The sequence below is a fragment of the Erpetoichthys calabaricus genome, chromosome 2, assembly GCF_900747795.2.
Source record: "Erpetoichthys calabaricus chromosome 2, fErpCal1.3, whole genome shotgun sequence".
Classification (NCBI taxonomy): Eukaryota; Metazoa; Chordata; class Cladistia; order Polypteriformes; family Polypteridae; genus Erpetoichthys; species Erpetoichthys calabaricus.
Genome location: NC_041395.2, coordinates 329,716,348 through 329,834,829, shown reverse-complemented (window position 1 = coordinate 329,834,829; position 118,482 = coordinate 329,716,348). Strand labels below are relative to the sequence as shown.

Genomic DNA, 118,482 nt, shown 5'->3' with positions numbered 1-118,482 from the left:
AATTTCAAAATTTACATTTACAATTTGCGTGTAATTGCAAGACGTGGATCAATACGCGACAAATATCTTTTTAAGGTTTTATTTTCCAGTGATACCCCATGCCCTATTAGCCTTCTTTGACTAAGTTTCCATCCAGTTTTTTGCGATGTTTTGTTATCGACAAACAGAATATACGTAAAAAAAATGTGCGAAATTTGCTGTCTCCAGCCTGTTTCCATCCAACTGGCTTTTTATCGATAAAATGGTGTGCGTGATGACGTCATCCCCCTCAAAACAAACTGTCGCATAAGTTTTGTTGTATCGCGAAAAAAATCTGCCCTTGAGCCGTTTCCATACGTAATTTTGTGTATGTCGCAAATTATCTACCTTTTGTTTTCCACATTTCACCCCTCCACTAAACAAAGAAACAAAGAAATGGAGAGATTATTCAGACAGTTTTTTGAAATTTGCCAGCTTACTGTTATTTCAGTTTCACAAATAATTGGAATTGTACATAATATCCGAAGACGACAGCAGAATGAAGCAGTTGCTTGTCTGATAGCCCTAGAGCTCGAAGAAAGTACCCCAGTGCGACGAAACCCACGGGTATGGGAGAGACGACGGAATAAGACCTTCTGGGAGGAGGTGGTGGAGAGACACTTCACAGAAAATCTCTGGCTGCAACATTTTAGAATGACACGGCCGACATTTGAGATGTTGTGTGGATTCATCAGTCCTGATGTTGCGCCCATCACAGGTTGCCACCGACCACCGGTTCCAACCCAAAAGCGGATTGCCATTGCCCTTTACAAGCTGGCAACCTGCGCCGAGTATAGAGTAGTTGGAGAAACTTTCGGGGTTAGTAAAACTACAGTCCATCGATGTGTATATGCTGTGTGCACCGCTATTAAAGAAAAATTAATGCGCCGTTATATCAGACTTCCAACTGTAGCGGAGGCCAATGAAATTGCATACCGCATTTCCTTGGTCCATCTTGTGCCACAGATTTATGGTGCGCTGGATGGCACGCATGTGCCTATTCTTCCCCCGATGGAAGGCTACCGCGATTACATTAATCACAAAGGGTGGCCATCTATTGTTCTCCAGGCCCTTGTTGATGACAGGTGCATGATACGAGACATTTGCGTTGGCACTCCTGGAAGTGCCCATGATGCAGCTGTGTTTGCAGCATCGGATCTGTACAGGTGAGCCTACCTTTCAACATCCCTTCTCAGTGCGATAACAACTGAATTAGTACTGTAACCTGCTTCCCTTAAGGTTTTTAATTAAAACTGAAATTTGAATTAATATAAAATAACAACGTTTAATCAAAAAAAAACTAAAGTTAATATTAATGATTAAATTAAATTGAGGAAATAACGAGTCTCTTCATCAGACCATGCGAACCGCTCCGCCATTCTCGTTTTGATTGCACGTGATGAAAATGTGACACATTTATTTGCGCTAAAGCCCTTTTTTCCGACAAAAGTATTTCCAATGTAGTTTTTGCGACATCTGAAGTATCGATATGGAATTTATGCGCTAAAGTTAAACGGAAAAATATTATGTCGACATGTACAACATTTTATCGATAATTAGCATTTCCATCAGCTATATCGGTAAAAAAATTTGAAGCGCTAAATATTTTTTCGCAAAAACTCCTTGGATGGAAACCTGCTTATTGTAAAGTGCCAGTGAAGGCAAGATATTTTTTTAAATTTATAGAAAACTCTTAACTTTAGGACACAGTTTTGTGTGGCAAATGCTTATATAGCATGTTTGTAAACAAATAACTTCAACTTGTAAATACCAAACATATCTTTTACAGCCACTTCAGTTCATAACTCGCTGAATATAAACACCTTCCTTCACCATTCAAGTCTTTTCAGTTAATCTAAATAGCTTTTATCAAACATTTTTTGGAGTTTATGTTTACACTTTTTTGTGGTTCTTTTACAAAATTCATATTTTCAAAATTAACATTCTGGGGAGTGGCAAGTCACCTGGGGCCTCATTTATAAACGGTGCGTACGCACAGAAATGTTGCGTACAAACGTTTCCACGCTCAAATCGCGAGGTATAAAACCTAAACTTGACGTAAAGCCACGCACATTTCCACGGTAACTCATACCTTGGCGTACGCAATTTCTCCGCTCGGTTTTGCAGACTGGCGGCACCCAGCGTCAAAGCAGTGCTACTGTTCCTGCGTGGTCGCCCTTTCTTTCTTAGCTCCACATTCCTGACGCGGCTTTATAAATAAACAATATGCAATTAGTTTTAGTGTATTAGTGTAATGCATCTGATTGTAATTAACCTGCAGCAATATAATGGTCCAGGGAATAGCCATAGTATTCCAAATACCATAACTGCTTTAGCGTTGTAACTCTCACTGCAATTTCTTCTTCTTTCAGCTGCTCCCGTTAAGGGTTGCCACAGCAGATCATCTTTTTCCATTTTACTCTCACTGCACCACTCGGAGTATTTATATCACTGTATCTGAGCGGGGAATCACAGCAGCAGCTAATTGGAAAGAGAAATATCGGTATACAGCATGAAGCAGACGCTTACACAGCCACGGCAAAACGCTTTAGAGACTTCCCAGTACGGACTTCGCGGTTTAGAAAAGGTTTCATCCCAAGAACTCTAAACGCACTCAATCAGTCCATCAAGTGCTCCTTGTAGAACTGTTTACTTATAAGTACAATTACCTCAATGTAAACTTGCACTACAGTTATAATATTGCACAACCTGCGCCACTTTATAAAGCGCGTATTTACATATGATGACAGTATTCATTTTTAAGATGAAATGCAGCAAAATATGTTGATTATATTATACAGATAAAACTTTAACTTCATTTAAATAATCTTTATTGTTAATAATTAAACATGTGAGGACATGATGCCGCAGTGCTAGCTAGTTCAGGGATTGTTCCTGCATTGCGTTGTATTCTTGCTGGTGCTGACGCGACACTGGAAGGATAGTCGGATAGAATAAACATGTACTACGAAGATCTTTCAATGTTCCTGAAAAGTTTTGAAGAATCGGCGTTTTAAGCTTACAGATGGCTTCACGTCTATTACAGAGCTGATTGTGTGGCGATTGAGTTTTTGGAGAAAGAAAAGCAAGGACAGGAATTGGAGGTTAGTACATTTGAAAGAGACAGTACTGCTGTGATAAATTTTTTCATCGAAGGTCATGCATGGCACCGCAAGCCTCTTGCGTGAGACATGAACAAGCACTGCGCCACCGTGTCCCCATGTTTAATAACATGCTTTCATTCCTATCATCATGAAAAAGATATCACGTATACATGTCAGTATTTTAATTATTCAGAGAGCTGTAATATCAAGAATGTAATGGATTATGTGTCCTGTCGGAGAAAGAGAAAGCCCGTTTAAGAAGCAGGTAGTGATTCACACACACAGAGCACATAGAAGATCAAATACGGAACAAAGCATTTAATGTGCCACTTTAGTTACAATGGGATTTGAGAAACTAGTAAATTAAACGATTTTAAGATGAAGTTTATGATGTTTCTACTTTAATGGCAAAATAAACTACGTGATTAAAGTGGAAATTTCGAGATTAAAGTTGACATTTCGTGCTTTTTTCCCACTGTGTGCCTATTTTTTTTGTCTGTACCCTACTAAGCTTTCATATGACACTCAGACGCTGGGCTACGACTTGCTTTTTCACGGCAACTTTGATATGTGATTTCTTTTTTATTTCGGGCACTGTGCGACTTTGTGAACTTGAGCTTTGAGTTTCTCCGACACACTGTCACTCGATCAACTTCCTTTTGTTGATTATACCACTGTTTAAACCAACAAATAGTACGTTTTTCCTTTGCCTCCACTTGGTATTCGCTGAAATTCTTATATTTCCCCCCGTGCTTTTCCCATTGTCTTTTCACAGAAGGCTATTTATATTGATTTGCATATTCAAAGAGGCGTAATTCTGGGAGGAGTTGGGGCGTGACAGAAAGCGCGTACACGTGCGTTACTTTTCACGCCGATCGGGATTTATGTAGTGGAAGAACATGAAAGTTTGTGTATGTACAGATTCCTGCATCTGGATTTTTCTGTGCGTATGCACATTCCCGCTTTTGTGCTTACGCCATGTTATAGTGTGAGTTCTACGCACGGCGTTATACATTATACATGAGGCCCCTGGTCAAGACATTAAAATGTGAATCACTACAGATGGTTGTTGCCTGTTATGATTTGTAAGATGTTGCCTGGTGATAAGCTACAGGAAATCAACATTAATAAAGTTTATTTTCCTCTTTAAATTGTTGAAAAAGCTGAAAAAGTGTTGAAAAACATAAACATGTACTATTCACAAATCAAAGTGTCAAATCATTAATTGGTTTTTGACAGTTTTAATGTTGTAATGATCCTCATACACATTTGTTTGAATAACCCTTAATCAAGCAGTCCACCAGACAATAATAGTCACCTCACAGAAGTATTGTTTTCAGTATACAGTATGTGTTATTTCTTTAAATAAGTTAAAAATAATATTAATTTGCATTTCTGTTGAGCAAGTTTTTGTTACTGACCTGAGGAAGCACAACTCCAGACCGTTGAATTTGGAACCTGGCTCAGTTACTGCCTGTGTGAGTTTTGTGCGTTCTCCACATGCTGGTTTCAACCAAAGTTCAATAGATGTGCATTGTAGGTCGATCGGTAAGTCTAAATTAGGCAGATACTAGTTTCAAAGTTCAGAGCAGGGCTGGTTCCTGACTTGCTGATTCTGCCAACATGGGCTTTGCCCACTGCCACAAACTTACTTTATAATAAACAGTTTCAGAAAGTGTATGACTGACCTTTTTAATCTTTTCAGAATTCACTATTTATTTCTCATTGTAGTGCTGGAGTTGGGCGAACAGGAACATTAATAGCTCTGGACCACCTTATCCATCAGATAGAACGGAACAACACAGTGGATATTTATGGAATAGTCTATGAGCTTCGGATGCACAGACCACTGATGTTGCAATCTGAGGTATCGCCTTTCTTTTACACAAATGCATCTATAAAACAGAATGGAATTAATTTGTTTCTACTAGTTTCTGGGCAGAGTGGTGGCTCTGCGGCTAGTTATCTGCACTGGCAATCGGTAGGTTGCTGGTTCAAATCCCATAAATGCCAATAGGGACTGTGCTCTGTTGGGCCTTTGATCAAGGCCCTTAACCTGCAATTGCTTCATCCTGGGTAAGACGTTCATCATGTCGGTCCTCCAGCCTGCAGGGAAAAACCTGGGGGTTGGTGGCAGAATTGGCACTCCAGCCACCATAAAAAACCTCACACTGTTCCACTAGTGTGGTGTTGAGGTGTCACCCATTGCAGGGCTGCACTCGGGTCCTAATCTGGGATCCTGAGTTGGTTTGTCGTGTGGTGGGTGCGGCAATGCGCTGTATCAGTGCCCGCTCCAAACCTCTCTACTAGTTCCTATATTTGAAATATTAGAGGTTTTCAATGGTCTGACACGTTTCAGACACGCACAAGACAATTATGACCATAATGTGTATCTTTGTATTTGTCTGTTGCCTCTGTGTGTGTGTGTGTGTGTGTGTGTGTGTGTGTGTGTGTGTGTGTGTGTGTGTGTGTGTGTGTGTGTGTGCTTGTTGCACGTGCAACCCTGAATGGATTGAGCAATCTTAATCAAAAAGGATTTTGGGAATTTCCATTGCATTAAACAATTTTATAACATAATTGTCCGTAAAGTTCCTCATTTTAAAAAAAAAGGCTCAAATAAAAGTCATTGAACACTAACAATAGAAATTGTTGATGCTTCCAATGAATTTGTGCCTGGTGGTATTTCACATCTAAAAAAAAAATGTTGTGTGTGGTTTGAGTTCCTACAGTACCCTCTGCATTCCTCTTACCAGTTTAACCTTTGTCCCACCTAACTTCACTAACAAAAGCTCACCAGGTGGTCTTTAAACCGCACCTGAGCTGACCCTGAAATTAACCTGCAAGGCCAGGCACAGCCTTTTAGAACCCTGTGGCATTTTCAGTAGTGTGCCACTAAACCACACCAAGATCCATCTGTTCAACACAAATGTGAAGTCAGTACTTTTGTACGGGGCCGAAACCTGGAGGACAACCAAAAACACCACCCGAAGAATCCAGACTGTCTCAGAAAAGATCCTCCACATTCGCTGGCCACACACCATCAGTAACACTAATCTATGGGAAAGGACCTGCCAACATTCAGTAGAAGCAGAAATCTGGAAGAGAAGATGGGGATGGATAGGGCACACCCTACGCAAACTGCAAACCAGCATCACCAGACAGGCTCTCAGATGGAACCCCCAAGGAAAGCGGAAGAGAGAGGCCATCCAAGAAACACCTGGCGATGCGACCTCGAGGCAGACATCACAAGGATGGGCTACACCTGGAGTCAACTAGAAAGAATGGCTCAGGACAGAAACCTCTGGAGATCTACCTTTGGCGGCCCATACCCCGGAAGGGGTGGAGGGCATAAGTAAGTAAATAAGCCACTAAACTGCCCCTTGTTAAACGTTTTACGTTGGCTTTTAGCCCTGGTGTAATTTTGACCGAGTGTTAACTGTTTTCTAAGTCTTATTAGCACTCATTCTGCTCCCACTTGTCAGTTTTTTCGATTTTCTCTAAAGACTTACGTTTGTCCGTTAACATTACTGAAAAGCACACTTCATACCCTGTTTATGTTGATTTGCTTTCGCTAAAGACTTTTATACTGAGATTATGGTTACTTGTTCCTTGTACTTCTGCATTCCCTAATGCCCACCTTTAGCTGGAATGACTCAGATGTTATCATAGAAAAGGTCCTTGTGGTAGAGCTCACAGCCAGAAAAAGACTTAGGAGTCCAAATGAGAACAAATGTAGCGTACTTGTTAAAACAAACACACACAGGCATAAAGTAAATGTAAATAAAGAAGGACAGAAACTGTCAAATCAAACAGTGTGGAGCAGTGGTTGCCAACCTTGCTTTGGCCATGCCCCACCTAGGCCTTTCTAAAATCATGATGTCCCCTACTGTAACATATACCTTATTCTTATTATTACCTCTTCAAAAAGTGAACTCCTACTCACGTGGAGGAAGCCCATAATCTTTTTAATTTGGTCTAAACAAGCTTCCAAAGAACATGGAAACGAAAGAGGGAAAGGATAGTTGAAGTACTGACAAAGAAATCACTAAGAAATTATAAAAAAAATAATAATATGAAGTAATATGAAAATACAACAAATGCAGTTTTGAAAACATATAATAAGAGACATGATATTCATAAATATAAAATAACTTCAATGGCTGCTTTTTATGTAATATTTTGATCATTTTATATTTTTGTTATATTGCAAAATGTTATAATAATTGTTACAGTTCATATTATTTTAATGGTAAAAATGATTTCTAAGTAGAAAAACCCAAGCCAGTTGTAAAATCATAAATTAAAGGGTTCTTCACCATCCCTTCTATGTTTATATAAATATATAAATGTCTCTGTAAAAAATAAAAATAATTTGTTTATTTTTTTCTATCATTTTTAACAGTGAGTTTCTGTTTTTTCATTTTATAAATTGTTTAACATACCTAAATTCTCGAATTGCCCCACCCCCCTAAAAAATCAAAATGCCCCCCAGTGAGGAGTGCGCCCCACGTTGGGAATCACCGCTGTAGAGACAGTACCCTGCTCCAGTGTGCCTGATGGGGTGGTTTTCCCCCTTGTCCACCTGGTCATAACATTAAATAGAACTCCTCTCGTCCTGTTTTATCCCACTGTATTCTTTGGTGACCTTAGCTCTCTCCTCCCACTGTTCCCCACAATTAACATGGTTCCACTTGTCCTTGATTGGGACAAGGAGGCATTCAGATACCCCACACACCCTTGTTTCACCTCATTCACTCTCTGTTTAAGGTAAGGATCAGTTAGCCTGGTGTAAGCTAATCCATCTGGTGCCTCTGGTACCTCTAGTGTCTTTTGAACACATTACATATTTCTGTACTGCCCACCTCTGTGCTTTCTCTTTACTGGTTCGCACCCAGCACAGACACTGGGTATCCATATCCCATGTGGCTTCTTTGTTGACCTCTCTAGTTCTCTTTTTCTCTTTGACCTTGAGGTCTTATGAAACACTTTTGTTTGCCCTGTGCTATTCTGATTGTTCCATTGTTCTTTGCTGAGCCCTCCACCTATGGTAGGACATACAAATGCAAAACACTAGTAAGATTTATTGTATTTCAAAAGTTCTAATCAGTTTTGCTTGTTTCCAGGACCAGTATGTATTCCTGCATCAGTGTGCCATGGACGTCATCCAATCGCAACAAAATTCAAAAACATTTTGGATGCATCAGAATATTGAAAGAATGGAAAGCCATGAGAACATTGCACCAAGAAAAGGTCAAGCAGACATTTATCAAAATTTGTGAAGTGAAGCTTATTGTCATTTACAAAGCCACGTTGCTTCCAGTTGTGTTCTAAATAAGGAAAAACCAGAGGCTGCTGGTATATACAAAGGTCACATGTTCTCCTTGGATATTTTAGTTCACTGTACAAGTTCACCAGAATTCAGCTGTGGAGACCAAAGGAAAGCTAAACAAATTATGAAATAGATAAACCAGTCATTGAGGCAGATCTATAATTCATTAACATATGATTGCTGCAATTGATTTTGAACATGTAGATTATGAATAAATAGATTAATATATTATTGTTTATCCTGCTACCATATTTTAAATTCAGTTTACACGCACACCGTACAATGTTCTTACTTATGTATCTCTTACAGATTTGCAACAGTAGAACAAACAAAAAAGACAAAGAATACAATGGCACACATAGAGTGCCACATGATTATATGTAATATCCATACGATAACAATCACGCATTTGTCAATATGAGTCGCTGGGGGGATTGTTATGTTTAGTGTTGAACAGAGAAATTCACCAAAGCGTTTTTCATATCGAATTTGTTTAGCTTGCCAGTGACCTTGTTTGCTGAATATTACCTAGTGTAGCCAGCTTAGATAAATATTTTTTTTCCCAGAGCCCCATGATATTTTGCGAGGCCAGAGTGACGTCACAGAGCTGTAGCAGCCACTTTTGGATGGAATGGCCCATCTGAGTATATAACATTAGTCCTAGTAGTGGGCTAAAAATTAGGAGAAAACTTAAACACAACACGCACACACAGAAGAGAACAGGAAACATACGGATGTTATTGTTTCTTAAAGAAATGTCTTTTTGTATGGGGTTGCAAGTGACTAGTGTGCAATATGTGAGCCTACTCCTTTATTAGTATTACCCAAACTGCTGGGCAGTTCATGTAGATGGCATAAGTGGAGAAGAAACATAGTGCTTTAGCGTTGTGCTTATTTGGTAGCAGTGGCAGTAACTGAGCAAAGGCATCAGGGAAAGAGGAGGTTTCAGTTCAAAGGAGGTGATTACCTGCTAATCTATGGGGCCAAGCGTCAGTGAATTCACACTTCCTGCTGCTGTTGCACTGCAGGAAATTTTACTGTTCTGTTATTTAATTGGATCAATTTTATCTCAGGGAGGTATGGTGGGTGGTGTTTGGCACTGCTGCCTCACAGCTCAGGTCATTTTTATGTCACAATAATTAGTCCAACACTGTTAGCAGATGCTTCCCTTAACCGTAGGGACACTTTAAAGGACATTGGACCATTATAATTCATTCAAAACTAGTTCGGTTTCTCTTTCCGTACTGAGTTCATTGAGTTCACAGAAGCTCCTGAACTCGAGGCAAAGTAAATTCCGTGGGGTTTGCTCATCACTAAATAGGATGTGTTGAAAGGGAAACATTTATTTCTCCTCTGATAGTTTTTTTTTCTCAGCTTCTTAATGAAATGTTGAAGGTTGTGGGAATTTGGTGATTCAGCTGCTATCAATATCTATGTCACAATCAGACTGTTGTTTTGATATTTTATAAGTTCTCCTTATTTAGACCTTGCTTTTCGGGTTTTAGAGGTGAAGGAATTTTGTGGTCACATCAGTTTTTATGCTTGATATGTTTAACTGATGTTGAAAATAAGTAAGCATGTTCTGTGACATCATTTTGAGGGGCTTTTGTCGATGCAGTGGTGCGGAAGGGTCAACCAAAAGTGTACAACATGTAACCTGTCTGCGCCAAAGGTATAAAGGTGGTGTTGTGCACTTTCTAGTTGTCCTTGATTTGATTCACCGCAAACCTTAAAACTAGTAATTATTTGATGTTTTGTAAATATATTTAATTAATAAGTTTTGGCTCTGCTTTTTGACTACTATTTAAGATTAATATTTTTGGATGTTTACATGTGTGGTTGTTGGTTTTTGAATTTTGGTCTTCCTACCTTACTGTGATTCTTGTTTCATGTATTGAGCCCTGGTTATTTGTTTTTTGACTTTCCAGTTACGACTTTCTGCTTGCTACTTTAGTTACGATTAATCTCTCAATTATTTTGCAACTAAATGCAGTCGGCATAATCTACTATCCAGAATTTGTTTACAACAAAGTAACTTTTCCTTTTCGTAACATTTTGGTTTTTCCTTGAGCAATGGTATTTTTGCTCCCATTGTTAGGATGTGATGGTCAGCTGCTGTGTTCCCAGTTGTTCCGCAATGGAAGGTCATGTATGCAACCATTCAGAAAGTTCTTGTTAAAAATTCTTGGCTTTCAAACTTCTAGCTTAGTTTTTGACATCTGTTATTGTTGGTATGGCACATGGCAGAATGTACATTTTGCGTTATTATGTGTGTTTTTTATTTTTTAGAATGGAGATTTATATCAATATTTAGGTATTTCTACAAATTTTTATTCTGTTTTCATTCGTCCCAATTTTAGGAGACTAGTCACGTGATCATGGCCACCACGCTCCTTACATCACAGGTAGTGAAGGTATAGAGATGGCTGCATTTCCATGTTTTAGTATCCCTTGGTTGGATAAACAAAGAGTTTAGAGTAGCTAGTTCCTAAACAGGCAGGCTAAGCTCTAGGTTTCATGTTGGTTGTCCTTGACTTTCGATTTTCCGGTTTGCTCTTGTGTCTTGTTTAATTGTTCTCTCTGATTATTCTGACTTTGACCAATTTTGTGTCCTTCAATACGTTTAGCCAAATTTTGCTATTTCTAGTAATCTATTCTATTCTACCAATAATACCTGGAGACAAATGTCTCATTATATTTAGGATTTATGCTTCGTTTTAATTTTTCTTGGGTTTTCCTGAGGCTGAAAATTCATCTTGGTGTCATTTTAGGGATTTTACAATTATGTAGTCAGGATTTTATTTAGATGGTCTGTTTTGAAGTTGATTATTTTTGACCCTTTGTTGGTTTGATGATGGCTGCCACTCTTTTATGGCTTTTGCATTGCTCGTTTCCATGTATGGGTATTAAGATTCCAAGCAAACAGTCACTAGTACTTGAGATTGGACCAAACGTAGCAACTTATTTTCTTTCATACGTTCATTACTGGTTATTGAAACAAAGCTCTGCCTTTTGACTCCAGTTTTTGGATTATAATTTCAAACTTTTTAGTCTTCTTTCTCCTGGATTCTTATTCAACATCTACTTTGCCCTGAGTGATTTTTTTTTATTCAGAACAACCTCATTTTCTGTCTCACAATTTAGTTTACTTGTTTGTGCCATTGACTTCCCTTTATTTGTTTTTTGGTAATGTTTTTCTTCTGCTTCCTGAAAGGATTTGCCCTTGTGGCCTGCCATTCCTCCTTATTGCTTCTATGACATCAAAACCTTCGTACATCCTGAGGAATTCTAGACTACCATGGAGACAGCCAACATAAAAGGTTCCGAAATGCAGCGTCCACATGGCACTGCAACAGGACAATAAAAACATCAACTTTATTTTGCTGCACACTTTTCAGAAACCAATGTCAGAATTTGATTCTTTGGTTCCTAAAACCACCCATTTGCTGTACAGCTCAATAAAATTCATGCAGGAAAGTAAAAAGGTTTACTAATCATATCATCTTAGAAGTAAAGCTTTGTTTGAAAGCACTCTTCATTTTAGGGAATTTTAGGTTTTGAAATCTTATCTTTAGTTTTGACTTAAACTTGATAGTAGAAGTCTGAGCTTCATTTCATGCTGGGATCTGCATCTGTGAGATCTGTGAGACACCACGAGGCTCTGTTTTTAGCTAGGAAATTGTAAAATGCATGGATATAATCTACTCTATTAATACATGTAATTATATTCTGCTATTGCTGTTATTTATGACTATGGCTTATTGTTACAAAAACATTTACTAAACAAATTGTGATATTTTTATCTTTGGTAAATAAAAAAACTAATAAAATGCTCCATCTGTCAAAGCTTTTAACTAAGTTCTTCAGTAGACAGATATTTTCTAACTTGTTTGTTTTTTTAAAGAAAGGTGTTGAAGGAGGAGGAGGAGGAGGAGGAAGAAGTGATGTTTTGCTCAACAGAGTGAGGTATGGAGAGTTAGAATAGAGGGAACCCTTCAGATTCTACTCAAAACATTGTTATCACCCTTATACCTCTTACTAAGACATTTCAATTGTTTTGTGAAATATTTATGAAGAAACATCTCCGCATGCTTCACGGCTCCATATTTTTGGGCCGGGGTCCAGCCTGTGCACCTTTGTGAAGTCTGCATGTTCCTCCCTCGTCTATATGAGTGTTTTCCTAGTATTCTGGTGTTCTTTCTTCTTCCCCAATGAACTAGCACCAATCTGAATGTGTCCTATAGACTGGTGCCCAGTCCAGGGTTGGTTCCTCTCCTCTTCCTGATTCTTAAAGCATGGGCTTTGGCTCCTTGGTTATCCTGAATTGTTGTAAGTAGATTTGGTGATCAATTAACGGACAGATGAAGCTACAAATATGTCTTCAAAATATTTCTGCAAAAAAAAAAATATTTGAAACATTCTAAGGAGAGAAAAGTCAATGATGAACCTCTTGTACCCCCAAGGCCTAAACACAAAAATAAACACTTTTGTTTTGTTCTGTGGCTCAGGTGATTTAAATTTTACATCTCATTTTGGTTGTAATCAAGATCAGCAAAACCAAGGAACTGGTTACAGTGATCCCTCGCTCTATCGCGCTTCGCCTTTCGCGGCTTCACTCCATCGCGGATTTTATATGTAAGCATATTTAAATATATATCGCGGATTTTTCGCTGCTTCGCAGGTTTCTGCGGACAATGGGTCTTTTAATTTCTGGTACATGCTTCCTCAGTTGGTTTGCCCAGTTGATTTCATACAAGGGACGCTATTGGCAGATGGCTGAGAAGCTATCCAGCTTACTTTCTCTCTCCTCTCTCTCTCTCTCTCTCTCTCTCTCTCTCTCTCTCTCTGCGCTGACGTAGGGGGGTTGTGAGCAGGGGGGCTGTGTGCAGCTGCTTCCTGAAGGACATGCTGAACGGAGCTTCGCATACTTAAAAGCTCAAAGGGCACGTATTGATTTTTTTTTTGACTGCTTGCTTTGCACTCCTTTGAAAAGGAAGATATGTTTGCATTCTTTTAATTGTGAGACAGAACTGTCATCTCTGTCTTGTCATGGAGCACAGTTTAAACTTTTGAAAAAGAGACAAATGTTTGTTTGCAGTGTTTGAATAACGTTCCTGTCTCTCTACAACCTCCTGTGTTTCTGCGCAAATCTGTGACCCAAGCATGACATTCTAAAAATAACCATATAAACATATGGTTTCTACTTCGCGGATTTTCCTATTTCGCGGGTGGCTCTGGAACGCAACCCCCGCGATGGAGGAGGGATTACTGTATTGACTTTTTCTGCACCATAGCGCCTCTATGTCTGCTCATTATTCAAAGAGTGGATGTAGAGGTGGCCCACTCCTACAAGGACTTCGGGGCCCACATCAGTGACAGGCTGCACTGGTCTCGTGACACAGAGAGGAACTACACAACAAAAGCAGGCTCTTTCCTCTTAAGAGTCTGTGTTCCTTTCATGTGGGTAGGTGACATTCTTCACATCTTTTATAATTCTGTGATGGCCGGTGTGGTATGCTGGGCAGGTGACATCACTTCAAGAGAATCCCACCGAATCAACAAGCTAGCTGAAAGTGATAGACGTTTTATAAATGCATTGTAACTTTACTTACTCAAAAACCTGCCTTTCATCCCCCAGGCTTACTTCCTAAAACGTGAAGCTATATTCATCCTGTCACCAATATTTTGAGCTCATAAAACAAAATCCACGCTTCTGACATCACTGGTAGAATATTGAAGCCTGCACTTTAAAACCATGAAAAACAGTGGCAGTGCAGTCAAGAGATCACGTCGCTTCAAAGTTACAGCTTCATTCTCCCTTAACAACAACCCCCCCCCACCCCACCCCAAATTAACAAAATCCTAATCAATAAGTAAAGCATGACTCCTGAAGCAATGCCAGCTGAAACAAGTGATCCATTGGATGGACACATTTAACCTTTCCCTGAGTGAGCCAGCAGTTCCAATGGGTTTTAAAAATACAAATATCATTCTAGTGCCCAAGAAAGCAATGTGGAAGGCCTAAATGACTATCATCCAGTAGCGCTGACTCCAATTATTATAAAATGTTTTGAGATACTTATGCTGGGACACATTAAGAGTGTTATTTCAGACTAGCTGACACCAACCGTAGTATATGGCGGTGTAAGAATAGGAACGGAAACAGTGAGAAAGGAATTCAGAAATCAAGAAGAAATAAATACTTCTTGAAAGACGCAGTGTGCATGTTGAATTTCCAGCCAAGCAGGATTACATGTGAAAGTGATTAATAAATCAGGCTTTCCGAATTTACGTACTATGGCCATGGCATCCTGATAGTTTAGTTGCATGTACCTTGGACTTCTTGGAAATGTGGACAGTAATGTGATTATTTTGCCTACACGAACATTGTTATTTTCAGCGTTGCTTGCAGTGCGTCTGATAGTACCACGCGCAGATCTTGTTGATGTAATATGAGATAGTTGAGACGCGCGCCCTCTGTTTTAACATACGCATCTACGACGTACTGTTGGAATAGTTTGCCGCTGGAATGCAAAATTCAAAATGTATTCCTCATTGCTAATCTGTACGCGTAAAATTGGCATTAAGTAAGCCTTATTCACTTGGCGGTTCTTTTATTGGGAACATGTTGTAAATCTTTGTGGCAGCCAATGTCTCCGTAAGGGAATAAAAGTGGGTAAACCATAGGATCGCAATTTCATATTGAGCGTGGAAATCTGTTTACAGGAGTTGCCTATGGGATAGATGCAAATGTCCCTTTCAGCAGGCGTTTCGCCATCTTCTTTGACGAAAATCGCTGCAACATCGTTGTGACATGTCGGGGCATTGTATCGTCATAAATCCTGCCTAGGGCCTTCCTTGAGAACCATTCGTACAGATGCTGTTGGATTGGACTGAGCGATTTCATGCATGTGTTTGTATGATTTAGCGAAGGGGTTGATGGTTCTGAGCATGGCATCTAGCTGGAGAAGTACATTTTCGCTGCATGCAGAATTTGCTTCATTTTGTAAGCCTACTTCAGTAGCTTGCGCTGTGTCAAAAACATACAACTGTCCATATCCTGGAGAGGTAGAAGTGTTAGCGTATAGTGGAGAGATTGGGTGATAAATTTGCCCGTGTATTTTAAAACAGTATGGTCCGTGGCCAGGAGGTTGAGTTATCTGTGCACCCATGGAAGCAAACGCTAGAGAAGAGTTGTATTCTCGAATGTGTTCACGATAATTTTTAGCTTCTGATGTTTGCTGTGTAAGAAGATGTTGTAAAGACACAGGTGGCTCCCGCAAAGGTGGTAAAGCTACTTTACCGTTGTGGCAGCACCTCGAGTACTTGTTGGATGTATTACTCTCAGCAGGCCAGTATAGCGCATGCCATGGAAGACGACGAATAGGAATCGAGAAATGCCGTGTCTGCTGCGTGTGGGCGGGACCGGTTTTGAAGTGGAAGCAAGACGAACCAGAAGAGAAATATATATAAGAGATAGCTAAGGCCCCCTTATATCCAGCAGGTGACACTTGCTCCCCTGGATTGTGTTCTTTATTGATACAGAACAGACTTGAGCCATAATTATCTCTTTTGTAACCATGGTGGAAATAATCAGACAAGTGAAATATGGTACAAAAAGAGATGTATGTATTTAACTTGCTTCAGAATGTAGCTTCCACTCCCAAAATATAATGCAGAATTATTTATACATACATATCCAGGCCAGACAGAAGCCAATGGAGCACAGAGTTGTCATTCAGTTTCTTCCATGGGGATTGCTGACAGCTATACAAGCCCGGTCCGGCAGAGTATTCAGGGGCATGTGGACGGCTTCTGGCTTCTCCGAGGTTTCTACTCATTTTATATACTCGAGTTTTTATGAGTCTTGCAAGATATGGGCAACTGCCATCTGGGCTGTGCTCTTCTCGTTATAGCGCAGTTTTACACCTGTTCTAATCTTCATAGCCTTTGGGATTCCCTGGGATTGTTCACAGAAAGAACTTTGAATGAAGACTGGGTCCCCTGGCTATTATGTGCAACTAGACTCCCCGAGTGTCTTCTACCTGTTTATTTCCATTTTTCTATTAGCTTCACCCTGTCAGCTTATTAATGGCTTTGAAATCAACTTCACAGATTATAGTGACACCCCTACAGTTCGCTTATAAACACAACAGTTCTACTGAGGACGCAGTAACCCTGGCACTGCACGGCACCTTGGAACACAGCAGTAAAGATGACTGAGATTCGTTCCATTATGTGCCTTGTACTTCCAGATGAACACTCATTGGTTCTAAGCTGTCACACTCAAATAACTTGCCCCTCTGAATAATTAGAAAATCAAACCTGTGTGATTTTATCCTAGCCATTCACAGAAAGAACAAGAACAGACTAAGAACACTTGACAAACAAGAGGAGACCATTCAGTCCACCAAGCCTGTTTTTTAGCTAATAGCTACGCTGTCCCAATATCTCATCCCAATTCTTCTTAAAGGTTGTCCAGGTTTCTGCTTAGAATCCCACAACTCTTTGTATAAAGAGGAGCTTCCTGGCTTCAGTCTCAAATGCACTTCTCCTTCATTTCCACTGATGTCCTCGTTTACTTGTTTAACCGTTAAGATGAAAGAATGTTGCTGGATCTCCTTGATCAGTGCCTATGAGGATTTTAAAGACCAGGATGAGGTCCCAACGCAGTCTCTTCTGTGCAAGACTAAACAGGTTTAATCCTCTGAGTCTGTCTCTGTAGGACATGTCTTGCTCTTCGCTGCACAGCTTCAAGTGCTGCTATGTCTTTCTTGTGCCGTGGTGACCAGAACTGCACACAGGACTCCAGACTAGTTGATCTCAGTTGTTGGGTACGTCACATTAGATGATCAGACACACAGGAACACTTTGCCAACTGGCTTAGATTATGTAAATGAAGGCTACGACTGAAAATCACTGTGTGTAATGTGACCAGAGCTTAAGGAGATGATCACTGATTTCAGGAAGCTGCAGGTAAAGCTCTCCCCCCATTTACACTGTGAGGCTGTGGAAAGAGTCAACAGTTTTACATTTTTTGAGGTTACCGTCACCAATGATTTTAGGTGGACAACAGCAGTCATCAAAAAGCCCATCAGTGACTACACTTTCTCAGAAGTTAGTGGAAGGCCTAAATGCAATACAATACAATACAGTTTATTTTTGTATAGCCGAAAATCACACAAGAAGTGCTGCAATGGGCTTTAACAGGCCCTGCTTTTTGACAGCCCCACAGCCTTGACTCTCTAAGAAGACAAGAAAAAACTCCCAGAAAAACCCTTGTAGGGAAAAAATGAAAGAAACCTCAGGAAAGGCCGTTCAAGGAGAGACCCCTTTCCAGGTAGGTTGGGTGTGCAGTGGGTGACAAAAAGAAGGGGGCCAATACAATACAATACAGTACACAGAACAGAACACAAGTAATCTTCAGTACAGTATAAAAATAAAATTATTTCAAGTATGGAGCAGAACTTAGCAGTAAATGTCACCAGCAGCTCTCATCGTCTTTTATAAATGAGCTGTGGAGTCCATCCTGACAGGCTGCATTGTGTGCTGGTATGGCAGCAGTTCGACTAACAACTGCAAGGCATTGAAGAGGTGATGAAAACAGCACAGATCATCACTGGCACACATGCACCATCTCTGCAGGACATATTTGCCAAGCATTGTCTGGGTAAGACAAAACAAATAATAAAGACCCCAGTCACCCTGAATGGATGTATTTCTCCCTTCTTCCATCAGGCAGGAGCTTTAGAATTTGTGAGGGACAGTTGTACGTTACCAGGTCGATTGTACACCTGCTGGCCTGATTCTTTGGTTAGAAAGAACTGCAACATTTCTTTTACTATCTTCAAATTAGAAATTTTGTTAAACAGAAATTGCCCGATTTCCCCCACCTTGCACCCTCCACAATGCTGGAAAAATTACTGCTCAATTTCGAGGAAACAAACACTATTTCCGCAATATATAAAATCTTATTAGAGTCCCTACCTTTCAAAGATCCAAGAGGACATTGGGAAGAAGATCTCTTAATCAATATATCAGAAAAGGAGTGGAAGGTAGCAAAGCAGAGAATTCACTCGAGCTCCATATGCGCAAAGCATAGAATTATACAACTAAAAATTATATATCGAGCCCATCTGTCTCGCTTAAAACTGTCCAAAATGTTTCCAGGCCAGGATCCAACCTGCGAGCGCTGCAACCAAGCTCCTGCCTCACTGGGTCACATGTTCTGGGCCTGCACCAAACTAACATCATTTTGGACCAAAATTTTTAAGTGCCTCTCAGACAGTCTTAGTATCACAATCCCTCCTAACCCATTAACAGCTGTGTTCGGTGTTCTTCCAGATGGACTTGAAGTGGAGAAGGACAAGCAAACGGTGATTGCATTCACTACACTTTTGGCACGCAGACTTATTTTGTTAAATTGGAAGAATCCTAATTCTCCTCTTATAAGTCAGTGGGAAACCGATGTTTTATATTATTTGAAATTGGAAAAAATCAAATTTTCAGTTAGAGGATCTGTACAAAGTTTTTTCAAAACCTGGCAGGATTTAATCAATATTATTTTAGAATAAGAGAAATAACTATTACCACATTTAACTCCCTTCTCCATCTCTTATTTACATAGATATTTACTTCTCCCTTTCTTTTGTTTAATGTTGCCTTATTAAAAAGCCTAAAGCAATTTTCCTTTAGCTAAGCTCTCCTTCTCAGGGGTGGGGTTTGATTTGTCTTCAATTTTGTTGGGTTATAAATTGATCTGTTTGTATGGAATGATTACAATAAAAATTAACAAAATAAAAATATATATAAAAAAAAAGAAAGAACTGCAACTACACCAGAGAGTAGTTTGAACCCGTGTTCAGCCTTGCATCAAATATTTTAATCCAGTGTTTCCCAACCTCGGCCCTGTGGCCCACTGTGGCTTCAGGTTTTTGTTCCAACCAAACTCCTCACCAGTGACAACACCTGATAGCGCTGAACTCATTTAATTAGCTGGGATTATTTTTCTCTTATTCTACATTCAGAGAAGCACAGCAGCATGATTTTTACATTTATAAGACATTTAGAAATATTTCTGCTTTTGTTATAGATTTAAATGCTTAACTCTCTTTTGTTGATTTTATTATATTTTGCCGTTTCTCGGTGTAGTTTTCTCCCTTCGTTGTTTCTTATTAATGACAATTAAAAACGAGCAGAGCAGACACGCTGGCAAACAACACGGAATAATCAAAGGCTGGGATCAGACCCAGTAATTACTAAATAATGGATTAATTAAACAATTACAACACCTAGAAAAGTAGAATGAAAAACAAGATGAAAATATTGTTAAAAAGAAAAAAAATACATTATTACCATATAACTGCTTGGTACGTTTTAATATATATAGTGGTACCTTGAGATACGAGTTTAATTTGTTCCGTGACCAAGTTTGTAAGTCAAAATGCTTGTATCTCAAATCAATTTTCCTCACTGAAATTAATTAAAATGAGATGAATTGGTGCCAGCCCCCAAAAAACCACCCCAATTTTTTGTTAAAAGTTTTCAACATAAGAAAAATGTATTTATAATGAACAAATATTGCATACAAACAAAATAAAACCTAATACATAAAAGAGAATCTAAAGAAATAAACAGATGTTGGTGGAGACGACTTCACTTTTGCTTAACATAATTTTCTTCATTACTAATTTTTTTCTTTTTTGCCACGCTTTCGTCACTTTCATTTGCAGGGCGATTCAATAGAAACCTGTCCAAGGAGCTTTGTTTAGTCCTCTCCTTTAGAATGTTTCTGAAATGAGTTAGGCGAGTGTCATTAAATAGCGCCGCTGCACGACCAGTTGCAACTTTTTCAGGGTGTTTCTTTTCAATCAAGTCCGAAACTTTTTCCCACATTGCCAACACTTCCTTTATCTCACTTGAAGAGTTCTGTACATCACCACAATGAATTTTAAATGAAACAACTCCGATGCAGTTGAAGTGCAGACTTTCAGCTTTAATTCAGTGAGGTGAACAAAACGATTGCATAAAAATGTGAGGCAACTAAAGCATTTTTTGAACACAATCCCTTCATTTCAGGGGCTCAAAAGTAATTGGACAAATTGACTCAAAGGCTATTTCATGGGCAGGTGTGGGCAAGTCCGTCGTTATGTCATTATCAATTAAGCAGATAAAAGGCCTGGAGTTGATTTGAGGTGTGGTGCTTGCATGTGGAAGATTTTGCTGTGAACAGACAACATGCGGTCAAAGGAGCTCTCCATGCAGGTGAAAGAAGCCATCCTTAAGCTGCGAAAACAGAAAAAACTCATCCAAGAAATTGCTACAATATTACGAGTGGCAAAATCTACAGTTTGGTACATCCTGAGAAAGAAAGCAAACACTGGTGAACTCAGCAACACAAAAAGACCTGGACGTCCACGGAAGACAACAGTGGTGGATGATCGCAGAATCATTTCCATGGTGAAGAGAAACCCCTTCACAACAGCCAACCAAGTGAACAACACTCTCCAGGGGGTAGGCGTCTCGATATCCAAGTCTACCATAAAGAGAAGACTGCATGACAGTAAATACAGAGGGTGCACTGCAAGGTGCAAGCCACTCATAAGCCTCAAGAATAGAAAGACTAGATTGGACTTTGCTAAAGAACATCTAAAAAAGCCAGCACAGTTCTGGAAAAACATTCTTTGGACAGATGAAACCAAGATCAACCTCTACCAGAATGATGGCAAGAAAAAAGTATGGAGAAGGTGTGGAACAGCTCATTATCCAAAGCATAGCACATCATCTGTAAAACACGGTGGAGGTGGTGTGATGGCTGCCAGTGGCACTGGGACACTAGTGTTTATTGATGATGTGACACAGGACAGAAGCAGCCGAATGAATTCTGAGGTGTTCAGAGACATACTGTCTGCTCAAATCCAGCTAAATGACGTCAAAGTGATTGGGCGGCGTTTCATGATACAGATGCACAATGACCCAAAACATACAGCCAAAGCAACCCAGGAGTTTATTAAAGCAAAGAAGTGGAAAATTCTTGAATGGCCAAGTCAGTCACCTGATCTTAACCCAACTGAGCAGGCATTTCACTTGTTGAAGACTAAACTTCAGACAGAAAGGCCCACAAACAAACAGCAACTGAAAGCCACTGCAGTAAAGGCCTGGCAGAGCATTAAAAAGGAGGAAACCCAACATCTGGTGATGTCCTTGAGTTCAAGACTTCAGGCTGTCATTGCCAGCAAAGGGTTTTCAACCGAGTATTAGAAATGAACATTTTATTTCCAGTTATTTAATTTGTCCAATTACTTTTGAGGCCCTGAAATGAAGGGATTGTGTTCCAAAAATGCTTTAGTTGCCTCACATTTTTATGTAATCGTTTTGTTCACCCCACTGAATGAAAGCTGAAAGTCTGCACTTCAACTGCATCTGAGTTGTTTCATTTAAAATTCATTGTGGTAATGTACAGAACCAAAATGAGAAAAAAGTTGTCTCTGTCCAAATATTTATGGACCTAACTGTACATAGATAGATAGATAGGATAACCTCCTCCACCTCTGGCTCCTCTGCAATACCAATCTCCTGCAGAACCTCCGTATGTTGCTGTGTTTGTAGTTCCGTCATCTCCTCCATCGTCAGTTCCTCAGAATGTGCGGCCACAAGCTCTTTGATGGCTCATATCTCGAATTTTGGCTCGTAACTCAAGGCAAAAAATGAACCTAGTGACGGCTCATATCTCAAAAAACTCATATGCTGGGGCACTCGTATCTGAAGGTACCACTTTATATTTTTTTCTTTAACCAAACTTAGTTTTCTAATTTCTATATTGTTCCCAAAACACAGAACTTGGGAAATAACACATCACTTAATTAGCCCAGGAGTCCAATTAAAAACCGAAGCTGGTGGGAACAAAAACCTGCAGCCACATGGGGTCCACAGACACTGACTGATTTAATAGATGTTCATGTATATGTGTGTGTGGTCTCCAAACAGAAAGAAATAAATACAATAAGTGCACAATACAAATACAAACACTAATGATTACATTTCAGACTGAAACATCATAGATTACTGAAGAAGACCAATTGCAAACATCATTTCCCCAAAACTTGAAATGTTCTTCAAGCCTACCAACAGATGGCACTGTTACATTAAATAAAGCCATGGCGTAAGTCCCAAGATGGCATTCGTATACAAAAGAAATGCTTTACGTTGAGTACACTTTTGTACACATAAACATGTTGATATTAGCGTCTTAGAGCAAAGTAACGTACAGCACATTCCTCCTTATCTATAATAATAAAAGGCAAAGCCCTCACTGACTGACTGACTGACTGACTGACTGACTGACTGACTCACTCATCACTAATTCTCAACTTCCCGTGTAGGTGGAAGGCTGAAATTTGGCAGGCTCATTCCTTACAGCTTACTTACAAAAGTTAGGCAGGTTTCATTTCGAAATTCAAAGCGTAATGGTCATAACTGGAACATATTTTTTGTCCATACACTGTAATGGAGGAGGCGGAGTCACGTATCGCGTCATCACGCCTCCTACGTAATCACGTGAACTAAAAACAAGGAAGAGATTTACAGCACGAGTCACATGCGGGAACGAAGGTAAATGACGTTAATTTTTGACTGTCTTTTAATACTGTGTAAGCATACATATTAACACATGTGCAATTAAACGTGTGCATTTACGGGGTGATTTCTCAGGCTTAAAAGCTCGCCTTTTACTAAAAAGGTTAATGCAAAACTATTTTCAATCAGTTTATTGAAACGCTCCCGTTAAGGATTGCAATAACATATTCGCGAGATAAAAGAACGAAGTAGGGGGAAATGGAGGAAGAGCCGGAAATAGCAAACAGCAAAAAATTAATTAAACAATTGAGAACGGAGCGAGTGAAGCATACAAGCATGTTCATAAGGGAAACAAAGCACGGTGTAAAACGTAAGTTTAAATTAAGTTTATAGAAACGCTCCCGCTGCGGATTGCAATAACATATTCGCGAGATAAAAGTTTAATGAGAAGACACGAGGTATAAACGAACCACACGCCGTGGCGCAACGTTAGGGGCAACAGTTTCAACCATTCTATGATCTGCTTCTCGCAACTGAAAGACGGCACATGGCGGATGTTAGCCGACTTGCTGACCGCAACGTTAGGGGCTTCAACTCTGGCACTGACGCCACATCTCAGTGCCAACACTTTGCAGACTGTACTTAAAAGACACGCCCTCCTCACTGGACAGTTAAAAAGACCAATCAAACTAACGATGACATCAAGTATTACCCAATCAAAAGTAGGAAAGGAGGCATCTTCATAAAATGCGTGTGGGATGATTTGCATGACACGCTGCTTTAAAAAAAAAAAATGATAAAAAAAAATACGGGATAAATCCCGTCCAGTATTGATTCAAAACGGGACGCGCAATTTCATTCTGAAACGCGGCACGATTCCGTATTTTAAAGGACGGGTGGCAACCCTACAGTGCCAGGTAACCACCCATACAATCACATTGTGATTCAGACTAGGAATGCAATGAATGTAATTACCCCGATCTACATACAAGGTGAAAGTCTTGCAACATTCAAAGATGATGGTTTCGGATAATTACTACTTATTAAGTACACCATGGCACATAAAAGAGCTTATGAAGCGTTGAACCGAAAAAACCAAGATCTCAGAGATCGTAAAAAAAAAATAGGAGGTAATGTCGTTTTACTCGCTGTAGATTTTAGTCAAACATTACCAGTTATTCCACGAGGGAGACCAGCAGATGAACTCAACGCGTGTTTAAAATCCATGCTTCTCCCACGGTCGGTGATAAGTCGCGTGTTCTCGGGTAGGTGCACCAAAAAATGTATACATTTAAGCATGTAATGGGCAAAGAAAAAATGAGGTATACCCGAAGGCACTGCAGTAGTACTTAATGTAACTTTACTTCTTAAATGTTAATGTTTTACTGTTTAATAATTTATACGCTTCTTATATGTTGTTCAAATTCTTTTATCAAAATACCAGTGACAGCGCAATGCACGATAACATGGAGTGAATACACCATATGCATCTGCCCATGGCCGCCCTGGTGTGCGCAGATAGGAGTTGATTCTAAAATAAAATAAACATAAAAAGAGTAATACAATCATCACCCATAAAGCGGATAGCAGACGTGACGTATTATATGTGTACCACATTTCAAGTCAATAGGTGAAACGGTTTGCAAGCTACATGTGATTTAAAATCCTGGACAGACCAACGAAAAGCCACGGTAGCAAATTATAGAAGAACATTTTACTGTTTAATAATTTATATTTATATGAAATGTGCTTCTTATATATTACTTCATATTCTCATATGATAATGATGTTAATGTTGTTTATATTGATTTCTATGTTATTGTAAGTGCATCTATGTGTGTATATGTATGTATGTATGTATGTATGTGTATATATATATATATATATATAAAAAATATATATATAAAAAATATATGTGTATATGTATATATAATATATCTGTATATGTGTGTATATGTGTGTGTATATGTGTATATGTATATATATATATGACAGCAACACTCATAACAATGACAACACAATTACATTGGACAATCATGTTACGTTATTTTTAAAATGTTTCCTTTACTTTTTCATAACTCTTTAACACACTACTTCTCCGCTGCGAAGCGCGGGTATTTTGCTAGTAAGTTATAAATTCAATAACATGTTCATTTGCAAACAGCAAACATGGCCATAATAGCACATACGTGTATCTGAAGACTAAACGTTAATATAAGTTTGCTGTGATATTAAAGTACATTAAACACTACAAGAAAGAGAACAGCTTACTTTGGCAGGAACGCACAACACTGAGATAGAAAAAGTCGCAGCAAACTTTAAGGCTGACAACACAAACAAGCAGGCCGAGGCTGTGAGCTCTTTACAACTGATGAACACAAACACTGTGCATGTGCAATAATCTGATGGTGTGGGTCTCGCCCAGCCTGAGCAGGAAGCAGGGAGTTTTACACAGAAATGTTAACACCAGAACAACGAGATTCAAGAACTGTTTCTACCCGCAGGTACGGTAATAAGGCCGCTCAACTGTCACGTGGGATAAACTGTCTGAAATCGGTCGAGCGAATGAAGCGCCATGTCTTCTGCGGTTCTTTGTCCGTACGTGTTGTGTTTAGTGTTATTTACTGTGATGAATTGTAACCAGTAGGGGGCACCACTGAGCCCCAGACCCTGTAATGCCCAAGACAGCCACGGGTGCAAATAGTGGATTTTTCATCCGCCAAGCCCTTTTTTTACAATGAAGCACAATCAAAACTTTTCTTCTTCTTTCTTCTCCTTCCACCTCCAACTGAGTGTCACCCGCTGCCTCCCCACTCTGACTCCTTGAGGTAAGGCAGCAGACTCCTTTTACGATGGACCTGGAACGACATCAGGTGACCCAGAATGACTTCTGAGGAGTACTTCCAGGTTGTCTGAGAACAAGGGTAGGTTTTTCCCCAGCAGTGCCCCCTTGTAGCACCCAGGAATCACCGACAGGGCTGCACTTCCGGACTCCAGTTCCTATGAAATCCCTGAACTGGTGTCCAACCTGGGATGCCTCCACTGGACCACTGCTACCTAACGTATGGGAGAATCGAACTGCTCCTGGGCTTCAGCTTCTCCTCATCTATCCACTTGCACCTTCCATTTTGTCCCAAAGTCCAGCTGAGATGTCTGTCTGTCCTCCGTGGTACTCACATAACATTAGATTTAAGTTTGAGTTTTTTTCTTTTTCTGATGTTGATTATTGTGTCTGCAAGTAAGAATTTCACTTCACATTTTACCTGCGACAATAAAAAGACTTTGACCTCCGCCACCAACCTTAATGAAAGGATAAGAATCTGTCTGTCTGTCTGTCTGTCTGTCTGTCTGCCTGCCTGCCTGTCTGTCTGTCTGTCTGTCTGTCTGTCTGTCTGTCTGTCTGTCTGTCTGTCTGTCTGTCCGTCCGTCCGTCCGTCCGTCTGTCTGTCTGTCTGTCCGTCCGTCTGTGTGTCTGTCTGTATGTCTGTCTGTCTGCCTGTCCGTCTGTCTGCCTGTCTGTCTGTCTGTCTGTCTGTCTGTCTGTCTGTCTGTCTGCCTGCCTGTCCGTCTGTCTGTCTGCCTGTCCGTCCGTCTGTGTGTCTGTCTGTCTGTCTGCCTGTCCGTCTGTGTGTCTGTCTGTCTGTCTGTCTGTCTGTCTGTCTGTCTGTGTGTCTCTCAAACCTGTTGCTATGTGCTAGACACGGAGTTCTCCTTGGCAGATTCCTTTGACGGATTTTTCCAGTAACCCTTTGTCATGTCCACAGTTGATCAATATTGACCTTTTCTCAGTTGCATGAGGAGGTTGTCCACTCATGGCATAGGATAAGCATCAAACTGGGAGTCCATGTTCAAGCATCAGAAATTGTGATGAAATTACCAGCTATGGTCAGGTTTTGGGGCTGATTTACACCACCAGCCACTTATCTACACCTTGCTAGCAGTGTGTTGGACCCCCTTTTGTCTTCAGAACTGCCGTCATTCTTTGTGGCATAGATTTAAGAAGGTGCTGGAAACATTCCTCAGGGATTTTGTGTCCCTTTTGACACGATAACATCACACAGTTGCTGTGGATTTATTGGCTGCACATTCATGATGCGAAACTCCCGTTCCACCACATCCCAGAGGTGCTCTACTGGATTGAGATCTGGTGACTGTGGAGGCCATTTGAGTGCAGTGTATGTTCAAGAAACCAGTTTGAGATGATTGGAGCTTTGTGACATGAGACGTTATCCTGCTGGAAGTAGCTATCAGAAGATGAGTACAAAATGGTCATAAAGGGATGGATATGGTCAGTAACAATACTCAGGTAGGCTGTGGCATTTACACAATGTTCATTTGGTACTAAGGGGACCAAAGTGTGCCAAGAAAATACCCCCCACACCATTACACCACCACCACCAGCCTGAACTGTTGATACAAGGGAGGATGGATCCCTGCTTTCATGTTGTTGACATCAAATTCTGACCCTACCATCTGAATGTGGCAGCAGAAATCGAGACTCATCAGACTAGGCAGCATTTTTCCAATCATCTTTTGTCCAGTTGTGGTGAGCCCATGTGAATTGTAACCTCAGTTGCCTGTTCTTAGCTAACAGGAGTGGCACATTTGCTTCAAAGTTCAACATTTTGTGTGTTCAGAGATGCTCTTCTGCATACCTTGCATGTAATGAGTGCTTATTTCAGTTACAGTTGCCGTTCTATCAGCTCGAGCCATTCTGGCCATTCTCCTCTGACCTCCGGCATCAACTACCACTCTCTGGATATTTTCACTTTTTCGGACCATTCTTTGTAAACCCTAGAGACGGTTGTGCCTAAAAATCATAATAGATCAGATGTTTCTGAAATACTCAGACCTGCCCATCTGGTACCAACAACCAGACCCCGTTCAAATCCCTTAAATCACCCTTCTTCCCCATTGGTTTGAACTTCAGCAGGTCGTCTTGACAATATTTACTGCCATGTGATTGGCTGATTTTTGCGTTAACAAGCAGTTGAACAGGTGTACCTAATAAAGTGGCTGCTGAGTGTAGCAGGGACTGAAACTTTCTTCAGTAATCTCTAAAATCAGCAGAAATTTTATTTCCAACACAACCTGCACCTTCTTTTCCTCCAGGATTTGATACAGTCGTTCTCGAGCCATGGCCCCCAGTTCAATAACAGCATCATGAAATCGTGCCGGGATTGGTGTTCACTTCCTCTTTAATTGAAACCATAGTGGTTTCCAACTGCCCCTGTGTGGTAGGAGGTTTAAATCATCTGCAAAAATAGGGATCTGACAAAAAGTGATCTGCCCACGACAGAGGTAGTGAGGGCCCCTCATGTTCCTTCCACAACTTTAAAAAGTTGATGTAGTAGACCAACTCTTTGGGGCATCAGTTAGACTGATAAACTAAGCAATCCACATAACCTTGGCACTGTCTGATTTCATCCATCCATCCATCCATTATCCACCGCTTATCTGAGGTCGGGTCGCGGGGGCAGCAGCCTAAGTAGGGAAACCCAGACCTCCCTCTCCCCGGCCACCTCCCCCAGCTCCTCTGGGAGGACCCCGAGGCGGGGGCATCCTAACCAGATGCCTGAACCACCTCAACTGACTCCTCTCAATGCGGAGGAGCAGCGACTCTATTCCGAGTCTCTCCCAGATAACTGAACTCCTCACCCTATCTCTAAGGGAAAGTCCCGTCACCCTGCGGAGAAAACTCATTTCGGCCACTTGTATCCGTGATCTTGCTCTTTCGGTCACTACCCAAAGCTCATGGCCATAGGTGAGGGTAGGAACATAGATCCTGGGAGCTGGAAGTCACTGTCCGATGAAGCCAACAGAACCACGTCATCCGCAAATAGCAGAGACGAGGTTCTGAGGTCACCAAACAAGAAACCCTCCCCTCCTTGGCTGCGCCTAAAAATTCTGTCCATATAACTTATGAACAGAATCGGTGACAAAGGGCAGCCCATCCTCCGGTCACCCTTCTTAAAAAGGGGAACCACCACCCCGGTTTGCCAATCCAGAGGCACTACCCCCAATGTCCATGCGATGTTGCAGAGACATGTCAACCAGGACAGCCCCACAACTTCCAGAGCCTTGAGGAACCCAGTGTGAACCTCGTCCACCCCAGGGGCCCTGGCACCTCGGAGCTTTTTAACTACCTCAGCGACCTCAGCCCCTGTTATGGACGACCCCCCCCCATACCCCCCCCCTCCAGGGGAGTCCTCCAGCTCTGCTTCCTCTGAGGAAGACATGGTGGTGGGATTGAGAAGATCCTCAAAGTATTCCTTCCACTGGTCAATAACGTTTGCAGTTGAAGTCAGCAGGGCCCCATCTCCACTGTACACAGTGTTGGTGGAGCACCACTTTCCCCTCCTGAGGCGCCTGACGGTTTGCCAGAACCTTCTCGGTGCCGACCGAAAGTCGCTTTCCATGGCTTACCCAAACTCCTCCTATACCCGAGTTTTTGCCCCTGCAACAGCCGATGCCACCCCACGCTTGGCCCGCCGGTACCCCTCAGCTGCTTCTGGAGTCCCACTGGTCAACCAGACCCGATAGGACTCTTTCTTCAGCTTGATGGCCTCTCGAACCTTAGGTGTCCACCACAAGGTTCCACCATAGCCCCATTCTGCTGCTTCGACAATGGAAGCTCGGTGCATGGCCCATTCAGACTCGATGTCCTTCGCCTCCCTCGGAATGAGGTTGAAGTTCTGCCGGAGGTGGCAGTTAAAGATCTTTCTCATCAGTTCCTCTGCCAGACGTTCCCAGCAAACCCTCATTATTCATTTGGGTCTGCCTGGTCTGTCCAGCAGCCTCCCCCGCCATCTGATCCAACTTACCACAAGGTGGTGATCAGTTGACAGCTCAGCCCCTCTTTTCACCCGAGTGTCCAAAACATAAGGTCGCAGATCTGATGACATGATTATAAAGTTGATCATTGAGCTGCGACCTTGGGCATCCTGGTGCCAAGTGCACTTATGGACACCCTTATGCTCGAACATGGTGTTCGTTATGGACAATCCATGACCAGCACGGAAGTCCAACAACTGAACACTGATTTCATAAAGGGCTAACAATTTAGAAGGAGAACCTGGGATCAAAACCATCGCCAGCTCCCCTGGTTGAAATGCAGTGCTGCTCCTCAGCTGTACAGCCGGCACTGTGCTCTTTGCACATACAGTACTCTAAATGCTTCTTAATCAGTGGCTGTACTTTTGAGAACTTATCATGTAACTTTAAAATTATCTAAGAGACCACATGGGCTGCTTCCCATAAAGTAGTTCAAATGGGAAAACCTCGTGGAGGCCTGTGGCACCACCTCTTGAAAAGCAAACAACATTAGTCAGACATGATTCCTCCCACTTAGACTTTTCTGAGCATCTGTACCGGAGTCTGGTTAGAACGCTCGACCAACCCATCTGTCTGGGCATAATAAACAGATGTCTTAAAATGAGGTAAACCTGCAAGGACTTCTTTAGGAATCCACAACCTCCAAACCACAAAGACTTTCTAATAAGTACATAAGTTTAATATGTCACTGTGCTCTGTACAAAAAATATTTTATAAATCCTCTCACATGTGGGTGGCACGGTGGAGCAGTGGTACTGCTGTTGCCTCACAGTTAGGAGACCCGGGTTCGCTTCCCGGGTCCTCCCTGTGTGGAGTTTGCATGTTCTCCCCGTGTCTGCGTGGGTTTCCTCCCACAGTCCAAAGACATGCAGGTCAGGTGCATTGGCGATTCTAAATTGGCCCTAGTGTGTGCGTGTGTGTGCCCTGTGGTGGGCTGGCATCCTGCCCAGGGTTTGTTCCTCCCTTGCGCCCTGTGCTGGCTTGGATTGGCTCCAGCAGACCCCCGTGATGCTGTGTTAGGATATAGCGGTTTGGAAAATGGTGACACCCACATGTCCAGCTAACACGAGCCCAGATTTAGCACACAGGGGCTCATCATTTAGAACTGCTGGGCAAGCACTAGAACTCAAGACAGGGACAACTGTGAAATGGGCATTGCACTATTTCTGTGTGTCAGAGTCAGCATGTCATTGGATCTTCTTTTCCTTGTTTGGAATGGCATGATCTACCTAAGTGGGGGCCTGCACATGGAGAAGGGGTATAAAACCTTGGTACATTGCCTGGCAAACCTTTGAAGCCGACGGACAGATGGAAGATAACGTCATCCAATCCTGAAAATTCTTCCAGTGCAGCGACGGAAATGGCAGACTCTACACATCAGGCTCCCACTGTAGTGATAGTCTTGTCATGGCTTCCTTCGTCTGTTATGCCACGTAAACCGTCATTAAAGAAAGCTAAGTTATTTCTCCTATGTAATTTCTTACTGCTGTATCACTAAGGAAGGGGTATCGCCTTTTTATATTATATTTGTATAGTTTTAGGTTATGTAACACGCCGTAATTACAAAAGAACTTATTCCAACAAGGGAGCTAGCGCCCCCTCCTGGATTCAGGCTTCTACTAGTTTCTTGGCAAAATTCTTAGAATTTAGCCTGCCTCGTGGGAATGGCCTCTGGATAACTGAGTCCAATAACAGCAACAACAGTTATTTCTGTCGCACATTTCCATACAAACAATGTAGCTCAAAGTGCTTTACATAATGAAGAAAGAGGGAAAAAAAGACAAAATAAGAATTCAAATAAGAGAGCACTAATTAACACAGAATAAAAGTAAGGTCCGATGGCCAGGGAGGACAGAAAAAACAAATAAAAACTCCAGACGGCCGGAGAAAAAAATAAAATGTGCAGGGAGTCCGAGGCCACGAGACCACCCAGCACCCTCTAGGCATCCTACCTCACATAAATGACCGCAGCCAGTCCTCATGGTATTAAGGGTTCTCATGGAAGAACTTGATGATGGTGGTCATGTGGACTTCTGGCCTTCAATCCATCAATGGAGGGACATCACGGTGCTTTGATCAGGTGGTGGTGGTGCAGGTCGCCACCTCAGAAAACCAGAAAAAGAGCAGAAGAGAGAGTAGCACAGTCTAGCAACAATATCCTTGAGCAGATGGTTCAAGTTGTACCCATGATATCCACAATTGACATTTGGGGAATGAAGCACAAAAGTACCTTATCTCCTTGTTTATTCCTATCTATTTTTATGTGTTCTATTGTTTTATCAGATCCAAAATGACCCTCCGAAAGGTGGGCTTGTACCAAGTCACAGACCTCAGAGTATGCAAAAGATCATGCATTACTTCCAGGCATGTTTTCATCTCCACAAGAGACTTGGATGATGCAGTGGGAGTTGTCATAACATCTCACAACACTAGACGGCCATGCCCATACCTGGTTTCTTGCATGGCATAGAGACATTTAGAAATGTTGAAGCCTATTTGGAGCCCTTGGTTGTGTGGACAGATGACCTTGGCCTCTTCAGGGTCCAGAGTATCAGATGACAGCACCTATGTCGCCTACTGGATTGACCAGCTCTGGTACCTGTAGCCATGAGTCCACCTGCAGTCAATGTTCCCTCTAATTTTTTGTAGGCTATGTGCGCAAAAAATATCATCCGTGCGCATTTTAAAGCAAGACTAAATTTCTGTGCGCTACAGAATGTTTGTTGGAGTTCAGTTCAAGTTACAAAAACACGATGTTATTTCAGTTATCAATACCAAACAAGTTTCATTGTTAAATGCTATACCTATTAATAATGTGTAATTATATTTTACAGGTAGCATTTCGAATGTGGCACCAATGTCCATCAATTTTGCTAATTCTGCAAATTGATCATTCTGAAATGCAAATTTCGTCATCTCTGGAAAGCTGTTTATCAGATTGCTTTTGATTTTTTCTGCAACAAAGGAATTTAAAGTCATTGTATTGTTGAATAATGACACTTTCCTCCTGAAGAAATTGTTTGTACTTTAAACAAAGAGATCGGATATGTTCAATTCCAAAGTCAAAGTCGCATTGTGCTATTGCTGTACAGTCAAAAGCAGACCATTCCTCAATTTCATTTTCAGGAAATCTTTCACCCAGATGCAAACATAGGATGTTGATGAAGGTTAATATGGAATTAGTATCCACGGAAACTTCTTTTCCAGACACCTTGTCAAGAAGACTGTTAACTTTATCACTCCATTTAACCTTCTCACCAAGGTACTGCATTCGAAGTTTGTTCAGTTTACCCTGTGCAAGATGATAAGCTTCCAATGACGTCAAACCACGTTTTTGAAATGCCATAGTTAAAGAAGCCATTTCTGATAAGACATCATTCAAAATGTCCAATGTTATATGAAATTGTTCACTCTTCAGCTTCTTATAGCAGTACTTTGATATAGGATCATTATCTTTGGATTCTTCAAAATATTTTAATAGGGGATCATAATTTCGAATAATTGCTTGAAGTGCAAAGTGTCTGGATAACCAGCGCACTTCATTCAGAGGTCTGAAAGCAATTGATTCACATTCAGAAGCATCTGCTATTTCCTGAAATTTGTATCTTTTAGTAGAAGCCATTCAGACTTAAAAGCTATTGCAGCTCTCTTGCGTTTTGCACCTTTCATCGCTTGCGGTTTCGACATTTAAAAAATTATATCTAGCTACAAAGTACCAGGCTGAACACCAAGATTCCACGAAATAAACAATACAACGGAAGTCAAAGAATCAAATGTTAGCGCGTTTCGTACAAAGATGTTATAGGCTGCCGCAGGCAGCAAGATACCGCATAGCGCCGACCGTAGCCTGCTACGCAGGAATCTAGGTCAGTCAACTCTGATTGGTCGTAGCTGCACAAGCGACGCCACACCCCTGATTTAAAATTTATAGCGCTTCGATAAATGGGATAAATGGGAAATCGGAACAGCTGGCCTTCTGCAACATTTCACTTTAATGCCAAAAATCATTTTAGGCAAAAATTTAATTTGTGTGCGCGCTATTTTAATTTGTGTGCGCGGGTTCGGAAAGTCGTGTGCGCGCGTACACGCGCACAGCTTAGAGGGAACAGTGCACGGTGCAGTCCATTAATTCATTTAGCCAGGGACAGCTGAGCACAATGTCACCTATTTATCCACATTTGGAAAACCGCCTCTCTGGTTTGGGTTTCTGCGGCTGTGATGTCCACGTCTTTGTTTATCCTTCCAGCTGCTCTGTTTGGAAAGCGGTCTTGTGCTGCTCTATGATCTTCATTCAGCCCTCCATGTTTGCCTCTGAGTATCAGCTGACAGGATTATGCCCACTCATCTTGCAGCCAGTTATGCCGCATTGCACAACACTGAAATATCAATAACAAAAAAAAAATTAAAAACTTCTAGATCATCATGAGATCATAAGGGTATTAATACTTGCGGTGGTCCCAATGCTCATTCACCGCACAAGGCTTCTCTTGCATTCCATCAACCTTCTTCTTCTGTAACATTTGTTTGCAGTGTGGCAGCTTGTAGCTGGAGTTGACAGAACTGCTCCTCCATGTTGCAGATGACGTCACTCAGATCCCCAGGTTCCATCATATTTCCCAGAATCCAATCAATTGCACCATTGTAATGACAAAAGAGAAGAATCAAAACGAAGAGTTGGGGTACCACTGAGGTTACCTTATTTAATGGAGATGTTGAAAAGGTTTTGAAAAGAAAAAAAGCACATGAGGGTTCAAAAATAAGGGTGGTGCTGTCAGCAGAAGAAAGCTGCTTCTGAGTCGGAGCTCCGATTGTCTCAGATGCGGGTCCGTAGCGAATGTCTACTTCCAGTGACCTCTGGCTTTGATGGAGGATGCAAATGTGAGGTCATTTGTCACCTGGTGGGAGTCCCTTTGAACTGGAGACGGTGTTAACAACAGTGCCCCCAATTGACTTGGAGTGGTATTTTTTTTAACTAATCCCCCTTTCTAGAGTCTTGAAACACAAAGAAACTGAAAAAGAATTTGGGCTCCAAAAATACAAAAATAAAAAAGACAACCGGGCAGCACTGTGGCAAAGTGGATAGCGCTGCTGCCTTGCAGTAAGGAGACCTGGGTTTGCTTTCCAGGGTCCTCCCTGTGTGGAGTTTGCATGTTCTCCCCGTGTCTGCGTGAGTTTCCTCCCACAGTCCAAAGACATGCAGGTTAGGTGGATTTGGCGATCCTACATTGTCACTAGTGTGTGCTTGGTGTGTGGGTGTGCTGGTGCCCTGCCCGGGGTTTGTTTCCTGCCTTGCGCCCTGTGTTGTCTGGGATTGGTTCCAGCATACCCCCATGACCCTGTAGTTAGGATATGGAAAAAGACAACCAAGCCAGTGTCATTTGCTGTCATTAGAGCTTGGTTTTAAGCATCACTGGCTGGAGCTCTGTGCTTCTTCCATGCTGGTTCCACAATGAAGACCAACTTAAGATGCGATGCTGGTCTTCTGAAGGAGTTTCAAGAGGTGAGGATAAAGCAGAAGTGAGGTGGCTTCTCCTCTACCCTATAGATGGAAGTGTGGACTGTGCAACATGCTCAATATTTCCCCTCTTCACCATAGCCCATGAGACACTACCCACGCTTGCATGTATGACAATATAAAAGTATCTCTTTGAATGTTGCGTGTTATTGGATTCTCTGGCTCAAGAAACCTTCAGTCTGATTTCCAACTGAGATGATTTGTGTTTTTCAATTCACAGTTAGGAACTTGTCTGGTATTTTGAGGACATCTCATCTTCTGGTCCTTTATTCATTTCTGTAGATAAAATTACATTGGGCATATAATGGAAAATTGGAAGAAAAGTTCTTAAGAAGACAAAGTGAAAAGTAGCTGTAAACATTTTACCAATAAGTCAAATGACATATTTTGTAAAAACACCCAATTGGACTCTGGTCTACTGGTCCTTAATGCAGAAGCGCTACTGTTCCAGATTATGAACAGTTTCTATCATGTCAAAGGTATTTTGAAGCCACCTCTTTCTGTTCCTCCTGTCACTCGGACATGTGAGTTAGTGTGCCCCCTTGTGGTCATCAACCACAGTTTACACCCAGCTGACCACGCTATCCTTCTCACCTGTGCTGCACGTCTTTCTACCCGCTGTCAGCCACTCCGTGGTCCTGTCTCATCCTCTTTGTCTGCTGCACTGTGTTCATCTTTGAACCTCTCATGCTGGTTCTCTTTCATTTCTGAGTGTCTTTCTTTTAGGTATGTCATTCTCTAGACCTTTAAGTATTTGCGACCCGAGTTTTCATAACAGTTTTAATCGCGCCCCCCTAACGTTTTTTTGAAAGGAGCCCACTAATACCAATTTGTTCTTTTTAAATTAATGATGTATCATAGATGCATATTTTCTTATACCTAATCAACTTTTATCGACATTTATCTAACTCTGTATTTATTTTTCTAGAATCAGAATGTAGCTTAATTTGTTGGGTTCGCTTCCCGGGTCCTCCCTGCGTGGAGTTTTTCAATGTTCTCCCCGTGTCTGCGTGGGTTTCCTCCCACAGTCCAAAGACATGCAGGTTAGGTGGACTGGCGATTCTAAATTGGCCCTGGTGTGTGCTTGGTGTGTGGGTGTGTTTGTGTGTGTCCTGCGGTGGGTTGGCACCCTGCCCAGGATTGGTTCCTGCCTTGTGCCCTGTGTTGGCTGGGATTGGCTCCAGCAGACCCCTGTGACCCTGTGTTCGGATTCAGCGGGTTGGAATATGGATGGATGGATTTTCTTTTTTTCACATCTTTGCACCCCTAGGGGGGCCCGCACCACAGTTTGAGAACCACTGCTCTAGACAGATTGTCCTTAATGATTTTCTGCCTCTTCTTAACAAATGCCTTTATTTTTAATTTAGAAGTTGTTTCTCTTTTTAGAAGAACAACTGTCAGATAGCCATAAGTCACGTGTTTTATAGTGTAATCAGATCACTTCTGACGTGCACTTAACACAAAAGGAACCAAGTAACATCTTAGGTTTTAGTTTGTCTTAATGAGGGATAGGAAGACATTTTTAAAACCATATGAACAACTGTCACCTGTAACCTTACCTGTCTCACTGTCCTTATTGTACCCCACATATTCAACCCTCAGGACCTCTAATGGCCGGTTGCTTGATGATTGTCCCTGTCTTTTACTTTCAGTTTTTTTCTTAAACCCCAAGAGCTGCTGCTGTCGAACCCACGCTTGTAGGTGGCAGTAACAGTCAGATCTGCTCACTTGTACTGCAGGTTTACATTTAAAGGCATTGACATTTGAATAGAGCAAGTCTCTTTTATATATATATATATATATATATCTTCTTCTTTTGGCTGCAACCGTTAGGGGGTCACCACAGCAAATCATCTTCTTCCATATCTTTCTGTCCTCATCATCTTGCTCTGTCACACCCATCACCTGCATGTCCTCTCTCACCACATCCATAAACCTTCTCTTAGGTCTTCCTCTTTTCCTCTTCCCTGGCAGCTCTATCCTTAGCATCCTTTTCCCAATATCTCTCCTCAGCACATGTCCAAACCAATGCAATCTCAACTCTCTGACTTTGTCTCCCAATCATCCAACCTGCACTGCTCCCCTAATGTCCTCATTTCTAATCTTATCCATCCTCGTCACACCCAATGCAAATCTTAACATAATTAACTCTGCCATCTCTAGCTCTGTCTCCTGTGTTTTAGTTAGTGCCACCGTCTCCAACCCATATAGTATAGCTGGTCTCACTACCGTTTGTAGACCTTCCCTTTCACCCCTGCTGGTACCTGTCTGTCACAAATCCCTCCTCACCATTCCTCTGACCTTGTCTCTCTCTCTCACACACATGTATTCTGTCTTGTTCCTACTGACCTTCATTCACCTTCTCTCTAGAGCATATCTCCACCTCTCCATGACCTGCACACTACTCTCGGTACAGATCACAAGGTCATCTGTAAACATCATAGTCCACAGGGACTCCTGTCTAATCTCGTCTGTCAACCTGTCCATCACCATTGCAAATAAGAAAGGGCTCAGAGCCGATCCCTGATGTAATCCCACCTCCACCTTGAATCCATCTGCCTTTCCTACCACAGACCTCACCACTGTCTCACTTCCCTCGTACATATCCTGTACAACTCTTACATACTTCTCTGCCACTCCCAACTTCCTCATACAATACCACATCTCCTTTCGAGGCACCCTGTCATATGCTTTCTCCAGGTCTACAAAGACACAATGCAACTCTTTCTGGCCTTCCCTATTCTTCTCCATCAAAATCCTCACAGCAAACATCACATCTGTGGTACTCTTTCCTGGTATGAAACCATACTGCTGCTCACTAATCATCACCTCACTTCTTAACCGAGCTTCCACTACTCTTTCCCATAATTTCATGCTGTGGCTCATCAATTTTATCCCTCTGTAGTTACTACAGTTCTGCAAACCTTCCTTATTCTTAAAAATCAGCACCAGCACACATTTTCTCCACTCCTCAGGCATCCTTTCATTTGCCAAGATTTCATTAAACAATCTGGTTAAAAACTCCACTGCCATCTCTCCTAAACACCTCCATGCTTCCATAGGTATGTCATCTGGACCAACGGTTTTCCCATTCTTTATTTTCTTCATAGCTGTTCTTACTTCCTCCTTGCTAATCTGTTGCACATCCTCATTCACTATCTCCCCGCTGCACATTCTTTCCCATCTCGGTCCCTCTGTCTAGCCAATCGGTACAGGTCCTTTTCTCCCTCCTTAGTGTCCAACCTCTCATACAACTCATCACATGTGTTATCTTCAGCCTTCACCACCTCTCTCTTTACCTTACGTCTTATCTCCTTGTACTCTTGTCTACTTTTTGGATCACTCTGACTATCCCACTTCTTCTTCAACAACCTCTTCCCCTTGTGGTAATAATCAAGCCTTGACACATAAAAAGATTTTGGGTCAGCTTCCTGTATAATTGGAAAGTGGCTGAAAATTTGAAGATTTGTTGAGAAAAGGTCTTTACAGACAAGAGTCCAAAAAAGAAATGAGTTACGGTACAGACAAGGTGGTTTTAAAGTCGGAAGGGGTAAATGATGTCATCTGGGGTGGAACAAGAAGTGTTGTCATCTGGGTTGGAACCGGAAGTGATATCATTTAGGGTGGAACCGGAAGTGACGTCACAGGGCCCAAGTGGAATTCCCTGCATTTGGTCTGCGTGGAAGAAAGTCAAAGGATAAGTGCACTCTGCCACCACCTGGTCTGAATGGGAATTACCCTTTTTGAGCTCTTCAGCTGCCTCCCATGTGCACGTGTGTGACACCCTGTATACTCTCCCGTACTTCCCCATTCCACCACCAGGTTTCCTTATCCTCCTTCCTCTGTCCAGATGTCACACCAAGAACCCTTCTAGCTGTCACCCTTACTACTTCTGCAGTAGTTGCCCAGATATCTGGTAACTCTCCACTGCCACTCAGTGCCTTTCTTACCTTCTCCCTAAACTCCACCATACAGTCTTCCTTTTTCAACCACTATTTAATCCTTGGCTCCATCCTCACTCTCCTCCTCTTCTTGATATCTGTCTTCATCCTACAGACCACTATCCTATGCTGACTAGCTACACTTTCCCCTGCCACCACTTTTCAAATCTATCTATCTATCTATCTATCTATCTATCTATCTATCTATCTATCTATCTATCTATCTATCTATCTATCTATCTATCTATCTATCTATCTATCTATCTATCTATCTATCTATCTATCTAGCTATATTACATTGTGGCCACCAGAGGGCACTCCAGCCACCCAAACACCAACACATACAGATGCAGACACAAGTCTTGCTTTATTACCGTGGAGAAGTGCTTTTACTTTAGTTCCCCACTACACAGCTCAGTAGAAGCACAGATAACACAACACACAGTTCTTCTTTCTTCCATCTCTTCCTTGTTCTGCCTCCACTCCTCCTTTGGCAAGCTTCTTTACTCTTCCTCCCGCATGAAGTGAGGTAGCTTCTTTTATGCTGCTCCAGGGATTGCTCCAGGTTGCTTAATAGACAGATCTGGAATCACTCCCAGGTGTGGTGGGAGCCTAATGTAGGGCTCTGCAGTTCCCCTGCCAGCTTCCATGGAACCTAACAGGGCTGTCCCGAAATCCAACTCCCAAGAAGCCCTGCAGGAATCCATGGAGCCACAGCAACCCAGGGGGGCTGCCCTCTAGTGCTCCAGGGGAGGCAGTGTCCTGTGCATATCTGCTCCCCCATTCCTTCCAGTATATTGGCCTATATATTGTCACACGCGAGTGATTACGGAGCAGCTAACAGACCCGATGAGCAACACGAAACTGCAAGACAGGGGACTGTGACGGCATACTAGCCGATCTCTCTTTATTTTAACAAGAAAGACAAGGAAACAACCCCTTGAATTCATCTCCAATACCTTTGCCAGATGTTCAGGTTGCTTCCGGGTTCCTCCGCTTTCTCCGGTCCTCCAGTGATGACGTCACCATCCCATAACCCTGTTTCCCCATTTCCGTTCCCACAGCATAAATTGTCCGTGTTTCCACTACTGGTTGTCAGTTGTAAATTTTTTCATGACTGACCATTTGCAAGCCTATTTGAGAAAACTAGAGTATACGGGGATGGAATCCCCAACCCTTAACTTTGGTCTTTGTTTTTTCCTTTTACAATATATATGTATATATTGTAATGGGTGGCCCGGTCCCTGCTGTATATGGTCTGGGGGAGCAGCCATGGGCTCCTCACTACCTCCCCCGGGGCGCTTGGTGGCAGCCTCCCTGGGTTACGAGGGTGCCTCAGTTTCCCACAGGGCTCCATGGGAGATGGAGTTCTCCACAACCCTGTGGAGATCTGGGGTGGCCACCAGGGGGTGCTACATGGATCCCGGAGCCAGCCTGGACACCTCTACAGCCCCGCCCGGAAGTGCAATTAGCGACAGGTGATCAAGCACCTGGAGCACTTCCAGGTGGGCTATAAAAGGGGTCAGCTTCCACCACTCGACGGCCAGAATCGGGAGGAAGAGGACGAGGTTGCTGGTGATGGTGCCAGAAGAAGGGTTGTTTTGCTTACTGTTGAGTGCCTTTGGGACTGTGTATTGCTTGTGGGGTTCACGGGGAAGACATGCCCCACAGGTGAAGAAAAATTAAAAGCCTGTGTGTTTTACATGTGCCTCTGCGTAGTCTGTGCCAGGTCGGGCGCTATATAGTGCCTTATTACAATATATATATATATATATATATGGAAGAGAAGGTCTGTGATACGGTTTGCATATTTGCAGTTGGAGATCCACAAAGGGAGAAAAAACGAATCATGTATCATAAAATAGTTTTATTCCTGAGCTTTCAAACCCTGATAGGGGGTATCTTATGATACGTGATTCGGTTTTTCTCCCTTTGTGGATCTCCAACTGCAAATATATATATATATATATATATATATATATATATACTAGTCATTTAGCCCGTTACAATAACGGGCGCTAGAACAGTAGTGCATAAACATTAGTAAGAACAGTCTACTGTATATATTGACCTCATTCTTTTTGTTGGTCGTATTTTTCTTTCTTTCAGCCTTTCTTTTGTTGATGTTTACTTGCTGAGCTGACCGTTCTTCGTGGGCTGCCGCCGTGTATTGTGTGTCTTTAATTTTCTGTGACAGTAATACTGTCTTGTACGGCTCTATTCAATAAGGGCGCGTAGATAATTTAGTTCAAATGGCTCTGGAATATGTGAAGAGCAACAGGTGCAGATCTTTATTTACGAGCGCCTTTATTCACTGCGCCCAATTGAGATCGTCCTTTTGAGGATCGCCTTTTTGTGCGCGCCCTTATTGAAGGATACCGTCTTGTACGTCCGCTGGCTTATACGTCCGTAATATACGTCCGTAATATACCTTTAATTTTCTCTGGCGGTAATACAGGCGTGCGCGTCGGTAATATGCCTTTAATCTCCTCTGACAGTAATACTGGCTTGTATGTGGCTGTAATATGAGTCACTGTATTGTGAACCTTTAATTTCCTCTCGCAGTAATACGTAAAACGCCTCTAACTTTCTCTGACAGTAATATCGCACGTCGCACCGTGCCCCGCGCATGCGCACTTCACCAGAAGACACCCACACACGGACACCTGGACGCACATAGGGATTTTATATATATATATATATATATATATATATATATAGATATATATATATATATATATATATATATATATATATATATATATATATATATATATATATGGAAGGAATGGTCTTTGTGCTCTCCATCACATCACTTGGTAATTTATTCCATGTCTCTATAGTTCTTTGCATGAAGAAAAAGTTCCTAACATTTATGTGAAATATGTTCGGATTCAGCGGGTTGGAAAATGGATGGATGGATGTTGTTAACAAGTTTTCATCTGTGTCCCTGTGCTCTTGTTCCAGAGTTTATGTTAAAGTAACACATGATCTCCACTGTACTAATTCCTTTCATAATTTTAACCCTTTCAATCATGCTCCCCTCGTATTCTCCATTTGCGTAAACTGAAAAGGTTAAGGTTCTTCTCATACCTTACACCTCTCAGCCCTCTAATCAGCCCAAGCTAATTGGTTATATTCTTATACATATTGTTTGTGTATATTAAAAAGAGCTGCGGCCCCAGCAGGGACCCATGAGGGACACCATTTTTAACATCACTTAATTCTGAAACATTTCCCCTCATCATAATCCTTTGCTTCCTGAGCTTGAGCCATCACTGTATGAGCATAAAATGGTTCAAACTGTTGACCAAGTATGCACTGTACTCTTTTATGTCTCAGATCCACATCAAAACTCGTTTGCTTCATTCACATGAAAAATGCTGGGGTTTATGCTGGAAGAGGTGTTGGTGGGGTCAGCAGGGGGAGTTTATCCTTTGGTCTGGATATGGATCCCAATGGCCCAGTGCAATGACGGGGACACAGTGCTGTAAAAATGGCAACATCCTCAGACGTAAAACTAAGGTCCTGACTCTCTGTGGTCAGAAAAGATCCTTGGGGATCCTTTGTAAAGAGTAGGGTGTGCCCTACTGTATCCTGGCTAAACTGCCTACCATGGCCTTGTCGTTCTGGTACCCTAATCATTCCCTACCTCAAAATGGTTATCTTTCTCACCACTTCACCACCTAACAACCAATGTGTGGTGAGTGTACTGGTAGAAAAATGGCTGTTGTCATATTATCCATGTGAATGCTACAAATTAGCAGTGGCTGAAGTGGGTCCCCCTCTCAGTGAAGCTCTTTGAGTAGTGAGAAAAGTGCTGTATAAATGTAAAGAATTATTATTATTATTACTATATTACTGCGGTGGGTTGGCACCCTGCCCAGGATTGTTTCCTGCCTTGTGCCCTGTGTTGGCTGGGATTGGCTCCAGCAGACCCCTGTGACCCTGTGTTCGGATTCAGCGGGTTAGAAAATGGATGGATGGATGGATTACTATATTATTATTATTATTATTATATGTAAAAATGGATGTCACTAGATGAAAATGAAATTGTTGAAAGGAAGAATTTTGGGGTTTAATGTGTTTGTTGACCTCTGAAGAATTGCCATAAATCAAGACCACCATATCCTGAGACCCGCCAGTAGTATAGTCCGAGAGGGGAGAGCCTTTTTTTGTTCATTATGCTGCTTCATCGGTTAATTGCTTGTTTATAAACAGTCACAGTTTGCTCCATATCCACAAATGGCCTGTATAACTGAGGAGCCCTCTAAGAACAGGGTTGAGGCCTGCAGGTCAATCAAGGCCTGCCATCCTATTACAGGAGATGCCAAAGAATGGCCCCTGGACTCTCAGCAGCATGGGGCACCCAAAGTTTACTGCCATCAGGCCTAAGAAGGGAATCTGGAAGCTCAAAAAATCCAAAATGACCCAGAAAGATGGGGGCACCTCTCTCTTGGGGGGGTTATGAAAGCCAATGGTTATGCAAGGCAATAGTTCACTCAGACTGGGTAAAAAAGTGGAACAGCAAAAGGGGTTGCACACCCAACCATAATTTTCAAAAACTATTTAAGAATCCCAATTCATTATTTCCGGAGACCTCCCTACATGTCACATAATCCTCAATTTTCCAGGTAATTTGACCACCTTTTTATTATCTTAAGGGACAAATCATCTTTTTTTTGTCCTTTTGACTTAGTACTGCATCACAGAGATCACGGCAGATTCCTTCACCATCAGACTCTTTTCTTGCCAACAATCCTTTGCTCCTCATATATCATCTCTCACCCTTTCTATTCTTGCTCCTTATCATTAGCTACTATTATAGTATATTTTTAGTTGTTCTTTTAAATTAACATTGACTTTTTTCCTGTCCCCGTGTCTTTTAATCACCCTATTTTACATGTTCCGGCTGTAGATTTGACTACTGTACTTCCTTCTTCCTCTAACAGACTCTCTCCATGTGTTTATGGCTGTCACTTGTTTTGTTTTTTGTCCTTTAAAATTGGTTTCTCTCTTCTTCTTCCTCTTTTAACTCTAGGGAAATTCTACGTAACATTTGACGTATTACATGATGTGGCTAATTCAACGATTCCTTACAGGAACTGTGAATTTGATGATTATCTCACTTTCTGCCAGTCAGTGTTAGTGGAGAGTTTGCACATTACCTTTGTGATTATAGCAGTATTCCTGTTATATTCAGACATTTCTGAGCTGTGCACGAGTGAGTGTGTATGCGTGGGCGACTGTGCCCTGTAATGGCAAACCCTCAGAATGTTAAAGCCCACTCTAAGGAGTCTTTCAGTACAGTATATTACCAGTAAGAGGATGGTCAAGGAAGAGATGAAGAATGCTGAACCACGAGAATCATGTGATAATTTGTCATAAGAATCATGAGGACAAATTCTCTCAATTTAAATTTCACTTATAAGTAAATCAGACGTTTCCTAGTGAGTGCTAAACACAAAGTATTGAACACAAAGAAGTATTTCTAGGATTAAAGAGATTAAAATCAGTTAAGGCACTAAAATGGAGAACATTCATCCAACTGTCTTCAAAGAAGTTAGTGATTATTTCCATTAACGTGCATTTCCACAAATCTCATTACAAACTACAGAAATCCCTAAGCTGGCAAATGGTGAACCACTAAATAAAATGTCATTTTTATTTAAGATTTGCTTTTGTTGTTATGAATTATTTTGTACCTTTTTTACCACTGTCTTGGTTATTTACCATTACCACTATTTGTTTTTTAATTTTATTGATTTTATTGTAATCATTCCATACAAATAGATCAATTTTTACAAAAACAGGATTGAAAACAAATCAACCTCCACCCCTGAGAAAGAGAGCATGGCCAACAGACTAAAACTTAAAAATAGTAAAAATAAATAAATTAATGAGTTTAATAGGCGGATACAGAAAAATGGAGAAGAAAAAGAAATGGGGAGAGAATCTGCTTACTCAGTGCTTTAAGAGCTTATTCTAAAATGTTATTGATCAGATCCTGCCAGGTTTTGAAAAGGTTCTGCACAGATCCTCTAAGTGAGAATTTGATTTTTTCCAATTTCAAATAATATAAAACATCAGTTACTCACTGACTTAAAAGAGGAGAATTAGGATTCACGGTGGCACAGTGGGTAGCGCTGCTGCCTCGCAGTTGGGAGACCTGGGGACCTGGGTTCGCTTCCCAGGTCCTCCCTGCGTGGAGTTTGCATGTTCGCCCCGTGTCTGCGTGGGTTTCCTCCCTCAGTCCAAAGACATGCAGGTTAGGTGGATTGGCGATTCTAAATTGGCCCTAGTGTGTGCTTGGTGTGTGGGTGTGTTTGTGTGTGTCCTGCGGTGGGTTGGCACCCTGCCCGGGATTGGCTCCTGCCTTGTGCCCTGTGTTGGCTGGGATTGGCTCCAGCAGACCCCCGTGACCCTGTGTTCAGATTCAGCGGGTTGGAAAATGGATGGATGGAGTTAGGATTCTTCCAGCTGAGCAAGATAAGCCTACGTGCCAATAGTGTGTGAAAAGGTAGTTCCATTCAATCAGATCAAATGCTTTTTCTGCATCCAAGTGTGTATATAAACACAGGGAACTCCATTACCACTATTTTATCTTCCAGTTGTTAGGGCAGCTCCTCTGTTGTTAGGGGTGTGGCCTCAGAGGTCGTGACCTACATTAACAATGTGATGAATTTAAAGTCTCACCCATGAGATCATGTCCCTGTCTGAGTTTACTAATGCAAAAAAAAAAACCCTTATGGTTTTAATCCTTTTGTGACTCTGACTACACCTCTTCTCCTAGCTTTCCTTTAAAGAAAACCCTGTAGTGCTGGTTCACTATCAGTACAGCAGACAGCCTGTCTACAGACCCACATTGTATTGAAAAACTCATCAGAAACTTCAAAAGACTTTGTTCTTGACCATACATTGTTCTCCTCTCTTACTTAATGAATCTTAGCCTGAAGAGGTTGTGATGGACAGCCAGCAGCTCAACCCGGCCAACACACCCACTTCCCTGCAGCATAGCGGTGCCCCAGATTCCCGCAGGGCACTATGGGTACCGTGGGTGCTGTCAGATGATGCTGCAGGGAGACACGGGGATTTCTGCTGCCCATATAGCCCGGAGGTACTCCCAAGTCATGGGGGACAGAAGGACAGAAGCACTTCCGGGCTGAAGAAAAATACAACTCTCTATCTGACCCGGAAGTGCTGACGAGTCACATGGATGGAAGGACAGAAGCACTTCCGGGTCAAGGACTATATAAAGGACTGTTGGAGACCCAGCAAGGGAGCCGGAGTTGGGAGGGAGTGTGACAGAGCTTACTGGGAGGAGAGGAGGAGAGAATTATTGTGTTTATTCATTGTGTGTTTGGTAGATGTGGTGCTTTGGAGGCACTATAGTGAAGAAAAGGATTGAAAATCTTCTTACTGCTTTTAAACCTGTGTCCAGAGTATCTGTCTGTTGGGTTTCACGGGGCAGCAGCGCCCCCAAGTGTCCACAAGGTCTATTCATTTTTTATATCTACATTGACCCACTTAAAGATTTACCAATGTTGTTACATGTCCTAGTGTGTATATAAACACAGGGAACTCCAGTTTCTGTATTACAGCTTGCCTGAAGAAGGGGCCTGCACTGACTCAAAAGCTTGCATATTCTCATCTTTCTAGTTAGCCAATAAAAGGTGTTGTTTTGCATGACCTCTCAGTACACGAATAACAAATAATACTTGTTATAATAATAATAAAAATTATTTTTAAAATATACAGAAGAGAATTCAGAAATGAATAATATATATACAGTAATCCCTCCTCCATCGCGGGGGTTGCGATCCAGAGCCACCCGCGAAATAAGAAATTCCGCGAAGTAGAAACCATATGTTTATATGGTTATTTTTATATTGTCATGCTTGGGTCACAGATTTGCGCAGAAACACAGGAGGTTGTAGAGAGACAGGAATGTTATTCAAACACTGCAAACAAACATTTGTCTCTTTTTCAAAAGTTTAAACTGTGCTCCATGACAAGACAGAGATGACAGTTCAGTCTCACAATTAAAAGAATGCAAACATATCTTCCTCTTCAAAGGAGTGCGTGTCAGGAGCAGTGACTGTCAGAAAGACAGAGGAAAGCAAACAAATCAATAGGGCTGTTTGGCTTTTAAGTATGCGAAGCACCGCGGCACAAAGCTGTTGAAGGCGGCAGCTCACACCCCCTCCATCAGGAACAGAGAGAGAGAGAGAGAGACAGATAAAAAAATCAATACGTGCCCTTCGAGCTTTTAAGTATGCGAAGCACCGTGCAGCATGTCACTTCATGAAGCAGCTGCACAGAAGGTAGCCAACGTGAAGATAATCTTTCAGCATTTTTAGACGAGCGTCCGTATCGTCTAGGTGTGCGATCAGCCCCCCTGCTCAATCCCCCTACGTCAGGATCAGAGAAAGTCAGCGCAAGAGAGACAGAAAAGTAAGCCAGGTAGCTTCTCAGCCATCTGCCAATAGCGTCCCTTGTATGAAATCAACTGGGTAAACCAACTGAGGAAGCATGTACCAGAAATTAAAAGACCTATTGTCCGCAGAAATCTGCGAACCAGCAAAAAATCTGCGATATATATTTAAATATGCTTACATATAAAATCCGCGATGGAGTGAAGCCGCGAAAGGCGAAGCGCGATATAGCGAGGGATTACTGTATAAAAAATACTTTTTAAAAACCACGCTTATATTAAGTTAAAAAGTGTACTAAACAGTAACAAAGAAGTCTGTCATACATCACTCGTAAAATACAAGGTGGGCACTTTTGCTAAGATTTTAAGAAGTGTTTTTTGACATGGATTGGTGCAGATGCTACAAAAAAAGCAGAAGTCAAATCTCATGTATTCTTTATCCAGTTAGAAAATGAGATGTGATATTGTGTGCAAGGGTGCATTTCTTTAGAGAGGAGTATCTATATCTGGGCAGATACGACAGGTCTTTGCAACAACTTTTTCTATTATCATTTACATCAACAACAAACCTAATTTCATATAGTGCCTTAAAATAATGATCACATATTATTTAAATTGTTTAGTATGATTTATGGTTGTGGTGGAGTGAAAAGCCTATCCAGGCAGGTTGGGGCATAAAGCTAGTAAATAAGAAGGCAGTTCATTTGCAAGACCCATTAATGCACAAATCTAAGCTCATGTTGAACTACTCTAGAAATGTCAGTTAACTAAACATACACATCTTTGACATATAGGAGGAAGACTGAATATCACAGGGTAAAACCTTCATAGACCCGAGAGAACATGCAAACCAGGGCTGTGAAGTCGGAGTCGGAGACAATTTTGGGTACCTGGAGTCGGAGTCGGCAAAAATGTATCGACTCCGACTCCTAATAAATTAAAATTGTAATAAAAAAATACAGCAAGTTCAAATGTCTCATTTCACAAACGATAGTCATAATGAAGTACTTCTCTGATGTAAGAATAAAGCTCAGCGCATAGTTGTGTTACTATTAGTGTGAAGTTCAGCTGAGCGATTATACAACCTGACATTCACATGTTGTAATCTGGATTATGGTGCATTAGAAGAAGTGTTTTCATTTTATTTCAGATATAATGTGTTTAACAAGTTCATTTGAGTTTAAACAAGTGTAATGATGTAGGTGGAGGTGTGTGCTATGGCCTGATGTGTGTTCAGAGGTTCTTGTCGTTTGTTTAAACTGGCCAGTACGGTAGAGAGAGTCAGCTTCCTAGCCTGTAGTTCTGTGGTTAAATGACGTGTATGTTGTCTTCCTTCAACCAACATGGAAAATACATCAGAATATTAAATACAGAGGAGTCGGAGTCAGAAGTACCGGAAACTAAGGAGTCGGAGTCGAAGGATTTATCTACCGACTCCACAGCCCTGATGCAAATACCATAGAGATAGTGATCTTGTGTGGGATTTGAACTCATTATATATATGCTATATATGCAGTGAATTCAGAAAATATTCAGACCTCTTCACTTTTGTTACATTTTGTTATGTTGCAGCCATATGTTCAAATAGTATAAACTCATGTTTTCCCTGATTAACCAATGATCAATAGTTGCAAACATCCATCCATCCATTATCCAACCTGCTATATCCTAACTACAGGGTCACAGGGTTCTGCTGGAGCCAAACCCAGCCAACACAGGGTGCAAGGTAGGAAACAAACCTCAGGCAGGGTGCCAGCCCACCGCAGAGTGGCAAAAACAGGATTTTAGAAATTTTTGCATATTTATTAATATTAAAAAACTGAAACACCACATTGACAAAAGTATTTAGACCTTTTGCTATGACACTTGAAGTCTGCCTCAGGTGCCATTCTCTTCTGTTGATCATTGTTGTGATCTGGTGAAGACTACAAAACTTGTTTTGCTTCACTGACGGATCCCAAGAGCCCAGTTATTGTTTGGGAGCATGAGCTGATAGCATGTTACAGCACCCACCACACATCTAACCTCCTGGATTGGAACCCGAGTGCATTAGGTGACACCTTAGCACCACACTGAAACAGTGTGAGGTGACCTTCATAATTCTTAAATTAAGATGGTTTGGAACAAACACAGCTCTTCCTAGAGCGGGTTGCCCAGGTAAACTGAACAATTGAGGAAGAAAGGGTAAGAGAGCTGATCAAGACCCCAATTGTCACTATGGCTGAGCTTCAGAGAACATTTTGGAAATGGCAAAAGCTTCCAGAAGGACCACCATCAGTGCAACACTCTACTGATCCAGGCTTCATAGAAAAGTGACCAGACAGGAAAATATACATGAAAGTCTGCTTGGAGTTTACAAAAATGCACCTAAAGGGCTCTCACACAGCGAGAATCAAGATTCTCATGGGACTGCAAAATCGGGAATGAACTGTCTGGTCTCATTTCTATGAGTCATTTCTGGAGGAAACCAGGCAGCACTCATCACCTATGCAATTCCATTCCAGTTGTGAAGCATGTTGGTGGCAGCATCATGTTGTTGGGTTAATGAAAACCTGCTCAAGAGAGCTCTGGACATCCGACTGGGCTGAAGGTTTGCTTTCCAACAGGACAATGATCCTGAGCACAAAGCAAAGACAACAGAGGAATGACTTAGGGACAACCTTAGGGACAGAGTTAAGACTTGAACTCAATCAAACATTTCTGAAGAGGCCTGAAAATAGCTGCAGTGCATTGACCATCTCCAACCAACTTGACAGAGCTCAAGAGGATACGTAAAGAAGAATGGCAGAAATTCCCCACATCCAACACAGGTGTGTCTTAGGGACAACTCTCTGAATGTCCTTGAGAGGACCAGCCAGAGCCTGGACTTGAATTCAATCAATCATCTCTGGTGAGTCCTGGAAATAAGGGTCCACTGACAGTCTCCAACCAACTTGACAGAGGATATGTGGAGAAGAATGGCAGAAAATCCCCAAACTCAGGTGTAACTGCTGCCAGAGCTGCTTCAATAAAGTATTGAGTAAAGGGTCTGAATTCTTGGGTCCACGTGATAGTTCAGTTTTTTGTCTGTCCAGAATTTTAAATCACCTGTAGCTCACAAAACGTTTGACCGATTGACCTGACATTTGGTGACGTCCACTATCTGCTTTCTGGGTGATGATTGACTGCCAAGGTTATTCCTCTTTTTATTTTTATTTTATTTTATTGTAGAATCAACTCTCAGCAGTGTGCAGCAGGGCGCCATGTGGCGCATGTGTATGGGTGCCGTTCTCATCCCTACCACCTTCGCCGTCACTTCCCCTACCTCTTCATATCTTAAATCATTCTTGAGGCAGATTGAAGACTTAAGTGCCAGCTTAAGTGAAAAATGAAAGAAAACATACTAAGTAATTGCAACACAAACACTGACGTGGAAAGATGCCAACGAAAGAAGAGAAGAAGCTGCGACTAGGGTGGAGAAGAGAAGAGCTGCTCAGGAAACAGCAAGCACATCAACCTCTGAGCAAACGAATGATAAACGTACAGAGAAAGAGGAGGAAAGTGGATTCACTGCACGTTATCGTGTAGTGCGCCATTACTGGTTTTCAATAAATTTTGAAAACAGATTCTCAAAATCCTGTTTTCGTTTTGTCATTCTGTGGTATTGAGGGTTGCTTGATAAGGAAACAATTCAACAGAACTTAGCACAATGCTGCAACATAAAAAAAATGAAGCAGCATGAATGTAACTGAAAGCAACTGCACATACAATTGAACTGCTTCCATATTTATGCAATGTAAGAAAAGGCAAGTTAGAAGATGATTTAGGGTCGCAGTGTTGCGCTGTGGAGGTGAACTGAAAAGTCAGCCTAGTGGTGTTCAGCCAAAAACTTTTCCAAACTAACCACAATGCTGTGGGCTCCCACAATCCAAAAAAAAAAAAAAAAGATTAAACTGCATGTCATGCAGTGCCCAGAGCTTTCATTCAATTTAAGAAAGGATGCGCCGTTATGAAAGTCTGAGATGACTCATGAATTAGTATAAAAATGACCAGAGCTAAGGCTGCTAAAAGCATCACTACTATCGTGCCCGGACTTCACAGAGGCACACACACACACACACACAAGAGCAAACAAGAGGAGCCAACTTTCACGCAAGCGGGGAGCTTATGCAAACTTGTACGAAGGTACTCATCAAATCAGGACTCAGACTCTGGAGTCTGGCGCGGCTAGACAGCCTTTCTAATCCACTGCTCCACCCTTTCATCATCATAATTTCAAAGGTTCCTCTTGATGTTCACTCACCGAGTCCTTAATGTGCAGCAACCGGGAGTCCGAGTGACGCTGACCTGTCCAGCAGATCGCGCGCGTTAGTGTCAGTGTGAGCGTGGACGAGTTTACCCGCGCGCGGGATCTGCCATTCCGTTGTGTTGTTTGTTGCTTACTGCACGCGCGATTCGCGTCTCCGTGATGAGTATGTGAGGCAAAAGGAACAAAACGAAGTGGAAACAAGAAAGAAAGAAAGAAAGAAAGAAAGAAAGAAAGAAAGAAAGAAAGAAAGAAAGAAAGAAAGAAAGAAAGAAAGAAAATGGATTAAAAATATGGAGCAAAAAGGACTAAGCCCATTCAACATGTTTCTAGTCGTTTTCTGCCTGGTCATTTTTCAGGTAAGATATATTACCAGTCCTTTTATTAAAGTTAGAAACTTTAAAACACCACTAAAACAAAGGAAAGATAAACTTACTTTCAATAACAGGACTACTTATGACTGTATGAACTGCATGTCACTGTTAAACACAATGTTATATGATTGGATTTTTTAAAAACAAACAAATAAATTAAGAAATAAATAAACCAAAATTTTATAACGTTATTACCAAGAATACATTGTGGTTAAATTATTTTAGCTGTGCATACATTTTTCTTATGTGCCAGGGTACTGCTGTGTAAAGTTTATTGTGATGTTAATTGCTGAGAACAGGCTTATGTCAAATTAACATTGTTTATTATTATTATTATTATTATTATTATTATTATTATTATTATTATTATTATTATTATTATTATTATTATTATTTATATAGCACCTAGACCTGATTTTTTTTTACTCTGCCTTATCCAGTACTTGGCCATATTGAGGGTAAGTAGAGCCTTTCCTGGCATCAATGGATGCTAGGCTTGGAGTCAGCCCTGTTCAGTGTGTGTTCCATCAATAGGCCACTATGATGCATGCGCCCCGAGTGAGGTTTTAGTAACATGGTTTTAGAATTGCAATTTGTGATAGGATTATTGACAGGTTACTGGGACAGGGCTCCCACAATATAGGATTAAAGAGGTGGTTATGTAAGGTGCTGCCCACAGTTTTAGTTAAACAAGAGAAAAGACGCAGCATTGTGGATGGCAACAATCACTCAGGAGTTAGTGCAAAAAGACCAGAGCTGATGCTGTAAAAAAGTCATCATTATCTTGCCTGTTTTTGAATCTCTTAAAAATAAACAGATAGATAGATAGATAGATAGATAGATAGATAGATAGATAGATAGATAGATAGATAGATAGATAGATAGATAGATATGAAAGGCACTATATAATAGATAGATAGATAGATAGATAGATAGATAGATAGATAGATAGATAGATAGATAGATAGATAGATAGCTAGATAGATAGATAGATAGATAGATAGATAGATAGATAGAACATATTTTACTGGGGTGGCCCAGTGTACCGCTGCTGCCGCGCAGTAAGGACACCAGGGTTAGCATCCTGGGTCCCCCCCAGTGTGGAGTTTGCATGTTCTCTCTGTGTCTCTATAGGTTTCCTCTCTGTTAGGTTTTCAATTCTAAATTGGTCTTGGTGTGTGTCTTTGATATTTCCAGATTATGTTTTTTTTTTTTTTTTTTGCGCATGTTGAAATTCATTTTGAAGTGTAGCTGAAGTCCATTTCACATGCTTTAATGGCAATTTGTGTTGCTGTATTACTAAATCATTTTATTCCTTCATGGTGATGACCTCCCTCTCCTGAAAATCTATATGGGCGGAGTGTTGGCTCTGAGGCTAAGGATCTGCGCTGGTATCCCGAAGGTTGCCGGTTCAAATCCCCGTCACTGCCAAAAGAGATCCTGCTCTGGTGGACCCTTGAGCAAGGCCCTTAACCTGTAATTGCTCCAGGGGCGCTGTACAATGGCTGACCCTGCGCTCTGACCCCAAGGGGTATGCGAAAACTAACAAATTCCTAATACAAGAAATTGTATAAGGCAAAATAAAGAACCAAAAAAAAAAAAGGGTACACTTCTACAGGTGCTGGTCATATCTATCTATCTATCTATCTATCTAAAATTAGAATATCATGACAAAGTTGATTTATTTCAGTAATTCCATTCAAAAAGTGACACTTGTATATTAGATTCCTTCATTACACACAGACTGATGTATTTCAAATGTTTATTTCTTTTAATGTTGATGATTATAACTGACAACTAATGAAAGTCCCAAATTCAGTATCTCGTAAAATTCGAATATTGTGAAAAGGTTCAACATTGAAGACACCTGGTGCCACACTCTAATCAGCTAATTAACTCCAAACACCTGCAAAAGCCTTTAAATGGTCTCTCAGTCGAGTTCTGTAGGCTACACAATAATGGGGAAGACTGCTGACTTGACAGTTGTCCAGAAGACGACCATTGACACCTTGCACAAGGAGGGCAAGACACAAAAGGTCATTGCTAAAGAGGCTGGCTGTTCACAGAGCTCTGTGTCCAAGAACATTAATAGAGAGGCGAAGGGAAGGACAAGATGTGGTAGAAAAAAGTGGACAAGCAATAGGGATAACCGCACCCTGGAGAGGATTGTGAAACAAAAGCCATTCAAAAATGTGGGGGAGACTCACAAAGAGTGGACTGCAGCTGGAGTCAGTGCTTCAAGAACCACCACACACAGACGTATGCAAGACATGGGTTTCAGCTGTCGCATTCCTTGTGTCAAGCCACTCTTGAACAAGAGACAGCGTCAGAAGCGTCTCGCCTTTGGACTGCTGCTGAGTGGTCCAAAGTTATGTTCCCTGATGAAAGTAAATTTTGCATTTCCTTTGGAAATCAAGGTCCCAGAGTCTGGAGGAAGAGAGGAGAGGCACAGAATCCACGTTGCGTGAGGTCCAGTCTAAAGTTTCCACAGTCAGTGATGGTTTGGGGTGCCATGTCATCTGCTGGTGTTGGTCCATTGTGTTTTCTGAGGTCCAAAGTCAACGCAGCCATCTACCAGGAAGTTTTAGAGCACTTCATGCTTCCTGCTGCTGACGAACTTTATGGAGATGCAGATTTAATTTTCCAACAGGACCTGGCACCTGCACACAGTGCCAAAGCTACCAGTACCTGGTTTAAGGACCATGGTATCCCTGTTCTTGATTGGCCAGCAAACTCGCCTGACCTTAACCCCATAGAAAATCTATGGGGTATTGTGAAGAGGAAGATGCAGTACGCCAGACCCAACAATTCAGAAGAGCTGAAGGCCACTATCAGAGCAACATGGGCTCTCATAACACCTGAGCAGTGCCACAGACTGATCGACTCCATGCCATGCCGCATTGCTGCAGTAATCCAGGCCAAAGGAGCTCCAACTAAATATTGAGTGCTGTACATGCTCATACTTTTCATGTTCATACCTTTCAGTTGGCCAACATTTCTAAAAATCCTTTTTTTTGCATTGGTCTTAATTGATATTCTAATTTTCCGAGATACTGAATTTGGGACTTTCATTAGTTGTCAGTTATAATCATCAACATTAAAAGAAATAAACATTTGAAATACATCAGTCTGTGTGTAATGAATGAATCTAATATACAAGTTTCACTTTTTGAATGGAATTACTGAAATAAATCAACTTTGTCATGATATTCTAATGTTATGACCAGCACCTGTACATAATGGTACCAAACTATTTGGATTGGGTGATACCATAGAAGCTTCAAAATCATTCCAGATAGACCTATACAGAAACAAGACTTAGGAAGATGTAGCAGATTAATCCATTCATCGTCTATTCCCACTTTTTCCAATTTGGGGAAACAGAAGTCTATCAAAAAATATGATTACAGGATCTGGAATTCAAATGCAGTCTCCTGGGCCACCATGTTGCCACCCGTGTATAATGTAAGTACATTTAAAATTCACACATAGGGAGTGAAATGATTTCATGTTATTGCTCAATGTGGGCTCTGAATCTTGAAGATGCACACCATAAAAAGTCTTGGAAGACTTAGTAGCCTCATCACTATCCATTACTACACACCATCCTGACATAATTTAGAAGGGCAACACAATGTTGTGGAATACAATTCAAGCGAGTTTATCTTTTAATTGTAGAATGAACATGCAGGGCCTCATCAAGAATATTGTATTTATGTTTCGGCTCTCCAAAGATGTAAAACTGCCATCAGAAGTCATCAATGAGTCATAAACAAGTGTAATTTAAATAACCTCAAAATTATTTTAATGATTTTTTTCCTCCCAAATCATTGCAGAATACTACTGTAAATACTGTATACTACTGTAAGCTATTTATAAAATTTTATTCAGAAGCCTTTTCTAATTTAAGAAAATACCTGACATATCCCACCCCATACTCTTGCACTAAACATTGAATCAAGCATCTCTCCTAAAAAAAATAAGTTGTTACAGTAGTTGAGATTTTGAATATCATATATTTAGTTCCATGTTTCATTAATGTTACACATTTTTGCTGAGAAGTAAAATGGGATTACAGAAGTTCTATCTTAACAAAAGTTATATTGTTATAACTTTTATTTTCAATTTAAAATTGAAAACATAATTCTGGAATTAAATTATATGAAATATGCAACAAGAAGTCATTCATGTAAAAGCAATAGCAGAAGTAGTAGTAGTAGTATTGCTAAGTGTACAAATTATAGAGAAATCCCAGTTTTTATATCTAACCAACATGCAACACATCACCACTATTCCATGCCATGATAAACAAGAATGTATTAAAATATATAACTTAATTTTATCTCTTTATTATAAAAAAAAATCTTGGAAGGCTTGGAAGGAGACGATATGTGATTTTCTCGGAGACACTTTAACATCCCGTGTGTCAAGGCAGTGAGACAAAAGGACAGCTGCTGCACAGGCTTTTAAATGGTCGACACGCAGCATGACAAGCAAAACACGCAGCTTGGCAGCAGCAACAACAAGACAGCAGCTGATCCGACCGCATCTCCTTAGCCAGCGTTCATCCCCCCAAACAACGTGAGTGGCACAGACGCGAAGTGGCTGGCCCCGGTGGGCTAGTGATGCGAGCAGGGGGCACGGCCCACCAGTTTAATAAAGTATACAAAACTGTTTACCTGATGTATTTCTTACCCATGTTTCAATACTATTGCAATAACTGAATTAGATTTAAGGTTTTAGTTAATCTGATAAATTTTTAATTAAATTCTACTACATGGTAATCAGGGCGGCACGGTGGCGCAGTGGGTAGCGCTGCTGCCTCGCAGTTGGGTGATCTGGGTACCTGGGTTCGCTTCCCAGGTCCTCCCTGCGTGGAGTTTGCATGTTCTCCCCGTGTCTGTGTGGGTTTCCTCCGGGCGCTCCGGTTTCCTCCCACAGTCCAAAGACATGGTGGATTGGCGATTCTAAATTGGCCCTAGTGTGTGCTTGGTGTGTGGGTGTGTTTGTGTGTGTCCTGCGGTAGGTTGGCACCCTGCCCGGGATTGTTTCCTGCCTTGTGCCCTGTGTTGGCTGGGATTGGCTCCAGCAGACCACCGTGACCATGTGTTCGGATTCAGCGGGTTGGAAAATGGATGTATGGATGGATGGTAATCATTACAAATGACACAGGAACAAAACAAATGATGTCTGTATCTCTAATTTCATTGCTGTTTATCCCATCTAAATAACCCTATTTAGAAAAATTCACATAATAATCAAATTCTTCGTTCAAACAAACAGCATTACAAATAATGACCTCTAAATAATGGCAGTTGCTTCAAAAATATGCCTCACCTGAGGCCGCATTATTTAACATGCTGGCCCCTGCCTGAAGCTAGGCTTACTATTTGTGTTTTATTCCTACAGCTTGTTTAAGTATATCTTAATCATAAATGCAACAATGACAAATATAAATATGTAATGTTTAGCAATGCACACCGAATGCCGGAGTTATATGATACTTTCTTCCTTTAAAGAAGGCATACTGCAGCAACTTCCTTGCACTTCACTATTGTATGATCATTGTTAATAACAGTTTGTAGCTATAAGTAGAACTGTCATTTTTGTTGAAAAATTATTTGCATCCCATGGAAAGTTGGTGTCAGCCTCTAGCTTCAGTCTTCAGGGATATCATACCTGGCAAGATGGGGTTGTGTAGAGCTTCAGGCCATGAACTTCAAAATAGAAAGCTGCAGTTTCAATGTCTATCTCTGGTCCCTTCTATAACCCTGAGCAAGTTTCTTTATGAGCTTGTGCCTCAGTTGTTAAAATGTTATGTAAATAATTGTGCTACAGTCTTATGTTGCATATCACCTTGGATAAAGGAATTAATCAAATGTAAAAATTCAGATGAATTTGACCCATTTCAGAACTATTTTGACTATGAAGAGGAGGAGGTTGGGATCATTCGCTTATTACAGTGCGTTGCCGCACCCACCTACAGTATGAACTTTAAATAAAATGTTTCCATTGTTAAACTTGATGTAATTTTACCGGGTTAAGCTGCAGTAATGCAAATCATATTGTCAGTACAACAACAGAATTAATGTGAAGGAAAAATAAATACTAAGCCTATATTAGGAAATTACCATATACCCAGATTTAAGAACCATAAGTTTTTTCTCCAGTTACTCTTGTTCCCAATCATCCCAAAGACATACATAGATCATCAACAACATCAGTCAAAGTTAAAGTCAAAGCGAACTTTATTGTCATCTCAACCATATAAAAGTATACAAAATTGCGAAGCTCAGGGTCCACAGTGTAACAACATGAAGTGCAAATAAAAATTAAAATTAAATTAAAAATAGAATTAAAATTAAAGATTAAATTTAAAATTAAAACACAAACAAGACAAGACATTATGCAAAGACAAGTTCGATGCAATGTTTGGTATTATGCAATCTAGATACATAAATATAGTCAATAAATATGTAATATAATAATTAAATAATAGATATAGATAATACAGAAATGATCAGTGTATGTAAACAATGACAGGTCAGAATGTTTCAAAGAATGTCAAATTGCAGTGTGCAAAATCCTTAAAGGTCAGTATGAGATTTTCAGTTCTTTTCTACGTGCACACTCGTCTTTGCAGGAAAGTGTTTTTAGAGGTGGTTGAGGACGTGTGGAAGATCCCAGGGGGCAGCCTGGTGTTAAGGAGTCTGACAGCTTGGGGGTAAAAACCATCCTGCAGCCTGGCATATCTGGCTCTGATGCTGCAGTATCTTCTCTTGGATGGCAGAAGTGTGAAAAGTCCATGTGAGGGGTGTAAGGGTTCCTGCACAATGCTGCGGGCCTTGAGGACACTACGTTTGTAAAATATGTCCTGTAGTGAAGGGAGAGACACCCAAATAATGTTCTCTGCTGTCTTCACTATCCTTTGCAGGCGTTTGCGGTCAGATATGTTGCAGTTGCCATACCAGACAGTGATGCAGCTGGTCAGAACACTCTCAATGGTGCCTCTGTAGAACATGGTGAGGATGGAAGGGGGAAGACTTGCTCACTTCATCCGCCTCAGGAAGTGTAGTCTCTGCTGGGCTTTCTTGATTAGTGTAGGCCGCCAAAACAGCTCTCATCCATCAAGGCATGGACTCCACAATACCTCCAAAGATGTCTTGTGATATCTGGCATCAATACATTAGCAGCAGATCCTTTCAGGGGTGTCAAACTCTGGGTCTGGAAGGCCACAGTGGCTGCAGGTTTTCATTCTGACCCTTTTCCTAATCAGTGATCAGTTTTCACTGCTAATTAACTTCTTTTCCCTTCATTTTAATAGACCTGTTGTTAAGGATTCAGTCCTCTGAATTTAATCTTTTCTTCATTAAATGATAGCCAAACAGAAATAAGATGTGAAACGAGCCAACAGATGACCAGCTAAACTGGGATTTCAAACTCCAAACCAATCTCTTAATGAGAAGCCGATTCTTGCTGTTAATTAACCCCGTTATTTAATTCCATGGCCTGTTGCTGCTATCATTCTGCCACAGCAGACATTTCCAAAACTGTTGATTTTCTGTTTTTTCTAAGAACACTGTCAAAATGTTTTGGTGACCTGAGAGATCAGCTGAACCAAGACCTTCGCCTTTCTTTATTTTCAGCTATTGTGTGATGGCACAGCGGGAGCTGGTCATGTGGAGGCTCGTTTTGTGTCTCATTATGTTTGGCTTTGTGGAACATGACCTGGACACAGGCAGGCAGACATGTTTAAAATCACCTCAGACACGTTTAATTTATAGTTTCCATATTTACACTGAAGTGCTCCACAGTCCACAAGTCCCCAAAAGTCCTGGCCACAACACAATGCCTTCTCTCTCTTCAGGCCGCCTCCTTGCCTCCTCCCAGACCTCGTCTTTCTTCCACCCGACTCCTGAAAGAAGGGAGGCGGCTCCTTTTATAATCACCCCGGATGTGCTCCAGGTGTGCCCCTATAGGGATGAGCTTCCAAGCTCTGTACCCGTGGTCCCCATAGCCACCAGGGCAGTCGCCCCCACGTGGTCTGGGGAAGGCGTAAGCCCTCTTCCAGTCCTCCGGGGCGTCCCAGCCAGGTCGCCTCCCCCAGCTACCTGCAACAGCTGCTAATTAAGGAAAAAGAAACAACTAAGGGGCCTGAGTCAAATTAATTAAAACGAAGGCAAAAGAAGATAATTAGCAGCAAAAAACTGCTCACTAAATGAAGAAGATGGTTAGAATGAAAACCTGCAGCCACTGCGGTCCTCCAGGACCGGAGTTCGACACCCGTGCTTTAGATCCTGGAAGCTGTGAGGTTGGGGCCTCCATGGATCAGACTTGTTTTTCTAACACATTCCCACAGATGCTCGATTGGATTGAGATCTGGGGAATCTGGAGGCCAATTCAACACCTTGAACACTTCTTATATTTCTCCAGCCTGTTCCTAAACAATTTTTTCAGTGTTTGCAGGGCACATTTTCCTCCTAAAAGAGGCCACTGCCATCAGGGAATACTGTTGCAATGGAGGGGTGTACGTGGTCTGCAACAATCTTTAGCTATAGGTAGTACTTATCAAAGCAACAGCCACATGAATGCCAAGAGCCAAAGTTTTCGAGCAGAACATTGCTCAGATGGCATGGTGGCCCAGTGGTAGCGCTGCTGCCTCACAGTAAGAAGACCCGAGTTTGCTTCCTGGGTCCTCTCTGCGTGGAGTTTGCATGTTCTCCCCGTGTTTGCGTGGGTTTCCTCCTGGTGCTCCGGTTTCTTCCCACAGTCCAAAGACATGCAGGTTAGGTGCCTTGGTGATCCTAAATTGTCCTTGGTGTGTGGGTGTGTGTGTGCCCTACGGTGGGCTGGCGCCCTGCCCAGAGTTTGTTCCTGCCTTGCGCCCTGTGCTGGCATGGATTGGCTCCAGCAGACCCCTGTGACCCTGTGTTAGGATACAGCAGGTTAGACAATGACTGACTGACTAACATTGCCCAGCGCATCACTCTACCTCCGCTGGCTTATCTTCTTCCCACAGTGCATCCTGCTGCCATCTCAACCCTAGGAAAATGACGCACATGCACCCGCCTGTCCACATATTCTAAAGAAAACATGATTCATCAGATAAGGTAACCTCTCTCATTGCTCCATAATCCGTTCTGATATTCATATGCCCATTGTTGGCAATTTCAGTGGTGGACTGGGGTCAACACAGCACTTTTTCAACAAGCTGATATGCACTGTGTGTTCAGACACCTTTCTCTCATGGCCAGTGTTACGTTTTCTCAGACATTTGTGCTACAGTAGCTTTTCTGCAGGATCTGACCAGAATGGTTTACCTTTTGTTCCCATTGTGCACCAGTGGGCCTTGGGTACCTAAGACCCTGTCACCGGGTTCCATCCTTGGACCACTTTTGGTAGGTACTAGCCACTGCATATTGAGAACACCTCACAAGGCCTTCCATTTGGAGGTCCTCTGACCCCAGTCATCTAGCCATTACAATTTGGCCCTTGTCAAAAGTTGCTCAGACCTTACATTTGCCCATTTGTCCTTCTTTCAATACATCACCTTCAAGAACCAACTGTTCACTTGCTACATAATTATATCCCACCCCATGACAGGTGCCACTGTAACGAGATATTCATGTTATTCAGTTCACTTCTCAGTGGTGTTAATGGTGTGGCTGATCAGTGTACATGATATAATAGGTTTGAAATGCAATTTGTGTGCATAAATGTGCCATGTGACTGAATGTTGTTCCACTGCTAGACAAGGCTATGGGTCCTTGTGACCTTATATAGAACTAAAAGACTCAGAAAATGGATGGATTAGCATCAGCATTACAGCACAATTAAGTCAAAACACATATAATTAGTTTTGGGAAGTAGACTTTGTCTCCCAATTTATGACTTTTTGCTCCAAATGATTTTAATATATCAGTATTGTCATTGCCCAGCACCATCTTGCAAGGACGTATACTTCACTGTTTTTTTTCTACTTACATAAAATGTATTCTGTTTACATAGAAAAAAAAGTATTAATATGGCATCTGCCAATGAATACTTTAATTTTTAAATTACTATGGTCTTCTGACTAATGAACTGGGTAAGACTGTAGGTCCCCACCAGTTTCTCATCATTTGATACTGCTGTAGTTTCCCTCAATTTGCCTTCTGTTCATATTGTACTGTTGAGTTATTCAAACAATGGGCCTATTGTGATTTCTAAGTAATTTCGCATACAAAAGTCAGCTACATACAGTAAAACACATGTAAACTAAAGGCAAAGCTTACGGACCACAAATAGCAATTCTATGTCTGGCGTGCCAATGTTTTGCATATCAGCTCTGCAATCATCCACTAGAAGCACGACAAGACCCACTGGAAACAAGACACAGATAGGTGGAAATTTGTCTTGAAGAGACCATTAGATATTTTCCCTCTAGCTCTCTGAGTTCCCAGTAAAAAAAAAAAAGGTAGACGCAAAAAAAAAAAAAGGATAATTTTAGGAAAAATTATTAAAAATAACCATAACGTTAATGAATGTTCTTCATCCGTCATATTCTAAAGTTAACAACTGTAGAGATTGCGAAAACTGTAATAAAAATATAATGTGTTTAGTAACTGTAGGGTTCTAATTTGCTCAGTCAATCTGAGGAGATGTTTAATGGACAGAACCAATGGCTTAATTAAGCAGCAGTGGCTCCCCGGAATCAAAAAAGGGTACCAGGAAGAGAAAAGGATCACTCAAAAACACAATGTAATGACTGCCAAACATCTAATAATGACTAACAAACGTCTAATAAGTGAATTCTAGATTACAGTCCTGGCTACGTCACAGTGTGGTGGTGGGGTCAGTGCCATCAGGCCGAGCAAAGTAAGAGATTGCTCCTGTGCCTGTGTCCTGACTGATTCAAAAACAACAACAAGTTCAACCCAAGTCGAGTTGGGGAGTATGCACTGGTACAGTGCATTGCCGCACCCACTACACAATGAAACAACCTGGGATCCCGGTTGACAACCCCCCAGGCAGACACGCGGTCCAGTCCTACCCTCTGGAAGTGACCCCTCTATCTGCCACAGCCAGGTGTTACGTGGGCGACCCCTTGGCCTGGTCCAGCCCCTCAGGTCCCCAACAATGAGGATCTTACAAGCTGGATCATCCTCGAGGAAACACGCCACATGGCCGTAGTGCCATAACTGATGATCCCTCACAATGAAGGTAATGTGCCTCATTCATAACTCCATGAGGCAACCGCTCATTCGACGCAAAGTCAGTAACCCAAGGATTTTTCCGGAGAGACACAGTACTGAAGGAGTCCACTAATTGTCTCAGGTCACTGGATAGCCTCCATGGTCTCGCAACACATATAGCAAGACAGGAAGCACCAGGACTCTAAAGACTGGACCTTCGTCCTTTTGCAGATATCGGGAGTGCCACACACCCCTTTCCAGCGACCTCATGATCCCCCCATGCTCTGCCAGTCCGTCTACTGACTTCATAGGAAGAGTCACCCAGACACATGAATGTCACTGCCGAGGTAAGTAAACCTCTCGACGAGGTCGACACTCTCTCCGCAGACAGACACACTGCTGATGGCCGAGCCCCAAAGGTCATTAAAGGCCTGGATCAAAACAACAACAACAACATTTATTTCTAGAGCACATTTTCATACAAATGATGTAGTTCAAAGTGCTTTACAAGATGAAGAAATAAAAAATATAAAAATAATAAAAATTATAAACACTAATTAACATAGAATAACAGTGAGGTCTGATATCCAGGGAGGACAGAAAAACAAAAAAAAATTCCAGACTGCTAGAGAAAAAAAAGTAAAATCTTCAGGGGTTCCAAGCCACGAGACCACCCAGCCCCCTCTAGGCATTCTACCTAACATAAATGACTTCAATCAGTCCTCATTGTATTCAGGGTTCTCATAGAAGAACTTGATGATAACGGTCATATGGACTTCTGGCCTCAAAAGGTCTCAAAAGCTAGAGATGAAGAATTGTGTGTGAATCAGGTGGTAGGGATGTGATGTAGCGTTAAGGTGAATGGATAAAAAAGGGAACAGACCATAAAATCTCCTTGCTCCAAGTTGTGGGATGCTAAATATTTTCACATTAAGTTCTTCATCCAGCCTGTTCTGTTGGGGAAAGTTTGACTCACCAGTGTGTCCCTTGTGCCTCAGGAGAGGAACACTTGAGCATATCACCATTTGTTACCCATAACCCCTAGGTGAAGAACGCTATCAGTGAAGCCACAGCCAGGTGCTGAAGGTGATGCTGAGACCATCTGTATCACTAATATTCAGCCTAAGTGCCTGAGGCCAACAGGGATGGGCATCACCTTCATCTGATGGCACAAGCCTCAGTTAAGAGTAACAGCTAGACTACTTAGAAAAGTAACTGACTGGTAGTTGAAGGTGGGAAACCAGAAGCACATTGTAAAGACCACTCTAAGACTGGATATCACGCTGGTCTTGCAGACATCAAGGAAGGTGGTCATACTGGAGCTCACGGTTGCCTAGAGAAAAATGGATGGAGGAAGCTAATGACAGGAAGAAAGCCAAGTGTACACGACTTGCCAGAGGAGTGCAGTAGATCGAGGCAACATCATGTTGTGTACTCATAGAAGTGGGCTGGCAAGGGTTTGCAGGTCAGGTCTCTGTGATAGGTCTTCAGCCTCCCTAGGCCTTATTGGTGGCCCACTGAAGAAGGACCATCAGGAAAATAACTCAGGCAGAAAGAAAAAGCTTCAAGATGGCTGTGGATGAAGAGAGGCAATTTGTGGTCACATGCCATTTAGATGTAGGCTGGGAACTGATCACTTTAGGTTGGCTTGCCTAGATTAGAGTGTCTGATTACCCCAAGTAATATCACTGATGATGTGTCCAAGTGCGTCACTTGATGTAATCTGAGGTGGCTGAGGCAGTTTGAGAGACCTGTAACTAAAGACTCTTACTTCTTACAGTCCTGTGATTGTGATGAACATCCTCATATAATAGTATCTTCATGTGTGGGTCATGATGAAAAAATGCTAAACATTGTAATTCACTTCTGCAATATATGAATTATGAATTATTACCTTTATATTTGACTGAATCTAAGCTGAAACTATGTCCCCATAGGTAAAAAGATGCACAAAAAAGTCCTACATATTTCATCTAACAAGAAAAGCCCTTCACTGTGTTTATCTCCTTTAAATGTGGTTTTCAGTTTTAGAAGTAAATGTCAAAAACATCTCAGCAATCCCCAAAGTAAAACTGAGAATAGTCATTTAACATAACCAATACCGATAATTTAGAATCTGTTGTATCATTACAGAAGGACTTGGACAGTAGACAGGATTGAGCAGATTTATGGCAGATGAAATTTAATGTCAGTAAATGTAAAGAATTACACATAGGAAGTAAAAATGTGAGGTTTGAATACACAATGGGTGGTCAGAAAATCGAGAGTCCACCTTATGAGAAGGACTTAGGAGTCACAGTGGACTCTAAGCTATTGACTTCCCGACAGTGATCAGAAACCATTAAGAAGGCTAACAGATTATATAGCGCCTTGAGTGTGTGAGTACAAGTCACAGGAGGTTGTGCTCAACCTTTATAACACACTGGTGAGGCCTTATCTGGAGTACTGGGTGCAGTTTTGGTCTCCAGGCTACAAAAAGGACATAGCAGCAAGAGAAAGGGTCCAGAGAAGGGCAACTAGGCTGAGTCCAGGACTACCAGGGATAAGTTATGAGGGAAGATTAAAAGAGCTGAGCCTTTACAGTTTAAGCAAAAGAAGATTAAGAGGAGACCTTACTGAGAGTTTAAAATCATGAATTTGAATTTGTTCAGTGGATCGAGATTTTTATTTTAAAATGAGTTCATCAAGAACACGGGGACACAGTTGGAAACTTGTTAAGGGGAAATTTCACACAAACATTAGGAAGTTTTTCTTTACACAAAGAACGACAGACACTTGGAATAAGTGACCAAGTAGTGTGGTAGACAGTAAGACTTTAGGGACTTTCAAAACTTTTTTTGGAAGAAATAAGTGGATAGGAGTGGCGAGCTTTGTTGGGCTGAATGGCCTGTTCTCATCTAGAGTGTTCCAATGTTCTAATAACCAATACATTGGTTCATTTCCTTGTCCAAATTTCCCTTTCAGTTAATCCTATGAAATTACCCTTTATGTTGGTAGTGGAACAGTCGGGCAATAATTGAAGAATGTTTTATTTTAAAAAACAATATTTGTATATATTTGAATGTATTTGAAATTCTAATAGCCACTAACATGCTATTTTTACAATAAATGATTAAAGTTTATTACATAAGCAAAACATAATGAACACTATTCTCTTCTGAATATCATGATAAAACATGATAATAAACCATAGGAAAAACCATCCAATGATATTACTTTTTATTTTAGCCTTTTCCTATTTACTTACGTGCATGAAGATTTGAAGAGTGATGTTAGCTGTGGTTTCTTGTGTATTCCATTTTCTTTTGATTATGTCATTTTGTGCTAAAGGAGAATAATGTAATTACAGTGTTAATTTGCTTTCAAGTGTCCTTTCAGCTTATGCCTATTATGTTATGTCATTTTTCATAATACGCTTTTTCTTCTCTTGGAAATTGTGAATATCAAAATAAATCTAAATATTTGAGTTTTATCACTCCTCACATTTTTAACTCTTTGAATCAAATTAATTAAAGACAATAATGAAAAATGTCAGGAGGGCAGGTTGTGAGTTTCCTAAAAGCTTTCTTATCTCGTACCTGGCTGAGGACACCAAAGCTCTACACTGTTGTCGAGTGCCCTCGGAGGTTTTCAAAAGCTTTTGATAACGCCACTTCTTATTTTTTGCACCTCCTCCATAAGTTGTTATAGCTCCCCTTTTGTAAAGATTGCCTTCTTTTCCTACCATTGCTCACCTCTGTTCTTTTCTGCAAGGAAGCAACATCACATTTTGATCCAATTTATAGATTTTCAATCATTAAGGAAGACTCATTTGATCTTTACCTTTGTGTGTTTTTATTTCATTTTAATTACAGGGGGTCCTCGGGTGACAACACAGTTCCGTTCCTACGAAAGTGATGTAACCTGAATTTTGGTGTAAGTCGAAACACACCCTAGCCTAAGTCACTTGCCTATCCTAAGACATTTACAAAATCCTAATCTAGAACTAGAATCTAAAAACACAACTAAGCCACAGGAAAAAGGGAAAAGGACATAAATATACTGTACTGTACACTGTACTGTAGTAACAGAAAAAATGACAAAAAAATGAGTGTAAAAAATTTCCTTACCTTTATTCCTTCTGATCTCTTTACAGTGTCTAATTTCACTTCCATTGTGATGTCTATTCCTCTTCGAAGCACTACCATCTGAAGACTCAGACTTTCATTTAGAGCCATGATAAGGGCCATAAAGTCGCCAAACAAAGCAACAAAAACAGAACGCTTCCTCTGCACGCAACCAAACCAGTCGCCAACCTCCCTCACTCATAACGCCGTGTTACTGCGTATTCTTCCGCTGCGCGCAACCAAAACCAGTTCGCCCACGTAGTCTGTAAGTACAAAACGCTAACGGTGTAAAGGCGAAACACTCACGTCTCAATTTTTTAAAGTTTTTTATAGGAGTGAGGCGTCGTAAGACTCGAAACGTCGTATGTCGAGATGTTGTAACCCGAGGACCCCCTGTATAGCTTTTTTTAAATATGCAGCGTGTGATGTGGCAGTATAACATATCAGATCTGTTAGACATTAGTGCAGCATTTGATACTGTTGAACATGACATTCTACTGTCCAGAATGGAGAACATTCTGAGTATCCTCTGGCACTGCCCTTCCAGTGCTTTAAGTCCCTATTTACAGTAACTGATAGGCAAGACTTTGTTAGACTTGACAACAGCAGGCCCAGGTCAGCGCCAGTTACTACCCTTATACTACCCTGTACTGTTCTGTATCCACATACCTCTTCTTGGCCACATTGCTCATAGCTTTAGAATGAGTTATAATTTTTATGTGAATGATACTCAGATCCATGTAAGTGTTAAAAGTGAAAGTTTATCAGAGTTTGCTCAGCTCACAATTTGCTTCAGGTGAAATTAAAACCTGGATGGAATGTAACTCTCTAAAAATAAACTGCAGCAATACCACAGTCCGGCTAATTTGCATAAAAATGCAGCTTAAGAAAATAAGCAACGTTTTAGTTACACTTGGTGATGATTTTATCAGACTTTATGGTTTTAGTGTCATTTTTGATTCCTCTCTTTCCTATTCTACCCATATAAGTCATATGAATAAACTTTCTTACTTCCACCTCTGTAACATATCCTGTGTCCTCTCATTCCTATCCTTTTCTAATGCTGAGAAATGTGTCCATGCTATTATGACATCCTCCATTGGCCTATTCGTCTTTTATCACAGCTCCAGTTAAAACTCTGCTATAAGATTCCTTACGCAGACCCGCCAACAGCAAGCACATAAAACCTGTTCTGTTCCGCCTTCACTGCCTCCCTGTGCCTTACAGGACTGAATAGAAAACTCTACTAATAACCTTTAAAGCTTTTAAATGACCTTGCACTGGACTACACGAGTAACCCTCCACCATCACTATGTCCTTGTTCCACCTGCTAAGGTCAACTGATTCTGGCAAATTTTATTGTACCCAAAACTAACCTGCGCTCTATGGGTGACAGGGCCTCCAGCTCTATAGCACCCAGACCTTGGAAGGACCTCCCTAAATTCAATATTTATAAAAAACAACATAAAGCTCATTTATTCAGAGAATTTACATTCTGACCCTTCGTTAAGTTTATTCTCTTTGTCTCATTGCTTAGGATGACTGTTTTTGATTAACAAACTTCTGTTTTTTGTTCATGGCTTTCTTGAAGTATTTGTATTTTTCCATTTTATGTTTTATTGTCTCTTTTATTGTTCAATGCTTTTGTATATTCTGTATTTATTTTTATCTAATATTTCATTAGGATATTATTTTTATTCAATGTTGTATATACCCCAGGGGGTGCCAAGCCACCGCAGTCTTGTAAATTCATTTAAATGAATTGCTTTTTTCTTATTTGTTCCCCTGAATTGCTTCAGTTCTTTCCTTTAATGGCACCCAAACAGAAATGAAATGTGATGTGAGGGAGCTGACAGAAGACCAAAAAAGTCAGGGCCTCAAACTCCAATCAATTTCAACTCAACCAGCTGAATGATGAGGGTGCCGATTCTTGTCGTTAATTAAACTCGTTCTTTAATTTTTGTGGCTTGCTGTTGCTGCTCTCGTGGTGCATTAGCAATTTCCAAAATTGTTGATTTTTCTCTTTCTAAGAGCGCTGGTAAAATGTTTTGGGGACCTGAACAGATCTACATTCCCGAGACCTTCATCTTCCTTTATTTTCAGATATTGTGTGATGGACACCAGTTATTTTTGGTTCATTTTGTATCTCATTATTGTTTGGCTGCTAATTAAGGAAAAAGAAACAATTAAGGAGTCTGAGTCTTCAAAGAGCAAGTCAATTATAATTAGTTCAAAAGAAGTTCATCAGCAGGAAAAACAGGTCACTCATTAAGAAAAAGGGTTAGAATGAAAACCTGTAGCTCCAGGACCAGAGTTGGCAACCCCTGATACACCCTGTTGTTCTTTCTGAATTTTTGTGAATATCCATCCATCCATTTTCCAACCCGCTGAATCCGAACACAGGGTCACGGGGGTCTGCTGGAGCTAGTCCCAGCCAACACAGGGCACAAGGCAGGAACCAATCCCGGGCAGGGTGCCAACCCACCGCAGGACATTTTTGTGAATAAATAAAATGTATAATATTAATAATAATAATATTATTATTGTGTGGCACGGTGGTGCAGTGGTAGCGCTGCTGCCTTGCAGTAAGGAGACCTGGGTTCGTTTTCTGGGTCCTCCCTGTGTGGAGTCTGCATGTTCTCCCCATGTCCTGTGTGGGTTTCCTCCCACAGTCCAAAGACATGCAGGTTAGGTGCATTGGCGATCCTAAATTGTCCCTAGTGTGTGCTTGGTGTGTGTGTGTGTATGCACCCTGCGGTGGGCTGGTGCCCTGACTGGGGATTTGTTCCTGCCTTGCACCCTGTGTTGGCTGGGATTAGCTCCAGCAGACCCCCATGACCCTGTGTTAGGATATAGCGGGTTGGATAATGGAAGGATGGATGGACAGATGAGGATGTTATTATTATTATTATTATTATTATTATTATTATTACCTGACAATTAAAAAACATGGGATTGATGTTCTCATTATTGACTTCAAGAAACACTGACACATGTTCTTCACCTACATCTTTTGCTGTCTTGTGCTCTGTTCACTAAGATTCATCAAATGCACAAATCAACAGATACAGGGAAGTAAGATCTGCATACAAGTGAAACTGAGTAATATATGTTTGAACTGTTTCTCCTACAGATAAAATATAAAGAAAATACAGTTAGAACTCCACAGGACAACATATCTAAGGTTCAAAATGTGAGACACCACTACAATCTCATTTTTGTACATAATTAAGACTGATGCTCATCTCTGCTAACTACTCATACATCAATTTTCTGACTTGCTGAATCCAATGTTAGCATTGCGGAGGGCCAGAACGTACAGTATGTGCCTTAGAAACCTCATGCAGTCCACTGAGAATGTACAGTCTTCAAAAAGTCTAAGCCTAGCCTCATTGAGGAATGAGACATTTACATTTACTTATTTGACTGACGCCTTTATCCAAGGCAACTTATAACATTTACGATTCAATTGGTTACATTTATTTTTTTGTTTTTTCAGTTGGAGCACAGGCCGGTCAAAGTGACTCACTCCTGGTTACAAAATGTGAGCTGTAGGGTTAACAGCCACAACTTCAGGGTTTGAAGTCCAAGGCCTTCACCACTACACCACACTGCCTTGAAACCCAAATGAGTGCTATATGTAGTTTTAAATATATCCAGAAATCGGGCAATTTTTAAAAGAAAAGATTAATGATAGATTCATATATTGTTTATGCCACATAATCAGTGAAACACCTGTTTAAGCAAATAAAATAATTAAACGTTTCATCAACTATTATATTGGAATGATGATTTTTTTTAAGTGTTTTCTTTTTTAGTGCTTTTATTTACAACTTTTAATTGAAACATTTTAGAAGCAACAGTAGTTTTTGAAATTAAACTGATTTTAACACTAAATGATTTATTTTTTAAATTAGCCAGTTTTATGTTCCATTCCATTTTTCAGGGTGATTACCTCACTGCAATTAACAATCATGTGGACCAGCAGTTTGCATTACTTTACAAATATTAAAATAACTCAACATGTGATGATACTAATTGATTATTAATTTCATCTCAGTTTAGTGACTAGAATTATTGTCTTCTATAAATATAACAGAGTGATCTAAGTATATTAATTAATAATGTCTTCTTCTTACAGTAATGCAATTAAACATCACAAAAAGAAACTATTAGTCGATAACATCAAGAAAATGACCTTAAATGTTTGCATATGTTTCTACAATATACTGTATATATTAATTTGGTTTTCAACAAACTATAGTGTGTAAGACTATTACTAAACATGCTGCAGCAAAAAGATACAGTTCAACCAAAATTGTCACGGAGATTATCACATTTATCTGAGCCCTTTTAATAGATAATTTACTGTACATGCAGAGACAAGTTCCTGCCTGGTATCGCTTTAAAAACTTTATAAAAACATATTTATTAATTTATTTCAACTTATGACATATTTTCTTTATTTATACCCATGACACAGATTATTATGCATGTTTTGTAAGAATTGTAACCACTAGAGGGTGTTCAAGAAACCAGGACATAAGAATATGGAGTAGATTCTCCTTCCTCCCAACCATGCGGAATATTTTTAATAAATGCAACAATTCAGATGTCATTTCTCTCATTAATGTGGAAGACTGTCTTAAATATGCAAATGACAAAGAGTCAACTACTTACACAATGTAAGGTGGAGTGGTGCTCTGAGGTTAAGGATCTGAGCTGGTATCCAGAAAGTTGCCAGTTCGAATCCCCGTCACTGCCAAAAGAGATCCTATTCTGCTGGCCCTTGAGCAACACCCTTACATGTAATTGCTCAAGGGACAAAGTACAATGGCTGACCCTACACTCTGACCCCAAGGGGTATGCGAAAACTTACAAATTCCTAATACTGAAATTGTATAAGGCGAAATGAAGAACAACAAAAAAAGTCTGTCTGCAAGGAACTGTGAGGTGCCCCTGCCTTTAGTGTATGATACGGTATGGTAAACACAATAAAATACTCAAGGCAATCAACAAAACATACAAATGAAAGATGTGAATATCAATACAGAATTACTTAATGAAAGTGGGATAAAAAAAGAGACAATGATAGTAGCTAAACTTATTTTTTTATTATTTAATTGAAGCTAATTTACTACCAGAATCTTTTAGGAAAGCTGAAGGCAAATACATGAAAGAATAATTTAGAGAGACCAGAAATCATTATGGAAGTAAATTATTTATATATACAAGGATTGGTCTGAATGTAATATTTGTCAGCAATTTCTGAAGGAATTACTGAAAACATATTTTCTCAGTATAGGAAGGTAATTTCATTTTAAATCTGTTTAATATGATTTTGATCAAAGGAACTGTTACCAAAATCATGGCAAAAAAATCATTAAATATCCCAACAGAGAAGCCTGAGGATGACCTGTCATTGCCTTATTCGTGTAGGGCCTATTGCAATTACCTGTAATTTTAATAAACTGATTAAATTATTTTTTTAAAAAAGAGGTTTGATTTTACAGTGGAAGTTACATACAAGAGATTATATGGAAGTGGTTTATTGTAAAATCAGAATCAGAATATCTTTATTGTCATTGTAACAAATACAACAAAATTAGGTGCAGTCCCTGTGGTGTCAAAATATAAATAAATATAATTACAAAAAGGATAAGAAGAAATAAGGTAGAACACAAACATTCAACATAAGACCTTATTGCACATGAACACTATTGCACAAAATGTCATCTATTGTACTGCTGCATTGGAGGTCATTAGGTGGCATTCAGTGCCCTAATAGCAACAGGGTAGAAACTGCTATTCAGTCTATTAGTCTTTGTACTCAGTCTCATGAGACTTACATCTGGGAAATCAGGCAATGGAAGGATTTTACTTAAATTTCTTATTTAACTGAATGTGTTGTCGTACATGGCTGGGGGTCAGACCCGGCCGGGACGCTTGGAAGGACTAGGTGGTGGTATATTTGTCCTCCGGGCCACGAGGGGGCAACCGCCCTGGGAGTAGAAGAGGCCCACGGAAGGGAAGCAGGGACGCTCAAGACCGTTGGGGCCTCTGGTCACCGCCAGGGGGCGCCCCAAAGCCTCATGGAGCCCGGGACTTATTTACTTCCGCCACACAAATGGAGGACAATCCATCCAGGGTCACCTGGAGTGCTTCCGGGTGCTCTTCTGACGCTTCCGCCACACCAGGACGTGATGTCATTGAGAGCAGCTGGAGCTCATCCGGGTGAGGATAAGAGGGACTGCCTCCCTCCAATCAACGAGCTGGAGTCGGGAGCAGCAAGAGGACGAAGCTACTGGAAAGAGAGTGCAGGTGGCCCAGGGACAAGGAGAGAGAAGGCCCAGGAGAAGGGAGACTGAGGCTAGAAGCATTGTGGGAGTTGTGTGGGACTGACTTGTGTGTGTTGAGAAGAGAAATAAAGGTATTTAGATAAATATGTGGTCTCCGACTGGTGGTGTCCGGGCAATTATCACAGTGTATTGGATTATGGATGACAGGCACTTGCAGGATTCAACATGCTAACAGTTTTACATAAATTTAGCACAAAGCACATAGAACATGTTTGGGTGCTTTTTCATCAACTCAGAGAAATTCGTTATTAGTAGGAATAGGCCAAATACTGCTGTGTTTTAGGAGAAATATACTAGATTCAAAATTTAGACCTTATTTAAAAGGAGACTGGAAGTCTCCAACTGATGTTATTTTAAATAGCAGTTTTGAGAATAGTAGTATGGAAATATGAATATTATGGAAAAGTGTAACAAAAATAAAATAATTTAATAATAAATAGGAATAATTTAATTCTCAATAATAGCTAAACAAGGTTCCTGTTATGGTCACCATGATATATTATTAGACCAGGTATTCAATTTTAGCATGATATGAGTTAAAAGAATATGTTGGCATTTCAAAAGATACAGTATAAGGATATTGTACACACACACACACACACACACACACACACACACAAACATACTGTATATATTGTAAAGCTTCAGTTGTAGAGTTGCACAGGAGACAGGGTTTCCAAGGAGTATTAACTTTATTTAACAGAAAGGAACAGACTCAAGAGTTTATTTAACAGGAGTTTGCCTTCGGTTACATGAGTGCACATGCAGCAAATGGGAAACAGCAGCTTAAAAGAACACAAAGTATTCTTTGTCAAGCAGGTTCACTGTCTTAGAAACAGCAGCTGCGGCAGATGCGGTTTAGGGAAGAGAGGACAGAAGAGTGAGCAATTGGCTGGCCAGCGCTCGATCTTTTAAATGTTCTAAGTATCATGCGAGAAGCATTTTTCCTGGTAAAAGAGCAAAGCTGCAACTGATCCAGCAAAAGGCTGGTTAAGAGTGTATTTGTTTCCCATTGAAATACTGTTTAGGCCGTGAGTTTTGAAGGGCAGCTGTGTTTCTTTTCCAACTCGCAGCTAAGAGACCATATATATATATATATATATATATATATATATATATATATATATATATATATATATATATATATATATATACACAGATGGATGTAAAATCTGCAAAGAAGCATAGTGGCATCACCTTTTTACATGGATAATATCAGTAAAGAATTTGCTGCCAGGGGGTAAGATGTTTTACCTGGATTCTCATCTGAAAATTTCATTACCTGAAATCTCTTTACCTCGTGAAAAGGTACAGTAACTGGAATAAGTTTTGATAAGGCTTATATTCTTATTCTTTATCATTATTTTCAATGTAGAGAAAAACCAAGCAAAATGACACCTTTTATTGGCTAACTAAAAAGATTACAATATGCAAGCTTTCGAGGCAACTCAGGCCCCTTCTTCAGGCAAAATGTAATGGCAGACCCTTTGGATTTATAGGTGACAGGCCAGTTTCTGGTGGCACTCGGTAGGTGGCTCCACCTCTCAGGAGACCACCCAACAAAACACATGGAACATAACACAAGCTGCTTACATCTTCTTCATCTTCTTCTTTTGGCCGCTCCCGTTAGGGGTTGCCACAGCGGATCATCTTCTTCCATATCTTTCTGTCCTCTGCATCTTATTCTGTTACACCCATCACCTGCATGTCATCCATCACCACATCCATAAACCTCCTCTTAGGCCTTCCTATTTTCCTCTTATCTGGCAGCTCCATCCTTAACATCCGTTTCCCAATATAAACACAAGCTGCTTACATGCATTGCCAAAACATAATCAACCAAAATAACATTAATATTAATAAGAGAATTAAGAATGAACTCAACAGACATAAAACATCTGAACCCAACCTTGGTGGGATAATGGCTAAAACGTAACAACATGCTGCTACTGAGGATGTGGAAAGAAAAGCAACACAGACACAAGGACAGCATGCAAGCTCTCACATCGATATTGATTGTAGGTCAGACTTGAACACAAGCCCCTGAATAAATGAAGTAGCAGAACTAACGACTGATTCCCTTTGCTGTCCATCTGCTTATTTTAATTTCAGTGACATTATTGTAGTTTGAGTTAATGTAAGTTGGATTTATTGGATCAATGGAAGTCAAAAAATGGATGGCTGGATGTGCGGATAATTAATTTTTACAACAACATCAACATTTATTTATGTAACACATTTCATATAAACAGTGTAGCTCATCATGCTTTACAAGATGTCAAAGAGAAGGTTACAAGGAGAGAAAACCAAATAAGATTAGACAATAATATTAGAGAATAAGTAACAAAGAAAAGACAAATCAATCCCTTCACCTCTTATTACCCTTTAAAGGCCACATGGCCAGAGTGGCAGTCCTTTGTTTCTCCTTCTTGACTTTCTTAGGTTAGGTCATCTTCCCAGGATCATATTGAATCTTTAATGGGAAAGTCCTAAATGGCACCCTTCTGAAAGAAATACAAAGCAATCCTTGAGAAATCAAAATGTTCAGTACTCTGCCTAGTGGCACTCAATTGGGTTCACTTGCAATGGTGGAGTGAAATGTGAAACAGTATTATTTTATATTTTTGCTTTAATTACTTACTAAGTGGTTTAATAATTTTCAGAATAAAAGAAGTGGAAATTCAGGGTGCTGTGTTAGGTGTATATAAAATTGGCTTAAATCTTGTGAACAGTGGGCTATAGTGCAAGGAATTTTTTTCAGAATTAGGTGATGTCCCTCAAGGATTAATGCCAGGTGTGAGAGATGGCCGGCAGTTTACCCCGGCCAACACATCCAGGCTGGTAGATGGAGTCCCCCCTGCAACATGGAGGTGCCCCGGATGCCCGTAGGACATCATAGGAAATGGAGTTTGGCTTCACGGCCATGCTGGATACCGTGGGTGCCACCAAGGGGCGCTACAGGGAGACACAAAGACTTTTGTTTCTATTATAGCCCGGAAGTACTCCCAAGTCACGGGGACAGAAGAACAGAAGTACTTCCGGGCTGAAGAAAAATAAGAGTTTTCATCCAACCCAGAAGTGCTATGGAATCACATGGACAGAAGGACAGAAGCACTTCCGGGTCACGGACTATATAAAGGACTATGGGAAACCCAGCAAGCAGAGCCGGAGTTGGGAGGAAGAGTGACAGAGCTGCTGGGTGGGGAAGAGGATTATTGTTGATTATAATTGTATTGATTATTGAGTATTGTGGAGGTAGAGGTGCTTTGTGCACATTATAAAAGAAATTAAAATTATTTCTGGGACTTTTACCTGGTGTCTGGACGTGTTGTCTGTGGGTTACACTGGGCAACAGCAGCCCCTAGTGTCACACAGGACTGAAACTATTTTGACTATACATAAATAATCTGAATAAGAAAATAAACAAGATGTTGGTCAGGTTTACAGATTACACTAATTTAGAAGGATGGGCAGGTAATGTACAATCAGCTGAATCATTACAGAGGGACTTGGCCAACATGCAGGTGTGGGCAAGCAATGCAAGTATATGTAAAGTATTACAGGTAGGAAGTAAAAATATTAAATCTGAATAAACAAGCTTTTAAACTTGAAGGTATACATTTTGAGGATGACTTAGGATTCATATTACTAGATGTATTGTTATCTACATCCAGACAGTGTACAGAAGCAATCAAAAAAGCTAAAAGGATGTTACATTATAGAGCACGATGTCATGGGTAATTATGTGTAAGCTACAGTCAGGTCCATAGTATTTTGGATGGTGACGTAATTTACATAATTTTGGCTGTGTATGCCACCCACAATGGATCTGAAATAAAGCAGTCATTATGTGACTGAAGGTGTAGACTTGCAGCTTTAATTTAAGGGGTTTACCAGAAAATATCATATGAGACATTTTCTGCATAGCCCCCCATTTCTAGGGGCTCAATAGTATATGAACATTTGACTGACAAGCTATTCCATAGCAGGTCCCTCATTATTTCATTAATTATTAAGCAAGTTGAAAGTCTGGAATTGATTCCAAGTGTGAAATTTGCATTTGGAAGCTCTCACTGTGAACTCTCAATATGAAGTCCAAAGAGCTGTCCATGAATGTAAAAACAAGCCATCATTAGGCTGAGAAAACAAAACAAACCTATTATAATTGGTTTTTAAATTAAAATTATGAAGGGAATTAGTTCAATGGGCTTCTGCTGTTACTTTAAAATAAACTGATCAACAAGAATACTGGGACACAGTTTGGACATTTGCTAATGGTACATTTTTGTGAAACATGAAGAAGGGGCCTGAGTTGACCTGAAAGCTTGCATATTGTAAGCTTTTTAGTTAGCCAAATAAAAGGGTCATTTTGCTTGACTTCTCACTGAGAAAATGTTAGAAAGTTCTTCTTTATACAAAGAATCATTAACACATTGAATAAATGACCGTGTATGGTAGAGAATAGCACTTTAGGGACATTCAGATCTTGATTTAATGTTATTTTGTTGTATCTAGGTGAAGATGATTGGGTGAGTCTGTTGGGCTGAATGGCCAGTTCTCGTCAAAATTGTTCTAATGTTCTAATTCAGTGTAAAGTTCAGAGTGATTACTCTCTAAAACTACTGTCACAGAATAGAAATGTACATTGAAAAACTACAAACCTTTCCAAATTCCATAAAATAGTTCATTGTATAATTTAATTATTATTATTTGATGACTATATGCATAATTCTAATGTTCAACAAGCACTAATTAAAATTTGGAATAATGTGAAGTGTCAATTATTAACTTTTTTTTTTTGGTCTTCTCTTACAGGCACTTTTCGCATATTCATGTAAGTACCCTTCTCTTTTTTCATTTCTTCTATGCCATTGTTAACAAACTTGTATGTCATATTAAAATAAATAAAACACTAATTTGCATTTTATAAAATCTGTTATGCATCTGATAAAATATACCAAATATCACAAGGTTATAGATATAATTATATTATGATTCTTAATATAAATAAATACATTAACTGGAATAATTTCTCAAGTAGTTAGGTGGATGAATATAAAAGCTCCTAATATTATTTCTGAGGTTAGCTTTACCTAATTGTCCAAGATCTGAAATTCTAACATTCCCATATCACTCAAACATGGTAAAACAAGCTACTTAGACATAATGGAGAGTAATACTATGAGAAAAAATAGAAAACACCAAATAATCGGTTTTGGTTAGGCCTTAACTGAAAGAACTTTAAAGATATCACATATATATTGATAAATGTGTTCAATTACATTTTTGGCAAGAAAGTTATGATAGAACCATACCACAATTTTTATTTACGTGTGCAAAATTCTCTAACATGAACATTCACTCACTTACTAATAATATCTCTGCCTGTTTTGTTAATGATTAGTGAAACATGAAACTCCCTGCAACTTTTACGTCACAGAAAATCTATCAATGGGATGCATTGTCCTAGTCTGTCCCAATTTGCATCAGATCATAGCAATACCCTCTGGCATTTTCATTATCTGAAAAAATATAGTCATATAGGCTTAAACTCTAAGTAAAGTCAAAGACACATTCCTCAGGAAAGCATATTAACTTTGAACTGCCTAAATCGAAACAGCAACATCTCAACAGCTTTGAGATGAAAAGGACAAGCATAGCGACATAGGAAGGAACACTCATTCTACACATACTGCACCATTCAAATTGAACACTGGGCATCCATTCAGCCAATAATTTCAAAAACATTCTTCTACATATACTGTATACCTGTTCTTTCTGCACCAGGATTCCTCACTTCTTTGAAACATTATGTTGGCTTATTTCCACAAACTGGAAGGAGCACACGTAGGCTTCCTTGGGGGCATTTTTAAGCTTACATTAAGGATAATATTTTTGCAAATGATGCATTCCTAATATTAACTTCCTTTCTTTTTACAAATTACTGTGGTTACCTTTAAGGCAGCAAATAGTACTGGACATGTGTTGTGATGTGAAATTTTGCATACAAGTTGATAAATATTTTGTACGTCTTTATTTGTAACTTAAACAAAGCAATGCAATATTAGTGTTACATTATTGATAGTAATAGCAATGGTTTGATGGTTTAAGAACCCCTTCTCCCCTTTTAGGTCTCTTTGTAATTTTACAACAGGGTTGGGTGAAGTGCCTCAAACAAGTTTGGCCAATATTTTTTGTGCGGAAGTCTCTCAGTCAACCTCCACAGGAAAGCCAGACTGCCTAACAGCCAAGCTTTACCTTAACACATGGTTTGGAGGGTAGGTGTGAAGTTATTCTGTCCCCCATTGGTCTGAAGTATTGCTGTTTGGAATTGGGTTGTATCAGAAGCCTTTAGGTACCACAATGCTCTATTGGCTCTAGGAGTTGGACAGAAAGCCAATAAAATTGCTTGCTTTACCTCACCTTCCCTCTCTTACCAAACTGATGAAGACCATCTCACACCATGAACTGAAAAGGACAACACAATGAAGAGCCCAGCTCGGGAGCCATATTGAGACAGGCACACGGCCTGTTCTGAAGAAAGCTGACCACAAATGAGGATTTAACTAGAGACATTTTAAATAACTAACAAGTCTATGTACCGCCTGAAACTACATATCACCATTTATCAGGTTGTATGGTTGCCAGTTTTCAAATGCACTTTGCATATTGTTATTATTTATGAATATTATCAATACTACATTATTTAAAGTGTAACCTAATTGCCTGAGGTTATAAATGTAGAAGGGAAGGTGGGGAGAAGTTATATGGTGCTATACCTTATAAACAATGGTAAGTCTGTGAGATTTGAAGCATTCTGACAAAGGCTACATATTAATAATACAAAAGGGGAAAGTAGAGTAATACTCTACCAAGACAAATCAGCTTGTCATACATCTTCACTAATATGAGCTACGTGGACAGCACTCAGCAAAGCGTGGGACTGGGAGTTCAAATGCTTGTTTACAAAAAAAACAACAGCAGGTGGTCCAATTACAATACAATTACAATTACAATAAGCATATTATAGAAAACTGGAAAATAAATTGTTAAAGAAGATAAAGTTGAAGGTCGTTATAAACATTTTATAGTAAGTTTATTCATGGGTGTAATCTTATTAATTATTTTGCACATCTTTGTCCCACTGGCCCTTAATTAGAAAACATCACTAAACACATCCAGAACTAAGATTAGGTCTGGCTTACCTTAACTAAAAGTGTCACATTTTCCCAGGAGATACGTTCCAGGGAATACGGCTATTGTGTCTAAGAGAGGGAATGTCCTGGTGTTTTGAATATCACTACAATGACCAATGAAGCAGTATACTCGTATTTAGGTGATCTTAGTCTAATCATTCCTGGCATAATAAACGAAAGTACTATTATTAGACAGTGTAAATAAAAAAAAAAAATAATAATAACAATGTCTTCCTGACCTTTTGTGAAAGGTAAAACAATATATTTTATTGTAATGGATCTATGACTGTCAGGGAGGTGACAAAGTGGTGGGACAAGAGGTGGACTGGTTCAGTCACTTCTGGGAGAACCAACATTGTTGATTAGAAAATAACTTTAGATACAAGAATGGGTAAAAAGTAAACATGAAAATTGTACCTGATAGATGTGTGGAATTCCCTAACAGTGCAGGCCAGGTTGGGGAGCATGCAATGGTACAACGTGTTGCTGTACCCACCACACAACGAAACAGCTCAGGATTCCAGTTGGCAACCCCCAAGGCAGAGACATGGTCCAGCACAACTCTCCAGAAATGACCATCTAACTGCCACAGCCAGGTGTTACTTGGGCGTCCACTTGGCCTGGTCCAGCCAACAATAGCAAGGACCCTGTGAGCCAGGTCACTCATGTGCCACACGGCCTAGTGCCATAACTGACATTCCCTCACAATGCAGGTAATGTGCCTCATTTGGGACTCTGTTAGCAACCACTTATTCGACACAAAGTCAAAACAGCAGTACCCAAGGATTTTCTGAAGAGACACTGTTCCGAGGAGTCCAGTCTTCATCTCAGGTCACTAGGTAGCGTCCATGTCTCGCAGCCATATAGCAAAACAGAAAGCACCAGGACACTAAAGACTTGGACCTTTATCCTTTTGCACAGATATCGGGTGCACCACACAACCCTTTCCAGCAACCTCATTACCCCCATGCTCTCCCAATCCATCTACTGATTTCATAGGAAGACATGAATGTCACTGCCAAGGTAAGTAAACCTCTTGACGAGGTCGACACTCTTTCCGCAAACAGACACACTGCTAATGGCTGTGCCTAAGAGGTCATTAAAGGCCTGGATGTTGGTTTTTATCAGGACACTCACAAGGCCCAGACGCTCGGACTCCTCACTCAGTCTCTCAAGAACCCTGATCAGAGCCTCCATTGACTCTGCATAGATCAGAGGATAGTCAGCCAAGTCAAGATCAGTGAATCTTGCTTCACTACTAGATGCCCCACAGCCGCTGGACCCCACGACATTACCCAACACCCAGTCCATGCAAATATTGAACTGAGTAGGGGCAAGAACACACCCCTGACAAACCCCAGTATCGACTGGGAAAAATGCAGAGGTTCTGCCTCCACTCTTCACAGCACTCACAATACCAGTGTACAGGCCGGCTATGATATCCAGCAACTTTGGGGGGATCCTGTGAAGCCTCAGCAAAGCAGCTTGATTAACTGAGTTGAATGCTTTAGAATAATTGACAAAGGCTGCAAAGAAATTTTACTGATATTTGCCTTTGCACTAAATGAGAACCCTCAGTGCTAGCATGCAGTTGATAACAGACTTCTTACGCATAAAACCAGACTGCTCTGGTCGCTGGTAGGTGAGCAAGTGATCATGGTTCCTATTGAGGATGACGCTAGCGAGGCCCTTTCCTGTCACAGAGAGCAGTGTTATCGTCCTGTAGTTGCTGCAATCCAGGCAATCACCCTTTCCTTTCCAGATAGGGACAACAAGTCAGTCTCCCAAATGGAAGCAAAGGAGGACAGACTTACTACCAGCCTGGAAAAGTTCACCACGGTTACCACAGATCCCTGCATCCTTCCCTACCCTCAGCTGGTTCACCACCTGTTCAATTTCAATGAGACTGGGAGGTTCACAGCTAATTGGAGGATCAGCCTCAAGAACTATGGACCAAGAGATGCCCAATGACCTAGCCGGAGGATCAGCTTTAAACAGCTGTTCAAAGTAGCCAGCGGGTCACAACCACAGTGTCATTCATCTGTACATTTATATAACTAACAGTGCAGCTGGCAGGTAGTCCAGGAAATGTTGAGAACATTAGGGGTTCTTTGCCCTGGCACTTTGTACAGGAAGTACAAAGCACAGACATGCAGAGACCCTGAAGCTGACAGAGAGGATCTGAAGAAAAGGCAAGAGATTATTCTGGGCACATTCCTCAGCCCATAAGTGATTCTGGGAATTAGCAGATACAATTGAATAGTAGCCTCTGCAATGTGGACTTTAGTGGGTTTAGATTTGGGAATTGAATTGTCTTGTCAGGGAAGTAGTTCTACCAGATGAGAGAGAAGTATGAAGGGGTGAGTGGGAAAGTTTTAGGTTCTTGACAGTGTTTATGAATAGTGTATAAGCCTACCTGCCCTTCTACTCTGAATATAAGGACTTTAAGCCTGTTCTGTTAGGCCCATAGAGGCAGAAGTGCTATGTTTTCATTAGTTTATTATGTAGAGAAAAGCCAAGCAAAATGACACCTTTTATTGGCTAGCTAAAAAGATTACAATATGCAAAGCTTTCGAGGCAACTCAGGCCCCTTCTTCAGGCAAGATGTAAGGTTTACATCTTGCCTGAAGAAGGGGCCTGAGTTGCCTTGAAAGCTTGCATATTGTAATCTTTTTAGTTAGGCAATAAAGGTGTCATTTTGCTTGGCTTTTCTCTATATTCATAATGGCTAACACGGTACAACACCCTAGTACTATTAGTTTATTATTAAACAGTATTTTCACCATTCATTAATTTTCCTTTTTTTGGTATCATTATTTTAATAAAGAATGTGTTTTGTTATTTTTTCTCCATATTACCTTCAAAATTTGTATATACTGATTTTCCTACCACCTCCAATATATATATATATACTAGCCAAATACCCGCGCTTCGCAGCGGAGAAGTAGTGTGTTAAAGAGGTTATGTAAACATATATATACATAAATATATATACTTATATATACATATCTACATATACACATATCTACATATATACATATATATATATACATATACACATCCACATATATATACATATATCAACATATATATACACATACATATACACACATACATACATACACACACACATATATATATATATATATACACACATACAGACACATATATATACATATACATATTTACATATCTACATATATATACACATATATACATATCTACATACATACACATATATCTATCTATCTATCTATCTATCTATCTATCTATCTATCTATCTATCTATCTATCTATCTATCTATCTATCTATCTATCTATCTATCTATCTATCTATCTATCTATCTATATATATATATCTATATATATACATATATATCTCTATCATTCTATATATATATATATATATATATATACATCCCCGGGCTTTGCAGCGGCGAAGTACTGCTTTTAAATTTTTATTAAGAAGAAAACCTTTTTAAATTGAGTGAAAATATACCAATAACAATTTGTTAAGGATCTGTTTTTTTGTGAAGCTGACTTCACACAGCCTCTCCGCTGTTTTTACAATTGTTCTGTTTGTATACCACGTTGTCAGTTCAGTACTCCGGTTGGAATATGACCAAGCCGTGCAAGCTTACTGTTAAGAATGCAACGTATAGTTGTACAGGAGAAAAGCAATCTTGCCTCAAATCAATGGCAACCTTTTGTAGGTCTATGAACTTAATTTAAACTTTAGGTTTACACGGTGCTCTGTTTCCATAGTACCTGCACTCATGAATGTATCTGTATGCGTCAGTCGCTGAAATCCCCGCACTTGGCACCGGCGAAGTACTGCTTTTAAATTTCTATTAAGAAGAAAAGAAAACCTTTTTAAATTGAGGGAAAATATACCACTAACAATTTGTTAAGGATCTGTTTTTTTGTGTAGCTGACTTCACACAGCCTCTCCGTTATTTTATAAACGAATGTCATATAAGGTCTTCCTTTTTCGTTGCTTCGCCAACGGAAGCAGCCTTTTTATTTAATCCTGTTTTTACGATTGTTCTGTTTGTATACCACGTTGTCAGTTCAGCACTCCGGTTGTAATATGACCAAGCTGTGCAAGCACACTCTTGAGAATGCAACGTATAGTTGTAAAGGAGAAAAGCAATCTTGCCTGAAATCAATGGCAACCTTTTGTAGGTCTATGAAGTTTTCTTTCCGAAGTACTGCATCCTACGTGCTGTTAGCTAAGACCCAGCACCTGAAAGTTTCTCACTACAGCAATTTTTAATCCGTTACAAAGTCATCGAAAGTCTCGTTTATACCTCGTGTCTTCTCATTAAACTTGTATCTCGCGAATATGGTATTGCAAACGGCAGCGGTAGCATTTCTATATACTTAATTTAAACTTACGTTTTACACCGTGCTTTGTTTCCGCAGTATCGAAGTGATCACTCGTGCTGCATTCAGTCAGTTCACGTAAGCCGCTCTCTTGTGCCTTCTCAATTGTTTTCAGTTCACGTGATTATGTAGGAGGTGTGATGACGCGATACGTGACTCCGCCTCTTCCATTACAGTATATGCACAAAAAAGAGGTTCCAGGTATGACCATTACGCGTAGAATTTCGAAATGAAACCTGCCTAACTTTTATAAGTAAGCTGTAAGGAATGAGCCTGCCAAATTTCAGCCTTCCACCTACACGGGAAGTTGGACAATTAGTGATGAGTCAGTCAGTGAGTGAGTCAGTGAGGGCTTTGCCTTTTATTAGTATAGACTAGCAAAATACCCACGCTTCGCAGCGGAGAAGTAGTGTGTTAAAGAGGTTATGAAAAAGTAAAGGAAACATTTTAAAAATAATGTAACATGATTGTCAATGTAATTGTGTTGTCATTGTTATGAGTGTTGCTGTCATATATATATATACATACATATACACATATATATATATATATATGTATATATATATATGTATTATATATATATATATATATATACACATATATTTTATATATATATACACATATTATATAATAATAATAAATAATAATTCATTACATTTATATATGTATATATATATATATATATATATACGCATATATTTTATATATATAAAATCTATATCTATATATGTATATCTATATATATCTAAATCTATATATATATATCTATATCTCTCTCTCTATATATATATATAATCTAAATCCCCGCGAAGTACTGCTTTTAAATTTTTATGAAGAAGAACAGCTTTTTTAAATTGAGGGAAAATATCCCAATAGCAATTTGTTAAGGATCTGTTTTTTTGTGAAGCAGTCTTAACACAGCTTTTTCCGCTGTTTTATAAACGAACGCCATATAAGGTCTTCCTTTTTCCTTGCTTCGCCAAGGAAAGAGCCTTTTTATTAAATCCAATGGTTCTTCGCTTTTTTTTTTGTTTGTTTATTACGATTGTTATAGTTCTGTTTGTATACGACGTTGTCAGTTCAGCACTCAGGTTGTAATATGACCAAGCCGTGCAAGCTTACTGTTAAGAATGCAATGTATAGTTGTACATGAGAAAAGCAATCTTGCCTCAAATCAATGGCAAACTTTTGTAGGTCTATGAACTTAATTTAAAGTTTAGGTTTACACGGTGCTTTCTTTCCGAAGTACCTGCACTCATGAATATGTCTGTATGCGTCAGTTGCTCAAATCCCCACGCTTCGCACCGGCGAAGTACTGCTTATAAATTTTTATTAAGAAGAAAAGAAAACCTTTTAAAATTGAGGGAAAATATACCAATAACAGTTTGTTAAGGATCTGTTTTTTTGTGAAGCTGCGTTCACTCGAGTGATCACTTCGAGATGACTTGCTGGCTAACCATAAGCGTTACCTGTTAGGTAAACCACCCATACAATCAGATTGTGAATCAGACTACGAATGCCGTGAATGTAATTACCCCGATCTACATGCTGTCAAATAAACGAACCACACGCCGTGGCGCAATTTTAGGGGCTTAGCCTCTAGCGCTGACGTCCGAGGTTCGATTCCCGTAAGGGAGTGAAGTGAGCGCTGGTTTTAAAGTACTGCTTTTAAATTTTTATTAAGAAGAAAAGAAAACCTTTTTAAATTAAGTCTTAAAAAGAGCTGTAAAGATATTGACAATAAGCTACCGCAAACCCACCAAGACATGCAATCATTTAAATCAAAGCGCGAGTCGAAAAACACCATCCCATAATATTAGTTAACTATTAACACATTTCTATATGTATTGTAAGCATACAATACAACTGATAATATGTTGCGCTTATTTATGTGGTGTACTGACATTTTTGCGCGTTTAACGGCTGAAGTCTAACGTGGTTTGTGCCCTTCAGAATGAAAAGAGTTTGCATTTACCTTTTTAATAAAAGGCGAGCTTTTAAGCCTGAGAAATCACCCCGTAAATGCACACGTTTAATTGCACATGTGTTAATATGTATGCTTACACAGTATTAAAAGACACTCAACAACTACACAGTATTAAAAGACAGTCAACAATTAACGTCATTTACCTTCGTTCCCGCGTTTGACTTGTGCTGTAAATCTCTTCCTCGTTTTCAGTTCATGTGATTACGTAGGAGGCGTAATACGTGATGACACGATACGTGACTCCGCCTCCTCCATTAGAGTATATGGACAAAAAACAGGTTCCAGTTATGACCATTACACGTAGAATTTCGAAATGAAACCTGCCTAACTTTTGTAAGTAAGCTGTAAGGAATGAGCCTGCCAAATTTCAGCCTTCTACCTACACGGGAAGTTGGAGAATTAGTGATGAATGAGTCAAACAGGTTCCAGTTATGACCATTACGCGTAGAATTTCGAAATAAAACCTGCCTAACTTTTGTAAGTAAGCTGTAAGGAATGAGCCTGCCAAATTTCAGACTTCTACCTACACGGGAAGTTGGAGAATTAGTGATGAGTGAGTCAGTCAAACAGGTTCTAGTTATGACCATTACGCGTAGAATTTCGAAATAAAACCTGCCTAACTTTTGTAAATAAGCTGTAAGGAATGAGCCTGCCAAATGTCAGACTTCTACCTACACGGGAAGTTGAAGAATTAGTGATGAGTGAGTGAGTGAGTGAGTGAGTGAGTGAGTGAGTGAGTGAGTGAGTGAGTGAGTGAGTGAGTGAGTGAGTGAGTGAGTGAGTGAGTGAGTGAGTGAGTGAGTGAGTCAGTCAGTCAGTCAGTCAGTCAGTGAGTCAGTGAGTCAGTGAGGGCTTTGCCTTTTATTAGTATAGATATATATATATATATATATATATATATATATATATATATTAGGTTATTTAGCTACTCTAAAATGTAATGCACCTGGTGAAACAGAGCAATACTGTTCCCTAACCTGCAAGAGAAAGTCCATCTTTGTTAGAGTTTCATCCTATAACAGAGTAGGTTGCAATAAATAGTGTGGACGCTAGAGGGCACTGTCACTCCTCAAACCCAAAAGACAGACACTGAGGACACCGGGTAAAAGCACTAAGAATTTATTTATTTATTTTTAAATTCTTCATAGTGCTCTCCAGCACCACAGTTATAGGTAAACAGACAATAAAGCACCACAAGCCACACAGATGCCTCCAATTCTTTTTCTTCTCTACTCCGCACTTCCCAGCAAGCGTTGTCCACCTCCTCCCAACTCAGGCTCGCTGGCTGGGTTCATGGCGGTCCTCTATATACTGTCCAACCCAGGAGTACTTCAGCTCTTCCTGCCACATGGTCTGCCAGTACTTCCGGGTCAGGTGGATAATTTATGTCCCCCAGTTTGTCCACAGCACCCCCTGGTGGCACTCACGGCACTCAACAGGGCTGAGATAAAGAACCACAAGTCCCATGGTGCCCTACAGGAATCTGGGGGCACCTCTGTAAAGCAGGGAAGCTGCCCTCTAATGTCTTGGGGGAGGCAGTGTCCTAAAAAAGCTGCCTTCCCCATCCTTCCATATCCGGGGCATCCTGGCCGGGTTGAGCTGCCGGTCGTCTGTTTCACCAAAAATCAGCAGATGATTAGAAATAAAAACTAGCAGTAATTGTTGATGTAACACGACATCCAGAGGCTTCTTCCTAAGTAACTGTGTCACTTTTTTTCTTGTGTTTATATTCTCAAGAGAATACTAACTAACCAGCTTAACTGAGCAAGTCTTACTTGAATTAACCTAGTCTTATGATCAAAGCTCAGTTAGTTCCACTAATGCAAAGTATTTATTGTAAACTGAAGATAGGCTTAAGAAATCCATGATTATGCAAGGACCTGCATTATTTAAGCTGACCCAAAAAAAGATCATAAAAAGCATTCATCATGGCTCAAAAAGACACAGAGAAGGGTGTATTATCTACGGATCAAGTAATTACAACTTTAAGTGTGAAACTGAGAGGATGTTTGGTGTATTTTATGATAACTTGCAAAAGTAAAAGACATGAGTTACAGACATTCCTGTTTTTTGGAGTTTTTTTTTTAAATTGATGTAAAATACAATATTATATGTCAGAGAGATAATTTCTACATCTGAACAAGATATAATGCTTGTAATCTGTAATACCACAAAAACAAAATGTGTTTGCTGTTAGGAAAGCAAGAGTGGCTATGTGGCAACCGAAAAAGGTTCTAAATATGCGTATTACTTAATTAAATGTTATATGCATTATTTAAACTAAAAATGTTCTATTGAGTGACTGAAATATATATTTTTTAAGAATATACTTTGCATTTTAGCGACCAAAAAGAATGCTGCAGCTGGTGCTACTGGGGACAGAAGCCTTACCCTTGCCAAGTAGTTTGTCCTGAATCAGAGTCAACTGTTCTCACTCTTTGGTTTTCTAAACTTATTTTTTCCCTTTATTAGATACAAAGTAGGAACTAAACTTGAATTGACTGGATCGGCCTTAATTCACACTAAAATAAACTGAAAAATATTAATGTGAATGTTCATGAAAGAAATACAGGGATCATCTGGCAGAAAACTTAATTTCCAAAGCTATTTTCTGTTTTTTCCTCAGATCCACAGGGCAGGAAAACAGCATCTACCGCTGTAGTCATGGAAGAGTTAGTTCAAAAAAGCTATGCTTGGGCTAATTAAAAAAAAATAACATCCGGCGCCGCCGAGAGTGGCAGCCTTTTCAGCAGCTCCGTGTATGACTGTATATGTACGTGTACTTTTCTACTTTTATTTTTCTATTTTTATTTATTGATCGCTCCTATTACTTTTATGTGGATTCGTTCCCTGGACACACTTACTTTTACAACGTGGGCATGGATTTTTACACGCAGAGACTCGCCTATTCAAGTACTCAACTTCGAGCGCTGAGAACAAATGCCAGTGCCGGTGTGGTTCCCTATTTGCCCGACGAGGTAAGAAGGCGGTATCGTGGCAGCAGAGCCGGCACTAAGCTAAAAATGAAGCGGCTTGCGAGAAAGTGGCATTTTAAGCCTTCGGTGCCTTCTGTTATTCTGGGGAATGTGAACTCAATCTCAAATAAGATCGACGAACTGGCTGCGCTGGTGAAAAATGTCAGAACCTACAGAGAATGCAGTTTGTTGTGTTTCTGCGAAACGTGGCTAACTAACACCATCCCAGATGCTAATGTGGAGCTACCCGGGTTTAGCACAGTTAGAGCGGACAGAGACGCAAGTACCTGTGGGAAGCACAAAGGAGGAGGACTCGCTCTCTATGTTAATACACGGTGGTGTCACTCTGGACATGTTAAAGTCAAAATCTCCACTTGCTGCAGGGACATCGAACTGTTGGCCATAAGTCTGCGTCCCTATTACTTGCCCAGAGAGTTTGGACACGTCATTGTTGTCATCGTGTATATTCCTCCTCGGGCGGACGTGGAGTCAGCGAGTGACATCATCCATTCTGCTGTTGCTAAGTTACAAACGCAGCACCCCGAGGCACTTGTGCTAATTGCTGGAGACTTTAACCATGTGATGCTGGACAAAACATTACCTGCATTCTCCTAGTATGTGGACTGCAACACCCGGGGAAATAAGACTATTGATTTACTGTATGCAAACGTTAAAGATGCATACAGTGCCACCCCGCTGCCTGCGCTTGGGAAAGCAGATCATAACCTGGTTCTGCTTCAGCCTCACTACAAACCAAAAGTGAGAGTCCTACCTGTAACCACACGATCATTCAGGAAGTGGTCCCCTGAGGCAGAGCAGGCACTGAGAGACTGTTTTGGAACTACAGACTGGGATATCCTGCAGGGATCACATAGTGAGAACATTGAGGAGGTTGTTGACTGCACTACTGACTACATCAACTTCTGTATGGACATTGTAGTTCCAGTAAGAACTGTACGCTGCTATGCTAACAACAAGCCATGGATTACAAGTGACATCAAGGGCCTTTTGAACCAGAAGAAAAGAGCCTTTAAAGACGGTGATCAGCATGAGCTCAAGCGCGTGCAGAAGGAACTCCAAGTCCAGCTCAGGGCGGCGAAGGAGCAGTACAGGAGAAAGCTGGAGCAGAAGTTGCAGAACAACAGCATGAAGGAAGTGTGGGATGGGATGAAGATCATCACTGGCTGCAGCTCGAAGCGGGGTACCACCATTGAGAGAGACGTGAAGAGAGCAAACCAAATGAACATCTTCTTTAACAGGTTTGACCACCCTAACCCACTCTCACCTCGGAGTACTGCACTCTCTACACATCCTTCTGCTGATACCAACATAGGAGAGACATCCCCACCCACAATTACAGCAGCGCAAGTGAGCAGAGAGCTGAGGAAACTTCGTGCCAGCAAAGCAGCAGGTCCAGATGGAGTATCGCCACGACTGCTGAAGGTCTGTGCATCAGAGCTGGGGGGTCCTCTACAGCGCATCTTCAACCTGAGCCTGGAACAGGGGAAAGTCCCGAGGCTTTGGAAAACATCTTGCATCACCCCAGTCCCAAAGGTATCACGTCCTGGTGAGCTGAATGACTTCCGGCCTGTCGCTCTAACATCACATGTGATGAAGACCATGGAGCGGCTGCTGCTTCACCACCTGAGGCCACAGGTCCAACATGCCCTCGACCCTCTGCAGTTCGCATACCAGGAGAAGGTGGGAGCGGAAGATGCCATCATCTATATGCTACATCGATCCCTCTCCCACTTGGACAAAGGCAGTGGCGCTGTAAGAATTATGTTTCTAGACTTCTCTAGCGCCTTCAACACCATCCAACCTCTGCTCCTTAGGGACAAGCTGACAGAGATGGGAGTAGATTCATACCTGGTGGCATGGATCGTGGACTATCTTACAAACAGACCTCAGTATGTGCGTCTCGGGAATTGCAGATCAGACATTGTGGTCAGCAACACAGGAGCGCCGCAGGGGACTGTACTTTCTCCGGTCCTATTCAGCCTATATACATCGGACTTCCAATATAACTCGGAGTCCTGCCACATGCAAAAGTTTGCTGACGACACTGCTATCGTGGGCTGCATCAGGAGTGGGCAGGAGGAGGAGTATAGAAATCTCATCAAGGACTTTGTTAAATGGTGTGACTTAAACCACCTACAACTGAACACCAGCAAAACCAAGGAACTGGTGGTGGATTTTAGGAGACCCAGGCCTCTCATGGACCCCGTGATCATCAGAGGTGACTGTGTGCAGAGGGTGCAGACCTATAAATACCTGGGAGTGCAGCTGGACGATAAATTGGACTGGACTGCCAATACTGATTCTCTGTGCAAGAAAGGACAGAGCCGCCTGTACTTCCTTAGAAGACTGGCATCCTTCAACATCTGCAGTAAGATGCTGCAGATGTTCTATCAGATGGTTGTGGCGAGTGCCCTCTTCTACGCAGTGGTGTGCTGGGGAGGCAGCATTAAGAAGAAAGACGCCTCACGCCTGGACAAACTGGTGAGGAAGGCAGGCTCTATTGTTGGCATAGAGCTGGACGGTTTGACATCCGTAGCAGAGCAACGGGCACTCAGCAGGCTCCTATCAATTATGGAGAATCCACTACATCCATTAAACAGTGTCATCTCCAAACAGAGGAGCAGTTTCAGCGACAGACTGCTGTCACTGTCCTGCTCCACTGACAGACTGAGGAGATCATTCCTCCCCCAAACTATGCGACTCTTCAATTCCACCAGAGGGGGTAAACGTTGAACATTATTCAAGTTATTGTCTGTTTTTTACCTGCATTTTTTATTACTCTTTAATTTAATATTTTTTTGCTGCTGGAGTATGTGAATTTCCCCCTGGGATTAATAAAGTATCTATCTATCTATCTATCTATCTATCTATCTATCTATCTATCTATCTATCTATCTATCTATCTATCTATCTATCTATCTATCTATCTATCTATCTATCTATCTATCTATCTATCTATCTATCTATCTATCTATCTATCTATCTATCTATCTAATTATTCAGTCTGTAAATTTATATAACTAAATAAGTAAATTGTGTTCAATCAGCAAACAAGTGATTCTTATGTTGCTTTGGAATATGTTGGGAGTTTGAATATTTAAGTGAATTTGTTGGAAATGAATTTCTGAGGAGGAAACATATTCTCGGTTTTAAGAACAAGTTTAAGTTTTTATGTAGATATTACCAATCATAGTCAACAAGATTCAGTTCCCACTGTTATTCCCACTGTTTTTTTCAGTGTTAGATTTGACTTTTCTTTCAGTATATGTACAAAAAATAATTTTTTTCTGTCGATGATTGCCTGAGAATTAGTTTTTTGCTTAATTGTTAAAAACTTTTTAGAAAAAGAATACATGTGTATGAATGAGAGGAAGGTCAGTGGAATGGTGAGGATGCAGGGAGTAGAGTTGGCGAAGGTGGATGAGTTTAAATACTTGGGATCAACAGTAGAGAGTAACGGGGATTGTGCTGCATACATCTGATTTTCAGGATGGGATTAATAAAGTTTATCTGCTATACTCGAATCTAATACATATTTTTTCATCATAGATTACTTGCAAAACAAGCAGGGTTGCATGAATACTTAATAAAACCACCAACTGAGAAATCAGTTATGAGAAGCAGTCAGCATGCAACTGAAGTCAAATGTCACGCTTAGCTAACAAGGGCATTTCTTGTTTTTTTTTCCAGCAGATGAATCTTCTAACTCAAGCAGTGATTCAGCAACAGTCACAGCTTCTTCAGGTAAGTGACAATGGAGTTCTGTCATTTCTTTTGGAAGATCGGGTATTGCAGAGTTTGAAATTGTTTCTTACCATCAATTCTTGTGCTTTCACTATTAGTTTCTGACCTTTTCTTCTTGCCTTTAGTGAGGCGTTATTAGAGAATGCATCTTGGAAGGAATAGGTACAAAGTAGGAACTAATTTTGGTTTGACTGCATTAGCATAAAGATCTTCTTAAATGAAATCACAAGTGCTAATGTCTAGAAATATGTTGGTTTCTCATTGTAAACCATTGCAGAATGATTTGACATCAAAGGGTGTTTAATGTTATTTCCTTTCACGCACGAACTGATTGTTGAATACTGATATCAAAGCAATGTAAAGAACACATTGTATTGATCAGGTTATCTCCCTTATGTAAAAGAAAATAATCGTTAATCTCATTGGGACTGTTCTGTCTCTTGACAGTCTTTTTTCCAACTTTGGGATTTCATAAATGGATTATTTTTTACTATGTGTTTCTTTTCCCGATAAGCACATCTGTTCCTACTGTTTACAAATTTTAACCACATGTATAATTATTAATGCCTTGCATTCAACAGAAACAATGTTAAATGTAGAATTTCTGAATCAATTAAGAGTTCAGGTATTCTAACCAGTGACTGTGCAGTTAAAGTAAAATAATTAGACTCTGCTGCAATGTGCCCTTTTTGTTTTGGCAGATAACGAACCTTCTAGTACGAACACTGAATCAACAACATCCATAAGTTTTACAAGTAGGTGACAACGAAGTCCTCACATATTTTTAAAACTCTAGTTTTGCGAGATTATTAACTTGTTTCTCACTTCTAATGTCTTTGTTTCCATTCTTTTATTTTCTGAACTGTATTTTCCCAAGTTGTGTAAATAAAAAACACAATTCCGCAGGCTTAGGTACACAGCAGCAACTAACCTTTGATTCATAGGATTGGCAAATAACACCTTCTACAGTAATTAGTACCATAGTTAACGTAAATGTATACATTTGGAATTGAACAATGACAAATCAATACAGTCTTGGAGAATGACTTGACTTCTGAACCTGCTTTCTGTAGTTTTCTTCATTTACGGGGCTGGAAAAGAGCTTCTACCAATATAGTGTTAGAAAAGTGTGTTTAAAAAATGTTTGCATCAACTGATGTTTCAATCCTGACATTTGCGTAACTGAATAAGCACATTATATTGATGAAGTAAGAAACAAGCAGCTTTGAATGAGTACTTCATAAATCCATCAACTGAGAAATTAATTATGAGAAGCCATCAGCATGATATTGAAGGAAACGTCATGCTTAGCTACCAAGGGCATTTTTTTTTTTCAGCAGATGGATCTTCTAGCTCAAGCAGTGATTCCACAACATCCACAGCTTCTTCAGGTAAGTGACAATGGAGTTCTGTCATTTCCTTTGGAACATCAGGTTTTGTGAGTTTGAAATTGTTTCTTACCATCAGTTCTTGTGGTTTCACCCTTATTTTGTGACCTTTTCTTCTTGCCTTTAGTGAGGTGTTGTTAGGGAATGCATCTTAGCAGGAATAGCTACAAAGTAAGAACTAACTTTGGTTTGACTGCATTAGTACAAAGATCTTTTTAAATGAAATCACCAGTGCTAATGTTTAGAAATATGTTGGTTTCTTATTGTAAACTGTTACAGAATGATTTGACATCGAAAGGTATTTATTATTATTTCCTTTCATGCACAAACTGATTGTTGAATCCTGATATCTAAGCAATGTAAAGAACAAATTGCATTGATCAGGTTATCTCCCTTATATAAAAGAAAATAATCGTTAATCTCATTGGGACTGTTCTGTCTCTTGACAGTCTCTTTTCCAACTTTAGGATTTCAGAAATGGATTATTTTTGACTATGTTTTTCTTTTCCTGATAAGCACATCTGTTCTTACTGTTTACAGATTTTAACCACATGTATAATTTTTAATGCCTTGCATTCAACAGAAACAATGTTAAATGTAGAATTTCTGAATCAATTAAGAGTTCAGGTATTCTAACCAGTGACTGTGCAGTTAAAGTAAAATAATTAGATTTTGCTGCAATGTGTCTTTTTTGTTTTGGCAGCTAACGGACCTCCTAGTACAAACACTGAATCAACGACATCCATAAGTTTTACAAGTAGGTGACTACGAAGTCCTCATATTTTTTTAGAACGCTAGTTTTGTGAGATTATTAACTTGTTTCTCACTTCTAATGTCTTTGTTTAAGTTCTTTTATTTTCTGAACTGTATTTTCCCAAGTTGTGTTAATAAGAAACACAATTCCGCAGGTTTAGGTACACAGCAGGAACTAACCCTATCTTCCTCATGTAAAAGAAAATAATTGTTAATCTCATTTGGACTGTTCCATCTCTTGACAGTTCATTATTTTTGACTATGTTACTCTTTTCCCAATAGAGATCAGGTATTCGAACCAGTGACTGTGCGGTTAAAGGAAAATAATTAGACTTTGCTACAATGTGCCTTTTTTGTTCTGGCAGCTAACGGACTTCCTAGTACGAACACTGAATCAAGAACATCCACAAGTCCGATAGATAGATAGATAGATAGATAGATAGATAGATAGATAGATAGATAGATAGATAGATAGATAGATAGATAGATAGATAGATAGATAGATAGATAGATAGATAGATAGATAGATAGATAGATAGATAGTGTAGTTGGCAGAGATAGATAGATAGATAGATAGATAGATAGATAGATAGATAGATAGATAGATAGATAGATAGATAGATAGATAGATAGATAGATAGATAGATAGATAGATAGATAGATAGATAGATAGATAGATAGATAGATAGAGTGAGTGAGTGAGTGAGTGAGTGAGTGAGTGAGTGAGTGAGTGAGTGAGTGAGTGAGTGAGTGAGTGAGTGAGTGAGTGAGTGAGTGAGTGAGTGAGTGAGTGAGTGAGTGAGTGAGTGAGTGAGTGAGTGAGTGAGTGAGTGAGTGAGTGAGTGAGTGAATAAGGCGCATATAAGTGGTGTCCGACCCAGCACAGATTCACACTGAGGCACGTATAAATTGAACACAAATCTTTTTATTTTCTCTTCAGCCGTGGGGCACGTCTTCCCCGTGTCCCAAAGGCCCAACACAGTCCCACAAGCACTTAAAGCAATAAACACAAATAAATCTTATTCTTCACCTGTGGGGCATGTCTTCCCCGTGAACCCCACAGGTATAACACAGTCCCAAAGTACCTCTTTCTCAAGTCAGCAATCCTTCCGTTGGCACCACCACTCCTCTCAGGCACCTCGTCCTCTTCCTCCCGATTCTGGCCCTGAGTGGTGGTTGCTGGCTTCTTTTATGGCCCTCCCGGGAGAGCTCTTGGTGCTTGCTCACCTGTTCCCAATTGCATTCCCATGTGGGGCCCATGATTAGACCAGCTGGGCTTAACTATCTTTACCTCGCCCCCTGGTGGCCATCCCAGGTCCCCACAGGGTTGGGAAGAACTCCATCTCCCATGAATCCCTGCGGGAAACTGAGACATCATCAACCAGGGAGGCTGCCACCAAGCGTCCCGGGGGAGGTATTGAGGAGTCCATGGCGGCTCCCCTGGAATATAAGTAGAAGGGACGTCCTGGCCAGGCATGGACCCTGGGCATCCTCCACAATAGATAGATAGATAGATAGATAGATAGATAGATAGATAGATAGATAGATAGATAGATAGATAGATAGATAGATAGATAGATAGATAGATAGATAGATAGATAGATAGATAGATAGATAGATAGATAGATAGATAGATAGATAGATAGATACTTTATTAATCCCAAGGGGAAATTCACAAGTAGGTGACTACAAAGTCCTCGTATTTTTTTAGAACGCTAGTTTTGTGAGATTATTAACTTGTTTCTCACTTCTAATATCTTTGTTAAAATTCTTTTATTTTCTGAAGTGTATTTTCCCAAATTGTGTTAATAAGAAACACAATTCTGCAGGATTAGGTACAAAGCAGGAACTAACCTTGGATTCTTAGGATTGGCAAATAATACCTTTCTACAGTAATTAGACCATAGTTAACGTAAATGTATACATTTGGAAATGCAAAATGAGAAATCAAGAAAGGTTTGGAGAATGAGTTGACTTCTGATTTTGCTTTCTGTAGTGTTCTTCATTTTACGGGGCTGAAAAACAGTTTCTACCAGTATAGTTTTAGAAAAGTGGGTTTAAAAAATATTTGCTTGAAATAATGTTTGAATCTTGACATTTACATTTCTAAGTTAGCACATTATATTGATGAAGTAAGAAACAAGCAGTGTTGGATGAATAATTCATAAATCCATCAACTGACAAATCAGTTATGAGATGACGGTCTGAATTAGTATAAAGATCTTCTTAAATGAAATCACAAGTGCTAATGTTTAGAAACACAGTATGTTGATTTCTCATTGTAAACCGTGGCAGAATGATTTGACATCGAAGGGTGTTTTATGTTATTTCCTTTCATGCACAAACTGATTGTTGAATCCTGATATCTAAGCAATGTAATGAACACATTGTATTCATCAAGCTTTTTCCCTTATGTAAAAGAAAATACTTGTTAACCTCATTGGGACTGCTCTATCGCTTGACAGTTTCTTTTCCAACTTTGGGATTTCAGAAATGGGTTATTTTTGACTATGTTATTCTTCTCCCAATAAACACATCTGCTCTTACTGTTTTCGCAGATTTTAACCACATGTACAGTCATATGAAAAAGTTTGGGAACCCCTCTTAATTCTTTGGATGTTTGTTTATCATTGGCTGAGCTTTCAAAGTAGCAACTTCCTTTTAATATCTGACATGCCTTATGGAAACAGTATTATATCAGCAGTAACATTAGTTTATTGGATTAAAAGAAAATATGCAATATGCATCATAACAAAATTAGACAGGTACATAAATTTGGGCACCCCAACAGAGATATGACATCAATACTTAGTTGAGCCTCCTTTTGCCAATATAACAGCCTCTAGACGCTGTCCTCCTATAGCCTTTGATGAGTGTCTGGATTCTGGATGGAGGTATTTCTGACCATTCTTCCATACAAAATCTCTCCAGTTCAGTTCAATTTGATGGCTGCCGAGCATGGAGAGCCTGCTTCAAATCATCCCATAGATTTTCAATGATATTCAAGTCAGGGGACTGTGACGGCCATTCCAGAACATTGTACTTCTCCCTCTGCGTGAATGCCTTTGTAGATTTCAAACTGTGTTTTGGGTCGTTGTCCTGTTGGAATATCCAACCCCTGCGTAACTTCAACTTTGTGACTGATGCTTGAACATTATCCTGAAGAATTTGTTGATATTGGGTTGAATTCATGCGACCATCGACTTTAACACGGGCCCCAGTCCCTGAACTAGCCACACAACCCCACAGCATGATGGACCCTCCACCAAATTTGACAGTAGGTAGCAGGTGTTTTTCTTGGAATGCGGTGTTCTTCTTCCGCCATGCAAAGCGCTTTTCGCTATGACCAAATAACTCAATTTTTGTCTCATCAGTCCAAATCATTTTGTTCCAAAATGAATCTGGCTTGTCTAAATGAGCATTGGCATACAACAAGCGACTCTGTTTGTGGCGTGAGTGCAGAAAGGGCTTCTTTCTCATCACCCTGCCATACAGATATTCTTTGTGCAAATTGCACTGAATTGTAGAACGATGTACAGATACACCATCTGCAGCAAGATGTTCTTGCAGGTCTTTGGAGGTGATCTGTGGGTTGTCTGTAACCATTCTCACAATCCTGTCCGTTTACCGCTCCTGTATTTTTCTTGGCCTGCCAGACCTGCTGGGTTTAACAGCATCTGTGCCTGTGGCCTTCCATTTCCTGATCACATTCCTTACAGTTGAAACTGACAGTTTAAACCTCTGAGATAGCTTTTTGTAGCCTTCCCCTAAACCAGTGTTCTCAAACTGTGGGGCGGGGCCCCCCTAGGGGGTCGCGAAATAACAAAAAGGGGGCATGAAGATGTGAATAAAAGAAAACAAGAATGAAAATATAAAAATAACATCTATTGACAACCAAAACAAATTAACTTAAACTACATTCTGATACTAGAAATATAAATATAGAGTTAGATAAATGTTGATAAAAGTTAAGTATCAAGTATAGATACATAAAATATGCATCTATGATATATCATTAATTAAAAAAGAACAAATTGGTATTAGTGGGCTCCATTGAAAAAAACGTTAGGGGGGCACGATTAAAACTGTTATGAAAACTCGGGTCACAAATATATAAGGTTGTAAAACGCTGCCCTAAACCATGATACTGAATGATCTTTGTTTTCAGATCTTTTAAGAGTTGCTTTGAGGATCCCATGCTGTCACTCTTCAGAGGATAGTCAAAGGGAAGCACAACTTGCAATTGACCACCTTAAATACTTTTTCTCATGATTGGACACACTTGTCTATGAAGTTCAAGGCTTAACGAGCTAATCCAAGTTTGTAAGTAATCAGTATTGAGCAGTTACATGCATTCAAATCAGCAAAATTACAAGGTGACCCACATTTTTGCACAGCCAGTTTTTCACATTTGATTTAATTTCATACAACTAAATACTGCTACTAAATACTTCACTAAAAATGTTTGTTCGGAAAACACCCAAGTACTCAGATGATCCTTGGAAATGAAAGACATACCACTGTTATCTTTGTTGTTGAAAGGAGAGTAAATTATTATGCAGACTGAGAAGGGTTCCCAAACTTTTTTATATGACTGTATAATTTATAATGCCTTGCATTCAACAGAAACAATGTTAAATGTACAATTTCTGAATCAATTAAGAGTTCAGGTATTCTAACCAGTGACTGTGCAGTTAAAGTAAAATAATTAGACTCTGCTGCAATGTGCCTTTTTTGTTTTGGCAGATAACGAACCTTCTAGTACGAACATTGAATCAACAACATCCATAAGTTTTACAAGTAGGTGACAACGAAGTCCTCACATTTTTTTAAAACTCTAGTTTTGCGAGATTATTAACTTGTTTCTCACTTCTAATGTCTTTGTTTCCGTTCTTTTATTATCTGAACTGTATTTTCCCAAATTGTGCAAATAAAAAACACAATTCCACAGGCTTAGGTACACAGCAGCAACTAACCTTTGATTCATAGGATTGGCAAATAACACCTTCTACAGTAATTAGTACCATAGTTAACGTAAATGTATACATTTGGAATTGAACAATGACAAATCAATACAGTCTTGGAGAATGACTTGACTTCTGAACCTGCTTTCTGTAGTTTTCTTCATTTTAAGGGGCTGGAAAAGAGCTTCTACCAATATAGTGTTAGAAAAGCGTGTTTAAAAAATGTTTGCATCAACTGATGTTTCAATCCTGACATTTGCGTAACTGAATAAGCACATTATATTGATGAAGTAAGAAACAAGCAGCTTTGAATGAGTACTTCATAAATCCATCAACTGAGAAATTAATTATGAGAAGCCATCAGCATGATATTGAAGGAAACGTCACGCTTAGCTACCAAGGGCATTTTTTTTTTTCAGCAGATGGATCTTCTAGCTCAAGCAGTGATTCCACAACATCCACAGCTTCTTCAGGTAAGTGACAATGGAGTTCTGTCATTTCCTTTGGAACATCAGGTTTTGTGAGTTTGAAATTGTTTCTTACCATCAGTTCTTGTGGTTTCACCCTTATTTTGTGACCTTTTCTTCTTGCCTTTAATGAGGTGTTGTTAGGGAATGCATCTTAGCAGGAATAGCTACAAAGTAAGAACTATCTTTGGTTTGACTGCATTAGTACAAAGATCTTTTTAAATGAAATCACCAGTGCTAATGTTTAGAAATATGTTGGTTTCTTATTGTAAACTGTTACAGAATGATTTGACATCGAAAGGTATTTATTATTATTTCCTTTCATGCACAAACTGATTGTTGAATCCTGATATCTAAGCAATGTAAAGAACAAATTGCATTGATCAGGTTATCTCCCTTATATAAAAGAAAATAATCGTTAATCTCATTGGGACTGTTCTGTCTCTTGACAGTCTCTTTTCCAACTTTAGGATTTCAGAAATGGATTATTTTTGACTATGTTTTTCTTTTCCTGATAAGCACATCTGTTCTTACTGTTTACAGATTTTAACCACATGTATAATTTTTAATGCCTTGCATTCAACAGAAACAATGTTAAATGTAGAATTTCTGAATCAATTAAGAGTTCAGGTATTCTAACCAGTGACTGTGCAGTTAAAGTAAAATAATTAGATTTTGCTGCAATGTGTCTTTTTTGTTTTGGCAGCTAACGGACCTCCTAGTACAAACACTGAATCAACGACATCCATAAGTTTTACAAGTAGGTGACTACGAAGTCCTCATATTTTTTTAGAACGCTAGTTTTGTGAGATTATTAACTTGTTTCTCACTTCTAATGTCTTTGTTTAAGTTCTTTTATTTTCTGAACTGTATTTTCCCAAGTTGTGTTAATAAGAAACACAATTCCGCAGGCTTAGGTACACAGCAGGAACTAACCCTATCTTCCTCATGTAAAAGAAAATAATTGTTAATCTCATTTGGACTGTTCCATCTCTTGACAGTTCATTATTTTTGACTATGTTACTCTTTTCCCAATAGAGATCAGGTATTCGAACCAGTGACTGTGCGGTTAAAGGAAAATAATTAGACTTTGCTACAATGTGCCTTTTTTGTTCTGGCAGCTAACGGACTTCCTAGTACGAACACTGAATCAAGAACATCCACAAGTCCGATAGATAGATAGATAGATAGATAGATAGATAGATAGATAGATAGATAGATAGATAGATAGATAGATAGATAGATAGATAGATAGATAGATAGATAGATAGATAGATAGATAGATAGAGAGATAGATAGATAGATAGATAGATAGATAGATAGATAGATAGATAGAGTGAGTGAGTGAGTGAGTGAGTGAGTGAGTGAGTGAGTGAGTGAGTGAGTGAGTGAGTGAGTGAGTGAGTGAGTGAGTGAGTGAGTGAGTGAGTGAGTGAGTGAGTGAGTGAGTGAGTGAGTGAATAAGGCGCATATAAGTGGTGTCCGACCCAGCACAGATTCACACTGAGGCACGTATAAATTGAACACAAATCTTTTTATTTTCTCTTCAGCCGTGGGGCACGTCTTCCCCGTGTCCCAAAGGCCCAACACAGTCCCACAAGCACTTAAAGCAATAAACACAAATAAATCTTATTCTTCACCTGTGGGGCATGTCTTCCCCGTGAACCCCACAGGTATAACACAGTCCCAAAGTACCTCTTTCTCAAGTCAGCAATCCTTCCGTTGGCACCACCACTCCTCTCAGGCACCTCGTCCTCTTCCTCCCGATTCTGGCCCTGAGTGGTGGTTGCTGGCTTCTTTTATGGCCCTCCCGGGAGAGCTCTTGGTGCTTGCTCACCTGTTCCCAATTGCATTCCCATGTGGGGCCCATGATTAGACCAGCTGGGCTTAACTATCTTTACCTCGCCCCCTGGTGGCCATCCCAGGTCCCCACAGGGTTGGGAAGAACTCCATCTCCCATGAATCCCTGCGGGAAACTGAGACATCATCAACCAGGGAGGCTGCCACCAAGCGTCCCGGGGGAGGTATTGAGGAGTCCATGGCGGCTCCCCTGGAATATAAGTAGAAGGGACGTCCTGGCCAGGCATGGACCCTGGGCATCCTCCACAATAGATAGATAGATAGATAGATAGATAGATAGATAGATAGATAGATAGATAGATAGATAGATAGATAGATAGATAGATAGATAGATAGATAGATAGATAGATAGATAGATAGATAGATAGATAGATAGATACTTTATTAATCCCAAGGGGAAATTCACAAGTAGGTGACTACAAAGTCCTCGTATTTTTTTAGAACGCTAGTTTTGTGAGATTATTAACTTGTTTCTCACTTCTAATATCTTTGTTAAAATTCTTTTATTTTCTGAAGTGTATTTTCCCAAATTGTGTTAATAAGAAACACAATTCTGCAGGATTAGGTACAAAGCAGGAACTAACCTTGGATTCTTAGGATTGGCAAATAATACCTTTCTACAGTAATTAGACCATAGTTAACGTAAATGTATACATTTGGAAATGCAAAATGAGAAATCAAGAAAGGTTTGGAGAATGAGTTGACTTCTGATTTTGCTTTCTGTAGTGTTCTTCATTTTACGGGGCTGAAAAACAGTTTCTACCAGTATAGTTTTAGAAAAGTGGGTTTAAAAAATATTTGCTTGAAATAATGTTTGAATCTTGACATTTACATTTCTAAGTTAGCACATTATATTGATGAAGTAAGAAACAAGCAGTGTTGGATGAATAATTCATAAATCCATCAACTGACAAATCAGTTATGAGATGACGGTCTGAATTAGTATAAAGATCTTCTTAAATGAAATCACAAGTGCTAATGTTTAGAAACACAGTATGTTGATTTCTCATTGTAAACCGTGGCAGAATGATTTGACATCGAAGGGTGTTTTATGTTATTTCCTTTCATGCACAAACTGATTGTTGAATCCTGATATCTAAGCAATGTAATGAACACATTGTATTCATCAAGCTTTTTCCCTTATGTAAAAGAAAATACTTGTTAACCTCATTGGGACTGCTCTATCGCTTGACAGTTTCTTTTCCAACTTTGGGATTTCAGAAATGGGTTATTTTTGACTATGTTATTCTTCTCCCAATAAACACATCTGCTCTTACTGTTTTCGCAGATTTTAACCACATGTACAGTCATATGAAAAAGTTTGGGAACCCCTCTTAATTCTTTGGATGTTTGTTTATCATTGGCTGAGCTTTCAAAGTAGCAACTTCCTTTTAATATCTGACATGCCTTATGGAAACAGTATTATATCAGCAGTAACATTAGTTTATTGGATTAAAAGAAAATATGCAATATGCATCATAACAAAATTAGACAGGTACATAAATTTGGGCACCCCAACAGAGATATGACATCAATACTTAGTTGAGCCTCCTTTTGCCAATATAACAGCCTCTAGACGCTGTCCTCCTATAGCCTTTGATGAGTGTCTGGATTCTGGATGGAGGTATTTCTGACCATTCTTCCATACAAAATCTCTCCAGTTCAGTTCAATTTGATGGCTGCCGAGCATGGAGAGCCTGCTTCAAATCATCCCATAGATTTTCAATGATATTCAAGTCAGGGGACTGTGACGGCCATTCCAGAACATTGTACTTCTCCCTCTGCGTGAATGCCTTTGTAGATTTCAAACTGTGTTTTGGGTCGTTGTCCTGTTGGAATATCCAACCCCTGCGTAACTTCAACTTTGTGACTGATGCTTGAACATTATCCTGAAGAATTTGTTGATATTGGGTTGAATTCATGCGACCATCGACTTTAACACGGGCCCCAGTCCCTGAACTAGCCACACAACCCCACAGCATGATGGACCCTCCACCAAATTTGACAGTAGGTAGCAGGTGTTTTTCTTGGAATGCGGTGTTCTTCTTCCGCCATGCAAAGCGCTTTTCGCTATGACCAAATAACTCAATTTTTGTCTCATCAGTCCAAATCATTTTGTTCCAAAATGAATCTGGCTTGTCTAAATGAGCATTGGCATACAACAAGCGACTCTGTTTGTGGCGTGAGTGCAGAAAGGGCTTCTTTCTCATCACCCTGCCATACAGATATTCTTTGTGCAAATTGCACTGAATTGTAGAACGATGTACAGATACACCATCTGCAGCAAGATGTTCTTGCAGGTCTTTGGAGGTGATCTGTGGGTTGTCTGTAACCATTCTCACAATCCTGTCCGTTTACCGCTCCTGTATTTTTCTTGGCCTGCCAGACCTGCTGGGTTTAACAGCATCTGTGCCTGTGGCCTTCCATTTCCTGATCACATTCCTTACAGTTGAAACTGACAGTTTAAACCTCTGAGATAGCTTTTTGTAGCCTTCCCCTAAACCAGTGTTCTCAAACTGTGGGGCGGGGCCCCCCTAGGGGGTCGCGAAATAACAAAAAGGGGGCATGAAGATGTGAATAAAAGAAAACAAGAATGAAAATATAAAAATAACATCTATTGACAACCAAAACAAATTAACTTAAACTACATTCTGATACTAGAAATATAAATATAGAGTTAGATAAATGTTGATAAAAGTTAAGTATCAAGTATAGATACATAAAATATGCATCTATGATATATCATTAATTAAAAAAGAACAAATTGGTATTAGTGGGCTCCATTGAAAAAAACGTTAGGGGGGCACGATTAAAACTGTTATGAAAACTCGGGTCACAAATATATAAGGTTGTAAAACGCTGCCCTAAACCATGATACTGAATGATCTTTGTTTTCAGATCTTTTAAGAGTTGCTTTGAGGATCCCATGCTGTCACTCTTCAGAGGATAGTCAAAGGGAAGCACAACTTGCAATTGACCACCTTAAATACTTTTTCTCATGATTGGACACACTTGTCTATGAAGTTCAAGGCTTAACGAGCTAATCCAAGTTTGTAAGTAATCAGTATTGAGCAGTTACATGCATTCAAATCAGCAAAATTACAAGGTGACCCACATTTTTGCACAGCCAGTTTTTCACATTTGATTTAATTTCATACAACTAAATACTGCTACTAAATACTTCACTAAAAATGTTTGTTCGGAAAACACCCAAGTACTCAGATGATCCTTGGAAATGAAAGACATACCACTGTTATCTTTGTTGTTGAAAGGAGAGTAAATTATTATGCAGACTGAGAAGGGTTCCCAAACTTTTTTATATGACTGTATAATTTATAATGCCTTGCATTCAACAGAAACAATGTTAAATGTACAATTTCTGAATCAATTAAGAGTTCAGGTATTCTAACCAGTGACTGTGCAGTTAAAGTAAAATAATTAGACTCTGCTGCAATGTGCCTTTTTTGTTTTGGCAGATAACGAACCTTCTAGTACGAACATTGAATCAACAACATCCATAAGTTTTACAAGTAGGTGACAACGAAGTCCTCACATTTTTTTTAAAACTCTAGTTTTGCGAGATTATTAACTTGTTTCTCACTTCTAATGTCTTTGTTTCCGTTCTTTTATTATCTGAACTGTATTTTCCCAAATTGTGCAAATAAAAAACACAATTCCACAGGCTTAGGTACACAGCAGCAACTAACCTTTGATTCATAGGATTGGCAAATAACACCTTCTACAGTAATTAGTACCATAGTTAACGTAAATGTATACATTTGGAATTGAACAATGACAAATCAATACAGTCTTGGAGAATGACTTGACTTCTGAACCTGCTTTCTGTAGTTTTCTTCATTTTAAGGGGCTGGAAAAGAGCTTCTACCAATATAGTGTTAGAAAAGCGTGTTTAAAAAATGTTTGCATCAACTGATGTTTCAATCCTGACATTTGCGTAACTGAATAAGCACATTATATTGATGAAGTAAGAAACAAGCAGCTTTGAATGAGTACTTCATAAATCCATCAACTGAGAAATTAATTATGAGAAGCCATCAGCATGATATTGAAGGAAACGTCACGCTTAGCTACCAAGGGCATTTTTTTTTTTCAGCAGATGGATCTTCTAGCTCAAGCAGTGATTCCACAACATCCACAGCTTCTTCAGGTAAGTGACAATGGAGTTCTGTCATTTCCTTTGGAACATCAGGTTTTGTGAGTTTGAAATTGTTTCTTACCATCAGTTCTTGTGGTTTCACCCTTATTTTGTGACCTTTTCTTCTTGCCTTTAATGAGGTGTTGTTAGGGAATGCATCTTAGCAGGAATAGCTACAAAGTAAGAACTAACTTTGGTTTGACTGCATTAGTACAAAGATCTTTTTAAATGAAATCACCAGTGCTAATGTTTAGAAATATGTTGGTTTCTTATTGTAAACTGTTACAGAATGATTTGACATCGAAAGGTATTTATTATTATTTCCTTTCATGCACAAACTGATTGTTGAATCCTGATATCTAAGCAATGTAAAGAACAAATTGCATTGATCAGGTTATCTCCCTTATATAAAAGAAAATAATCGTTAATCTCATTGGGACTGTTCTGTCTCTTGACAGTCTCTTTTCCAACTTTAGGATTTCAGAAATGGATTATTTTTGACTATGTTTTTCTTTTCCTGATAAGCACATCTGTTCTTACTGTTTACAGATTTTAACCACATGTATAATTTTTAATGCCTTGCATTCAACAGAAACAATGTTAAATGTAGAATTTCTGAATCAATTAAGAGTTCAGGTATTCTAACCAGTGACTGTGCAGTTAAAGTAAAATAATTAGATTTTGCTGCAATGTGTCTTTTTTGTTTTGGCAGCTAACGGACCTCCTAGTACAAACACTGAATCAACGACATCCATAAGTTTTACAAGTAGGTGACTACGAAGTCCTCATATTTTTTTAGAACGCTAGTTTTGTGAGATTATTAACTTGTTTCTCACTTCTAATGTCTTTGTTTAAGTTCTTTTATTTTCTGAACTGTATTTTCCCAAGTTGTGTTAATAAGAAACACAATTCCGCAGGCTTAGGTACACAGCAGGAACTAACCCTATCTTCCTCATGTAAAAGAAAATAATTGTTAATCTCATTTGGACTGTTCCATCTCTTGACAGTTCATTATTTTTGACTATGTTACTCTTTTCCCAATAGAGATCAGGTATTCGAACCAGTGACTGTGCGGTTAAAGGAAAATAATTAGACTTTGCTACAATGTGCCTTTTTTGTTCTGGCAGCTAACGGACTTCCTAGTACGAACACTGAATCAAGAACATCCACAAGTCCGATAGATAGATAGATAGATAGATAGATAGATAGATAGATAGATAGATAGATAGATAGATAGATAGATAGATAGATAGATAGATAGATAGATAGATAGATAGATAGATAGATAGATAGATAGATAGATAGATAGATAGATAGATAGATAGATAGATAGATAGAGTGAGTGAGTGAGTGAGTGAGTGAGTGAGTGAGTGAGTGAGTGAGTGAGTGAGTGAGTGAGTGAGTGAGAGAGTGAGTGAATAAGGCGCATATAAGTGGTGTCCGACCCAGCACAGATTCACACTGAGGCACGTATAAATTGAACACAAATCTTTTTATTTTCTCTTCAGCCGTGGGGCACGTCTTCCCCGTGTCCCAAAGGCCCAACACAGTCCCACAAGCACTTAAAGCAATAAACACAAATAAATCTTATTCTTCACCTGTGGGGCATGTCTTCCCCGTGAACCCCACAGGTATAACACAGTCCCAAAGTACCTCTTTCTCAAGTCAGCAATCCTTCCGTTGGCACCACCACTCCTCTCAGGCACCTCGTCCTCTTCCTCCCGATTCTGGCCCTGAGTGGTGGTTGCTGGCTTCTTTTATGGCCCTCCCGGGAGAGCTCTTGGTGCTTGCTCACCTGTTCCCAATTGCATTCCCATGTGGGGCCCATGATTAGACCAGCTGGGCTTAACTATCTTTACCTCGCCCCCTGGTGGCCATCCCAGGTCCCCACAGGGTTGGGAAGAACTCCATCTCCCATGAATCCCTGCGGGAAACTGAGACATCATCAACCAGGGAGGCTGCCACCAAGCGTCCCGGGGGAGGTATTGAGGAGTCCATGGCTGCTCCCCTGGAATATAAGTAGAAGGGACGTCCTGGCCAGGCATGGACCCTGGGCATCCTCCACAATAGATAGATAGATAGAAAGATAGATAGATAGATAGATAGATAGATAGATAGATAGATAGATAGATAGATAGATAGATAGATAGATAGATAGATAGATAGATAGATAGATAGATAGATAGATAGATAGATAGATAGATAGATAGATAGATAGATAGATAGATAGATAGATAGATAGATAGATAGATACTTTATTAATCCCAAGGGGAAATTCACAAGTAGGTGACTACAAAGTCCTCGTATTTTTTTAGAACGCTAGTTTTGTGAGATTATTAACTTGTTTCTCACTTCTAATATCTTTGTTAAAATTCTTTTATTTTCTGAAGTGTATTTTCCCAAATTGTGTTAATAAGAAACACAATTCTGCAGGATTAGGTACAAAGCAGGAACTAACCTTGGATTCTTAGGATTGGCAAATAATACCTTTCTACAGTAATTAGACCATAGTTAACGTAAATGTATACATTTGGAAATGCAAAATGAGAAATCAAGAAAGGTTTGGAGAATGAGTTGACTTCTGATTTTGCTTTCTGTAGTGTTCTTCATTTTACGGGGCTGAAAAACAGTTTCTACCAGTATAGTTTTAGAAAAGTGGGTTTAAAAAATATTTGCTTGAAATAATGTTTGAATCTTGACATTTACATTTCTAAGTTAGCACATTATATTGATGAAGTAAGAAACAAGCAGTGTTGGATGAATAATTCATAAATCCATCAACTGACAAATCAGTTATGAGATGACGGTCTGAATTAGTATAAAGATCTTCTTAAATGAAATCACAAGTGCTAATGTTTAGAAACACAGTATGTTGATTTCTCATTGTAAACCGTGGCAGAATGATTTGACATCGAAGGGTGTTTTATGTTATTTCCTTTCATGCACAAACTGATTGTTGAATCCTGATATCTAAGCAATGTAATGAACACATTGTATTCATCAAGCTTTTTCCCTTATGTAAAAGAAAATACTTGTTAACCTCATTGGGACTGCTCTATCGCTTGACAGTTTCTTTTCCAACTTTGGGATTTCAGAAATGGGTTATTTTTGACTATGTTATTCTTCTCCCAATAAACACATCTGCTCTTACTGTTTTCGCAGATTTTAACCACATGTACAGTCATATGAAAAAGTTTGGGAACCCCTCTTAATTCTTTGGATGTTTGTTTATCATTGGCTGAGCTTTCAAAGTAGCAACTTCCTTTTAATATCTGACATGCCTTATGGAAACAGTATTATATCAGCAGTAACATTAGTTTATTGGATTAAAAGAAAATATGCAATATGCATCATAACAAAATTAGACAGGTACATAAATTTGGGCACCCCAACAGAGATATGACATCAATACTTAGTTGAGCCTCCTTTTGCCAATATAACAGCCTCTAGACGCTGTCCTCCTATAGCCTTTGATGAGTGTCTGGATTCTGGATGGAGGTATTTCTGACCATTGTTCCATACAAAATCTCTCCAGTTCAGTTCAATTTGATGGCTGCCGAGCATGGACAGCCTGCTTCAAATCATCCCATAGATTTTCAATGATATTCAAGTCAGGGGACTTTGACGGCCATTCCAGAACATTGTACTTCTCCCTCTGCATGAATGCCTTTGTAGATTTCAAACTGTGTTTTGGGTCATTGTCTTGTTGGAATATCCAACCCCTGAGTAACTTCAACTTTGTGACTGATGCTTGAACATTATCCTGAAGAATTTGTTGATATTGGATTGAATTCATGTGACCATCGACTTTAACAAGGGCCCCAGTCCCTGAACTTGCCACAAAGCCCCACAGCATGATGGACCCACCACCAAATTTGACAGTAGGTAGCAGGTGTTTTTCTTGGAATGCGGTGTTCTTCTTCCGCCATGCAAAGCACTTTTTGTTTTGACCAAATAACTCAATTTTTGTCTCATCAGTCCAAATCATTTTGTTCCAAAATGAATCTGGCTTGTCTAAATGAGCATTGGCATACAACAAACGGCTCTGTTTGTGGGGTGAGTGCAGAAAGGGCTTCTTTCTCACCACCCTGCCATACAGATATTCTTTGTGCAAATTGCGCTGAATTGTAGAACGATGTACAGATACACCATCTGCAGCAAGATGTTCTTACAGGTCTTTGGAGGTGATCTGTGGGTTGTCTGTAACCATTCTCACAATCTTGTGCGTATACCGCTCCTGTATTTTTCTTGGTCTGCCAGACCTTCTGGGTTTAACAGCATCTGTGCCTGTGGCCTTCCATTTCCTGATCACATTCCTTACAGTTACAGAAACTGACAGTTTAAACCTCTGAGATAGCTTTTTGTAGCCTTCCCCTAAACCAGTGGTTCTCAAACTGTGGGGCAGGCCCCCCTAGGGGGTCGCAAAATAACAAAAAGGGGGCGCGAAGATGTGAAAAAAAGAAAACAAGAATGAAAATATAAAAAATACATCTATTGAAACCAAAACAAATTAACTTAAACTACATTCTGATACTAGAAAAATAAACATAGTGTTAGATAAATGTCGATAAAAGTTAAATAGGTATAATAGAATGTGCTTCTATGATATATCCTTAATTAAAAAAGAACAATTTGGTATTAGTGGGCTCCTTTCAAAAAAACGTTGGGGGTGGGGGGAGAGATTAAAACTGTTATGAAAACTTGGGTCGCAAATACTTAAAGGTTGAGAAACGCTGGGTTATATTGTTATAGAATTGCCATTGTAGAAAAACAACAACAGTTTATTTCTTGCATAGCCCCAAAATCACACAAGGAATTCCTCAGTGGGTTTTAAGTTAAGTATCAAGTATAGATGCATAAAATATGCATCTATGATATATCATTAATTAAAAAAGAACAAATTGGTATTAGTGGGCTCCATTGAAAAAAACGTTAGGGGGGCACGATTAAAACTGTTATGAAAACTCGGGTCACAAATATATAAGGTTGTAAAACGCTGCCCTAAACCATGATACTGAATGATCTTTGTTTTCAGATCTTTTAAGAGTTGCTTTGAGGATCCCATGCTGTCGCTCTTCAGAGGATAGTCAAAGGGAAGCACAACTTGCAATTGACCACCTTAAATACTTTTTCTCATGATTGGACACACTTGTCTATGAAGTTCAAGGCTTAACGAGCTAATCCAAGTTTGTAAGTAATCAGTATTGAGCAGTTACATGCATTCAAATCAGCAAAATTACAAGGTGACCCACATTTTTGCACAGCCAGTTTTTCACATTTGATTTAATTTCATACAACTAAATACTGCTACTAAATACTTCACTAAAAATGTTTGTTCGGAAAACACCCCAGTACTCAGATGATCCTTGGAAATGAAAGACATACCACTGTTATCTTTGTTGTTGAAAGGAGAGTAAATTATTATGCAGGCTGAGAAGGGTTCCCAAACTTTTTCATATGACTGTATAATTTATAATGCCTTGCATTCAACAGAAACAATGTTAAATGTAGAATTTCTGAATCAATTAAGAGTTCAGGTATTCTAACCAGTGACTGTGCAGTTAAAGTAAAATAATTAGACTCTGCTGTAATGTGCCTTTTTTGTTTTGGCAGATAACGAACCTTCTAGTACGAACACTGAATCAACAACATCCATAAGTTTTACAAGTAGGTGACAACGAAGTCCTCACATTTTTTTAAAACTCTAGTTTTGCGAGATTATTAACTTGTTTCTCACTTCTAATGTCTTTGTTTCCATTCTTTTATTATCTGAACTGTATTTTCCCAAGTTGTGTAAATAAAAAACACAATTCCACAGGCTTAGGTACACAGCAGCAACTAACCTTTGATTCATAGGATTGGCAAATAACACCTTCTACAGTAATTAGACCATAGTTAACGTAAATGTATATGTTTGGAAATGCAAAATGAGAAATCAAGAAAGGTTTGGAGAATGAGTTGACTTCTGATCCTGCTTTCTGTAGTGTTCTTCAATTTACAGGGCTGGAAAAAAGTTTCTACCAGTATAGTTTTAGAAAAGTTGATTTAAAAAGTGTTTTCTTGAAATAATGTCTGAATCTTAACATTTACATAACTAAATTAGCACATTATATTGATGAAGAAAGAAACAAGCAGTGTTGGATGAATAATTCACAAATCCATCAACTGAGAAATCAGTTATGAGAAGCCATCAGCATGATATTGAAGGAAACGTCACGCTTAGCTACCAAGGGCATTTTTGTTTTTTTCCAGCAGATGGATCTTCTAACTCAAGCAGTGATTCTACAACACTCACAGCTTCTTCAGGTAAGTGACAATGGAGTTCTCTCATTTCTTTTGGAACATCAGGTTTTGTGAGTTTGAAATTGTTTCTTACCATCAGTTCTTGTGCTTTCACCCTTATTTTGTGACCTTTTCTTCTTGCCTTTAGTGAGGTGTTGTTAGGGAATGCATCTTAGCAGGAATAGCTACAAAGTAGGAACTAACTATGGTTTGATGGCATTAGTACAAAGATCTTTTTAAATGAAATCACCAAGCAATCAGCATGATATTGAAAGAAACGTCACGCTTAGCTACCAAGGGCAACTTTTGTTTTTTTCCAGCAGATGGATCTTCTAACTCAAGCAGTGATGCTTCAACATTCACAGCTTCTTCAGGTAAGTGACAATGGAGTTCTCTCATTTCTTTTGGAACATCGGGTTTTGTAGAGTTTTAAATTGTTTCTTCCCTTCAGTTCTTGTGCTTTCACCCTTATTTTGTGACCTTTTCTTCTTGCCTTTAGTGAGCTGTTATTAGAGAGGGCATCTTAGCAGGAATAGCTACAAAGTAGGAACTAACTTTGGTTTGACCTCATTAGTACAAAGATCTTTTTAAATGAAATCACCAGTGCTAATGTCTAGAAATATGTTGGTTTCTCATTGTAAACCATTGCAGAATGATTTGACATCAAAGGGTGTTTAATGTTATTTCCTTTCACACACGAACTGATTGTTGAATCCTGATATCTAAGCACCGTAAAGAACACATTGTATTGATCAGGTTATCTCCCTTATGTAAAAGAAAATAAACGTTAATCTCATTGGGACTGTTCTGTCTCTTGACAGTTTCTTTTCCAACTTTGGGATTTCATAAATGGATTATTTTTGACTATGTGTTTCTTTTCCCGATAAGCACATCTGTTCCTACTGTTTACAGATTTTAACCACATGTATAATTTTTAATGCCTTGCATTCAACAGAAACAATGTTAAATGTAGAATTTCTGAATCAATCAAGAGTTCAGGTATTCTAACCAGTGACTGTGCAGTTAAAGTAAAATAATTAGACTCTGCTGCAATGTGCCTTTTTTGTTTTGGCAGATAACGAACCTTCTAGTACGAACACTGAATCAACAACATCCATAAGTTTTACAAGTAGGTGACAACGAAGTCCTCACATTTTTTTAAAACTCTAGTTTTGCGAGATTATTAACTTGTTTCTCACTTCTAATGTCTTTGTTTCCATTCTTTTATTTTCTGAACTGTATTTTCCCAAGTTGTGTAAATAAAAACACAATTCCGCAGGCTTGGGTACACAGCAGCAACTAACCTTTGATTCATAGGATTGGCAAATAACACCTTCTACCGTAATTAGACCATAGTTAATGTAAATGTATATGTTTGGAAATGCAAAATGAGAAATCAAGAAAGGTGTGGAGAATGAGTTGACTTCTGAACCTGCTTTCTGTAGTGTTCTTCAATTTACAGGGCTGGAAAAGAGCTTCTACCAATATAGTGTTAGAAAAGTGTGTTTAAAAAATGTTTGCATCAACTGATGTTTCAATCCTGACATTTGCGTAACTGAATAAGCACATTATATTGATGAAGTAAGAAACAAGCAGCTTTGGATGAGTACTACATAAATCCATCAACTGAGAAATCAATTTTTGAGAAGCCATCAGCATGATATTGAAGGAAACGTCATGCTTAGCTACCAAGGGCTTTTTTTTTTTCCAGCAGATGGATCTTCTAGCTCAAGCAGTGATTCTACAACATCCACAGCTTCTTCAGGTAAGTGACAATGGAGTTCTGTCATTTCCTTTGGAACATTGGGTTTTGTGAGTTTGAAATTGTTTCTTACCATCAGTTCTTGTGCTTTCACCCTTATTTTGTGACCTTTTCTTCTTGCCTTTAGTGAGGTGTTGTTAGGGAATGCATCTTAGCAGGAATAGCTACAAAGTAAGAACTAACTTTGGTTTGACTGCATTAGTACAAAGATCTTTTTAAATGAAATCAGCAGTGCTAATGTTTAGAAATATGTTGATTTCTTATTGTAAACTGTTGCAGAATGATTTGACATCAAAAGGTATTTATTATTATTTCCTTTCATGCACAAACTGATTGTTGAATCCTGATATCTAAGCAATGTAAAGAACACATTGTATTGATCAGGTCATCTCCCTTATATAAAAGAAAATAATCGTTAATCTCATTGGGACTGTTTTGTCTCTTGACAGTCTCTTTTCCAACTTTGGGATTTCAGAAATGGATTATTTTTGTCTATGTATTTCTTTTCCTGATAAACACATCTGTTCTTACTGTTTTGCAGATTTTAACTACATGTTTAATTTTTAATGCCTTGCATTCAACAGAAACATTGTTAAATGTAAAATTTCTGAATCAATTAAGAGATCAGGTTTTCGAACCAGTGACTGTGCAATTAAAGGAAAATAATTAGACTTTGCTGCAATGTGTCTTTTTTGTTTTGGCAGCTAACGGACCTCCTAGTACAAACACTGAATCAACGACATCCAGAAGTTCTACAAGTAGGTGACAACGAAGTCCTCACATTTCTTTAGAACGCTAGTTTTGTGAGATTATTTACTTGTTTCACACTGCTAATGTCTTTGTTTCAGTTCTTTTATTTTCTGAACTGTATTTTCCACAAGTTGTGTTAATAAGAAACACAATTCCACCAGATTAGGTACAACGCAGGAACTAACCTTTGATTCATAGGATTGGTAAATAATTCCGTCTACAGTAATTAGACCATAGTTAAGGTAAATGTATACTGTACGTTTGGAAATGCACAATGAGAAATCAATACAGTTTTGGAAATTGACTTGACTTCTGAAACTGCTTTCTGTATTTTTCTTCATTTTACTGGGCTGGAAAACAGCTTCTACCAGTATAGTTTTAGAAAAGTGGGTTTAAAAAATGTTTGCTTCAACTGATGTTTGAATCCTGACATTTACGTAATTGTATAAGCACATTATATTAATGAAGTAAGAAACAAGCAGCTTTGGATGAGTACTACATAAATCCATCTACTCAGAAATCAGTTATGAGAAGCAATCAGCATGATATTGAAGGAAACGTCGTGCTTAGCTACCAAGGGCATTTTTTGTTTTTTTCCAGCAGATGAATCTTCTACCTCAAGCAGTGATTCTACAACATCCACAGCTTCTTCAGGTAAGTGACAATGGAGTTCTGTCATTTCTTTTGGAACATTGGGTTTTGTAGAGTGTTAAATTTTTTGTTTCCATCAGTTCTTGTGTTTTCACCCTTATTTTGTGACCTTTTCTTCTTGCCTTTAGTGAGGTGTTATTAGAGAGGGCATCTTAGCAGGAATAGCTACAAAGTAGGAACTAACTTTGGTTTGACTGCATTAGTACAAAGATTTTTTTAAATGAAATCACCAGTGCTAATGTTTAGAAATATGTTGATTTCTTATTGTAAACCGTTGACAGAATGATTTGACATTGAAGGGTATTTATTATTATTTCCTTTCATGCACGAACTGATTGTTGAATCCTGATATCTAAGCACCGTAAAGAACACATTATATTTATCAGGCTATCTCCCTCATGTAAAAGAAAATAATTGTTAATCTCATTGGGACTGCTCTGTCTCTTGACGTTTCTTTTCCAACTTTGGGATTTCAGAAATGGATTATTTTTGACTATGTTATTCTTTTCCCGTTAAACACATCTGTTCTTACTGTTTTGCAGATTTTAAGCACATGTACAATTTATAATGCCTTGCATTCAACAGAAACATTGTTAAATGTAAAATTTCTGAATCAATTAAGAGATCAGGTATTTGAACCAGTGACTGTGCAGTTAAAGGAAAATAATTAGACTCTGCTGCAATGTGCCTTTTTTGTTTTGGCAGCTAACGGACCTCCTAGTACAAACACTGAATCAACAACATCCAGAAGTTCTACAAGTAGGTGACAATGAAGTCCTCACATTTCTTTAGAACGCTAGTTTTGTGAGATTATTAACTTGTTTCACACTGCTAATGTCTTTGTTTCAGTTCTTTTATTTTCTGAACTGTATTTTCCACAAGTTGTGTTAATAAGAAACACAATTCCACCAGATTAGGTACACAGCAGGAACTAACCTTTGATTCATAGGATTTGTAAATAATGCCTTCTACAGAAATTAGACCATAGTTAACATAAATGTATACTGTGGACGAAAAAGGCACACTGGAAAGCAGACAGATAATATTTTCTCAATTCACTTTATTTATTCATTCGGAGTCGCAGTAAGTAGAG

General features: G+C 39.8%; 3 long non-coding RNA genes across 4 annotated transcripts; all 3 read left to right on the top strand.

Annotated features, from left to right (window-relative positions):
• The first annotated feature begins 51,849 nt into the window (after positions 1 to 51,849).
• On the top strand, positions 51,850 to 95,091 carry LOC127526781 (uncharacterized). The gene is made up of 4 exons (XR_007934215.1): positions 51,850 to 52,393; positions 78,863 to 78,881; positions 94,303 to 94,356; positions 95,058 to 95,091. It is a non-coding gene; the product is annotated as an uncharacterized LOC127526781 (long non-coding RNA).
• On the top strand, positions 95,086 to 96,504 carry LOC127526788 (uncharacterized). Its single transcript, XR_007934224.1, has 3 exons — positions 95,086 to 95,111; positions 95,694 to 95,747; positions 96,448 to 96,504. It is a non-coding gene; the product is annotated as an uncharacterized LOC127526788 (long non-coding RNA).
• A 4,767-nt stretch (positions 96,505 to 101,271) lies between these two features.
• Positions 101,272 to 114,250, top strand: LOC114669650 (uncharacterized). 2 transcript variants are annotated; one of them, XR_007934219.1, is made up of 5 exons: positions 101,272 to 101,297; positions 101,881 to 101,934; positions 108,657 to 108,710; positions 113,558 to 113,611; positions 114,197 to 114,250. It is a non-coding gene; the product is annotated as an uncharacterized LOC114669650 (long non-coding RNA). The 2 variants fall into 2 exon arrangements; XR_007934218.1 differs by lacking the exons at positions 101,272 to 101,297; positions 101,881 to 101,934 and adding an exon at positions 107,895 to 107,956.
• Positions 114,251 to 118,482: the final 4,232 nt, after the last annotated feature.